The sequence below is a fragment of the Mesoplodon bidens genome, assembly GCF_964165515.1.
Source record: "Mesoplodon bidens genome assembly, chromosome: 9".
In the NCBI taxonomy this organism is placed as follows: Eukaryota; Metazoa; Chordata; class Mammalia; order Artiodactyla; family Ziphiidae; genus Mesoplodon; species Mesoplodon bidens.
The window spans coordinates 80,195,250-80,327,615 of NC_138166.1; the positions used below are offsets into that span (position 1 = coordinate 80,195,250).

At 34.4% G+C, this 132,366-nt stretch overlaps 1 protein-coding gene across 4 annotated transcripts; it reads right to left on the minus strand.

Annotated features, from left to right (window-relative positions):
- Positions 1-8,159: 8,159 nt before the first annotated feature.
- Positions 8,160-91,568, minus strand: POT1 (protection of telomeres 1). 4 transcript variants are annotated; one of them, XM_081244919.1, is made up of 20 exons: positions 91,394-91,568; positions 90,429-90,610; positions 88,739-88,811; positions 85,304-85,395; positions 73,040-73,153; positions 72,206-72,253; positions 69,892-70,006; positions 47,685-47,815; positions 43,681-43,971; positions 38,643-38,798; positions 33,766-33,935; positions 32,569-32,657; positions 27,627-27,683; positions 25,628-25,784; positions 23,673-23,878; positions 20,178-20,313; positions 16,718-16,806; positions 14,784-14,875; positions 13,127-13,232; positions 8,160-11,563 (listed from the first exon to the last, which is right to left on the minus strand). In XM_081244919.1, the coding sequence occupies exons 2-20, from the start codon at positions 90,549-90,551 to the stop codon at positions 11,451-11,453; spliced, it is 2,358 nt and encodes a 785-aa protein (XP_081101045.1). In that variant the 5' UTR covers positions 90,552-90,610; positions 91,394-91,568; the 3' UTR covers positions 8,160-11,450. The 4 variants fall into 4 exon arrangements, with proteins under 4 accessions (XP_081101045.1, XP_081101044.1, XP_081101043.1 ...); XM_081244918.1 differs by having other exon boundaries at positions 90,429-90,613; positions 91,394-91,567; XM_081244917.1 differs by having other exon boundaries at positions 90,429-90,716; positions 91,394-91,567.
- Between the last annotated feature and the right edge of the window lie 40,798 nt (positions 91,569-132,366).

Below are 132,366 nucleotides of genomic sequence, written 5' to 3' on the forward strand. Positions count from 1 at the left end.
GAAGTGAAAGCAAGAACTGTGGGAGGTAAGTGACAAAATTAGCTTTGTTATCAGTGGTTTCTGACAACCCCATGGCAGGACGCGGGTATAAGCAGGCAGAAGGTAAAGGCTAAAGTCTGAAAACAGCTTGGACCCCAGCACACAAAACCCTCAGAGTAAAGGTGGATAAGAACTAAATCCTCTCTTTAGAAGAGAATAACAAAGTTTGTCTGTCTAGCACCGGATGGCTCCTCTGAGGATTTATAATCATTAGTAAGCTTTCACCTGAGCTTCAGTCCCAATCGTCACCATTTTGATTGTCTGAAGAAAGTTTGAGGGGAAATTTTAATTAAAAGTAGTCCTGGCTTTAATTTTTTAAAAATAGAACTTGAAGAAACTGAAAACACAAACATTAAAGTTAGGAAACCCAGTGAAAAGATTATACGGCAGATTTGCATAGCTGAAGAGAGAATGATCAAGTCTGCAGGGAAAAGAAATTATCCAGAAAGTGAAAGCAAGAGTAGGTAGAGGGTAAGACGAAAAGGAATATGCAGCCATTCAAGTTCCAGAAAGGATGTCAGAGCTATTTGAAGAGAGGATGGCTGAAGATTCTACACAACTGTTAAAGGACATTAATATTTAGATTCAAAACTCAATGAATCCCAAGCGGAAAATGCTAAGTAAATTCACACCTCAAAACATTATAGGGCTTCCCTGGTGGCGCAGTGGTTGAGAGTCCGCCTGCCGATGCAGGGGGCGCGGGTTCGTGCCCCGGTCCGGGAAGATCCCACATGCCGTGGAGCGGCTGGGCCCGTGAGCCATGGCCGCTGAGCCTGCGCGTCCGGAGCCTGTGCTCCGCAACGGGAGAGGCCGCAACAGTGAGAGGCCTGTGTACAGTAAAAAAAAAAACCCAAAAAAAACATTATAATAAAATTGCAGAAACCCATAAAGGCAAAGAAAAGACAATAAGGCACACTTTTTGCTCTCAGTGATCTCACAGTCTGGACACATGTAGAAGGCTCTGCTTTCCCCCATTTTACAGCAGTTACTGTTGGAATAAGAGGCCCTCGTGACGATCGTTTCTATAAATACTATTTTCCCCTTCCATCCCACTTTCATTTCTCCCATGCCCCATCAACAGAAAGAGTGACTCCTGCAGACATGATTTCATTCTGGCTCCAGTGAAGTCCTGAGCATCCAGAATCTCAAATACAGCAACTGATCTAGAATAACGTAGAGAATGACCATCTCTCCTCTCAGTACTGCTCTTCATGACTCTCTAACTTCTCACACGCTCAACCTTTAGAGCTTATCTGTTTATCTATATCTCTATCTCTGTGTCTATAAGTATAATACTGATTTTGTACACTTAGCTGACCTCTCAGACAATGACTCATTTTTTTTTCTTTTCTGGATCCAGAGGATCATCATTTCTATGAGGCAAAAACTAAACACAAAAACCGTACAGGTAGAATGACCATCACCTCCCCTTAACACACACACACACACACGACACATGCTTGCACACATTTCCAAGGAGCTGTAAATGTTAGAAAAGGGGAAGCCATTAGAGTAGGACACCAGGAGAACTGGGACTCGAAGGGATGAGAGAGTTGTGAGAGCGCAGAGGCTAGCTGGGGTTGACGTGTCAAGATGTAACTAGGAAATAAGATCAGCTACTGCGCTCATCAACTTCTGTCCATGAGATCTGGCGCACAAGGGAAGAATGTTACTGAAGGAAATTTGTCTCTGCTTGTTTCTCCTGAGAAATACAGGCTGGCTCACTTACCATGACGTCCTCTGGTCTACGCTAACCTCTACTCTTCCTTCCCTCTGTCACCTCCTAACTTCCTGGTAACTCCCTCTCATTCACTGAAGCGTTTATGCCTGATTCATGATTTTCATCACAGCCTCAATTTTCATTTCAAAAGAATGTTTTTTTTAGTGTGGGAATCTCATCCAGTGCCGTGCCTACTGCCTCTCCAGTGATCTTCACATCGCTCACCTTCAGTCGCACGCTCCCAATGCCACGTCCTGGGCTTTATCATCACCTGACAATTCTCCACCTCTGAAATCTTACCCTCAAAGTCCTACCCTGTGTACAAACTGTTCCTCTTCCAGCTCTCTCACTGTGTTACTTCCCTTAACATTGTTTTACTTCCTAGTGATTTCAGTTCTATTGAAACCACTTCTACGAAGTCCTATTGAGATCCACATTGTTTATAACTCAGTTTAGATTCCAATGACCCTTCTCTTATATTGCAAGTCCTGCAATTCTGCCACTTAAAGTTTCAGGAACCTGTACTCTTCTATCCCCTTGTCATCACCCTAGTTCAAGTCACCATTACCTCTCATGTGGATTACCTAACAATATCCACACTGACCTTCCTGATCCCGGTCCTTCCAAATTTACTTCCAGTCCATTCTCTATACTGCAGCCAGAGTGATCTTTCTACAATACAAGTGTGACCATGCCATTCTGCCCTTAAAACACTGTGATCACTCTGGTCATTACAACAAGTTCCTGATATCGCTTAAACATTTCCCATGATCTGGCATCTACTTTCCTCACAAGCCTCTCTGTCTCTCTCACTAATTAACCTTCTTGCTTTACCTAACCTCTTATTTCAGATAGCCTGAGTTTTTTTGGGGGGGTTACTAAATTTTCTATGCTCTCTCTACCTCTAGGGTTTTGCAAATACTGGTTCCCCTTCTTGGAACATTCTTCTGTACTCCTCCTCTTTCCCCATTAATCTTAATCATTCTTTAAGTCTCAACTTAAAGATGACATCTCTCAGGAAGATTTCTCTGACATCCCAAGTCTGAATTACGTACACTTTCCTACGTGCTTGTACTTCCCTATCACGGTACTTAACACAATATCTCATAACTGTCTCTAATTGTGGGCATCCCTGATTGGACTGAGAGATGTGAGGTTGGAGACAGTATCCCAACTGCCTAGCACAGAGTCTGAAACACATTAGCTACTCAATAAATATTGAGTGGTGGGACAAAATCCCAACTCAGAGAGTCAGATGTAGAAAAATTAAATTAAGTAGACATAACCCTACATCAGGATATTAAATTAAGAACCTAGAGGATTCCTATGAGATTATATACCTGGACATATGGAAACTTATCTGCCATCCTAGAAGGCTACTGGAAAAAAAAATCAGTATTTCCAAAATGATTATAAAATTTTCTTTGTATTACATTAAATAAGCATTTATGATCCAAAAATTCCACTTTTTAAAAAAATCCAGTTTGAGATTTGTACATGCAATCTCCACACTTAGCCCATGCACATTACCATTATAAATTATTTTCCTGATTTTAAATCAGCATATTTTCTGAAGAGTTTCCTTTTTTGCCTCAATGTGATGGAAAGCGACATCTCGAGGCACAAGAAACAGACATATATTCAATCCCTCATGACTTGCCCTATTACACACTGCTGACCCCACTGGACCAGCATTTCTGACAGATGGTCATCTTCCACACAGCTTTGACTTTATATAAATACAGAAAGTGCCACAGACTTGTGTCCTTAAAACCCCAAGGCCAAACTTGCTCAGGCCACAAATGTGTGAGTCGACAGAGGATATTGATATACCCCCGCAGGTCTCCCTTTCCTGTAAAAATGGAAGTGTCAGATTATGATAATTCTGTCTCCATCAAATGCCTATAAAAGGCAGACAAATTGAGGGAAGATAAAAGTTAGCAAGAGGTATGTAAGAATAAAAGAGGAAATAGCAAGCTGTTAAACTCTCCAAGGCTTTCATAACTGCTGTCATTTTGATAACATAGTTTTTGCAGACCATTAGGCCACAGCCAGCTTCTTCCAGCTGACAAGTCTGAGGTTCCTGATGCTCTTACAGTTGAGTGATGTGTCTGTAGGAAGGAGCAAATAGCCTTGTGAGAGGCTTTGTGCTTTCAGAACCACGGGAAAGGTGGTAAGGTCTACCTACACCAGTAGTTTTGATCATGGAGGAGCAACATAATTAGCGGGGGGCAGGGGGGGATGGGCAGGGGTTGTTATCAAATATAAATTCCTGAATTCCACTCCCAATATGCTGATCCACCAGATCTATTTTTTTCATTTTATTTGTATTTTTTTCTTATGTTTTATTAAAGTTTTATATAGAATAAAAAGCATGACCTCTTTCCCTCTTTTGGGTTAGTTAATACTAGTTAGATTCCATTTTAATTTTTTTTGGCTTTTAGCTATGCCTCTTTGCTGAGTTTTTAGAAGTAATTTATATATAATTATCATAAGCATCTTTAATTTATTACCATCTATTTAGAGTTAATATTTTTCCACTCGATCTAAAATGCTAGAGCCTAATAACAGCATGATCCTATCTACCCCGTCTTCTGTGCTATTGTTAACATATTTCAAATTTACATACATTATAAACCCTACAATACAACCTTATATATAATATTTGCATTAAAAGGCAATGGTCTTTTTAAAAAGTTAAGAGAAAAAAAATATTCTTTTACATGTATCTGCTTATTTATCTTTCCTTCTGCTTTCCAATCCTTCCTGAAGATCTGAGTTCCCCAATCATTATTTTCCCTCAACCTGAAGATGATCCTTCAGCATTTCTTGTAGTACAAGTCTGCTGGTGGTAAATTATTAAATTTTATTTATTTGAAAAGTCTTCGTTTTGCCTTTTTTTTTTTTTTTTTTTTTTTTTTTGCGGTACACAGGCCTCTGGCCTCTCCTGTTGCGGAGCACAGGCTACGGAAGCGCAAGCTCAGGGGCCATGGCTCACGGGCCCAGCTGCTCCGTGGCATGTGGGATCTTCCCGGACCAGGGCACGAACCCGTGTCCCCTGCATCGGCAGGCGGACTCTCAACTACTGCACCACCAGGGAAGCCCAACCTAGGTTTTATTTTTAAATGCAAATTTCTGCATGCCAGAAATCCCTTTAAATGCTAGTATCACTTTAGGTGCTATTAAATTCTAGTATTGTCAGATTTTGAGTCTCAAATATTTTATTGGTTCTAGGAACATTACTAGGCAACTATTATATGCCAGGAACTTCTAGGCACTGGGTAAATAGCAGTGAACAAATCAAACTCCCTGTTTCTAAGAAGCTCATTGTTTTTAGGAAAGCGAAACAGTATGAACTAGTAAAACGATGTCAGATGGATAAGTGCAATAGAAAAAATTAAGTCAGGGGTGGGGAATGAAGCATGATGGGGTAGAGTGGGCTTTACATGATCAGGGGAGGACTTCCCATAAGGTTAGGAAGGCCTAACCTTATATGTTACAGAGGATGGGGGGGAGGTGGGAAACAAGGAACCTTGAAGAGCTCAACAATGTCCAGACTAAAGTAACAACATCAAGTTACAAAGCCCATGAAGGGAGACACTGCCTGGTAGGCAAACAAGGGGACCAGTGGAGAGGAGTGGGAGGAAAAATGTAATAGTAAAAGATGTCAGAGAGGTAGTAAGGAAATGGATCGCATTGGGCGGTGAAGGCCATGGTAAGGTCACTGTGTGACATTAGAGAACACTGGAAAATGATGGTATTGGCCTTACGTTTTAATCAATCAGTCCGGCTGCTGTATAGAGAATATTCCATGTGCAGAAATTGTGGAAGCAGAAAGGCCAGTTGGGGAGATATGGCTGTAGTCAAGGCAGAAGATGGTTGCATGGCCAGCATGGTAGCATAGGACGTGCTAAGTAGTAGTCAAATTCTGGATGAACTTTAAAGAGCGATCTATGATGAGTTTTCAAATGGATTGGTTGTGGGCTGTTAATGAAAGAGAGGAATCAAGATGACTAGATCTAACGTTTGGGCAGTTAGTGCTTAGTAAATCTGTTGTAGATAAAATACTCTCCCAGCAAATTCCTGGTTGGGCACCAGTGTGAAGCTTGTTTTACTTATGACTAAAGCAATACCTTTCCTGGAACACTGAAGGTGAAATACTGGAGCATATTATCTTCCTAAGGACTGAGATTCATTAAAACCCATATTCTTCCTGACATGAAACATTGAATACAAGACATCTCTTTTATTTCATCACCTGCAACTAGAACAGAAAAAGGTAAAAAGAGCTAATTTTCTCAGTGATATTTGCATCTGAAGGGAATTGATTTTTTTCTCCTGTGGTAATTCATTAATGCTTCTAATAATTCTTGAATATGCATAGGTATTTGAAACACTTTAATCATTAATAACAAAACCAAAAAAAAAAAGTGCCTCATATAAGAGCCAAAAGGTGGAGAGCCAGTGGGAAATTCCCCTGCTTTATTTCTTCCATTTGCAGAGTTTACCTCTCACCATTTTGGATCAAGTTTCAAGTACTATTAATTCAACAATTGTTGTTTCACATTTTAAAAAATCTACCTTGTCTTAAAATTGAGACTAATAAAAGGTTTGTATCTAATAACATCATTCTTGTTATTTAATAAGAACTATGTAACCTGTTGTATCTTCATGTAGAAGTATTGTTCAAAACCTGTAGTAGCCCATAGGTTAGGAATTTTGAATTAACGCTCTTCTCTTTATTTAGCTCCTGTCTTCTTGCCCTAATTCTACAGGTTGTGTCCCATGTCCATCTTTTATTATAAACCACATCCAACTCTTTTTGGACACAGTATGAATTATAAATGAATGTATGAGCTGACTTTTAAGTGCCTATCTATACTCTGTATTCTTTATCTTAACCTCCATTTAAGCTTTGATCATTGTGCAGAAGTATTTGTTAATGATTCCAAAATTTAAGGGCAAGTTTATCATTCGAGAACCCCATCTAATGGGGAGTAAGCACATAGGACTTCCTATCCAACCCAATAAAACCACAACCGTGCCCATCTATCACAAGTGGTATTTCACCTGACTCCAACAATTGTAATTTTTAAATGTTACCTTTCCTATGAACTCTAACGGCAGCTTGGGACAGAAAATCATTTATGAGGTAGCTAAACTTGGCAAGAGAAATTCTAGAAGGACTTTGCCCTCTAATGGAGGACAAAAATCTGCTGAGGAATAGAGTTATATGTAAAGACAAATCGGCTTTTATCTGGGAGTTCATATTTCACAGAAGGGAAAAATCATTCTGAATGTACAGGAAAAAAAAAAAGGTATATACCAGGGCTTCAGGGTTGTATATGAAAAGGTACCTGTTTAGAAACTGCAACAATATTTGATGGAATATTTTATTAATAGAGATAAGGCTTTCAATAAAAACATGCTGCATATCTTCAAAGTACTGTGAATAGATGAAATAAAAGAAACTTTCACACAAGTTGAAAATGTTTCTTTGGCAGCTGTGGACGAGGTTGTCAAGTAAATTCCAACATAGTGCCCTGCAAAGTGAACTCAAAGCAGAGAACAAACGCGCGCGCGCACACACACACACACACACACGAATACAAATGCGACTTTGTGGCCTAGATTTCAAGGGGAAAAAAATAGACATTCATCAGGATGTTGTTATGGTCTAAAAATAGCAGAGGAGTCTCTGAGCTATCCATGTTTCACCGATCAGCACATCTGAGGGAGCATCAGCACATTGATGCATTATTCTTATCATTGTAATTGATGCCTAATAGTTCTCTACCCATCAAATGCAGTCCTGAATGGAAGGGCCATTAATCTCCATGTAAGATGATCATCACTTTGAAACCCTAAGTGATCTCAAACTTTTTAACAGCTTAAATCACAATACTGCAGGGAAAAATAATACATAGGGCTACTGATTCATTTCCTGACTGCCAAAAGATATGATCTCACATACCTGAGCACGCTGGTGAGTTCCGATACTATTTCCAAGTACCCGAGAGAAGAAAGATCACTCTGCCCAGATTTTACAAGCTGTCTAGTTCCCCCTCTTTCTAGAGTGGGTGGGAGGCTTTGTCACTATCCAGACAGAGGGACCAGCAGAGGAAGAAATTTTTTTATTTACCCTAAAATGATGTTCTAGAACTTGAGTGTGACTCATCGTATCATTCACAGAACCTGAATTTCCTAATGAAAAGCAATACAAGAGGCGTTTTCCTTTTTTATATTAACATAATTCTTTTCACAATGAGTTCTTTAAAGCATAAAAGAATATTTCAAGACAGCTATGTCATGGCGGCGTCCTAACCTGTATTAGGAAGTCTGGACAGACTTTCAAAATTCCGATCACTTGAAAAACTCCAGGAGATATAGTGAAACCAGATCCCAGGGGCTCCAGATTTATTTAAAGGGAAAATACACCAGATAAAATACAAACTAGGTAATAAATATTACGAATAACTATAAGGTAATAAAGTCAACAACAGAATACATTCTATAAAAATATAAAATTCCAAAACTGGCATAAGAAGAACACAGACCCCAAACCACTACAAAAATAGAAAGTGAAATGATCGGAGAATTCCCCACTAAAAAGTGACTTTTGCTGAATGATTACAAACAAGTTTCTCTATGTGTACTGACATAAAAAACCAAAATCCACTCTACAAAGTGACAGAGGCAAGTTGCAAAATATATTCATAGCATAATGCTATTTAAAAATATGTATATATACACATACTTACAGGTTCTCCGGGAAAACAGTCTGGAAAATTATACACCAAATTGTTAAAAGTGGTTTCCTCTGGGGTACTAGTTAAAGCACGAATTAGTTCAACCTTACATACTTTATGCTGTTTCAAATTCTTACAAGTACATATCACTTTCATTAAAAAAAAATTCTAGATAAAAACAAAACTTGATGAAATGCATGGTCAAAATTCAAAATACTGAAAATAATCAGAAGAATGTAGCATTTTCCCCAGATACCGATGAAAGCTTCCACAGAGTATAGAAGAGATTGGCTGGATTGAAAGTCACAATTAGTGACAAATGCATGCTTTGACTTTGGAAACAAAAGAGCAGTCAGCTGGGGAACAGGCAGGAGAAAGATTTTGGCCCATTCCTGTGTGTGCAAGTAGCTTGGGTACAGGATCTACAGATTTGAAAACCGGGCAGCCAGCATTGTGTGGAGACTGCTTTCCCAGGTAGTCAAAGATGTATTCAGCTCCCTCTGTTCCATCAACACCAGCCTTTCTCTATTTATTTAGAAACAACACCCAATGTGCAACATGACCAGGGTAAAACGAAATGGGGAATGATGCACTCCTTCTCGGCAGGTATAGTTCCCTCCAATAAAGCAGTATGAGGTGGCCACAGAAAGAGCCTGTGAGCACTTTTCATTATCACATCTAGATAAAGAGGAATTGGCTGCCTCAGATTTTCTAAGACAGGCACTCTCTTCCTCATACAGAACAGCATGGGGGCCTCAAGAGAATCCAGTAGTGTCTGAAACAGTGGATGCTGCGGAGACCGGAGACTGAGGAAGAGGCTGTACGCATACTACGTTCTTAAATTTGTGTAATTTAAAATCTGACAGGAAGATTCTACCAATATTCACAGACTACAAAGGGGACAGGGCTCAAAATTGGGCACGATGGACTATCATCCAGTTGTTGCTCCAGAAATGGAACTCCCCTTACACTTGGGCTCCCGATTAGGGTAAGGCACATACATCACCACTGGATAAACACTAGGGGTTGACAAACGCTTCTTGTTCAAAACTGAAAAGTTAAAAACAAAACCAAAAATGATGACAATGTAGGGGTTTACTAAACAAAACAAATGGTAAAGAGAAATCATGAAAATTCAGTTTTACTTTATTAACTGGCAGACAGCACAGGCTGACACGTATGGCACTCCCTGCACCTCTGACACTTACTCTCCTGGACTGGGTGCTTCCCGAAGGAAGAGAAAATGCCTGTCTCACTTTTGTGTCCCTAGCATACCACCAATATCAAAAATTTCTTAAAACATTTCTTAAAAGATTTTCCTTGAATATGTTTTGAACCAAGAGTGTACATCTCCAAAACATCAGCATTGGTCTCTTTCATTGTCTTGAACAAGCTGATAATCTGGCGATGGGGCAGATGGGTAGTTAGGTCTGGAGATGTGCTAATATACTCAGGAATTCGAATTTAGAGTTATTATGAGCAGAGAAAATCACATATTCAATCCTTTTGGCCAATAAGGTGTGAAAAGCCTTTTGGTTCTATCTGCGATGTTACTTCAGACATTTAAGGGAGAACTCACTTGCAGAAAACCCAATACCAGCTTTTGCTCCAGAGGCCTGAAGTGGCTAACAGTGCAGCCCCTGAGCAGAGACTACCTGAATTCAAGTGCTGACTGGCATTTAATAATTGTATGCATTTGGTCAAGTCAGCTTATCAGTGAAACCTTAGTTTTCTTATCAGGAAGATGGGTTGTTTTGAAACTAAAATACATGTTAAGTGCTTACTTAGTATGGTACCTGGTGTGTAGACAGTCCTAAATATCTGCTATATTGACACACTTGCTTTGATTCTTCACCTCAAATCATGCCTCAGCTCAACATAGGGCAAATAAACGAAACAGTTGAAATGTGTACATTTATTTATTCTTCACTAATACTGAACTAGGCAGATCTGTATCTCTCAGTCTTCAGCAAATAACATATATAAACCTTTACATATATATAAATATACAGAAGCATTTGTATAAAATTGAATCTTCATGATTTTAAATTTGACAAATATCATCAGGTAAAAAGCAGACTATCATACTGAGTTAATTTCTCATTCAATGTTCAACCTGAAATGTAAGTATATTTTACATAAGACCCTACCAAAAAGGGTAACCTACATAAGTCGCTAACATTACAGATCTGACCACTTGATTAGGTTGAGGAGGAATGGAATAACTTCTAATATCATGTAGAGAAACAAGCAATCAAAGCACATAATTCAGGTCTGAAAAAATGGATTTAGCCTCAATTGGTCAAAGTCAGCACCCAAAGAAAGCAATTCTGCTACTTCCGCTTAAAGCAAATCACTCTTTTCAAGCACACTGTAGCTCACTCAGACAAGCACTTCTTCAAGGAGTAAGCAGATCCCTTTGCATAAAAACAAAACAAATCAAATCCTTGCGCTCGGTAAGAGTGGAAGATTTAAGGTAAGGACATTTCCTAATCCCATATACATGCTAAAATCATCCAAACTGCTGATATAAAAATCAGGGCAGAAAAAGAAGCTCAACCAGGCATGATGGATGGCAGAGAAATCAGTGGCTGATACATGGAAAAACCAATAGGGAGAGTGATTTTTAGGGTAACAAAATAGCTTCTCTGAAAGGAGGAGAGTAAAGAGTAAATGAAAACACAGTACTTATTTATTCAATGTCTCTCTTTTATATCCCTCACAGCCATCATACTGAATATTTTGAGCAACAGGACATTTTCAACTTATCAGAGGGCATTAAGATAACACAATGCCTATTTGTCAAAAAATTTTTAAATACTGGTTGAAATGGAAAATAAACTACAGAGCTAAAATCTTATGTCTTTTATAGCAATCTCATAGAAAATAGTAATGTTTTCCAAAATTATAGCATTTTACATATGCTAAGTTGAATGTCAAAATTAGATAAGATCTTCTGCAACTGTGGTGTCAAAAATCTGATAGCAAATTTGCTGTTCTGTTCCACTTGTGACATTATACGATTTGATGAAGCATTCCAACCACGGATATGCATCTACAAATCAAAAAAAGAAATGCTATTTAACCATTAAAACTAAACAAATAACTCTGAAATATGTATCTAAGCATAATGCTTAGCTAGTAAAATTAACATATTTAATTTAGCTTGAGAAATAAACAAATACACTCACCACCTTTACCATTATCTGCTCTTCCAAATACACACTGGATTCATGTTATTGTTTTGTAGCAATTCTGACTAATTTGAATTTTTTCCCAACAACAGGAAAAAGTCATTACATGTGGGGTTTTTCAAAATAGTTGATAGCAAAGGTAGTAATCTACGTCATTCCCAACTTTTATTCCTTTTTTTTCCTGCTTATCACTTACTGATCTGCCCGTTTTGTTTTTCTTGGTTGACTGCAAAGAAACCAGCTTGCCCTTACATCTGTCTAGTTGAAATTCCCGTCAGGTCCCAGGTGTTGTGTCCAGGCAATGTTGGCAGCCATAGATGCCATCTCCCAAGCTTTGGTCATGACCACAGTAAATCTGTTTATAACTTCTAGAACAGTCTATTAATATTTCTTGAAGTTTGAATTTGACAGACATTTAATATAGTCCTCACTATTGGCAAGGGTCAAGCAAGACAGGCACTCTCCTACACTGCTGGTAGAACCACAAATAGGTAAAATGCTCTTGAAAAGCAATCTGGCAGTATGTTTCAAAAGCCTATCGGGCCTATGCTTTTTGATATGGCAGTTTTATTTGCAGAAATTTATCCAAAAGAATCCAAGCAGCCAACAAAAATAAAAGCTGACATCAAATAAAAGTATGTAAGTTAGACTTAGTTATGGATGTACAAAAACTATCTTTTTGGAATTGTTATAAAATGCAAAGACTGACCAGGGGAAAATAAAACCTGACTTAAAATAACCTATAAACGTTAAACTGACAACAGCTAGATCTGCAGGTGGTAAAATTTGTTACTGATGAAAAATTGTTATAAGTCAAGTTGTCTTAAAATGGCTTAGATCTGCAAGTTTCAATGCAAAGAGAAATAATGGCCACAAAAGGAAAAATCAGTGGCAGTAGGTGTAATCAATACAATTTGACCTGAAGACTGGTTGATGAATCAAATGTTACACAGAAAACAACTAAAGCTGACAAAAATATTTAGTAAAATAAAAGCTTGTAAAATCTGAAACTAGTTAATATTAAATAGACAATTCATCAATGAATTAAACAGGCTAAATGAGTTTGTTATAGGAAATGTTTCTTGTCAAAATTTCATCCCTGTTGGTTTAATTTCAACTGTTTGTATGCATAAGCATCATATCAAATGTGCTTGTGATCAAAATTGCCTCCCCCTTGTTATATCAATATTCCAAACTATTTTCAAAAACTTTTTTCATTTCAGGAATTATGATTCATACCTATTTTATCCCTGCCACTATTTTCATCAATAGGTAGATCATACAGTATAATCAATCACTACTTAGTAATTTATTTGGATTCAGATTTCAAAGTTTTTAATACCTCTAAACATCCATAGCTTAGCCATATGCTAGGTATTATTTCAAGGAAAAGAATGAATGGATTGTTAAATATTACTGCCTACCAATTTTTACTCCTGGAGGACAAAACATATCCATGATCATATCCATACTTTGCTGAAGGCCATCATTGGTTAGGACTTCTGATGCTGGAATCTGGAAAAATTTTTCCTTAAGAAAAATGTGAAGAAACAAGGAAATGATCTTTATCTTCTTCAGAAGCTATAATTAATATAAAATTATTTGAATATTATCTAATTAAAATAATCTAGACTATTTCATCATATCAATATCGTAGAATTCATAAACTAGAGTGCTAAACTCTAAAATCTGATTTACTACTTTAATCTAAAAACAGCTATGATACATATATATAAAATCAAGTTAAATCACTCTGACTTAATGATAAGAATAATGATTAGAATACAGTGAGGCTTACCTTGATAGCATATATATTGAGCACCTACAATGTCTAAGTGTTAAGTTTAAAAGAGTTTAATATATAGTATATATTTATTTGTTTAATTTTTTTTCTCCTCTCCTATTTATAAGTTCCAGGAGGGAAAGGAGTCTGCTTGTTTCACTCATTGCTATATCCCCATCACAAAGAGTAGCACTTGGCATATAGTAAGTGCTCATTAAATACTTATTTAATAAATGGATAAATAATTTATTTAGGCAGGAGAAAAACTGTCCTCAACCTTACCCCAGATTTTTCCCAATGTGTGTAATAAAAAATTTAACCTCACTGGCTTTTGCCCTCGGTTTCTGAGAGGTAATCTAAGCCCTTGGAATGTCATGCCTCATAGGAGTATTCTTTTTTGCCTGGAGACCCTGGGTCACTCTAACGTTGTGATTTAGGGTGGGGAGTTTGGAGCATGTGGTTTTAACTTGACCACTGGAGGGGCTGAAGATTGAGACCAGTCACATGGGCAGCCAACCCTGACTACATGATGAAGCTCCAAAAAAACCTCTGGACACTAAGGCTCAGTTGCGCTTCCCTGGTTGGCAATACTTCACGTGTACTGTTACATATCATTTCCAGGGAAGTAACACTGTCCACTACTCCATGGGAAGAGAACAAACGGAAGCTCCATGTTAGAAACTTTCCTGGACTCTGCCCTATGCACCTCTTCCCTTGAGGATTTTAACCTATATCCTTTAGCTGTAATAAATTGTTAACAGTGAGCATAATAGCTTTCAATAAGTTCTGTGAGTCTTTCTAGTGAATTATCAAAACTAAGGGTGCTCTTGGGGACCTCTGAACTTTCAACTGGTGTCAGAAGTAAGGGTGGTCTTGGGAACCTCCAAACTTGGTACTGTCAGAAATGAAGGTGGTCTTGTGGACAGCTACCTAGCTTCACATAGAATAACTATCTCCCGATCAAAGTAATTTCATTCTCTCTAATATGAAATATGGAGGCTTAAAAAGCCCAGTGAAATGCTAATAGATAATGCCTGAAGGTGTGGCCATACCTCTGCCTTTGACTCCTGGAATAGAACTTCCTCAATTTTTCATTATTCACATACTAAGATTTACAGTGTCAAATCAAAAGAGAGATAAATACATAGACAATTTAAGATTTATGTGCTTGTCTTTTATTTATTCTTCCGAGCTGCCTTAAATCTCCTCAGTAACAAAGTAGGCATGAATAAATATATTAAAATTTTTCAAAGTACTATTTTTTAATTAGAAGTATCTTCACTACCTCTATTACTTACAGAATCCATGAGGTAAGCTTCCAATACTCCTGTTCCATCGTCAAGAGTAAATGTCATCACAAACACATGTTGGAGTGGTACAATACCCAGTACTAATGAAGGAAAAAAGTTGAAACCATATGAATCTCCTATGCCTTAATCAAAGTAAAGAAAAAATTGTTTTATGATATTAGATACCTGTTAGTCTTGTTTACTAAAATAACTCAAGAGATTAAAAAAATGTATCCCTTTCTGTTCTCTAATAGCAATATATTAAGCTCATTTTAGAAGGGTAATTTTGGAACATTAGACTACACCTGTATAGGGATAATGACTCATGAGCAATAGTATCTTTTTTAAATTAAATATTAATACAGCATTATATTTAAAATGAGTTGATCTTGATAAAAAACATAAAAAACATACAAACCTTCAATTTAAACATAAAAAACTTTCAATTCATGAAAGGCAACTCAGAAACAGCATACAGTTCAATAGTTAGGATTTTTTAACATGTCTCTCTCCTTTGTATTTTAAGCATAGGGATTGATTATTTTTTAAGAGATATCATCTGGTTGAATGATGTGAGAATCTGAGATTTCATAATTTGGTAAGATGAGGAAAAAGGAAGAAATTAAAGAGATGCTAAATCATATGAAAATTTATAGGTTAAAATGAACATCTTACTTTGTGTCTGGAAATGGAAGATATTCAATATGCTTATATAATGGAATATTGTCTTCCATTTGTGGAATCCATATTCAGTAATAAAGGGAGCAAGTAAAACAAATAAATTAGGGCATACAGACATGAGAGAAATTGCTAATACAGAGGAATTGATTTTTAAGATTCAGAAGTTCTCGATAGGCATAAACTGTGAGCTAAAACCAAGAAGGATGAACATAAAACCTACCCTGAGGGACCATATAAGCAAACAAAAAACTACATTTAGTACAGGATGAGGAGTCCAAGCTTGAAGCACATAGTAAGAAGCTTATGCAAAAGTAACCTGGAATTTCACTGGACCACAAACAAAATATGAGTTAGCAGTATTATATAGCTGGATTAAAAGAGAAAGAAAACAAAACCAAGTATACAAATAAATATCTACAGAATAAAATTTTCAGGCAAGTAGGAGCAGTATCCAATCTTAGGTAAATAAAGGTTTTCTTCATATTCTGAATTGGCCAACACCTGCAGCTCTATTTCTAGCTTTGAGGACCAAACTTTGAGAAGAGCATTCGTAAAATGGAATGTTTACTGAAGAGGAGAAATAAAATAGTAAAGAATGTGGGAAAGTACCAAAGGAAGTGAGGGTACCTGCTTGGAGAAATAAAGACTCAATGAAGACTTGACAGATTATCTTCAAATGTACAGTTTGCTGATTTTATAGAAGAGGGAACAGATGTACTTTAATTCTAGTACACAGAATGTGGCCCATGTTAAAATTATAGGTAAGCAGATTTTGCCTCACTGTTAAGTACTGCACCTAAAAAGTAAGATATGTTACCTTGCAATGTAACGAGTCCCCAGTCACTGAAGAGTTTTAAGCCAAGGCTGGATGACCACAGTTAATAACGTGATATAAAAAGATTCTTGTTGCTCCAGCTAAAGACTTGTATTGGGTAAAAAGCTGTAATAGCTATCTCTACAACTCTGTTCAATCCCAAGATACTATAAACTGGAGAGATTTTTCACAAGTTGTATTTATGATTACTAAATAATTAAAATGTAATAATTGAAAAACATTGGTAGATGCTTGAAAGTAAGTTTTCAATTATTTTAAACATTTATACTTTTATTATGACCACTGTGAATGGTTTTACTTAAGGACAATTAAACTTTAGTTCAGCCTTTGCTCTGGTTTTACAATATCCACAAATATTGAAATATTCTCAGTGAGATCACTTTATACAAAGACAGTTACAATGACAGGACACAGAAACTTAGCTAACCTTCTGCCACAGAAGAAGGAATCCACGATGTTTTATCAGCCAGGGAATTTAGATTCTGTATTGGTCTCAAACTAGAACACTGTTTACATCTAAATTAATAAAAGAAAAAAATGATTTATTATAAGTAATTATTACAACTCATTTAATTATTATAACATTTTTGCCATTCAAGCATGCAGTTTAAAAAGTATATTATTAAACAAAAGAGCACTGCACTTCCTGTATTGTAATATGCATATTACAAACAGAATTATTAAAAAAATAAGCTTCTTACAATAGAAGCAATCTAAAAAGATAGTACAGTTCAGAATAAACAACTCTAAGTCGATAATGAGAGAGGTTCCAGGTGCAGATTGTTAATTAATTTGGCTAATTTCCTTATCTGGTAAAACAAAAAGTCTAAAGAGACAAACTCTAAGGACTCTTTCATTTTATGGCTCTGTGAACAATATGGAATAGCCAAGATCTTAATTTTATAAATATAGCAACAGGAGAAAATTATTCTAAGGAAGTCAGTACTAGCACATATTTAGAGGATCAGAGTTTATGATGCCTAGTACTATAGTTATCCTTTGTATACAAATCAATCTAAAATTACATAATACACTAAAATTGCATATTATCTAGTATAGGTATTTTGCTTTACTTACATACAAACATTTTAAGTATAAGCAATTTACTTTTTACTATATGTATTAATGTTTAGGAGATGTTGATGAGAAAATATGCTTGGATAAAAATTATAAAAATCAACATTCAAAAGGTTCATGCAGATTCCTTTTCATTTGCAATCTGGGGGAAAACAGAGGGTAACTATATTAAATGTTATCCCCTTCCACTCTTTAAATACATAGAAGTTTTTTCTTTAACAGAAAAAGGTAATTGAAGGACGAGTATTAGTTTTTTTTTTAAAAAAGGCTGTGATATTAAACTTTAGACATTGATAGAGCAAGTTTACAAATTAAAAAGTGTACAAATTAAAAATTAAGAGTAATAAGCATAAATTAGAGAATTCATTACTTCCGAAGTAATAAAAGAGGAAAAAGGAGAAAAATGAGAACATTTTAATAAATTAATCCAATAGAAGACTGGAAAAAAATAAAGTAATAACAAAAAAAAAGGGTGGGAAAAGAAACAATAATAGTATGATAAGTGGAAAACAACAAGAAATACGTATAGAAATAAAACCTAAATGTTTCAGTAATTAACATATTTTAAACTCATCTATTAATAAACAACTAAAATCTACTGATAAGTATTTATTTATGAGACCTACTAAAATATAACAACAAAGAAACATAAAAGCAACGGGATGAGAATAAGATACACCGTGCAATTACCAACCAAAAAAACTCTGATATAGTAGTAAGAAAATGAGAAAAAAATAAACCTTACAGCAAAAAATCACGATTGAAGATGAAGTCATTACATAAGGATATACAGTACAATGAATTCACCAGAAGATGAAATACCGAACCTGAATGAGCAAGCAAAAAGGACTCAAAACATATAAAGTACACATTGACAGAATAATAGGTCACAAACCTACAATCACAGAGGCTGTTAAGCACAGTCTCTAAGAAGTGATTAGACAGATAAAGTTACAAAGGAAAGATAAGTTTTGGATACGATTAACAAGCTTGTCTAATGGACATTAACTAAACACTATTAAACACTAAATACAACTGTTAAAGAATACACATTCTTTTTAAAATCTATGTAATATGTACAAATTATGAACAAACACATTCTAGTATAAAGCAAAACTAAACAAATCTCAAAGAATCATTATGAAATGCATCACGCTACTTGATTAAAAAGTTATCTAACTAAAATACAAACAAAAACATAGCACCTAAAATGAGTGTGTGGAAAAATTTTAAATACACAGTCAATTAATTCATGGGCCAAAGAAATCATAATAGGAATTGTGAAACATTTAGAAGTGACAAGAAAAACACTACGTATCAAATCTTCGGTTAAAGCTATGGCTATTTTCTCAGGAGGTATATTACAGACTTAAATACAAATATTTAAAAACATATTAAAAAATAATGAATTAAGTGAGGTAAGCATTCAATTAAAAACATTACAAAAAAGAAATGCCAAGGAAACCTATAGAAAGTAAAGGAAGAAAATAAAGTTAAGAACAATAATAAAAAAATAGAGAGCATCAACAAAAACAAAAGCTAGTTGCTTTGGCAAAAAAGTCCAAGGGAAAAAAAGGAGCAAATAATATGAAGTGGATTCAAGAACAGATGAAGAGGAGATTTAAAAATAATCAGAAAGTATTATGAATTATTTTATCTCAATAAATTTAAATTTAAAAGATAAATGAAATACTTCTCTAGAAAATTTTCATTAATAAAATAGATTCAAGAAGAAACAGAAATCCTTAAAAGATGTGTAACTAGTAAGAAACTGAAGCATTAGTTTCTGTTCCATTAAAAAAGCATCAGATCCAGAAATCTAAGTAAAGTTTTGCAAAAACTTTGTCTTGTCAAACATTTTGGTAAATATGACTATATTAATATTTGAAAAATCTGTAAAACAAAAGGAAGCATAGAGTTAAAAAGTCCAGGACAGACTAGAAGTTTGATGAAATGCACATAACTGACAAATGTTTAGTATCTCTCATATAGAAAGAATTTTTACAATCATCTAAACACACACACAAGAACCAAAACAGAGACCAGTAACTGAATAGAAAAATGTGAATATGGAATTCACAGAAGAGAAAACCTAAATAGCCAATAAACATGAGACTTGTTTAAACTCCCTAGTCATCTAGGAAATGCAAACAAAAACAACATAGATACTATCTGATGCTCATCAGTCTAACAAAATTACAAGTTAGACTAACACCAAGAGCTAACTGTGGAAGAGAACCCAGGATAAACAAATTTTTACACACAGCTGATTGGACCATAAAATGTTACAATCATTAGAAAAACAATTTGGTATTTTCCAATAAAGCAGAAAGTATTCTATAATCCAAGGTTTCTCAAAGCAGAGCACTTCCAGGGTGATTGTTTCATCAAGTGGAAACAGAGATTCTATCTATATTGCCTCCTTGCAAACCTAGACATCTGTTTCTAGCTCCTGATGTATTCTGATATCTTCCAGTTTCTCAGTGGCAACTCATTTATAACTTTGTGGCACAGAAATTCTGGAATTCAATCACTTAACTTTTACTAGGATACAGCTCTGAACTTTCTCTGTAACTAATATCTAAATTGTTATGAAAGAAAGCAAATGAATATTAGCTTTTGGGACAGCCTTAAACTTAGCATACTGTAGGCACTCAGTATATATGGTATCCAAAGAATAGATATATACCAAAAAATCTAGTACCTATAAATTGGTACTAAATAAGTATCCACTGAATATATAGTAACAAGTGGAATAAAATAATAAATAAAATTAAAAATTCCCAAAATTCTCATCATTGAAAACATACCCATAGTGATGTATTTTTCCTTGTATAAGGAATGGTGCTGAAAGGTCGAGGACTTCCAGGTCTTCATGGCCAGATCTCACAGGAATTACACTATGAAACTTGTTTGAGAGTTTGCAGATTTCATTAAGTGTACCTCCTATTAAAAGAGAACAAATAAACCCTTCAAGTAGTACAAATATAAAGTAAGCAAACTGGGGTACTTATTAAGTAACACATGAGCAACAGTAAAGGACTAAAGGGATTGACAGAAAAAGACAACAAATACCATGAATTTAAGAGATTTAATGCACTTATACATTTATTGTTAAAAATGATAATTTGTAAGCTTAGGATCCTATTCATTGATTAAAGAAAACACTGAGCAAAAATGCTGAGATTTGAGCAAAATATAAGGTTTGTGAAATATGAACTGTCTTTTAAAATTTATAATTGCTCTTTATGCCAGGAATACTTTGGTTCAAAGGATCTAAAAAGAACGAAGTTCAGAGTCAAAATATGACAGGATTCCCATTATTAAATTTGCTATATACTACTAATGTCTAGGCAAATTTAGTCTTGAGTTTGAAATAAATCTTTTCAGTTTAACACTGAACTTAAATATAGATGCAAACAGTTTATGTAACAGGAATTCCTGTACAGTGTTTATTCATTCTTTCCTATGAAAACCATCACACTTACCCTAATGCTACGACAGGGTGGGTATTAAAACCATCATGTTGGCTGAGAAGAAAGAGTATGCTCAACGGTGCACAATTATTAAAAGGCAGCATTATCTCTGATTACTCAAACCTACTGGTACCTTTTCTGGTGTATTTTTCACTTAGATTGATAATTCTTCCTCTCCAGGGAAAGAAAATATGATTTATAAAAATACTTCTGAGTATTTCCTAAAATTTGTGTAAAATTTGTAATGTTAAAATTCAATTGTGAGGGGGAAGCATTTCTGGCATAGCAGAGTAAGAACGTCCAAAAATACACTTCTCCCTAATAGCAAAAACAACTTTGGCAAAAATTGTCAAATTCAACTTTTTCAGAACTCTAGAAATTAACCAAAGGCTTGCAACCATCTAAGGAGTGTTTATTCAAAAAAAGTGGATAAATCTTATAAGAACAGCAAGTTTCATGGTGTTTTAACTTGCCCAGCTCCCATACCTCTTCCCTCAGCTCTGTGATAGCTGGAAACCACAGGTTTGCCATGTCATCCTACAGTTAGATCTTAGCCTATGCTTAGAGTTATAATACTCAGAAATATGATAAAATAAAAATAGCTTACATTTTGATGAAACACTTTTAAAGTGCTTTCACATACACTTTCATTTGACTTTATTAAAAGGCTCTGTAAGGTAAACTGTTACTACTTTGGATGTGCTTATATATTCAATAGATATTTACTGAGAGCCAGTTACATGCCAGGTTTACTACTCTAGGTGCTGAAGATACATAGATTAAAAGAACATGTATTCTGACCTTGGGGAACTTACATTCTAATAAAGAAACAAATCTACAAACAGACAGATAAAACACAAATATAATATAAGAAGTGCTCTAGTAGAAGTTCATATAGTATGCAATAAGAAACACTCAAAATCTGCCTGATAAATCAGAAAAGTGCTTGATGCATGTAGGTGTTCGTTAAATATTTTATATGAATTGATGAATAAAGGGAATTATTGAGTTTACTTCTGAAGACGTATTAGAGCAGAATTTCTCAGAACAGTGATAGAACGGCAGGGAGGCACAGAGGAATATACTAGGTTTAGGAATTATTACCAGTTCAATATGGTTAGAGGGTGGGATGGGAATTGCGATAGGAGGTGAGACTGAAAGCTTGAGGGTTGACTGGTAATTAAAGATAGGATCAGGAACTAAGGGGACTTCCTTATTCAAGCTTCCTTTGGACCGTCAAGCCCAACATGGCTTCAGCATAGAATTCTGTGGGAGGCAGCAAAGCACAGAAGGAGCCGAAGGCATACGTGACATCCTCTTAGTTGGCCCTACAAGGACAGTTCTAATAAAGCCTGATAGAATCACAGCTTTATTTTTAGGCCATAGAAATAGATTTATTCCATATGTATGTGTGTGTGTGTGTGTCTGTGTCCTTCTGTTTTTGCATCTATCTCCTGGTACAGATTAAAATACTGCTAATGGAATAAGATGTCACATCTCACTCATCAAAATGGCCAATTTTTTTTAAAGCTCTAGTATATTATGAGGAGGGTAGGTGAACAGATAATATCACATGCTGCTAAAGCATGTGCATATTATGATAACTTTACTAGAAAGTAATTGGGCAACATTCACTTAATTCCTTGTGCCCAATTACACTTCAGGGGGGAGATAAAGTTCAACACAGAGTTGCTATGTAAAAAACTGGAAGCCATTCAGTTTCACCACCCACTACCTGTACTAGGAAAGACATTTATCTCCTGTGTGGTTCAGTTTTCTCATGTATAAAAAACAGCTTATAATAGTACCAACTTCACAGGATTGTTGTGATGATTAAATTAATTAAAATAGTTTCTGGTATGCTATAAATGTATTAAAACAAGTCATGTTCATAAAAATAATATCAATGTTTATATACATGTGTATTCACATATATACATTATTTTTTAAAATGATTATGTGTTACTTTTTTTTTTTTTTTTTTGCGGTACGCGGGCCTCTCACTGTTGTGGCCTCTCTGGTTGCGGAGCACAGGCTCCGGACGCACAGGCTCAGCGGCCATGGCTCACGGGCCCAGCCGCTTCATGGCATGTGGGATCTTCCCGGACCGGGGCACGAACCTGTGTCCCCTGCATCGGCAGGAAGACTCTCAACCACTGCGCCACCAGGGAAGCCCCTATGTATTACTTTTATAAACAGAAAAATGCCAGGACTAAAAATGATCATAATCCATTGTAAGAAAGATCAGTTCATTCACAAAATGAAAGATTTCTCTAATGCAAATTAAAGATGATGATCCCCTTTTATTATGGATTATTAGATAAATATTAGATAAAAATAAGACAAAAGTATAAAAGAAATGCAAAATTAAATTTGACTCAAAGTTTCATTCTCTTAAAATATGTCAGGTTATCTTTACTTGATTTAGCTATCAATAGATGACTTTCATTCTATTTTTATGAAACAAGAGTGACATCCAGAGGCCAAGATAACAGCAACTATACATAACAAGCAGCTTCTTGATTATTATTCAGCTCAGCAATCACCTTGGGTCTCATTAAGATGACATGTAGGAATCCAACAAGATGGACAAAGGCAAACACTTGAGTTTAATTTCAAAATGTCATTCAGATAAATTTACATATATATGTGTATATGTATATATTTGAATCTAGTTGCTATATATATTACATTACTTGAAATTTAAATTAACAGTATTTTGACTTTATATGTCCCAGGTTGCCCCTAAAATATATTTAACAATAATCAATCAGAGAAACATATAAGCAAAAGCTATATTCTAATAGAACAGCAACTTAAATATCATACCTTCTATCAAAATTAGACAGTCATTTGAAAGTGGGAGAATACCATTATTTTTCACAAAATGAACAGCTACTTTTCGTTCTCCTTGATCTTTAGTGGTCCAGATTTTTGAATCATATAATGATGTATTTTGTAGTTTGCTATCTGGGGTTTTGGTTGCACCCTTTTGCAAAATTATATCCAAATCACCCTCATGTGGAACTTCTTGCCTAAAATCATTGACAACGAAATAATACAAAAACAATTGGTATAAGCTTGGAAATTCAAATTTAACAAACTATCCAATAAAAAAGTTGTTTATATGCTTATGAACCGGCTACTTATTTTAAAACATGGAGATAATTCACTCTGCAGATTACATGGCTCATTCAATAGAAAGATATTTGATGACATTTTATGGCTAATTAGATCCATATCATAATTACATTAACCACCAGCAATTTCCTTGCCTGGTTTTGTGACACCATTATTTCTAGCACCAAACTGTTCTCCTCTGTAAGGAATGCTAAACTTCCCAGCAGGAGCCTTGTCTTCACTCCAGCTAAATATCCACTTACCACTTAAGTAATATCACTTTCATAGGGTACCTACTTCACAAACCAATATTCCATTTGATTCCTTTTAATCTAGAATATAATTTTCAAAAGTCATATGGTAAAATATGATACAGTAGAAATCGCATAATCTAGAATCAAAAGGTCTATTTCCTTGTCTTGGTTCTGTCACCAATCAGCTGTGTAAATTTAGATAAAACCTCTTAACAGTTCTAAGATGATTTCCCTATTTGTTTAAAAAATTATCATAGAGGGTGGTTTTGTTTGGCAAAGCTATATGATTTTTACAGAATTTTACGAACTATAATCTGATAATACTTCAAGAACTATCTAAAATCTGTACTTATATTTTAATTCCAACTACCATTTCAAGCCCAAATGGGTAGAAGATGGTCCCCTGTTTTATATAAGGAGATCTGATGATCAAAAATCTCCACAAACAGTATTATACTTAGATTGTGAAGGGGATTGTGTACATTAGTGTACACAACACACACACAATGTACACACACATAAATATAATGGAGATGTATATACATATTCATGTTACATATATAGAGGGAAGATAGTCAAATTGCATAAAAAAGAAGAGGGATTAAAAATAATTTTCAGAAAATGTCTTGAGTTAGTAAGTACATATTCATTCTAATGTCTTATAAATTTATTTACTTATTTATAAAATAATTGATGTTTAGAATAAAGCTTTTGAGGAACTGAGAAATCCTTAATTACCAACAAAAGTTCAAATTATGTCCACTGTATGGTAGTTATTAAGCAGGACAGGAATTTCCAACAAGGCTTTCTCTTAACACTTAATTAGGAATTTTAACTAACCAGAAATCTTTTCTATTTAAGAATTTTAGCTAATAATGGTTTACTTTCAAGATTTTTTTGTGACAAATGAGAAAGCCCCCCCAAATATTTTCTTTTTTAAAAATTATTATATTTATTTATTTATTTTTTTATTGGAGTATAATTGCTTTACAAAGTTGTGTTAGTTTCTGCTGCACAGCGAAGTGAATCAGCCATACGCATACACACATCCCCTCCCTCTTGGACCTCCCCTCGGTCCCATCCCACCCAACTAGGCCATCACAGAAAACCCAGCTGAGCTCCCTGTGCTATACAGCTTTTCACAGTTATTATTTGTTTGCATTTATCAGAGCTACTAAATTGAATGTCAGATCTGAAAACAGCAACTACTTTTATTTATTATTACTAAGAAACATCAAAAGGATTTATTTTCTAAGAATTAGTGTCTTCTCTTAAAAAGATTACCATTCTTTCAAAATACATTAAAATCACAATTTACTCATTGTCAGGACTTAAACTGACACATAAGAAAACATATATACACAAATTTCATGAAATGAAAACTTTGGTTTTGTTATGGAAAATACTTACAGTGAATGACATTTAGGACAATAAAGTTTAACAGACTGAAAGAGTCTTCTGGGCTTATATGACCTCAATTTTGCTCGGATACGATATTGTTGAGGAGCTTCTTGTTTCAAAATAGCACACAGTGGGGTTTTCTCCAAATACTGATGATCCGTAAGTACTATAAAGAATTTTTGAATTAAGTTAGAGAAATCTGCAAGGATATAAGTATATTCATGGCATGAATCCCCATGAAACAAACGTACATAATCAAATCCAATTCAGTTTTATTAATTGTCAATTTTGGTAACATCTTGCCACATTTATCATCATCTCCATCTGTCATTATCTCTATCTCTCCATATATACATAAACCTTGCAGATACGTGATAGTAACTTCCAGACATTTTGTCCCTTTATCCCTAAGTACTTCAGTATGTATTTCACAAGAACAAGCAATTTCATTAACATATTACGATGTAATTTTCAACATCAGAACACTTAACATTGATTATCACCGAATCAACAGACATTATTCAAATTGCTCCAACTATCCCCATAATGCTCTTATTTAGCATTTTATTTTCAGGTCTAGGACCCAATCCTGAACCATGTGTAGCATTTATTTTTCCTGTCTCTTTGGAGTCCTTCAGTGTAGAGAATGGTTCCTCAGCTCTTCTTTGTCTTTCAGGACGCTAATATATTTGAGGAGTAGAGGCCATTTATTTGGGTGTGTCTGGTTTTTCTCATGATCAGATACCAATTACGCATTTTTGGTAGGAATACTACTGTGTAAGTGATATTGTGGCCTTCTCATTGCATGACATCGAAAGGCACATGATATCAGTGTTTTCATTCCTGGGTATGTTAACTTTGCTCAGCTGATTAAGGTGGTGTTCAGCAGGTTTCTCCACTATAAACTTATTATTTCCCCCTTTATAACTAATAAGAAAGTATTTGACAAAATATATATATCCCAATTTCATTAAACATTTAGGATCCTGCTAGTTTAAGATCCATTGACGATTAGCAACTAAACAATTACTATCATGACTGAAAAATGGTGATTTTTCCCTAACTTCATTATTCCTTTTACATTTATCAGCTGCCATTCTATTTTAAATAACAGCTTTCCATTCAACCTCATTTATTTATTTATTTGTTTTGTTCATTTATTTACTATCCATATGGACTAATAGATTCCTACTTTATTCAATCAGTTCTATGCCATCACTAGTAATTTTTATTTTGATACTCAAATTGTATGAGATTTGACATCTGCCACCATTAACCTGAGAAATTCTCTACTTTCTGACACAACAAGATGTTCCAGAATCACCTTATAATTCTCCTGTCTCAACCCTGGAATCTGCTATTTCTCCAAGAAGCCCTGATTGGGGATATTATTTATAAACTAAGATCTGTGCACTAGGTGTACTCATTGCTACTGGGTGTCCTTGTTTTTATGCCCTTTCATCAACAGAGCTCAGGCACATATGCACACATGTTAATACCTATACTTATACACGTGCACCTGCATGTGTATGAATGTATATGTGAGTGAATACATATATACAAACACCCATATATCTATTTCTGTATCTGTCTCTAAAACCATGAGTACATACTGACACCTCCAATTCTAATACAATACCACAGCTTCTTTCTTCTAGCCCATTTCATAATTATACGTCCTTTCTCCAATAATGAGAAAATCATATCTTTATAATAGTATATTACAGAATTTTATTTAATAGACTTGTGCTTAGAAATAGTTAATTTTTTAAAAATCTTAGCTGAAGTATCAGAAGGTGGGTATCTGATAGATTAACTATCATTTCTAACATTAAAGTTTTGGGGCATATTTTAAGGAATTCCTTTATGGACGCACCACTAAATACATAGTGTGAATTGATTAAAATTAACACAGATATGTTTTTGCCCTCGTGGATAGATAAGTATAAGGACAGACTTCATAATACTCACTCTTGTGCCCATAATACAAAAATGAAAATGGTCTTACTTGTAGCTGACAGTTGTTGACATCTTTCCACCTCATATAGTGATACTGATCCAGAGCCTATTAGGAAAAAAGGAAAGAAGAATTACAGTTTTAAAATCCATTAAAAGCTCAATGTGGCATTGAAAACTATAAAACATTACTGAGAGAAACTGAAGAAAATCTAAACAAATGGTGAAATTTGTTTATGGATTCATGTCATTTGTTCATGGATTGGAAGGTTCAATATTGTTAGGAACTGACATTCTTCCCAATAGATCTGTAGATTCAATAAAATCCTAATCAAAATTGCATAGGCTTTATTATAGAAAGAGACAAGCAGATTCTATCACTTAAGTGGAAATGGCAAAGAATCTAGAATCTAATCTTGAAAAAGAACAAAATTGGAGGACTTATACTATATGACTTCAAGATTTACTATAAAGCTATATATAGTAAACAAAAGAATATGGTACTGACATAAAGAATGACAAATAATATTATCAGAATTAAATAGAAAGTCCAGAAATAAACCACATTTACATGGTCAATTGATTTTTTTTTTTTTTTTTTTTTGCGGTACGCAGGTCTCTCCCGTTGCGGAGCACAGGCTCCGGAAGCCCTTCATTTGATTTTTGATAAAGGCAGCAAAGCAATCCAAATGGAAAGCAAAACTCTTTTCAAAAAATAGTTCTGGGGGCTTCCCTGGTGGCGCAGTGGTTGAGAGTCCGCCTGCCGATGCAGTAGACGTGCCCTGGTCCGGGAAGATCCCACATGCCGTGGAGCGGCTGGGCCCGTGAGCCATGGCCGCTGAGCCTGAGCGTCCGGAGCCTGTGCTCCGCAACGGGAGAGGCCACAACAGTGAGAGGCCCACGTACCGCAAAAAAAAAAAAAAAGGTTCTGCAACAACTGGAAATTAGTATGAGGAAAAAAAAAGCCTACTTCACACCACACTACTAAGTACTGAACACAAAGCTCAGAAGTAAATCCACATTTATACTCATTTGATTTTTGACAAAGACACCAAAGCCACCTTTAAAAAAAAATGGTGCTGCAACTGGAAATTCATATTTTCAAAAATGTCTATGTCATCCCATAATACTAAGCATTAAAAAGGAATAAACCACTGACATATGCAACATGGATGAATCTCAAAAACAAATAGTATGTACAAGAGTAAATAACATATTATTGCATTTATCTGAAGTTCTAGAACAGGCACAATTAATCTATGGTGGAAAAAATCAGGACTTCTGGGGTGGGGTTGGGGGTGAGGATCGACTGGGAAAGAGCACGAGGGAGATTTCTGCAAAAAAGGTAATGGTCTTGATTTTAAGAGGGACTTAAGGTTATGCAGTTTATGTGTTAGCCAAAACTCATGAAATGATACACCTAGGTTGCCCATTTCATTGAATATAATTTACCTCAAAAATAAGAGAATTCTAAACAAATATTTAACTCTAGATACTGATGTTCATTCATTGAAGTGTTTAGGAGATGTACTTATGTCTGCAAATTACTTTGAAATGCATCAAAAAATAAACTGGATTGATGCATTAAAAAAGAGATAAATGACACAGCAAAGAGAATAACACGTTAACTAGAGAATCGGATGGTGGGTATATGAGTGTTGACTGTACAATTGTTTCAACTTTTCTGTATGTTCGAAAATTTTTCTTATGTTGAAAAAATACACTGTGAAGGGAATAAAGGGATAGGTGGATATAATAATAAATTTACCAAACTTAATAGGATGACTTGATGAATACCATAAAATATGATTATACTTTAACAAAAAAAGCAAAAGTAGTGATCATAGCAATAAGTCTTTTTTTTTAACATCTTTATTGGAGTATAATTGCTTTACAATGGTGTGTTAGTTTCTGCTTTATAACAAAGTGAATCAGCTATACACATACATATATCCCCATATCTCCTTCCTCTTGTGTCTCTCTCCCACCCTCCCTATCCCACCCCTCTAGGTGGACACAAAGCATCGAGCTGATCTCCCTGTGCTATGCAGCTGCTTCCCACCAGCTATCTACTTTACATTTGGTACTGTATATATGTCCATGCCACTCTCTCACTTCATCCCAGCTTACCCTTCTCCCTCCCTGTGTCCTCAAATCCATTCTCTATGTCTGCGTCTTTATTCCTGTCCTGCCCCTAGGTTCTTCAGAACCATTTTTTTTTTTTAGATTCCATATATATGCGTTAGCACATGGTATTTGTTTTTCTCTTTCTGACTTATTTCACTCTGTATGACAGACTCTAGGTCCATCCACCTCACTACAAATAACTCAATCTCCATAGCAATAAGTTTTAATAGTGCTTTCCAAAATGAAGAATTTAAGACTTAAGAAAGTATCCATATTTTGCAACTACTTTAGCTTACTACATTCTATTATATATAATAGTATGTTATATTTTTATAATTTATTGTATGTGGCATCATATACAAACATATGTATTACTTGTCCATGTTCCTCAACATCACTAATAAATGGCATAAGAATCCATGGCAAGAGAACCTTAATCTAGCAAAGTATAATTTCAAAGAATCTGATTACTTAATATCTGCCATTCTTCATGAAGTGAAATAATAAGAAAATACAGAAAATGCTGCAAAATATATACAACAATCTCCCACAAGACTGATAAGAAAAAAAATAAAGAACCCGACAGAAAATCAGGTATAGGGTAAGAGCAGACAATTCAAAGAAGGAGTAAAAAGGGCCAATAAATATATAATAAGATTTTTAAGTTTCCATGTACTCAGGGAAAATAAATAAGATATCACCTTATACCTACCAAATTGTCAAAAAATTACTTATAGTGTCAACGGACAATACCACTGAGAGTGTGAGGAAAGGACATTCTCCCACACTGTTATTTGCATATGAATCCTATGACATTTTGGCATATAATCTGGTATCATCTATGAAAATAACAGATGTGCTTACTCTTTGATCCTTCAATCCCACCTTTAGGAATTTATTTTAGAGAAACAATAAGCATGAAAGTACAATTGTTCAATGGTGTTTATTAAAGAAGTATTTGTAAGAGTAAGAAACCGGAAACAACCTGAATGTCTATCAAATGGAAAATGGCTTCATTAATAATGTTAGACTCATATAAAATATAATGTAACTATTAAAAGAATGAGTTTGACCTATATAAATTACCCCAGAAAGAGGTCTATGATACATTGTTAAATAAAGCAGCTAGGGCTTCCCTGGTGGTGCAGTGGTTGAGAGTCCGCCTGCTGATGCAGGGGACACGGGTTCGTGCCCCGGTCTGGGAAGATCCCACATGCCGCAGAGCGGCTGGGCCTGTGGGCCATGGCCACTGAGCCTGCGCGTCCGGAGCCTGTGCTCCGCGACGGGAGAGGCCAAAACAGTGAGAGGACCACGTATGGCAAAAAAAAAAAAAAAAAAGCAGCTAGTCTAGTATGGTCCCATTTTTGTAAAAATTTTAAACAGAGGGAAAACTCGTATCTGTTTATGTAGAAGTATATATATTCATATAAACATGAAGATGTTGAAGAAATCACACTAAACTCTTAACTTTACCTCAGCGAGTGGGCATAAAGGCTTGGGAAGGCTATGTACCTTGATACTGTCACATGTACTACTTTTGTAATTTAAAAACAACTAGAAAAACCTTTTAAAAGGAGAAAAGAGATTTCAAAAAGTATAATTACAAATTAATACTGTCTCCAAATGATTGTCAATTGAAGTAAACTGGCCTCCTAATGGCAGTTCAAATAATCACAGATTAGGCTAAAACGCTATCACCAACGTGCTAGGAAATATGAAGAATTCTAAGGCAGAGAAAATGAAGAAATAAACATGTACAAAAAAATCAAATAGGCTGCATCTGAATCTGACTGACTTTGCCATCAGTTAATAGCTAAGTGACCCTGGACAAATTATATGACTCCCATCACTCAAAGCCTCAGTTTCCTTTCTATAAAAGGGAAGAATAATATCAACCTCATAGGAGTGCTGTTAGGATTAAATAATAATGGCTGTAGGCACTGACTAAGTGCCTATCAAGCCACACATGTTAATTTTAATGCTTATCATTACTGATACAGAAAGAGAGTAAATACTCATAAAATAGATCATAGTAGGGAAGGAGTTAGGTTGTAAAAAAAAAAAATAGGGGATAGAAACATGACATAGATTCTAGGTGTCAGAATGTATAAGCAAATACTGAGACAAAATGGTAAAGAAAAAAATCTTACAGATTGAGTGTTTTAAAATTTAGATTTGAATAGTCACCTGTTCAGGTAGGCAATAATATAAATACACAACCAATTGTTTGTTAACATTTTGTAATTAGGTACTTAACTCAATAAAACTGGGAACTCTAAGATATGTATGATCAAAAAATACTTGGGCTATTTGAAATAAAGTAGCAAAAACAACCTTTGTTCCTTTTAGAAACTGACGAGCAAAATAGTTTACTAGGAAATAAATATAGATTTATAATAAATACATATATACACACATTAACACTACATATACCACACATCAAGTAATCCCTACCACCCCAATGTGAAAATGTAACTATACAGGTAAGGGAGGAGTAACGTTTACTTTTGCACAGGACACTGATAAAGATTTAGCATGTTTCTTTACAATGAATATGGATATAACCAAAAAAAAATAGAGATAGGAAGATATTAGAGAATTTATGTTGATAAAGTCATTTTACTTAGCAGAAACTAAACTGGCAACATTAAAAATTATCCTTACTCATTAGGAGCATGGGATTAATAAATAAACACCACTATATATAAAATAGGTAAACAACAAGGATTTACTGTAAAGCACATGGAACTATATTCAATATCTTGTTAATAACCTATAACAGAAAAGAATCTGACACTGTACACCTGAAACTAACACAATATTGTAAATCAACTGTAGTTTAATAAATTTAAAAAAACTGTCCTTACTTGAAATATTTGAAAAGCTGTCCTCATGTTCTGATTGACATATACCCTCTAAACACTGATTGGCTGGCAAATCTACAGATTCTAAAACCCTGTAATTGAAAGAATATAATTTTTAATTGCATAAAACAAAGTCAAACAATGGTCAGTTTAGCTCCACCCAAAGAAACCAAGAGCTCACTGAAATTGTATAAAAAATTCTGTGTGTGTATGCATTCTTCAGGAGGACTATAGTTTTTTAACAGATTATCGGGGGATTCCAAGAGACCCTCAAATCTTAAAAACCTAAGTCTAGAAAGACACAAGTAGAACAGTGGGATGATGAAATACTGCAAGTAAGCTGGGTGTTTAATGGATGACATTCTAAGTCAGAACAATCTCACTCTAGACTCAAGCAGTGAAATACTATGTGGCTATATATTGCAATATGAGAAATAAAGTAGGGAAACTGATACAAGGTTATTAAAATAGCTAATTTCATTGATGATAAAGTCATAGATTTCAATATATTAAAACTTGGAAAATAGTTATGTCATTTCAATTTACTGAAAAGGATATTTTCATAACTCTTTGAAAATATGTAGAAGAATTTTTATTTCCCTAGAATATGGGTCAAAGAGTTTCTGCACACATCACTAACAGGAGTACTTTAAGGAAAAGGGAGCTGCAAGTGTAGCAGGATTTAAGGTACTAATCACTTTCTGGGCACACCTAAAAGTTTAAAAAATACGATACCCTGAAATATTTCTGTTACCTATTTTCTCGGTTATACACACTTTAAAAAGGCAGTATTTTTTCCATGATTGATAAAGTATGTTTGTCACCCTAGACATATATATCAAGTTTTCCAAACTTTAGCTAAGCTCCAGTTTCTACTGTTTGTTTCTGTACTTGGAGAAGGTGGCAAATGGTAGAAGAACATGAGTGCAAAGAGTAGAGGTAAGAGCATAAATAACTATCAGAAAACCTAGACTATAAACCCAGCTCTGCTACTATGTAGCTATTTGAACCTACAATCACCTGATTTGTTTCATTTGGTTCATCTATTTAAAAAATTGAATAATGGCAAGAAAGGCTCTGAGGATCAATTACAAGAGACCTCTTAGAGCCCCCCTTCCCACCTCAGAACAATATTATCCTAGAAATCAGCTTAATTAATACCTTATTTACAATTTCTAAATAGGTTTATAATATGCTTACTTTTTCAGTTGATCCACATCAGAGTTACTTTCTGGTAAGACTCTGATTCCCCGACCATAACTGGTGCCTCCATGGAGATGAAACTCTAGGGCTAAAAATGTTGCCAGGTTCTCTGAATTGACTGACTGAAGTTTGGTATGGAGGCTGTAAATTCTAAGAAAGCTTCCAACCTAAAAGTAGATGATTTATTATTTAGAAAATGGAGAAAAATCAAACAATTTTTGATACAATATTTAACAACTAACATGGGGCACAGACCAATAACCGGGGATGTTGACTCATCAGAAAGGAAAGTGGTATGTTCTACTAATGTGTACTCAATATCAGCCCAAGGACACTGTATCAAAACCAAAACGTGTGTGTATGTGTGTGTGTGTGTGTGTGTGTATGTGCTTGTATACATACATATGCATGTATAGATATGTATGTATTTTTCAAATGTAAAGGCATATTTCCATTTTAGAGATATTAAAATGTTAAATAAAATTGAGTCTTAGCATTGGTAAGATATGGTAGCTAAGAAACCTATTACCTAAATCAAATCCAAGCCCTCTATTTGATTATGAACCTATTTGGTTAAGGTTTTTGAAAATAAACTGTTTTAACTAATTTAAGGTAAGATTTAATTAAATATGATCACTAAAACACTCTCATTATGAGAATACTAGAAAGTATGTTTAAATGTGCTACTCTATTAAAATAATAAACTCCCTCTATTCCACAAGTTCTATAGAAAGAAAACTTCTGTAAATATTTTTGTCTGTACACCATAATGTGAAACACCTTCTATGAGTTCAAATATAGATTTAAACCAATTATAGTTTTGAACCAAATGTCCTATAATTTTAGATGTTTTGCTAAACTTAGTCTTAAAAATATCTTTAATTATGGAGTATTTGATATTCTTTTAATGTAGAAGACTTAAAAAGAGACATGCAGAATGTTTATTAAAGAAACTGACACCTACTCAAAGGAAGAAGCTATATTACCTAAATCACATTTATTTTTATGAAGAAAGAATTATAAACAAAAGGAGTTAGTTACCAACTAGGAAATTTAATTCATTTGTATAAAGCAGCACTCCTGACTGCTGATGACTGTGGGACTACCATTCTCTTTTTTTCCTACAAGGTCAAGATAAACAGTGGTGAGATTCTGTGTAACAGAAAAGCTATACATGGGGGAATATAAAGAAAGAGAAGGTAGTAAACCAACCTCCCACCTCTGCTTATTGCTGTTTCAGTTCATTGTATTTCTCCTCATCACCCTCTGGATGTGATGGAGGAGAGAAATGGGGGGAAAAATAAGGGGAAAAAATCCACACTCCCAGAGCTACTCCTTCATTCTCAAGGATCTTTTTCCCATCCAATCATGGGTTTTATAAGGAGGTAAGGCACTTAAGTCTTTTCTTCTCTGACTTCTTCCACTGACAGAACAGCAGGCGAGCAGGGTAAATAGAGTCAGAGAAGGAAAACACACACACAGACACACACACAGACAGACACACACACACATACAAAAGATGACAAAACTGATTTTCCTCATGGTCTCTGAAGTAAGATGATGGAAGGAAATATGTCTATTTCTATTTCCTTTTATGTCATTGTTTTTGAACATTTATTACTCTGTAATTCTTTTTAATATACATAATATATTAGTGCAGTAAATGTATATAATCTACAAAGGACTTAAAGAAGGCCAGACACAAGGCAAAAGATACCATAATCATAAATGAAAAGTTTCAACATTATAAAGATAATTTCCTAATTAATTATTCTTTAAAATCAATGCAATTTCTATCTAAATCTCCAGTGCCTTTCAAGGAATTGTAAAAACTGATCTGAAAGTGAACAGTCAAGTTAGTTTTGAAGACTGAACTGGGATCAAGGGCTTAACCTATGAAATATCATTTAAAAATAAAAGTATGATAATTAAGACAGGCTGGTATTAATGCAGACACATATATGAACACGGATAAATCTTACAAATATAATGTCAAAGGAAAAAAGCAAATTATAGAATGACACATAACCATATGCATTTTTCAGACAAAAGTATATAAAATAAAAGCATAATAAACATGGGTGTGCCCACGTACATGTTAGGATAAATAAAAAGAGGATATTGGGGAGCAAAAAATTAGAATAAGCAGAGGTACAAAGAAGGTTCCACATGTAGAAATTTCATTTCTTAAAATTAAAAGTACCTGAAATAAGTGTGCAAAACATTTAGAAATGTTAAGTTTGGACGATAGGCACATAGATGTTTGTTATACTATCTTCTTTACTATTGTATTTCATAATAAAACAAAATTATACTTTAAAGACCAAGAGAGAATTTTATATATATAGGCTATAAAAATGACAAACTGTTATTTCCAGAAATTCCTTCTGGAGGCAGCATTGTATATTTTTTTAAGCTTGCTAAATATATTATAAAATGTGCCAGATGCTCTGTTATAATAGACAAATATATAACAAACAAATTGTCTTGTTGGTAATAACCAAAAAATTATAAAACATACCTCTAAAAATTGTTGTAAAAGCCCTTTTTAATACAGAAACAGTAAAAATAAAGCAAAGCAAACTGGCTATTAAGAAATGTTTATTCCTTTAGAAATAATTTAAATATTCCTTATAAACTTTCAAAAATTTCCCTTTAGGTTTAATATTTTTAATGACCTGTGTATGTCTGAAAATAACCAAACTATAGTTCTTGGGTCACTGAATGCCAAACATAATTAGAACTACATGTGTTTTATAATTATTTTCAAATTGTGTCAGAATAAGTCTGGGGATTGAAAATACACTGCTTTTGTTTGTAGACAAAAGGTTTGAAGTGTGTGTGTGTGTGTGTGTGTGTGTGTGTGTGTGTAAAATGTTTAGGGAAGGAGATAACTTACTTAAAAAGCAAGGTTTAGGAAAAATGTTAAGGGCAACTTTAGCTGTAAAATGTATCGTAAATAGAGTTCAATTATATTGTACTTTATAATTTGCCTTAACTGTCCTCTTCATTACATAAAATAAAAATCACATTTTTTTCCTGTTCCTATTCAACAAAAATACATGTATTCCATGCATTTCAATATAAATATTCAATTTTAAGCAGTTATCGTCAAGTGTTGACAAGAATTAATTGATATCAATATCAGTTGACCCTGGGCACTTCTTAAATAAATACGAAATGGTTAGTATAGAGGTTGCCTCAGAACAAATAAAATGTGATGTCAAGGTACATTAAATAAAAGCCTACAGTTATATTACTTACACATAGAGAAAATCCTTTTCATTTTTCTATTACATTGTAGATAAATGTCATGATATCTTTAGAGAAAAATTAATTGCCCTACATTTTCTTAATTATGTATGCTCATAGCACCCTCTAGTGGGTGAGATAAAGCAGACAAAGGAGATGAAAAAAATCTGAAAAAAATTCACAGCGCTCATTGATTCATGCATTCACCAGCAGATATTATTTACTTAACCCTTACTACATGGAAAGCATTGTGGCAGGTGCTGTTCAGGGCTTGGGACAAGGAAATCAGGAAAAGAGAGAGGAACAAAAGACCTATAGAAACAGCATAGGGAAAGAGAAGGGAATTAAACAGTGAAAGTCAAATCTAAAATGTAAATCTTTTTCATTCGTAAAAGAACTCTATCTGTATTTTAAAAAGACTTTAGAATTGGCTTTATCATTACATTTATTTTTGAAATAAGCTAATCAATGCAGATAAGATCAAGGAAAAGCATCAAAAATATATCTTCAACAGTCAATTTTCTGATGTGAAAGGTATGAACACACTCATAAAGGACAAAAGAGTACAGTTATCACCTTCCTTGACCTGGACTTTAACCTAATTTATTGAGTTGGGTGGGCTTCTTTGTAACACAGTGTAAAAGTGGAAATATCTCCTTCTCCAAGAACATTTATTTGCAAAAAAGAAACCGGGCACTAAAATTCAGATCTAAAAAAATTACAATTCACTTTCCCTACTTTCTTCCTATAAGTAGGTTATATAACTCCCTAAATGTAGGATGGAAGTTATTTGCAATAAAGAAATTCATTTCTTTATACTGCTTAAGAAGATTAGCTCTGGAAACAGACGTACATTCAAATACAGGCTTCACCCAAGTAGCTGTGAAATCTTGGGCCTCTGAGTGCCTCAGTTTTCTCATTTGTAAAACAGAAATGATGATAGTACCTACTGCACAAGACAGTGCTAAATACATTTGAAGTGCTTTAACAAATGTTGCTATTATTATCATTATTATCAATGACAGCATTCTTTGCAAGAAAGGTTACTTGCAAATGAAAGACACGATAAAATGAAGAAAACTATTCCTTAAAATGTTACTAATAAGCAAGAAGTGCCAAAACTAAGCAGCATTATTTTACCTAGAAAACTGCATCTCAAAAATAGTGAGCAAATTCTAATAAACTGTATGGTACACACAGACAATTTATCGATATATTTTAGAGGTGGACTAACAATTTCTTAGACTAATGAGTAAAAAGTTAAAGACTGGATTTTATCAAACCAAGTAAAAGAGCTTATCATTTAAGTTTACAAATATTTTATGCATCCTTTGTTATTTTAAAGCAAATTTTATTGCAGAAAAAAATTTTTCTTTCTTACTTCCATAGTAAAATTGGGCACAGCTTTAAGATATTCAAGAAACATTCTTTAACTTTAAAAAAGCTGTTCAAGCCATTATAATTTAATATATCGTCTAATAATTTAAACACACATTGTACAAATTAAAGAAAAAAATTAATTTGGAGTTAATTTCTAGACCTCAAATATCATCTAACATGTGATTTACCCTAAAATTTATAAAAATACAAAAGAGCAAAACATGCTTGTTACACAACATCACCTTTAAAGATTTGGCCACTTGAACATGGTTGTCATAGACTAAAATGTCTATTGTCAGATTCTGCACCCGGTGGATGTGACTTAAATCACCTTCAAGAACAAGGTCCTGTATTAAGACTCTCCAAGATGGGAATGGGGTCCTGGTGCCATCCCATACCTGCATAAGAAGTAGAACAAAAGTTTAATGATCTTTTTGTAAAATTGTGGAGGCTAAAAGAGTTTTGTTTGCTGGTAACATAGCTTAAATGTAATTAAATATATTCCCCCAAATATCTGTTAAACTTTGAATATGATGTATATTCTTTCCTGATTGTAAAAGGACTAAATATGTATAGGTAATGAATAAAATGTAAGGAAAAAAATTCAAACAGCTATGAGCTTAGAAAAACTATTAACATATTGTTGAATTTACTTATCTTTTTTTTCTTCTATGTATTTATAATATATATGTCTTTTTTTCTTTTTACAAAACTGGCATTCTATTCTGCTTTTCATTTCTTAATTTATTGCTGGGCAGTTTTTCAGGCAATTTAAATATTCTTCTAAAATAGGATTTTCAATGGCTTCACATTACATTATAGATGCAAATTTATTAAACCAATCCCTTTTTTGGCCATTTGATTTGTTTCAAAATTTTTGCTATTTTAAATAGTTTAGTAATTACCATCTTGTATATAAACCTTTACAAGTATCTCTGCTAATTTTCTTAAGTATAAATTCCTAGCTTTTAGGGAACTAATATGACCTCTGCCCATTTTTCCACTTTGTTCTGATTTGGAAAAGGCATTTGAAAGCACAGATATGAATATTTTGTTTATGTTAGATGTTATGAACACAAGTGAATGACAATCATGGGTGATGGAAAGGGAAAGGTAGGTTGGATTGCTATTTAAGTCACCTTGAGGTAAGGATGGGAACAGGGGCCCAGGATGAGTATGCACTATCCCATCCTTAAGACCTGAGCTAGCCTGTGCTGTGTTAGGGTTGGAAGAGATGAGCTTGAGGCTATGCTGTGCTATAACAGGGTGGGACAAAAGACATTTGGAGAGAGGTGAGAATGCCTCTGCATGTCAGAAGTTTGGCTGGGTAAGAGTGAACAGTCTACTTAAATAGAAAACACATTTCCTTTTTTTTTTTAACTGTTATTTTTTTTTAATTGAAGTATAGTTGATTTACAATGTTGTGTTAGTTTCAGGTGTACAGCAAAGTGATTCAGTTATACACACACATAAACACACACACATATATCTTTTTCAGATTATTTTCCATTATAGGTTATTACAAAATATTGAGTATAGATCCCTGTGCTATACATAGGTCCTTGTTGCTTATCTATTTTATATACAGTCGTGTGTATCTGTTAATCCCAAACTCCTAATTTATCCTTCCCCCCATCCTTTCCCTTGTGGTAACTGTAAATTTGTTTTCCATGTCTGTGAATCTACTTCTGTTTTGTAAATAAGTTCATTTGTACCATTTGCTTAGATTCCACATATAAGTGATATCGTATGATGTTTGCCTTTCTCTGACTGAGTTCACTTATTACTATAATTTCGAGGTCCATCCGTGTTGCTGCAAATGGCATTATTTCATTCTTTTCTATGGCTGAGTAATATTCCACTGTATATATACACCACATATTTTTTATCCGTTAATAGACATTTAGGTTGCTTCCATGTCTTGGCTATTGTAAATAGTGCTGCTATGAAAACTGGATGTTATCTTTTCAAATTAGAGTTTTTGTCTTTTCCAGATATATGCCCAGGAATAGGATTGCTGGATCATGTGAATTCTATTGTCAGTTTTTTAAGGAACCTCCATGCTGTTCTTCATAGGGGCTGCACCAATTTACATTCTTACCAACAATGTAGGAGGGTTCCCTTTTTAATGATGGCAACTCTGACCAGTGTGAGGCAGTACCTCACTGCAGTTTTAATTTACATTTCTTTAATAATTAGTGATGTTGAGAATCTTTTCATGTGCCTGTTGGCTATCTGTAAGTCTTCTTTGGAGAAATGTCTATTTAGGTCTTCTGCTTATTTTTTGGAAAACACCGCATATCTATACAGGTGTCTGCCACTGTCAGATTACAGAGAAAGTACTGAATAATGTTGGTGACAGTGCTAAGTTGTAAATAAACAATCATGAGTTTGTGTCACTCACTCTGTTTCCTAAATTACTCAAAGAACCAGGACAATCACTTTGGGAGTAGTAACATTATGTCGCATTTTTCTTCACTTGGAATTTGTTCTTTCATTTTGTGTACATGTTTTTGAGACTTTAAAATGGCTTTACAGGCCAATCCATGAGTCTTCTGAAGGAGGGGCTGGGAGAGTAGAGTATAAGTCAGACTTTGTGCTGAAATTCTGGAACTTTTGTACTCTTGTATCAAAACTCAATCTGTTAGGTATCTGCATGTTTTATACAGATCTAATTCTTTTTTCCAAATAGACAACAATCACCATTTAACAAAACTTCTTTGCCAATTTGAAATGTTAATGTTATTTTTATTATTATAGCAGCGTGGGGACAAGAGAGGAAGTCAAGGAGAGAAATTTTTTACTATATATCACTTAAAAATATCTTTTAAATTTCTGGGCAAGGTTAAAATTACCTATCCCAAAAGTAAATATCTTATTAAAATACTACTTCAAACTTTCTATAATTGTTTGTTACTTTTTCAATTTCTTGACTTGAAAGATTATTCTGATATGCTATGCTTTTTGTTCTTTCTTTGTTCATGAAGACATTTAAGGCTCTAAATTTTATCTTTGAGTATATCTCCAACCATAGCCTTTAATCTCTTCTTATTAACATTATAGTCTTAATAACCTATAACTAAAATTAACTTCTTTTAGAAACAACAGTATGTGGCAGAATCATATCTACTAGAATAATTAAGATGAATGTATTGTAGTTACTAATAAAGAGACCAATATTAGCATCATATCTCAGTTGAGACAGGAAATAATTACGCTATATTCCATGCTGACCAGAACTCATTTGGAGTAAGGTCTGGCTCCTTTTGTTTTCAAAACAAAATTTTAAAAAATTATTCCTTGTTTGGGATAGGAAAATCAATTTCAGAAAAAAAAATCACTTAAAATTTGACTTCCCATAGATAAAATGAGCAAAATATTGCTATACAGTCCTCTCAATATATTTTTGCTATGCATATAATACATTTTTAGTATATAAATGAAAGTACATTAATCACTAAAGAGAATATTGTGAATTTCTATATCAATAAGTATATGTCTACAATGTCATTTTATAGTCACAGAGTATTCCACAACACATAAATAATTCACAAAATTCTCTATGGCTAGTATGCGAGTTTTTTCTGATTTTTGTTACTGCAAGAAATATAAGGATAAATGTTCCTTTAAAGGCATTTTTCCACATTTTAAATTATTACTATAAAATAAATTTATGAAAATAGAGTTGTTGAGACAAAGAGCATAGAATGACTTTTGAGATTTCTTTTAAATTGTCCTCAAGAAAGTCTTACTAATGTAATTTCTTACATTCACTTCTGAATGCTGTACTTTAAAATAATATCTACATGAAAGCTGTTTTTACTTATCCGAAAAGGCTATCTATAAAAATGGGATGCAGGCATGTTTTCTTCCTTTAGAAGGAAAATTTAGATTCAGCTACGTCAGTTAAAAGGTGGCAGGTTTTATCTCAGAATTTAAGAATTTACGCTCAATACAGCAGCCAAAAAAAAAGGTGGAGAATACTTCTCTGCACAGCCAATTTTTTGTCATTGGAAGTGTTCAGTGATTAGCAAACACTCATTTGTTAAATATGTCACTTTGGGCATAAAGTACGACTGGCTGACCTCCTTTTCATTTTGTTTGGATGATTTTATGTTGCTTTAGCTTCAATTTTGTCATACTTAACTTATTTATGTTTTTTTATAGCATGCATTTACTTTTTCAGAGTATTTAATGTGTATATAAATATGTGCTATTTTCAACTTCAAAAACTTTGTATTTTATTCAATAATTTCTATCTTCACTATTCTGTAATATGGGCAAGGTATAACTGATAATAATGCTAAACCCCAATATTTGTCCAAGGGCCACTGTACTCCATTTCCTGTTCCATCATTCCAAAGAGTCAGAAGCTAAAGAAAGAACAAGAGAAGCAGGGCTGAAGCAGTGTTTGTTTAAATGCATCCTGCCTAGGCTAGTAGGTGAGGATAGTATCAGACAACTGTCCTCTCCAGGAGCTACTCATGAATAAATTGGGATAGGTGTAAACAAAGGTTAGATGGGTCTTATGTCACTTTTTTTTTCTGCAGATTTAAGAACAAAATAAAATATAACAAGAAAAATAAACACTTCAAAACCATCCATGATCTACCTATGAAGCAGATAGTGAAATAACATGGGAAGAGAACCCAACATCAATGGGCCAAGAAGAAGGCAAATGAGTGAGAAGGAAGGCTACAACTTGATAGGGAATCAGAAATATGCATTTTTAGAACTGCAACTTAAAAATAGCAATAGAAAACAACTCATTTTGTTAGTACTAATAAGAAATATATAAACACAACATAAACAATACTATATCTAAAATGTAGATCTGGTAACACTATTTTCCTCTACAAGTATAGGATAAAGAAGAGAAGTTCAAGAGTAAACTTGCATAGAAATTACAGGCTCATTAAAAATGGTTAGATTTTAAGTTCTTAGTACACAGTATGCATATTTATTCCATCAGAATGCTGAAATATCGGGCTTCCCTGGTGGCGCAGTGGTTGAGAGTCCGCCTGCCAATTCAGGGGACACGGGTTCGTGCCCCGGTCCGGGAGGATCCCACATGCTGTGGAGCGGCTGGGCCCGTGAGCCATGGCCGTTGAGCCTGCGCATCTGGAGCCTGTGCTCCGCAATGGGAGAGGCCACGACAGTGAGAGGCCCACATACCGCAAAAAAAAAAAAAAAAAAAAAGAATGCTGAAATATAAGCTCTTTACAGGCTTATAAGTCACGGTAACTTACAACACAATTTCAAGTATTTAAAAATATCTACCTTTAGAAGAAATGATGCTCCATCCACTTCTGCTTTGCCCAAGAGCTGACAAGTCAGGTCAAAATACTGCATTGGCTGGACATCACACAATTTCACTAATGTTGAAGAAGGTGAAATATGAGTAGATGCCCAAACACGTAAGGCTTCTACCATTTTGTGGTCCTCAGCGGTGAAGTTAAAACACTTGCTTGAAGTACGAGGTATGATAGGAGCTCCCAAAGTTCCCTCAAATGTCAAAGATGCAAAGCCAGAGCTGGTGATACCTTGAGTCTCCTTTTTATATACTTGGATCTAAGAAAGTGGCAAAGTAGAAAACAAAACAGAAACAAACAAAACAGGCTTACTGATGAGAACCTAGGAACTGGAAACACTTGTGAGATTATAAAATCTTGCCAGCATAGTTAATAGAGGACATAATTCTTTAAATATTTCATTTAGCATATGAAATCATAAAATCTACTGGGCTATATCAAAATCCACAAGCACCATGTAAACTGTAAAACACTATGCAAGATTATTTTTATTTTTTAAAGAGCTAGGTGGCAGCCTCCCTAATACTATCAGGCTTGCAGTTTTACTAACAAAACATTTATTAGTTTTTTAATTAAGGTATAATTTATAAAAGGAAAAAGGATAATAAGTAACAGTTATTTATGAAAATTATAGGGAAAACTAGAACACTTAAAATATAAGAGTTTTGGGGATTCCCTGGTGGCGCAGTGGTTGAGAGTCCACCTGCCGATGCAGGGGACATGGGTTCGTGCCCTGGTCGGGAAGATCCCACATGCCGTGGAGCGGCTGGGCCCGTGAGCCATGGCCGCTGAGCCTGCGTGTTCGGAGCCTGTGTTCCGCAACGGGAGAGGCCACAACAGTGAGAGGCCTGCGTACCTCAAAAAAAAAAAAATATATATATATATATAGATAGATAGATAGATAGATACATATATATATATAAGAGTTTGAAGTGAGTAAAATGCAGCTGAGACTAAGGGCTCATCAGTCTGACTGAGACAGCTGGGATATGCCTTAAAAACATTGGCTTCCTGAATTTCAAGGCTCAGTTATTAGATGCACATGCATTTATGACTGTTATATCTTCTTCATAAAGCAACCCTTTTGAACTTATGAAATACCTCCTTTAGTCTCCTGTAATTCTGTCTGATATTAATAATGTATTTATATATTAATTGGAAATTAGAAAATATATTGAACTGAAGGATACTTAAGTTGTGATGTGCTGAAACTTGTTGGATATAACTAAAGTAGTATTCAATACATAGAGAAAAATTTATAGAAATAAGTGAATATTTTACAAAAGAAGAAAGGTTAAAAATCAGAAATTTAGGCTTCTATCTCAAGAAGCTACACAAAGAATATTATTTCAAATCCAAGGAAAGTAGAAAGAAAACATAATCAAGGTAAGAGAAATAGAAACATACAATAGAGAAAATCAAAGCTAAAAACTGGTTATCTGAAGAGATTAATAAAAATGATAAACCTAGAATGACTGATCTGGAAAAAAGAGAAGAAACACAAATTAAAATATCAAGACTTCAAAAAAGGATTTATCATTACAAATTTTATAAGCATCTAAAAGTAGCATTATCAATAAATTTGACAATTTGGATGAAATAAACTTTTCTAAAAATTATATATATCAAAGTTGATAGAAAAATAAAAAATCTGAATGATCTCATTCCTCTTAAAGAAATGTTAATTCATTAATAAAATCTATTAATAAAGGAATCACCAGGCTCAGATAGCTTTACCAGTGCATTATTCCAAGCATTTAAATAAGAAAAAAACAAACAAACAGTAATCTTGCACTCTAGAACTGAAAAAGAGGGCACATTTCCTATTTTCATGAGGCAGCAAAACTTTAATTTCAAAATTGTCAAGGACATTATAGGAAAAGAAAATTACAGATCTAAATATGAAACAGGAAAATAATAAATGACCTCGAGGAAAACTTAGAAGCCATCTTCATGAAGTGAGTAGACAAAGAGTTCTTAAACAGGAAATTAAAAAGTACTGACCATAAAACAAAAGTTAATAAAGTAGACTATATTAAAATAAAGAACTTTTGTTCATCAAAAGACATCACTAAGAGGGTAAATAGGGTAAATCCATAGAGTGGGAAAAGATATTCACAGTCCATATACCTGACAAAAGATCTGTAGCCTAAATATATAAAGAACTTTCACAAATAATTAAAAAATGAAGTTAAAAATTCTATAATGAGCAAAAGGCTCAAATGAACACTTTTTACTTCAGAAGACATACAAATTTTAAAAGGTTCTCAATTTCAAAAATTTTCAGGGAAATTCAAGTTAAAACCACAATAAGATACTAATACATATGCAACAGAATGGTTAAAATCCAAAAAAATGGAAAACATCAAGTGCTGGTGAAAATGTGGAACAACTGGAATTCTCTTATATCTCTAATGGGAGTGTAAGTTGGTAAAAAACACTTTGGAAAACTAAAGGCTAATATCTGCACAACCTTGAACTCACGAACCACACTCCTTGGTATACTATCAACTGAAATGCATATATATTTATGCATTATACAATATATAATATGTAATATATATTATAATTACATAATTACATATAAATGTATATATTATATTACATATAATTATATATATTCAGTAAAAGGTATGTACTAGACTGTTTATAGCAGCATAATAGCCTCAAACTGAAAACTACCTAAACGACCAACAGAATAAATATATAAATTCTGGTGTATTCAAACATTGGCTGGACAGAACACCATTTAGCAGTGAAAATGAACAAAGTAAAACTATATGTAATAGTACAGTTGACTCACACAAGCATAAGCCAGAAACTAAAAAAAAAACAAAAAAAAACTACAGTGTATTTCCTTTATATAAAGAACAAATACATATGAAACTATATATGTTGTTAGAAGTTGTGAGATTATTTACTCTTGGGGGGGGGACGTGTAAATGACAACCCCAGGTAAGGGTACAAAGGACGTTTCTAGAGTGTTAGTAACATGAGCATGCTAATACTGTGAAAAGAGAGATGTATATTTTACTTCAATTAAACAATAGCAAGAATTACAAATACAGCTGGCCCCTGAACACGGGGGTTAGGGGCACTGACCATCTGTGCAGTTGAAAATCCCCATATAACTTACAGTCGGCCCTCTATCCTCAGTTCAGCATCCATGGATTCAACTAACCATGGGATCCTGTAATATTGCACTGTTTACTACTGAAAAGAATCTGCACATCAGTGGACCCGAGCAGTTCAGAACTGTGCTGTTCAGGGTCAACTGTACTACAGGAAACAGCAGTGTGTGAGAAATAAGCTATTTTTTTGAAGTGTGGATAAGCCTGTAATATAGTGCTACAATAGCAATATTTCTAGTTCTCTTTATCTTTAAGCAAATGTTCTCCACTATTCTTCTATTCTCAGGGAAAAGGCATTAATAGAGCAAGAGAGTTGTTTCCCACCATATCTTAAGACTAGAAGACATCTGGATTATTGCACTCATTTATGAGCATCAGTGACCATGAGGACCACAGATAAACTGAAGCATTAGAAGAAAAAACAACCGAGATAGTGAAGGGGTTGCGTGGAAACCCATGTAACAAAAGCAAACTATGAAAGGACTGAAATGTTTAAAACCTAAAAGACTGAAAATATTGAAGTGTTAAAAAGCTGATTTTTTAAAAATCACATACTATTTAATAGCTCTACCTTCTTATTAAATGTTTTCTAATGGAATGCAACTAGTCCGAATCGCGGCAGCTAACACATTTCTGTGGAAGGAGGTCAGGTAGTTTGCTCAAATGAAGAGGTTTCCTAATATAAATCATTTGAAGTCTGATACTATTTACATTTCTTGGCTCTTGAAATGCCTGATGTCATGTTCTAACAAAGCAACCACATAATTAGTGTAACTAGTTTTAGTGAACAATACAGTGTTCTCTTCAAACAAATATAAGTTCTAAACAGTATGAATTATACCTTCAGCCTGTGAAAGCGAACAATATCTCCATTTTTATAAATCATTGGAAGGGCTTCATAATTTCCACTAAAGAACAGGCAGGTTAACTTTACATGTGTCTGGTCCACAATTGTTACAACTGAGCAATAATCTGGAAAACACAAAAATATTTTATCTGAAATACTTTTCGTATTTCAAAGCATTTGACAAAATAATACTGAGTTCAAAACACCAAACATTATTCTTCCCTTTAATCAAGTCTTCTAAGAATAGGATCAAAACATAAAGAAATTTTCTTGTCTCTCAAAATGCACTGCCAAATTATTTTGCAAAAGTGTTCCACAAAAATTCATTTTAGAAAGTTTAATGAAACAAAAATAAAAACTGTACTTAATATAAATTGTCTGGAGGTGTAATAACTTTATTACCTCAAAGTTTAGAAACCATGAAGCAGATAAACATATGCAAATAATATAATTTCTAAAATAAACATAATTAAATTTAGAGTGGAATCAAAAAACTAGAAGATATTTGCAGCAAATGTGATGAGGAGTGAATATACTGCATAAAGATACTATGAAAACTGGTTATAAAACCCCGATTTTACTGTAAATATGAAAGTCAAATGAACAAACAACTCATAGAAAACTATATAAGAACAACTCAAAAGGGAAAATGATGATTTGCTAGTTATCTATAAAAGTTTACACATTAGAACGAGAGCAATTTTATATAATTTAAGCTGGTAAAAAAACCCCACCAAATTTAATGATAGTTGGGTTTCTATGAAAACAAGTAACTTCAATCACTGGTGGCAGCAAAAACTGTAATAGGTGCTACCTTTTGATATACATGTTTCAGAAAATTGCACACTGAGAGTATGTCTTGACTTCCTTCCTTTTCAGTAATATACTCAAGACAGTATAGACATAGAAAAGGATAAACCCAGAACAGTGAAGGGAGAGGAGAGGGGAGTGAAGGAGAGGGAGAGACGATATCAACATATTTCAGGAAGTTGGGAAAGTAAATGGTTAAGGGATCAAATGGACAGAGGAGGATGCATCCGGAAGATACTCTAAAGTAGCTACAGCAAAGATGGCAGCCGTTGGGATTAAGGATGACAGTGAAAAATAGAGCCAAAATCAGGGCTCATGAAAAGTTTACACATAGGACAACTGTTTCAATGAGCACCCATCCTAACCCTCACTCCCCTTGAAAATAACTTCAGGTAGGCAGGTAGGGTATCTCAGTCTTTAACACCAACCCCTTCCTGCAACACAGGCTGTTTTCCAAGGAAGTTTCACTGATAGACCAGGAAGTGGTAAGGCTTCTAATGAGGGTGTTAGCACCCAGAATAAATCCATCTGCATTATCACATTAGGGGGTCTACAGTCAGAAGGCTCTCTTCCCACACACCTTAGACTGACATTTTCAATCAATGTGCCCTATGTAAGTACTATTTGTCAGATTTCCAATTCAAAAAAAGAGATCAAGTTGAAAAAACAAACTCATTATATACAAAGCAAACAAATGTCTATAACCTAAAATAAACCATACCTATATTTGTAAATTTGTAAAAAGTAAAACATTACCAGACACAGAACAATAACGGATAGAAGGAAGGAAGGAAGGGAGGAAGGACACTGGGGAGGGGAGGAGGTGGAGGAGAAGAGAGGAGGAGTGGAGAGAAAGGGGGAAGGAATGGGGGAAGTGGGGAGAGAGGAAAGGAGATGGGAGAGGAATGGAGGCCAAGAGGAGAAAGAGAAACCTGATTCTGTGACGAGGGGACAATAATTAATTCAGAGAACATAAAAATCTTTAAAAACAAAACCTTAATAACCATCTTCAAAAAGAGTAAAAAGATATTACATCTTCGTCTCTTGATATACAGGATCTACTGGACCCAATTCTAGTTTTGGAGTTTCCATTTTCAGTAGTTTTAACTATTTGTAAGGAGTGTTATTTCAGGACATTTTTCTTTCTTAGCAGTCTTCCAAAGATTAAAGATAAATTTTACTTATTTTTTAATAGAATAAAACACATTCTTCTTGTGATGATCATATGGCTCTACTGTACCCTTTTATAAATCTAAGATACATTATGGAATCTTAGTCATCTACTTTCCTTTATCTCAAAATATTTTGCTATTTTATTATCCTATAAATTATTTCATTATTCCTATCTATGCTTAAAAAAGACTAAATTAATTTTTAAAATGGGAAAATGAGAAACTTGCCTAGAGGAATGATGCAAGAGTGAAATTAATCATCCCTATTGCACTGCACTGCTCAATGTGTTATAACACTTTTCAAGAAGATATAAACCAGGTTTGAAAACTATCTTTGAAGTTTCTTCTTCAGCCTTAAGAATTCAGTTAAGAATTCAGAACTGAAATTTTTTTGCCAACAGTCACAGAGAAGAAAATTAGATGGATCAGAAGCTGAATGTAAAGACACGTAACAGCACGTTAGATACTATGGATAATGATGAATGTACTTTGAATAAAATACAAATGCTCTGAAGGTTTTAAGTTTCATATAATTTCATGACAAACTAAACACAAGGGCAAAGAGATCACTAATCTAATGAAACACATGAGACCTTAAATTTCATACTATGACTGAAGTTTAATCAGAGTCTGAAATTATGTTTAATGTTAAAGAATATATTTTGGTAAAAGGTATTTACAGTCCTAAATACAGTTTGGGGTTATCAAATAATAATTAATAATGTGCAAAATGTCAATATTCTAAATTAATTTATAGAAATGGAATAATCCACTTTACTTCTCAGACAGAAAACAAAACAAAAATACAGTACTTATGTTAGCAAGATATCTTATTCCCAGGCCTATAACTAGGGGGAAATTGCATTATTTAGCAGTCAGCAATTACTGAGGGCTTACAATATGACAGGTAGTGTGTTAAGCAATTTATATGCATTATCTCCCTGAATTCTTAGACAGTTGTATGTAACAGTTTACAAACGAGAGAACTTAGTTTCTTAAAAAGTCTAGGCAAGGTATCCAAGTGTGAATGTCTTATAGATCACATATAACTCAGCATATCTGACTCCTGTTTCTTCATTTAAGCAGAACACCACACTGTCTGCATGCTGCATGCTTTTTTAAACATCAACAACAATCCCAAAGAAAGCAAAATATTATGCTTAAAACTGTGATGGAGGGTTGAGAGTTTTCCTAAGTAGGTAAAATTATACTGTATCTTAACTCTATATTATTTACTATTTCATGCATTTATCTTGAAACATACTAAAGGAGAGTTCATTACTGAAGAATAACATATCATTATAATGAAACTTCACCTATAATTTACTCAAGGCATCATAGAAACCCCAAGAACATCAGAGAAAGATTCTACAATAATTCATTCTTATGAGGCTTATATGCATTTGTACATTCTTTGTAATAATTATTTTTTGACTGATAAACTGAAAGAATAAAAGAAGAAAAGGAGACAAAAGAGTATCTCCTAAAGTAGCTGAACAAGAGTTAAATCCTAGTGGAAAGACAAAAGCAATAAAAGAAGATGTACGTTTAAGGCTACTTAAAGAGGAGTTAACTGAATTGTGAGTGTAAGAGGACAAAGGAGAGAGCACAGTGCTATAAAATCAGGAGTTGGCAAACTGTGGCCCACAGCCAAATCCATCCCACCACTGGTTTATTATCTTTACAAAGCATTCAACTTAAGTTTTCCAAAAACTGTCTTTTCACATTCATATTCATTTCGTTATATAAGATTTAATGAAATTACTTAATTAGAATAACAAGTAAAAGGAGTACAAAGAGATTTGGGAACCCAATTGTAAGAATGCAATTCTTTCGAGAATACAGTTCCACTAGTGGGAGCAGAAATGAGCCAGAGCATCAGGGCTGGGCAATTCCCAGTCACCAATTCCTAGCTGTGAAAGCTCAGGATGACAAAAGCATCAGTAACAGCGTTTTACACATGGAGTGTAGAACGTTTGTTCATTGTCAAATTAGATAAGAAGTTGCTTAAGAAAGTTTCTAATTTAAATAATAACTTAGCTGTAGGAGAACACCCAATGTGTCATAAAATAAATTACATATATTTATTGTGTAACAGATACATGTGCACATAGTAAATAGTTTTCAGAACAGTGACTGTATATAGAAGATTTCTGAAGAATGCCAGAAGGAAAGTAGACACTCTTTAATCAGAAAACACAGAAAGATAGGCTTCCAGATTTAGTATTATGTCTTCACAGTTCACAGCATCTGTAACACATAGCAGCTGATCAACCATCTTTACTAAATTAATGCATGTCACTACCTGCAGCAAATATACAGTACTTGCAAAAATTCTCCCTCTCTGAAGCCCACTGCAGACACGGAAAATCATCTAGCTTCTTTACGCCTCAAATTCCTTATCTAAAAAATGGGGAAAATAATACTATTCACCTCATATGATTGTTAAAATTAAATAAGTAATTACATGTAAAGTATATAAAATAGCACCTAGAACATGGTTAAATGCTATGTATAAGAGGTGGCCAGTGGTGGCAGTAGCAGCAGCAGTAGCAACAGCAGCATTTCTATTACTGATAATTAATCATAACATCATTTTCTAATGAACACAGACATGATCTTAGAATCTGTCTTAACGAAGTAAATGAAGATACTTTGCCAAGATACAGTGCCGAATGGATCACAGTCAGAACATAAAATCAAAAGTATAGATGTAAGGGATTGCAAAGGAATTCCAATTTTAATTTCCACTGGAATCTCAATTAGTTGTTTTTAGATATGGTGCTATCAGCCTTCCACAGAGAAGTATCTTGTAGTTAACAAGAGCATCTGGTCCTCAGGAGAAATTTCATTTGGAACACTAAGAGTTTCTGAAAAAGCTGTAAGGTGGAATATAGCACTAACCACTTATTCAAAAATTACAATGTTGAAGATAATATAGAACAATTTTAATGGATCAAAGTGGTAATCAAGGGCCAGGAAGATCTAATACCTCACTTAAAATTAAGGATAGGGCTTCCCTGGTGGTGCAGTGGTTGAGAGTCCGCCTGCCGATGCAGGGGACACGGGTTCGTGCCCTGGTCCGGGAAGATCCCACATGCCGCGGGGCGGCTAGGCCCGTAAGCCATGGCCGCTGAGCCTGTGTGTCCGGAGCCTGTGCTCCGCAACAGGAGAGGCCACAACAGTGAGAGGCCCATGTACCACAAAAAAAAAAAAAAAAAAAAAAGGATAAATAAGTTCACTGTGTCAGCTTGAAGAAATGTTCAAGTTCCTGTAGGGTAACAGTTCTCAAAGTTTGGTCTGCAAACCACTGGGGGGCTCCAAGATATGTTTATGGGGTCCATAAATTCAAACCTATTTTCATAGTAATACTAAGATGTTATTTGCCTTTTCAATTGTGTTGACCTTTGGACTGATGGTATAGAAGCAATGGTGAGTATAACTGCTGGTGTCTTGGCGAGAATCAAGGCAGTAGCCTCAAACTGTAGTAGTGGTCACTGTATCCTTCACCAACACACACTAACATTAAAACAAAAACCACAACAGTTTTACTAAAGAATAAGGCCATTCTTGATGAAGCATTAAAAATTTCTTATAGTTGATCCTTGAGTACATGTCTTTTTAATATTTTACGTGGTGAAATGGGAAGCAAAATATTTCAACTGCTTACCAAAGTATGATGGTCATCTTAAGGAAAAACACTTGTGTGATTGTTTATGAGTTACACTAGCCACATTCTTTTCATGGAACAGCATTTTTATTTAAAAGGATGACTGACAGAAAAATTTTAGTTATTCAAGCTCTGGTATTTGTCAGATGTTTTTACAAAAATGAATGGACTTAATCTTTCAGTTCAAAGAAAACTGGCATCTTTTTGCCAACGATAAAACCAAAGTTTTTAGGCTAAAATTACAATATTGGAAAAGTTCCATCTTCCACCATGATATTGATGGTTTCTCAATATTCGAAGACTTTTAAATATTTAATTTAATTTAACTTTTAACAACTTTATTGGAGTATAGTTGCTTTACAATGGTGTGTTAGTTTCTGCTGTATAACAAAGTGAATCAGTTATACATATACATACATCCCCAGATCTCCTCCCTCTTGCGTCAAAGACTTTTCTGATAAAATTGACTGGTGACAGAAATAACTGTTATATTTTGGTATTGTATGATACTATACAATGAAATGGGTCAACATATAGAAGATTTGCATACCTCAGGAAATGTTTTTTTTAAATGACCTACGCACTACAAATCATGGATGATTTAAAGATCCATTCAAACTGCAAGATGGATCAATGGATTTTAATTCAATAGAATATGAAAGTTCATTGCTATGGTTTCAGATTCCTCATTGTAACCAACCTTTAAGAAGCTTATCAAAGAATATCCAAAATTACCCGAAGACTTTTATAAAAGTCCTCTTCCCTTTTCCAACTACATAGCTGTGTGAAGCCAGAAATTTTTATGTATCTCAACTGAAATAACATGTCGTAACAGACTGCTGAAGGGATAAGAGAATCCTGCTACTTTTATTATTTTTTAAAGATTAAAAATATCATCAAAAATGTGAAAAAATACCACACTCCATATTTTTGGAAAATATATTTTTCATTAAAAATGTTACTTATGTTTACAATAGACTTTTTGGTTTAAATGAATTATTAAATGTCATTAAATATGTTAGTTTTTCACTTTTAATTTCCAGTTTGTTTAAATATCTATAACTGTGATCCATAAAAATATAAGCTCCTTGAGATCCTGATAATTTTTAGGAATATAAAAAGCTTAAGAAGCACTGATTTAGGGCATCAACAATATTATACTTTCTGAAAGTGAAAATTCATAAAGTACTACATTTTATATAGATCACTACAGAGACAAAGTCCCTTGCAATTCTACCACAATCAAAATTGCAAAGAAGTAAGAATTGGTCCTACCTCTTCCTTGTTCACAATAAATAAAGGTAAAAAAAATATGGATAATGAATTGCTTGAAAGTGAAGCTCTATCAACTTTAATCTAGGTCGATAATCTCTAAGCTTGATTCTATGGAAAATAGTTTCAGCAAACAAGAATCAGAGTACATTAAAAAGGGTTCCATGTTTAAGTAATTCCAAGTAAAATTATGTTAAAAGTAAAGTTAAACATATTCCTTTATTAAATCTTTTCAGAGGTGATAACGTGCTAGTAATGCACCGTGGATCTCAAGAGCCAGATACAGTATGCAAAATTTCCCACTTTTTCATGGAATGTTTCACAGAATTGGTATTTCTCCCACTGAAAATGCTTTGCTAAAAGCTTAGGTAGATTAGATCTCCAAGTTATTTTAAATGAAGTATTACTGAGAAAACTAGAGAACTTACAGCCTCACTTGATGAAGAGGCAGACAGCTCTTCAGGACTACAGTTCACTGTTGTCTTGGGACATTCTCTTCAGCAGTTCCTGCCTCCCCATTATCTATCCTATCTCCTGGCAATCCACTGTTCTAGACTTTTCTCTTTCTTGCCTTCTTATCTCCCTCTTTGTTATTACTTACAAGAGAGAGAGAGAAAAAATAATCATAAGAGTAAAATGCCATTTTGATGCTTCCTGATACCAAACCAACTGACAGTACTATGAAGGATAATAAATAAATCAATAAACCCTAGTTCTGATCTTTGTTCTTTTCTCAGCTTGGAGTGTTCTCCTATCTATAACTCTACATGAATCTTCTTTTCAGTTATATAAGGTAATTGTGCGTGATGATACCAGTTTTTCAAAAGTATCACGTATACTGGAAATCAGAAGCCTGATGATTCGGCTAAAAACTGATGGATAGCTGCTAAAGTGGTAGCAGAGATTGGGGTATATACATTCTGTTTATGATTAAATGGTCACAACTATTTCTAGTGTTGATAGAAATTCATTTGTATTTCTAAGTTCTTATTCTACTGCTGTTACATGTTCCCATTAATCTTTTGCTTAAATCTAACTTATATAATACATATAAATGACAATAAGTCTTTCAAATATTCAGCATAAAATATGAGCTTCTTATCATGACATTTCTGCAAAGCAGAGAATATGTATTCAGTTTATCATTCCACTCTAAAAATCAAACTCACTGTTTTTCAACTAGCAATAACATCCAAGCATATACACAAATCCTATGAAGTCCTGATACTGTTTTCTAAATAAAGCAAAATATTTCAAATTCCTAAAACTAAAGAATTAAAAGTATAAAATAATTATAAGAAATACTCCAATGCATAAGTTACTTTTCACTGGTTTCTCTATTTCAAATCCTACTTTTTTTCTTAATTCTTTTCATTTTTTAACCAAAGAGAATTTTTTGTGTGTTTTCATTCAGGGAAGGGGAGATGGGAAGGTGGGGTAACATTAATATATCCCTACCCACTGTAATTCTGTGTTATGTGAACTCTTCCAAAAAGCATTTCAAAAGTATTCACAACAAAGCTTAGGACTCCACATCAATAAACTGTTTTGCCTTATTCAAGTAACTGCAGCAGCGTATTTTATAAACATCTGGTGCAGTGACTAAGGGAAAGGGTACATAAATTGCACTCATAAATACTGCACACTGGAAAGATAAACTGAAAAATTATAAAACCCCCCTGTATGTACATTATTTCTCAGATTTGTTTTATTGCTCTATTTCCACAGCTTAATTTTGGACTACTGTTATAATCTGGAATTATTTTTCCTACTCATATTTTGTTCTCCCCATTCCAAATTACAAACAATTAAAACAGCATTCTTGAAATATTTCTCTACTCTTAGCAAAGACTTTTAGTGCTACCACATTATCTATGGATATTTCTGAGTCATTAAAAAATGCTTATATGTAAATATATGTACAGATACACAGATGTGTATATAGGTACAGAACTATCAAGTAAAAAACTACTTTCTTAACATCAAGGATTGAAAAAACAGAATTTAAAATGACCTCACTTGAAGTTTACTTCTTAGTATATTAAATCTAACTTTAAGTATTTTCTTTACAGGCATGCCCACACACACAATCAATTCAATTACTGAGCTTCAGGCCCAGACAGACTTACTGTAGCAATATTCTTCAAAATATCATCTACCTGCTACAAGGCAAGCTCTCTAGAACAGCATAACTAAACATGAGGAAATTCTCAGAGTCTCCTAAGGTTACCTATAAAATAATGAGGAGTTTCAAAATAAAATTTTATATACATATTTTTGGGTTTAAATATGTATATAGTTATAAATGAAGGAAACAAAAATTCAGATTCAAGAAACAAGTGGCATTTAAAAAAATCTGTCCAATAATTTGCTCTCAAGGACAATAAAGAACTAATATAAACGAAATATTAAATAGCTTTCAGGTTCTTTCACAAATTACCATTACATTCATGACATAACTGGAAACCAAGCTACTCATTTTAACAAATACTAACAAGGCAAACTGCTAGAATAAGTTTTATTTAACTGCTCCAAAGACGTAAAGTGTTTCACCAAGTAAGTAATCCTTCAATAATGACTACATAAAATGATAAAAACATTTATTTTCCCCGTGCCTCATTTTTTACTCATTCCCAAATGAAAGAAAAATCATCTTGTGAAGTTAGAGTCAACTTACAAATTAATACTTTAATAATAAAGTTACAAAGCTAAGAGGTAATTTAAGTCTACTTTCTTGTTAGCATGTATCAGCAGGGAAGGTAGGGAGAGTAGAGAGACGTTTAATAAATCAGTATTCTTTCTTAGTTTATCTTAATAACAACCTCTAAAAATACATATTTAAACTTTGATAAAGAATTGACTCTAAAGTTTCAGTAAGACTTCATGTTTAAACTGTTGACAAAGTATTTTAACTACTTTAACACTTAGGTAATACTTCATTTAACTTGATGTAAATCTAGAAAAGGTAACAAATGATAAATTAAGCCCTATATTCTGTGATCTTCAGCAATTCACCTAATTTCCTCAGTATGATTAAGTGTAAATTGCCTTGGAGTTTTATTATAAGGGAAAGCTGGTAGTTCATCTAAGTAAGGTCTTTAATCTAAGAAGCATGCATGCATGCATGCATGCTTATATATTTATATAATCCACAAAAAAATAAATTATATAATCCACAAAAAAATTCCTCCATGAAAGTTGCTTCACCACCTTTTTATCTACTAGGTCGCTGTTGTTTGTATTTATTTATTTTTTGAGGTAATTTGGCATTTATTTATTGAAAGTAAATTGAAATCTATTCTATTATATATGATTACAACAAGTGCTGTTCTTCACTGAGGCAATCTGCCATTGATTTTCTAACTATGTTTTCTACATATGCAATTCAAGATTTGAAAATTAAAATAGTATTTACCTTACAAAGAATTCACATATCTATTAATAGCTACTGCAACTGGCTGTTAACATATTACAGGTACAGTTGCATATGTTACTTCAATTGTTACAGCAAATTCCATGAGAGACCATGACCATCATCATCTCCATTTTCAGATAAACAAATTAAGCAAGAGAAGCAGAGTAAGTTGTCTATGGTAAAACAACTAAAAATTTCTCTTAAGCTTATGTTGTAGAGTGTTGTTGTTTTTAAACCAATCAGTACTTCATCAACAGTTTTCCATTTGTATAAAAGTTTATTATTGAAATACTAAAGTAAAAGCCATGAAGGCAAATCACTGAACTAAGGCAATAGTATATGCTACAATCTTACTTGCTTACAAGGATACTTGCTATACAATACACACATAACAGCACTCTCTTTATTATGCTGGTGTGAGGTTAACATAATTTCCACTCATGTTTTTATAATACTGAAAAAGATCATGGGAGGCAGGAAAGAGAAGTGTAAATATTATGATAGAGATATAAGTTCTAATATATAGATATATATACATGCACACACAGATGAGATAGGTAGGTAGGTAGATATATTTATGAGTTCATAAATGTTATTCTGAAATTACACCTGGGCGAGTTTTCCTCTTATGTTTTACTCTATGTATTGAGCAACCATAGGTCATAGATGGTATACCTAGGTGTAAGGATTTCAACTAAGACTAGCAATGGTCTTTATCTTCACAGAGTTTGCGTTTAAAATAAGGGAGACAAAACAATAAGATTAATTTTTAAAATAGCTATAAAAGTATATTGTTATTCATCAATAAAAAGGAATAAACTATTGATACATGCTATAACATGGAACCTCAAAATCATTATGCTAAGTGAAAGAAACCAGAAGCGAAGTGAGCCTATCTATATGAAGTGTCCAGAAGGGTACAGAGATAGAAAGCAAGTTAACAGTTGCCTAGGACTGGGGTGGCAATGAGGACTGACTGCAAGCAGAATGGAGATCTTTTGTATGGTGTTGCTTGCTCATGGCCATAAAAAGGAAATTCACTCTTCGTGCTTGAATCAGTTAGCATCAATCATACAAATGTCAGCATATGAAGTCTTGCTGATATCTTTTGTTAACTGTGATCTCCTCATCCATTTGATTTGACATTAAACATTATATCTTTTTAAATCATCATTTTAATTGTAACTTGGGAGCAAATATAAACACATGTGCTGTACCGTCTGAATCCTTCTTAAAATTTGACAAAAAAACATAACCATGAATGAGATCAGAGGTCAGCAAACTATGGCCGGTGGGCCAGCTGACTTCTGTAAAATCAAGTTTTATTGCTACACATTCATTTACACATTGTCTATGGCTGTCTTCATGCTACAAGGCGCAACTGAGTAGTTGTGACAGAGAGTACCTGTCCTGCAAAGCCTAAAATGTACACTATCCAGTGCCTTAAGAAAAAATCCAACTCTTAAACTAGATTAATGGTGGACAAACAAAAAGGATACTGGAAATAAAGGACTAATAGCATAATACTCTGAAATAGGAAAAGAAACTAAAGTACACTACAATGTCTTTATTTAATACTTAATCTTTCAAGAAGTCAGTTTCTCAAAGTAATGGTACTAGTATGTAAACAGCCCAGCATCAAATGCAGTAATATTTACATGACCAATTTAAGAAATTTCAAGATGAACTTAGAAGATAAAAGATCATGATATTCAAAGCAACCCAACAATTATTTCTGATAAGAAAAATGGCCTACAAGAAAAAAAACACTCAAAAAGACTGTCAATTCCACGCTTAGGTATATACCTAAGAGAAATGAAAACATATGTCCACACAAAAACATATATATGAATGTACACAGCAGCATTATTTGTAACACCAAAAAAACAGAAAGAACCTAAATGTCCATCAAGTGACGAATGGATAAATAAAATGTGGTCCATCCATGCAATGGGATACTTTTCAGTAACAAAGAGAAATGAAGTACTGATACATGCCACAACATGGATGAACCTTGAGAGCATGCTAAGTGAAAGAAATGAGTCACAAACTATCAGATATTATGATTCCATTAATATGAATAGTCTAGAATAAGCAATCTATAGACAGAAAGTAGATTAATTGTTGCCTAGGGCTGGGAGGAATACGGGGAGCTTGGGAGCTAAGAGATGCAGAGTTTCTTCCAGAGGACATGAAAATGTTCTACAATTGACTGTGGTGGTAGATGCACAACCCCATGAATATACTAAAGCTACTGAACTGTATCCTTTAAATGAGTAAATTAGATGTGAATTAAATCTCAGTAAAGCTGTTTTTTTAAAAAAGGGACTATCAGTATCTGGTTAAACCGCTGCTTTAAGGCACTAAATGCATGTATTACAGTTTAAGTGCCATGTAATTTATAGATATTATTTATCTTCCTTGTTCATATTTTTCTTTCAGCTCTTACATACTACTAAAACTACTCTAACCTATTCTTAATCACAACCAAACTGTCCTCAAATTTCAAAGAGGAAGTTACTAGTACAGCTACCAATTAGATTATTATCCTAGGAATACTCCCCAACTAAGCCACCTGACATTTGTTTTGCTGATTCTAAGACTCATAAAATTGGGCTTCAAGCCTCATATTGATGAGCAACAGCCAGGAATGCCCACAAAGAAGTGGCATTCCTGAACAGTGTATGATATTGCGAGCTGGTAACTGGCAAAATATGTGATTTGTTTAAAAGCCTTTTGGAACAGGAGAAAGAATGACCAGTGCCACTTCCAAGTTTCCACATCTATAAAATAGAGGCGATGCAACACCACACTTAGGGTATTTTGTAAAGCATAAATGATAATCATATGAAAGACATCATAGAATTTAGTAAATAAGAGCTGTAATGTTATTATTTAGATGGCCATGCCCCTGAAGAATGCAGGCAATACAAATTTTACAGAACAAAAGGGTCAACCTCTGTGGTTCACAAACAGAGGTATTATAATACCTCTAAACTCTTTTTGTTCTTAATTTTATATTAAAAAATTTCACTAGCTGGAGATGGGAGTGAAATTAGTCTCTCAGTGGAAAGAGAGAGTCTTCTTCATGACTTTAGAGCCTTATATGGTTTAAAAGTGGCAACAGGTTCAATTATTCAAAGATCAAATCTGTTGTGGAAATAGGACAATTAATAACATATTCAGCAGAACTTCAATATACTAGATATAGCAATGCTTAGCATTCATATGCATTCGAGCTTTCAAACAATTTCACAATAAATTTATAAACATGAATTTAGTATAATGTCATTTAAGTCTACACTTAAATGAAGCGAAAGGAAATTTAAAGGAAAATTTAAAAGCTATATAAGTATCTCAAATATACAGCATATTATACTTCCAAAAGAAAACTGACACTTATAGAAATAAAAATACTATGATTAATGTATAAATAATATAAGGAGAATAATTTAAAGTGATAATAATAAAAGTTAAAATGAGAGGCGAACTACTTTAACTTCTAACATATTCCTTTATAAGCTAAAACTCATTATACTTCTTCATTAAAATCCAAGCACTAGGACAAGTGACTAGTTCCTCTAGTGAATTAAATGTTATTTTATGAATTTTATATTCATTCTATTAAGTATTGATAAATTATTAATAATACGTACATTTAACATTTATCTTACAAAAATGCACTAGGGATATATTACACACACACACACACACACACCCTTTAAGAACCTGACACCATTTATTCTATCTGTAGGAAAAAAAAATCGTAACTTATGGTAGAGTTTCATATAAATCCTAATCTGATTTCAAATATTTTAAAATCCTGATACCAGTATGTATATGGCAAATGCACCCAATATATTCCTGTAAGGCTTAAAAGTATATTAAAATTATGAATGAAGAAACAAAAAGACTGAGATTAACAAGCAAACTATATTATTACACAGTAAATCAGAATTGAGGATAACGAATCCTACCAATCCAAACATCCTCAAATATTCATGTAGAGATTGTAGCCAATACTCTGCCTAATGATTAAAAATTGAGGGGGCTTCCCTGGTGGCGCAGTGGTTGAGAGGCCGCCTGCCGATGCAGGGGACGCGGGTTCGCGCCCCGGTCTGGGAAGATCCCACATGCCGCGGAGCGGCTGGGCCCGTGAGCCATGGCCGCTGAGCCTGCGCGTCCGGAGCCTGTGCTCCGCAACGGAAGAGGTCACAACAGTGGGAGGCCCGCGTACCGCAAAAAATCAAACAAACAAACAAAAAAGGAAAATTGGGCAATATCTAAATAGTCCTCCTTGTTTTTGAGGAGACCTATTGCAGGTCACATATTGGGAGAAGAAAATTCACCTCAGGCTCTCTGTTAGGTGTTGCTCCACGGATCCTTATATAGAGGTATAGAAATATACATAATTCAAACATGACATTATTTAATAAATGATTTTGAAACAAGGCAGTTACCAACAAAAAGTGAGATCATTGACACTACATACAAAACAAAATTCTAGGCAATACATGCAGTTTTTAAAAATATATAATAATAATTTTAAGGAAATATAGGGTAATATTTTTCAGATCTTCTAATAGGTAAGCCTTTCCAAACAAACAAATTATGACTCCACAAGCATTTTAAAGATTTAAATTTCAAAAACCACCAGCACAAAACTAAAATGCTGTGAAAAGCATCTGTAACATAATGACAAAAAAGAGATTATCATTTATATATAAGAAGCTGACAGAAACCACTGCAAAACAACAAACAAGCAAACTGAAAAATAAGGAAGAGAATATATTTTGATTTTCTTAATTGATGATATGTAAAGTTGGGAGGGAAATTAATATACTGAAGTAGAAGAAAATCCTAACAATGCAGATGGAAATCAAAGTAATTTGTAACTCGAAAGTAATTTTTGTGAACCTAAATATTACTAGAATCCATCTGACCTGAGAAGTAATGTAACAAAGCATTCCACTGATAGCCACTTAAGATATATTTGTAATAATACTGAACACATAATCTTTCAAAGAAAAACTGCCAACTACATGACAGCTATAGCATATAAATAAAGCTGATTGCATATATAACCAATACAATCTGAACAAAGCAGTTTTACCACATATGGAAACCATAAAATATAGAATTAAAAAAAATTCTTCAAGAATATAAACAAAATGTACACCACAGAAGTATCATAGGTCCTTAATAATGATCCCTAAAAAAAGACTGCTACAAGAGCATACAATTATGCATCAATATATTGCTGACATTCTATTGCTTAAAATTATATTTAAGTCAACTGCTTCAGCACTAGTTCACATTTTCATTTTAAATCTGACAACTTTTGTTGCTATTTTCAAACTCTGGAATGTTGGCCTCTTCCTCCTCATCTATCAAAATCCAATTTACCCTTTAAAGTTCAGCTAAAATGCTACATCTCTTAGAAGCTTTTCCCCTGTTAGCATTAATCTCTCCATTCCCACTCGGAAAGCACTTTGCTTATTCCTTTAGTCACAGCATACAACTGTGCCTTCTATTAGCTAGCTGATTACATTTGGGTCTCCCTCACTTGTAAACTCTCTGAGAGTTATTTTATCGTTGGACAACAACCTACGAGTCTATAGAAAACAACTAAGTACAGTACAGTGCTACACAAGGCTAGCAAACACATTTTTTAATTTAATGAATAAAAGAATATAACACGAGTTTCAAGAAAAAATGGGAAAACAGTACTGATTTTATGATTCACAAAAATAACTCAAATTAAAAAACTCATGAAAAATAAGGGCAACATCCTAAATAAACAGGCTAATAATTTTTTAGAGGAAAAGGTCATGAGAGACAGATTTTTAGGATATGAACAGGAAGCCAGATAGAAGCCTCAAGCTTCATCAAAGAAGTCATTCTTGAATATAACAAAGCAAGCCACACAAAGGTTCAGTGACAGGGGAAGAAGGACCTTTCTTCACCTTCTTTTTTGTTTGTTTGGTTGGTTTTTTTGCGGTACGCGGGCCTCTCACTGTTGCGGCCTCTCCCGTTGCGGAGCACAGGCTCCGGACGCGCAGGCTCAGCAGCCATGGCTCACGGGCCCAGCTGCTCCGCGGCATGTGGGATCTTCCCGGACTGGGGCACGAACCCGTGTCCCCTACATCGGCAGGCGGACTCTCAACCACTGCGCCACCAGGGAAGCCCTTTCTTCACCTTCTTTCTCCAAGTGGAAACCTACTTCCTACTGGCATGGACAGAATAGCTGGAAAACAGTGCTGAAGAGAGGCTTAGCCCACCTTTCCAAATCCTTAAAGACAGAAGGGATGACTAGCTGTGCCCTGGATGCCCTCCATTCCTGAAAGCAAGATAGCCAAGCACTTGAAGATTCTTACCTCACTCAACTAGGTATTATCATTTTTTTAGCTCTTGGGAAATGGAAAACTCTGTGCCTGCCCACAACCTGCATCTGATGTAAAAGGTAAATCCATTCATTCAACTTGAAAACACACATTCAAAAAGCATGGTACATGATTCTGCCTTACATAGTCAACAATAAAAGGGACAGGTAGAGTTTTACAAATTGGGGAGAGACTAAAACCAAAGTGACATCATGAATAATTATAATCATTGTATTGTAATGGTTATCTGCTTAACTACAGACTTTAATTTCTTAAGGGTGGAAACAATTACATAAATCTTTGAATGTCTCATGTCTATAAAATATAACACCTGGCACATAGAAAGTTCTCAATAAATGTTTGTTGAATAAATGAACAAATGAGCAAACTGAAAAGCAAAACTGTGTATTTATTTTGTTTTAAATGCCATACATTAAGCCAACATGTATGTTGTAGTTTTGATATTAACTGAATAGTCAAATAAGTGCGTATGAACATACCACAGATCAGGATTTTGCAATCTGAGGCTCAGAGGCAGCAGGGAATGAACCTTTGGTATTGTATGTTTAAGTCTTTAAGCATGCATGTGAATTTTTCTAGGACAGGCTCTATAACTGTCATCACATTTTCATAAATGTGTAGGAGTATAAAAGGGTTAAAAATTCTAAAGATGCGTTATTAATTTTAAAAAATATATAATTAAATATTACATACAATTTTATGTTGTACTAGAAGTTTTAATCTCCCTTTGATGAATCAGAAAGGCTCCTGGATCTTATGGAGTATCAATGAGTCATTAATCATTCAGTAATTAATAAATTCTTTTTCAACCAAGTTAATGTGGAATATGTGGGAATTTATTATACTTTAAGAAATTAAAAGATACTAACTACATAATCATTAATAGGCAACCAATATTACTCAGGCAAAACAAAAATATTCAAACAATTATGCTACATAACATTAATGCATAAATGGCAAGTCATTCTCATAAGTGAAAACAGTATTTTTACACAGCCAAAATTAGCAATCCAGAGTTAGCTGGAATGTTTAACAGAGCAGGAAAAGAAAAAATGCTAGGGCTCTATATCCTATCACTCTATCCTAAGAACTAAAAGTAAGTAAAACAGATAGGGGCTCTTAGAAATCCAATGTTTTGGATACAATTTTAGTAATTTGATTATAATGCTCAGTAAGTAGCTAAAACAGGTGTCCTTTTTCTAAGAAACTGAATAGCAGAAGTCTGTGTGTAGAAACATTGTAACATCCAAAACTGTTCAGTTTAACCAAGCTGCTTTTCTAATATTGAGAATTTTTGATGGGAGGAGGTGTGAAAATAGTTTAGCAACATAAAGCATTCCTGAGGAAAGCTAGGGAGCCACAGGTGATGTGCCACATTATGTGGCATGAAAAGGCTGAGACCTCTAGGGTCTCAAAGTTGGACAGAGAAGAAAAAAAAAAGAGGTGAACAGTAAAAACTGATGCTATGAATACTCTGACTATTCTCTCCCTTTCTCTGGACTCAAATATTAGGAAGAATAAGCACAAACAGGGTTCTCTCTACTCTTCGCATTTGCTCAGAGTGAGCAGGCATTATGATATTAACCAAGCAAGCAGGACCACATACTATTAACAAGTCTGGATGGATATGTTTTATGGCCTGCCTCTACTTACCTTATTTAGCAAGAACAGACAATAAGAACAGAGTAAAGGTGTCTCAAGTTTAAAAAAACAATTAAGATACTTCTTAAAATCTGAGACAAAGCTAAAATTAAACTCCTTTATACGTTATCTAAGAAAAATGCCCAATGTTATCTGTGCAGGGCAAAACACTGCGTACGCAGCTCTACCTACCCAGCTCTTCAAAGGAAAAGTACCTGTGAGGCTTTCAGAGAAGACAACTGTTATAAAATCTCAAAATCCCAAGAATGTGGCAATAACCTTGTCTTCCTGTATGAAAGAGGCCATATTATGTACCCCTGCTGAGTCATGATCAAAATCAATTTTGATGATATGATGATCTTTTAATATATGCTATTTCCATAATCCTTGAGAAATTCTCAGTTTTCATGATGAATCTTATCACAAATGAATAAGAATGTGAGCATCGATAGTCCTTTTAAAAACAGGACTGATAGACTTCTGTAAGAATAAAAGCTACAACTCCTCCAAGACTGAAGATAAAGCTTGGGAAATAAAGCATTTGCTACAGAAATAAGACAGTAGTATGCTACAGGTCATGTGTAATCATTATGACAGAGGATGAGAGAAAAGACCTCAAGAAAAATCTTAGTCAAGAAGTAAGGATGCTAAATTGCGCCAAATTGCTTCTACTGCATTGAATCTAACATTTATAAAATGAATTTTAATGAAAAATTCTAGCTAATGATATATAAGAGAATCAACTTTTTTCCATCTATCTAAATTTGAGTTGCATAGAGGTAATTTTCCTACACATAACTATTATGTACATCAGGATGTAATATTTAGGTTGTGGCCCTGTATTTGTGAAATAATGTTGCTTTATATAGTACAAAAAAGGCTCAGCTGTGGATTACTCCTGTACATTTATTCTAGTACTTCTCAGTGGTAATACTAATGAAGTTGATCCTTTCCTGAACACGAAAATCAGTGCTATTTGTCTGACTCTCCTGCAGCATGTTGAAGGATAAATTCTATCAACAGAAAAAAATGTAAGTGTAACTAAAATTATAAGACAGATAGTTTTAAAATGTTACCATCTTGGTAGTAGTAAAGACATCTCGCTGTATCTTCAGACATTTTAGAGTTTCAATGAATATATTCAGAAAAAATTGATGACATTCATTTTAATTTAGTATCTCAGAAGAAACAGAGAAACACACTATCTTTATAATAAAAGTTAGCTTATTACTACTCATGAATTTTTTTATTAAGGGACTAGATCTAACTATAAACGTATCTGACAGATAAAGGATACATAGGATATATAATAAATACTACAGTTTCCCAATGCTTTCATTATATACACATGATTTAATAACATTGTTAGAAGAAAATGATTATGCAATCTAATAACAAGCTAAAATTGAGTCATCATAGCTGTTTTAAAAACAGCTATCATTTTATTCTGTAATACTTTCATTTCATGATATTTTTGAAAATAATGTATTTGCTGATTAATTTACTAAAAACTTTCAATGATAAGCATTTGAACCATACCAAGTGCAAAAAGTTTTAAAATTATATCTTCTACCAAGTTAGATGAACATTATTACCAGTACTGTAGCTTATTCCTAAATTTGGCAGGCCTATTAAAGCTAGCCAGACAACACTGGCAACTGGAAGAGGACTGCAGTGATTACACTCTACAGGGAATTCACAGAATGGGCAATGTAAAATTCAGGGGAAAAAAATTCGATGATGAGAAGAAACTACTAAGGTCAAAGTATGCATATGTATGTTGAATGGCATGATGGGGTGTGGAAAGTAGATTTTGCAAAAAAGTAAAGTTGAATGAAAACATTTGAGAAATTCAAACAGAATTTCTCTGCTTCAACCTTAATGTTTAATTCTTCCCCTCCTACTGAAACAACAGAAATCAGGGTTTTCAATAAAACATCCTTTTGCTGTCTTTGGACTTAGCTACCACCTATTTCAAACTTCTTATCTCTAGATTCAATAGTCTTCAATAGTCACTTGCACATAAACTAAGTCTTTACACATTAACAAAATATTCTGTCAACTATACTCCAATAAAAATTAAAAATAAATAAATAAAAATTTTAAAAAACTGAAGCAAATATGGTAAAATCTGCCCAGTAAATATAATATAGGGGTCATTTAATTATTTTTTGTATGTTTGATATATTTCATAATGTAAAAAAATCAAATAATGCTCAAAATAAAATTTTAAAACACACTAAAAAAAAAATGCTGACCACATGAAAATGAGACTTTTTCCCCCATCCACCCCACCAAGGAGTAAACTTAGAGCTCATACCACAATAACATTTGCATATGGGGCTTCCCTGGTGGCGCAGTGGTTGAGAGTCCGCTTGCCAATGCAGGGGATGCGAGTTCGTGCCCCGGTCCGGGAGGATCCCACATGCCGCGGAGCGGCTGGGCCCGTGAGCCATGGCCGCTGGGCCTGCGTGTCCGGAGCCTGTGCTCCGCAGCAGGAGAGGCCACAACAGTGAGAGGCCCACGTACCGCAAAAAAAAAAAAAAAAAAGAAAGAAAAAAAAATTTGCATATGTATAATTTAATAAATTAAATCTTTAAAAAATATTAACTCACTGAGAACATCTTTGTGTTCCCAGCATGAGCCACAGCAGCTGGCAGGCATACAGTCCATAAAGACAGTATTTCATCAACATCACCACTGTTTCACATTTTTAACATCTCTAAAATATGGCTATATCTTACAATTGACAGTGAAGCATAGCTTTTCTTAATGATACATAAAATAATGATGCCTCTTACAAATGTTGTTGTTTCAAATTAGACTAAACAGAGCAATAAACGTTAAATTTCATTGAACTAAATTAAACCAAGGTGAAAGTGTCTGTCTGTTAACTACATTAACTCTCAGAAAGCTGAAATCCACGTTTTTTTGATTCATTCTTTTACATGTTAGTCTGTTTAAAAGCTTACATTTTTATATAGAATAAGTTATATCTCCTTAACTATCTTTAAAAACAACCCAAGTACTATGCCTTTTGACCGGGATGTTTAATCCTTTTACATTTAAAGTAATTACTGATAGGGAAGAACTTACTCTTGCCATTTTGTTAATTCTTTTCTGTCTGTCTTGTAGCTCTTTTGTCCCTTGTTTCCTCTCTTATGGTCTTCCTTTGTGTTTCACTGATTTTTTTTTTTTTTGTCGTGACCTACTCTGATTCCTTTCTCATTTTCTTTTGTGTATCTTCCATAAGTATTTTCTTTTTGGTAACCACAAAATTTACATAAAACACCTTACAGTTATAACTATCTTAAACTGTTAAAAAATAAATTTCTATCATATACAAAAGCTCTACACTTTTACTCCCCTCCCTCAAAACATACTTTATGTTACCGAGTCACAATTTACATCTTTTTATGTTGTAACCACTAACATATGTTTACAGGTAGCTCTTTTTTATACTTTTGCCTTTTAACTTCTATACAAGAGTTAAAATGATTTACATAACAACATTACATATTCTGTACATGTCTATATATTTACCTTTTCTAGCTTATTCTATACTTTCATAGGCTATTTTATACTTTCATATGCTGTCATGTTGCTGCTTAGCATTCTTTTCTTCATTTATTCTCTACAACTTATAGACTATACTTATTCTATAAGTAAAAATGGACAAAAATTTGCATCAGTATTGTTTGACAATTATAAATCACAATTAAGTTTCTAAGACTTAGAGTACTGAAGGAGCTGTGTTCCTGAACCAATAAAACAGTTCCAGTCCATTAAAATCTTGACCAATTTTAATAATACCTACCCGTTCCTTTGCTCAGATATGGAGGTTTAAAGAACTTCACAACACCATAGACATTGACAATCATGCCACTCTTAAGTTGATTCAGGGGTGTATATACATAATGTGTGGCTGAAACCTAAAGAAAGACAGTGAATATAAGTATTAAGATTTTAGAATCATGTTATGATCAAATTTTTAAGTTAGTAAACTGATCTGCATTTTTTCCTTCTAAGTGTCTAAAAAGAGACTGTAGCCTGAAAAAAGGGAAACTGCACAGCTTAAAAAGGTTGCTATATAAACCATGTAGTTTTTCATATAAATAACTTTGATTATAAATGGTGTAATTTGTACACAACTCTAAAAAATGCAGTTTAAGAGACTTTTGTTCTGGTTTTTAACCTTAACTAATATCACTTCAAAACTTATGGCATATATTTATTTTTTTTCCTATACTGCTATGAAGATTTTAATAAGGCCTAAATAAAGCCAGATTTTGATTATAAATGATATAAAGACATTAAAAATGGTAATAAAAGAAAATATTTTTTTCTGAAATAACTGTACAGAAGTTTGGAAAGAAAAGGGGAAGTGATTTCACAAGAACGTCTGATGTTAGTCAAACAATTCTGAAAAGGGTTCAGACATTTGGCCCCATCACCCACCCACTTCACTCCCAACTGGAAATAAGGTTACCTATCACACTAAGAGTTAAAATTTAAAAAATCAAATCAAAATGAATTGGTTTTTTCAAGGAAGTTGATCCCTCAGGTCAAACACAAGGGCAAGGCTTGCTTAGAAATCTCATCAAACCATGATATTAAAAAAAAGTAATGAAAGAAAAACAGTGGTCAGCATATGGGACAGAATAGAGACAATAGGTACTCAGCTGACAAACTAACTGGATCAAATATATTATCTTAACAAATATCTCCCTAATGTGGAGATGAATGGGAAGGCCAGCACAGCTCAATGACCCTAACCATTATGGTCTTCCAAGTAATGTACTTGTTAATTCACAACCAGCAATCAACATCTTGATTGTAATTTGGCTCTCAATGTAAATAAGCCAGTATGTGTGTGCAGAGCAGCTAAGTTATATTCTAATAGTTCAGAATACCTGAGCTTCCTGAAAAACCATTTTTGCCAAGTTCAGAGGCTCTCTCATTTACTTCTGCCTTACTACAAGTGCATGGATGTATCAGATATTTGAAGTTGACCTATCTATAACAATTTTGAAAAACACTAATATCAGAGTTAATTCATATTTTTTAAAAAGTACATCAATACTTTTATTGGTTACAGTTACCCTAAATAACAAATTTAAGTTATACTATTATGGTAGTGTTCAGAATTTAAAACCTGTATCCCGTAGTCACTGTCAACTAGAAGCAAAGTCCTTGAACTCTGTCCAATAGAAACTAAAGGTTTAAGAACATAGGTAGAACATAAAATTTATTTTAAGGAGCCCACGGGTCGCAACTAAGGAGCCCATGTGCCACAACTAAGGAACTCGTCTGTGTAACTAAGGAGCCCATGTGCCATAACTAAACTTTATCAACATATTACCTTCTTTCCAGTTTCACTCAGCTACAAGTAGCTCACCTTTAAAAATGGGAACCTTCCCATTGCTATGAGATGACAAAATTTTACAAAATATTGAAAATATGATTTAAAAGAAAAAGCAAAATGTATCAAAAGTATAATAAAATTCTTTACTTAAAATTACATAATTTGTCAAATCACAATTCAGCACATAATAATCTGTTTAAATATAAGCTGATGAAAAGCAAAAGAAATGAATTTTTTTTTTTTTTTTTTTGTGGTATGTGGGCCTCTCACTGTTGTGGCCTCTCCCGTTGCAGAGCACAGGCTCCGGACACGCAGGCTCAATGGCCATGGCTCATGGGCCAAGCTGCTCCGCGGCATGTGGGATCCTCCCAGACCAGGGCACGAACCCGTGTCCCCTGCATCGGCAGGCAGACTCTCAACCACTGTGCCACCAGGGAAGCCCAAAAGAAATGAATTTGCCTAAGATTTAAAAGGAATAAAAATCCCAGTGTCTTCACACAATAAAACTTCTTTTCCATTTTAATTTTCTTGTGTACGTAACTTCTGCAAAATACCAGCAAATATTCCAGACAACAGATGAACCAGGTATTAATTACTAGGGAAATATATAACTCAAATGTAATATCATTATATACCAAAAAAGTAGAGATTATGTTTTCCCACTGTATTGATACTAGTTCAAAATCAGTCTATAAAGTGGATCAAATACATATATGTATGTGTGTGTCGGGTGTACATTTCTAAATTAAAATGAATACCATCTTACCAAAGACATTGATTCTGTAGAAAAATCTCTTACGGATTTAACATAAACCTGAAAAAAAAGAGAGGACTTATTTGTATACAAACATGTCCAATGTGATTACAGACCTTTAATTGTAGTAAAACTACACACTTTATAATATTCCAGTTCACAGAATGGCATAAAGTTATAGCTTACAAATTAAGAGTGGCAGGTACAAAGTTGTCTAAGCTAAGCTTCAGTTTAATTCACTAATTTTAATATCATAGAACCACACCTGGCCCATAAAATGCCCTGTTCAGACAAAAAAACAAAACAGGCAGATGTTGGTCTGCAGGCACATAGCTTGACCCAACTCTACTTTTCCACCTGACAGCCTTGACCAAACAGGCAGTCTCCAAAAGTGTGTGTGTGTGTGTGTTTGTGTGGGGAGGGGGCGGGGGGTGGTGAAGTGAGAGGGAGAGGATGAAGACCTTCATAAAGAATGAAATAGGAGGAAATCAGTTTTACCTAAAAAGGGGCACCTGATCAATTTAAGATAAAATCAAGCAGACCATCAAAAGAGGATGATAGTAAAACTGCAAAGAATATATTGATCAGGTTTATAGTATCTGTGAAGCTTTAAGAATTTCAGTAACAAATAACTATCTTTAAGGGATCCTTCTCTGCTACCTGGAATCATTCTAAATATAAAGCCAAGAAAAGGATTTTTATTTTTTGAACTTAAAATATTTAATTACAATAATTCAGTCAGACTAAGTAGTTTATCTGCAGATACACAGAAATACTACTTCTATTCCATTACTTTAGCTCATTAAAACTACAATATAATTAGAGACTAAAAAGTTGCATACTTACATAAACAGTTGATTTGAAGTCCTCAGATGCTTTCAAAAATAAGCAACGTTTACCATCTCTGCTTGTAGATGAAGATGTTGACAAAATAACAAATCCGGCCACTGCAATGGTGTCCTATATAAAAAAAAATAATTTTAAAATCATCAAAATACCATAATTCTGAATGCCATATAGATTCTGATTTTTATTACTATGTAAAAACAGGAACCATTTCTATAAAATGAAAAGCTGGTTAGCCTAAACTTGTTTAATGCTTTCTGAATATAAGATTGAGACTACCACCTCCTACAAAAGGGTATCAGCAATGTAGCCATAGATAAGTACAGTGCTCCTCTTAATGGACCAGGAAAACACTACCTAAATCACTTAGAAATTTTTATTTATCTAGTAGGGCTTCAAAAATCAATGTTTATGTCAATTTATGTGAATAAGTGTGCATGAATAAACACAACGAAGAGACAGTGATGAGCCAACGGTATTAAGAATGGAAATTAAATGAAACTAAATCTCTGAGAGACTACATTGAGAAAGACATGTCATTAGTGCAAAAACTCCATACTGTTATAAAACTAACATGAGCATAAAGATCCAGGGTATGAGACATAAATAAGACATTTCCATTTATATACTAATAAGAACAAAGATACTTTCTTTCCACATAGGTTTATAATAATAATAAGAAGCCAATCTCCATTTATTCCTGCCTCTCTCATTCTTTAGTTAAATCTCTCTTTTCTTATTTTTCAAATACTGGAACATCCACACTTAGTGAGTCTTGTCTTGCTGTATTATACATACATACATATATATATATATATATATAATATATATATACACATATACACACACACACATACACACACACATATATATTATTATCTTACTCCCCTAATTTTAACACCAAAACCTTAAGATAAACAGAAATTCCTGGGCTTTAGGCAGCTTCCTTCAATAATCTTAATTTCTACCAAATGGAAGTCTTCTGCATTACTGATTTTGCACGTATAAGAGTGTGGTGTCAACCCCCAGGATTCTCTATTTAGATCCATGAATTAGGCTATAAACACCTTGAAGACAAGGGTCATGTCTTATTCTGCTTTGTATTTACAGGGCTTGGCACAAAATAGGCCCTCCATAAACTATCTGTGAATCAAAGGAAGGATCATAAATTGCCTTTCTAAAATCTCTGGCCCTATCCAGATATTTTAGCTCTGCAAATTTCTGCATTTTATTTTCTTCAGGTGAGACTGCAAACATAATTGTGTCTGTGCTGTTAATGCTAAATAAACACAATTCTTCACAGTTAAGTGGGAGAAAATTTTCCTTCCCACTGAAGATTTTCTGTTTGTACCATGGTTTAGGCAGTTTTAAAGGGGAATAAAATAAAGTGCAAGAGTGCTTCTGGAATAAATTACTATTATAACTGAAAAATATGCAGTTTTTCCAATTTACCATTGAACAATTTACCTTTATTCTGATTTAAATGAAAACTTAAGATTTCAGTCAAAGATGTAAAGTTGTTTAATCAAACTAACACAGAAGAATAAATAGAAGTAGGGAATTCATTGGTCTGTCAGTTCTAAATTCTCTTCAAAATACAAAAAATAACCTATCTCATGTTATTTTCTATTTTACTTTAAAATGTCTTAAACATAAATATACGGAAAGATATACACTAAATGAAAGTGTTAGGGGAAGAAATGCATATTTTTCAATTTTTCTGTATAAACCAAACTTTTAAAGAATAAAAGTATTTCTTTTATAATGGAGAAAACAGTTTTAAATAAAGAGAATAAATCATTAAAAGCAAGACATCAGTATTCATAACAAAAAATTTTCAAAAGTCTATTCTAACATTAGCAACACAACTCTGTAAAAGGTTACAACTTTTCCTCTAGCATAAAATCGACAAAATGGAAATAAGAACCAAAAATACTTTTTAAGAACCTAAATTCCCGTTGACAGACGAATGGATAAAGATGTGGTACATATATACAATGGAATATTAGCCATAAACAGGAAATTGGGTCATTTGTAGAGATGTGGACTAGAGACTAGAGACTAGAGTCTAGAGACTGTCCTACAGAGTAAGTCAGAAAGAGAAAAACAAATATCGTATATTAACGCATATATGTGGAACCTAGAAAAATGGTACAGATGAACCAGTTTGTAGGGCAGAAATAGAGACACAGATGTAGAGAACAAACATATGGACACCAAGGGGGGAAAGTGGCGGCAGGGGGCAGTGGTGGTGTGATGAATTGGGAGATTGGGATTGATATATATACACTAATATGTATGAAACAGATAACAAGAACCTGCTGTATAAAAAAATAAATAAAATTCAAAAATTCAAAAAAATTAAAAAATATAGTTACTAAAAATTTTAAGCTACAAAATAAAGCTATAAAAATAAATGTTCAATTTATTATATATATATATATATATATATATATATATATATATTTTTTTTTTTTTTTTTTTTTTTTTTGCGGTTCGCGGGCCTCTCACTGTTGTGGCCTCTCCCGTTGCAGAGCACAGGCTCCGGACACGCAGGCCCAGCGGCCATGGCTCATGGGCCCAGCCGCTCCATGGTATGTGGGATCTTCCCAGACTGGGGCACGAACCTGCGTCCCCTGCATCAGCAGGCGGACTCTCAACCACTGCGCCACCAGGGAAGCCCAATTTATTATATTTATGTTTTATTTTTTAAATTTAATTTAATTTTACTTTTAATTTTTATTGAAGTATGGTTGATTTACAATGTTGTGTTAGTTTCAGGTGTACAGCAAAGTGAATCAGTTATACATATACATGTATCCACTCTTTTTTAGATTTTTTCCCCATATATGCCATTACAGAGTACTGAGTAGAGTTCCCTGTGCTATACAGTAGGTCCTTATTAGTTATCTATTTTATATATAGTACTGTGTATATATCCATCCCAAACTCCCAATTTATCCCTCCCCAATTTATATTTATAAACATGAATTTATATTTAATTTACATATAAATTACATTGAAGGCCCTCAGTGATCTCATCCCAACTTACTTTGCCTGCTTTATCTCCATATACTTCCATTCAATACAAAATAAATCAGATTCTCTTATATACCCAATGTTTTTCCACATATATTTTTTGCATTTTCTGAGTACCTATCTTTTAAAATCTGGGCTGTAAATGCTTCTTCCCTGTGAGGCTTATCTTAGCTTGTACCCCAAAGAAGGAAGAAGGAAAAATAATTCTTCCTTCCTCTGAACTCTCCTATGCCCCATTTTAATATTTTCATGTGTGTTATTTATAAACTTTCTTAATGTTTTTACTGCCCTTAAAACTCTGTAAGATCCTTGGGACTAAGAATGTCTTATCCATCTGAATATCCCACACAAGTGACTAGTGGAGGCTTCTGTTCATAATCAGTGGTCAACAAATATCTGTTGAATAAATTAATGAACACTGGTAGAAACTGAAATACAGATCTAAACAAAAGAGAAAAAAATAAATGGCTTAGGATTCATGTCCCATGAATTTATTAATCATAATGTCTTTCAAATTAATTCAAATATACAGAGGATAAGAAACATAAATATATAATATGCTGTTTTAGTTTGTATAAACACTCATTAGATTGAGTTGAAAATGAGATTTAATACACATTGTTCTAAGTTTCTGAGAAGAGCATAGCATACTGAAGCCATTCAAACAAGAATGGGAATTACACAGTTCAGTGGTGAGACTAAAGTATTCTGATATGTCAGAGTAGGTGCCTATCTCAGTCTGCTGAAAACAGTATTAGAAAACCAGCTTGAGAAGCATAACCCTGCTGCTAAAAAGGATAAGGTTTTAATTGCTATATTTGCATCAAAGTTATAAAAGTGAAAACACATTTGAAATGAAATCTTTGAAATAACTCGGCATACTCAGATATCAGCAAAGCAGTCATTTCCCTTTTGTCACAGTGCCTTAGATAGATTGAGCCCTCATCATTAGACAATTTTCAGTGTAGCCAACAGGAATATTTCTACCGCAAACAAGTTGCAGAGAAAATGAATGAAATCAGTATGGGTCTTTTTAACGTAAGTGTTCTTTAAAAATGAACAATTAAAAGGAAAAAATATCAGACAACTTACTTGCATATAAACAACCATGGTTTTTACACGCTAGTATCTCCCAATGAGGAACACAATCAGTGGTGAAATAGGAAGCAAACCAATAGGTAACAAAAATGTAAATCACAAAACCAGTGTATTAATTTGCTTATTTTTAATGGATAATATACTAAAAATTCTTAAGTCATCAGGAAAAGGGCAAAGAAAATATGAAACAGTTGATAATCCAAAAAGAAAAACTTATCTGACTTTAACAGGCATTAAGTAATTTTTACTGTACTGACCTTGCAAATACTGTTAGGTTATCACATCTTAAAACACTGTTAAAGAGTGAAAGCATACAGGGAAAAACCAGGGACCTGATGTCATTGATAGTGCAGTGATTGACAGAAAATGTTTCTTTAACATAATAAATGTATTTCATGGGTATTAGCACTTACTGGATCATGTAACACCAAGGACACAACTGGAAGTAATATATGTAATATTAGCATTAAAAAAACCAAAATCTTTAAATGGTCTACAAATCATTTTATGATCTGATGCCCACTCAGCTCACCAGCCGCATTTCGTGTGACTCACTCTGGAACTCTGCCTTACCATAATTCCTTAGCATTCCAGGATCCTCACTCAGGGCCTCTGTATATGCTGTTCTCTCTTACTTATCTACTCTCCTGGTACCCCTATGTTTATTCTTTCGGCTATTTTTCTCATTCTGCTACTCAGTCTTCTTAGTACATATCACATCTGGATAAAATAATTAATTACATAATAGTTGTTTAATTCCACTCTTTTCCATTGAAAACTATTCCATGAAGGCAAGGTCCATAACTGTCTTATTAAGTTAAAATGTCTCTGACATCGAGCATAGAAGACAAAAAACATTCAACAAGTGTTTAGACAACTCAATGAATACCTAAATATATGAATATACACACACAAACACACAAACACACATTACATAAAATATACCTTCATTAAATCTTAACATAAACTATACAACTACTACAAAACTTACTTCATAGAATCTTAGCATTTTAGAATTGTGAAGGACCTCAGAGATCGCATAATCAAACACCTTCATCTTTCAGATAAGAAAATAAGGGCCAGAGAGAATAAATGAGCAGGTTAAGGTCACACACAGCTAATTAGTTATAGACAAAGACAAGAACCCAGATCTCCTGACTTCCATGGTAGGTACTACTCTACCTCCTCTTTCAGAAGTAAATCTTACAGGAACGGGAAAAAACGTATTAACAAAGCAAATGTCTGTAACTTTGACAGTTTTGTGATAAGACCTTTTTTTAAACTTTTAAAATACTTTGGAAAAGTCTTTCCTATTTTATATCTACATATTAATGTTAAAACTTTCTTTAAATGAAAGTTATAACTGAAAAAAATGCCTCAGATGGAGGGAATTTCAATTAGACCATTTGTATTCCCACAAAATGTACCATTAATCTAGCAAAGCAAAGATGTTTTAGGATTGCTGTATTCAAATACAGAGCTAATCTTAAGGAAACAAGTGACAAAGAAGAAAGGTGTAAGAATCGAGCTATAAAAATTCATTCATTTTTTTTTTACCCTGTGTATGTCCACATTTATTTTTAAAAATTTTTTAACATCTCTATTAGAGTATAATTGCTTTACAATGGTGTGTTAGTTTCTGCTTTATAACAAAGTGAATCAGTTATACATATACATATGTTCCCATATCTCTTCCCTCTTGAATCTCCCTCCCCCCCACCCTCCCTATCCCACCCCTCTAGGTGGTCACAAAGCACCGAACTGATCTCCCTGTGCTATGCGGCTGCTTTACACTAGCTATCTATTTTACGTTTGGTAGTGTATATATGTCCATGGCACTCTCTCACTTTGTCCCAGCTTACCCTTCCCACTCTCCATATCCTCAAGTCCATTCTCTAGTAAGTCTGCATCTTTATTCCCATCTTGCCCCTAGGTTCTTCTGACCTTTTTTCTTTTTCTTTTATGTATTTACTTATTTTATTTATTAAAAAATTTTTTAAATTTAGATTCCACATATATGTGTTAGCATACGGTATTTGTTTTTCTCTTTCTGACTTACTTCAATCTGTATGACGGTCTCTAGGTCCATCCACCTCACAATAAAAATTCATTCTTTTATGCAAAAAGTTTTACCTTTGATTTGTAACAATCTTTAACCTTAATATTATAGACTCTAAAATAAATAGCCTGATTAGACCTCCCAAATGATCAACATTCATGATTTTAAACGCAGAAAGAATTTAAACTAAATTGTGACCTCAGTCTTCTCACCATTATATTTTAAAAGGAGAAACCTTGACTTACCATTACCAACATCCTATTATCTGACAAGTACTAATTAGTTGTATGGTTCTATTCTATTTTAATGAATATCTATTTAAAATATATTTCAAAAGCAGAAGACACCTTTCATATCAGTTAGGAAAAATACTAATATCTAATATATCATACATGTTTTATAGATACATGTACATGTTTTGCTAACTCATTATATTATAAACCTTTTATATTATTTCTCAGGTAAGAATTTAATAAATACAAGAATGTTAAGGAAGGATAAAGATAAAAATGTATTTAAAATATCAGCAAACAGATCCCTAATATTCAATACCATGTATTTATTTTTAAAACACTTCTCTAAGATGTCCAAGATACATTGTGAAATAAAGCAATTTACAAAACATGGATTGTATGATGTCATTTTGTAGAAAATGTACACATATGTTTATATGTATATAAAGATACATACATATATAAGTATACATATATACACACATATATAAAAGCTGGAAGGATACAAAAAAAAAAAGACACAGCAGTGGTTTTATCTAATAATGGGAGTAGGTAATGAGAGTCGGTTCAGAGGGAGTGGGGTACCTCTTGCTTTTCTGGTTATGCCCCTCCATGCTGCTTGAATGCTTTTAAAACCATGGCCACACAAGAAGAACAAAATCTTCTAAGGCAAATATTGGCAAGACATAATTCAAGTCCACAATATCTCCTTGAGGCAGGACAAAAATACAGTCGTGGAGACAGAGTAGCTTCTGTACTTACTACAAGGTTAGCTTTAGAATAACAGTACTACTGACCATCAGGACAGAGGGTTACTAATGGCTCAAACGATAAATGTATACGGAAGCACTTTGCAATCTGTAAAGTTCCACACAAATGTAATATGATATTCTCAATAAAAGATTAGTAATATAATATATAAAAGATTAGTACCATATTTTAGTAAAAGATTCCAAAAATCTGACTAAGCATTAGAAGCTAGCTTTAATAAATGTTTGAAAAATAAACAAATGTGTTTTGTTGCCTAAGCTTAAGCAAAATCTAACAGCCTCTTAAGTATGGCCTTTGCTATTGAACTATGTAAAATAAAGGACAGAAAAAGAAACAGAAAAGTAAGTTCTTTAATCTCCTTACATCACTAGAAATTAGAATTTACGATCTCTTTATGTCATTTCACTTCAAAACATCCAAACATGCCAGCCAGAAGAGCTCTTTAATTATGAACCCCTCCAAAAACAAACACACACATTCATATGCACATGCACATACACAGTCAGAGGCACCCAGGACTAATGAGGAGGAAGGAAGTATAAGATAAACAGAGATCCATGCACTAAGGTAAAAAAAAAAATTAATATATGCATAATAAATGTAATACACACAAACCTAATAGCAACTCTACCTAGAACATTTCCTCCAAAGATTCTTTTGTATTTCCTTTGTAAAATGTTTCAAAAAATTCTTTAAGAAGATTAAAACGTTACATTCATATTAGCACTTGACTCTCATGAACATAAAGCTTTTCTAAAAATAATACATGAAGATTTTTGTAAGATACCAACTTCTAATATCAGATCATTATTATTTCTGTATAATGTGGGCAAAGAGCTAATTGCTTTTGGAGTTCAATATTAACTCAACTATATACTGCGATAGAATCATGAAATTGGGCCTTTAGAAAGCAGCTCTTGATCATATGTTCATGGATCTCTTTGAGAATGAGGTAAGAGTTACAGATGGCCTCCTCAGGGGGGAAAAATACATAAATACATTTACATACACTTTTAGTTGGTTGAAGAACCTTTTTTGGCTATCTATACACTGTTGGGGATTCACTGGAGATCCGAGCACCCTAGGGTCTCACCTTCATCTATAAACTATAGGCCCTTTCATAAAAATGAAGCAGGCTTTAGTTTTATTGACAGTTGACTCTTAAAACAGGATGCTAAAGCCTCTTCCTGATCATGCATTAAAATCAACTTTTCTCCCCCGAAGGAAACCGAAGCAGAGAGTGTAATGTTGTACTTATTAAAAAAAAATATCAGGAGCGAAGAAAAGAAAGGCAACTTTAATGATCTTAGCAAATTGAAAGGAAGGAGGCTATTATTTCCTGGCCCAGGTCCTTGAAATCTCTAAAACTGTTAAAAGTGTACTTCTTTACAGAAAGGAAAGAGTTCATCTGAAATAAGAACATGAAACTACATTTCATGTATATTTAAATATTCTATAACCCATGAAAACTAAATATTACTAATTCAATGTACTATTGCAAAACTTGCCTATGCATACCTAACAGCCTGAAGAATGAGAAAGCTGTTAATACACTGATTTGGGGTTGTTTTTTTTTTTTGTTTTGAAGGATGGGCAGCCAGAGAAAATATCTGTTATAACTTAGTATCCACATGTAAATTAGTCATTAAACTGATTTTTTTCATTTTCCCCTATCTCATCAAAGTATTATAATAGAGAAATTGTTTTCTAGTTCAAGGGAAAAACATGTAAGTTATTTTTCTAAATAAGTGAATCTTTCCCTGTTAAACACCTACCTAGTATTCTCACTTTCATTCCTCTCTCTCCCTCTCATCATCTCTGAAGAATATCTTCCTTAAAAAATGGCATGATTTGGGGACTTATTAAACACTGAATTCTTAATAATTCAGAACTGTCATCATAAATATTAATTATTTTAACAAAGGTGAAATAAAGTCATGCCTTTAAGGGCAAGAAGAATAATAATAAGGAACAATAACAGGCCTTTACTGGAGCCACCCACAAAAGTGCCTCATCAAAATAACTATATAGAGATACTGGATCCTACCCTACCTAAACGGCCTCAAGCAGGTATGATTTTCTGTGTGTGTGTGTGTGTGTGTGTGTACACATGCTTTATATACTTTATTTCCTAGTCCCCTTTCTTGATAAGACTGTCAGATAGTACTTTTTTAGTATACTTGCCTCTAGAACTTCACAGTGCCATACCAACCATATTAAAACTATATCTCATTCAAAGTTTTTAAAATTGCATCGAAAATTAGTCTAGTTATCATTCTGAAGAGAAACAGTCTAATGAACTGTCCTAGAAATTTCTGGACATGAATTGCATGGCAACTATTTGATTTCTTCAAATTGTGAAGTAAGATTTTAAGATATACCACTGACTTAATAACAGCTTTTCACTGAGAAAAAAAATCACTACACTAATTCTTTTCTTTGTTCAAATTATAAATTAAGAAAAAATTAACTGATTTACCACCTCCTTACAGAAACTTAGCAAAAAATTCCTAGGAGAGAACACAGGCGAAATGTTCTCTGACATAAATCGTACAGTTTTCTTAGGTGAGTTCTCCAAACTACAAACACACACACGTATACAACTAATCAATTCTAGGTCAATTCAACAAATGCTTTAGCTTTGGTCTTTATACATCCACAATAGCTACTGAATTACTGTTAAGGTCTCCTCACTGAGTTCCCTACCTCAAGTCTCCTCCTGAAGAAGAAAATAAATTTAAAAATAATTTATGAGATAATCAGGGAAATTGGAACACTGACTTGATATTTGATTATATAGAGGAATTACTGTTAAATTATTTAGGCATAATGATGAAATTGTGTTTATTCAAATAGATAGTAAGACACATAGATATACACAGATATGTGTGTATATATACATGAATACATTGATGATATTTCATGGTTTATAAAAGCTGATGTTAATATTTCAGTAGTATAATTGTACTATGGTATGTATTCATTTGTATATATACATATACACGTATAATTTTAGGATGCCTTCTCTTTTACATACTGAAATTTTTAGGGTTTAAATTATATAATTCCTGATATTTGCTTCAAAATAATCTGTGGCAGTAAAATGAAAAGATGAAACAGATGAAATAAGAGCCTGAATGCTGATAACTAAAGTTAGATATTCGGAATATGGACAGTCGTTATACAATTCTCACCACTTATATATATGTTAGAAATTTTTCATAATAAAAAGTTTAAAGACTAACAAATAAAATATTCCACTAAAAAACTAAGTGCCTACTCTTTGATGTTTTTCCCCAAATCCTCCAGGCAGATTCAGTTTATTGAGGTTGCTATTCCAGTTCTATTATAGTTACCACCATTAAATGATTTTCCATTAGGCTAGTGATAGTGGACTCCATAAGGTCAAGCACTGTGTCTTATTCATTTTGGTTTCTCCAGAGCCTAGCACAGAGTTAAGCAAAATGTCAGCCCTTAATAAATGTTTACTGAACCTAAATGAAAAAAGAGACAGAGTACAGACAATCTCATCTGACTGTGTCATTTTGCAGAAACCATTGTTTTTTCCCAAGTCATTTACTTGTTAATAACAACCATAAATCAAAAAGGATTGAAACCATATATCTAATATTCCTGCAACATCATTATAGAAGTACTGTCTAACTCTGAGCAACTTATTTGGAGACTTATCAATGACTCAACAATGTTTTACAGCTATATGCTTCAATATTGGTTAATTGCCAAAACTGGTTTTGCAAATATCTAGAGGATCTCCAATTAACATCAAAGATGTTATGAGATTCTTACAGAAAGTTAATTTTAAATCATTTGAATACGCATGCAGAAAAAATCTGTAAGATTATACACCAAACACTGGTTAATTTCTGGAGATGTGCTGTCCAATACAGTATCAATTAGCCATATGTGGCTATTTGAATTTAATTAAAATGATATTATACAAAGTTTAAAATTTAGTCCCTCAGCTGTACTAGCCATATTTTAAGTGCTCATTGGCCAAATATGACTAGTGGCTACCATACTGACAGCACAGATATAGAACATTTCCATCATCGCTAACAGTTCTACTGGATGGTGCTACTGATTTTAGTGTGTTGATCTTGTGATCTGCAATATTGCTAAATTCATGTATTAGCCCTAGTTGCTTTCTTTTGGATTCTTTAAGATTTTCTATATATCAGATCATGTCATCTGAGAAGAGAGATAGTTTTACTTCTTCTTTTACAATTTAGATGTCTTTTATTTCTTTCTTATTTAGTTGCTCTGGCTAGAAGTTCCAGTACAACGTTGAATAACAGTGGTGAAAGCAAGCGTCCTTGTCCTGTTCCTAACCTTGGGAGGAATGCTTTCAGTCTTTCACCACTGAGTATGATGTTAGCTGTAGGTTTTTCATAATTGATCTTTACTATGTTGAGAAGTTCCCTTCTATTCCTAGTTTTCTGAGTGTTTTGATTATGAAAGTGTGTAGAATTTTTCAAATGCCTTTCCTGCATCAATTAAGATGATTGTTTGTGTCTTTTCCCCTTTGCTCTATTACTGTGATGTATTACAATGATTGATTTTCTTATGTTGAACCAAAAATCCCATTTCTGGGATAAATCCCCCTTGGTCATGGTGTTTACTCCTTTTAATATGCTGTTGTGCTTGGTTTGGTATTATCTTGTTGGGGATTTAGCAGGTATTTATTTTTATAACAATTATAGAAAATATTATAAAAATACAGAGTTATAGCTCATTATTTTTTAGTTAGTGAGAATTATTTTTTAATTAAGTGAAGAGAAATGTACATATCTTTAAGATATTCTATTGAACACTAAAAATTAAACTTAAGTTAGAGGAAAAATTGTCCCTTTTTATGTCAATGATAAGTTTTACTAACCTCTTACGAGTGTTCAATTTTAAAGATGTTGCTTTTTTAAGTATAATTTTTCATATACCTACAAATATATAATGAATCACTAAAAAATGGCCTATGGGATAAATACAGCATCATCAATAATTCTAAGTCCACTGCAAAAAAGATAAAGTAATATAAAAATACTTTACCCCTTCATAGAAAACTTTAGCACAGTCCTTTGCTAATTTTCCAAAAAATAATACACTGAGGGTGTTAATCTCCGAATTTGAATTTTCTTGTTCTGCGGAGAAACACAGACACACAGAAAAACACTTTAGATATAAAGGTGTTCCAGACAAGAAAATTGATGACAACTAAATTCTAAAAACTATAGATACTTCAAAATATAATTATGAAGAAGAGTAATTAAAATGTTTATAATTCACTTGTAGTTTACTCTTAACACCTTAAGTATCGTAAAAATAATGTATAGAATGCTACTAGGCATTAAAACCAAAATTATAACTAGTTTCACCTAAAATGTTTTACAAATTTCTGTAAATACTACATTAACATCATATAATGACCACTTTCAATTTATTTTCACATGGTTATGATCAAAAGAACTGAATAAGTTACAATTATTCAATTTTTATAGTGTATCACTCCCCAAATACTTCATTTTTACTGATCTTATGGTAATCTATAATTATTAGAACATGAAGTTTTAATCTAGGGAAGTGTGTTCTTCTCCCCCAGCACCCACATATTGAAGAATAAAAGAGCATGTGTGTGTAAAAACCAAGCTATCTGTGATTTTGACAATGAAAATTACTTGGAAAAGAAGAAACAAACATTTTACAATAATCTCATTTGGATATTCTAGGCTTTGATAAAGAATCTCCATAATCTTCATTCTTCAGAGGCCACCTCCTAGAACCACTGAAGCAAGTCCAAATGCTAAGATTCAATTACTATATCATCTGAGGGAGGTCACATTAATATCAGCTTTCAAACATTCAACTACTAGAAGAAACTGCCTTCATATCAGACTTTCATGCATCTATGAAGTACATGAAAGATCTTTCTAAACTTTGCAGTGTAACTTAGAACTCTTGAATCTGCTACTTTATCACCAGCAATGAAACAACTACATCTGCCTATTGCCTCCTTTCACTTACCTCTTTCATCCAACTCCTCAAAACAAGTATATACATAAACTGAAACAGTAATGTTCCTTAAAAACAAAAATACAATGGCTTCTAATCAAGATATAACTTACTTCTTTAATATCTTAAATGACCTATCAAATGTCTATTTCTGGCCATGACAGAGTAACAGGGACGGGATTTGCTCTCCGGCCTTAAAGCAACTAGAAAACTAAGAAAATATATATAAAACAACAGTTTTCAGACACTGGACAACAGTAAGTGCAGGTAAGTGATCTCTTTGAGATGGAAAACAAAGCAATAGCCCCAGCTTACTTCCTGGAAAGAGTTTCCAGGCAGCAGAAAATGGAGGTAAAAATCCAAAGAAAGCCCAACAGCCTCACTGAATTCAGAAGAGTTCAGATTTGAGGACAGCAAGGCAGCTAGAATCTGCATGACATGATGCTGAAAGGAAGACAGCAGCATAGATAAGAGTGCTCTGGAGATGGGTGCCTTCTGGTCTTTGGTTGAGTACTGATCTCCAAAAGCATGGGAGGAAAGGGATTAGAACCACTTGAAAGAAACAGGCAGAACAATTCTGAGACACACACAGGGCTGTGAACTCTTCTGGTTCCAACCAGCCAGAGTGGAATCCTCATACACAAAACACACAGTAAACTTGTCAGAAGGGCACTTCCTTAGTGATAAGGGCAAATTAGCCCCCAAATAAAGGCTGCTCTAGATCCATCCTAACAAAGCTAATCAAACTGATTCCAAGAGAATTTACAGTATTCCAGAACAAAGACAAATAATATTTAAAGGATTACAAATAAATCCAATATTTGATAATATAAAATTCTGAATGTCCAGGATCCAGTTAAAAAACTGCCAACCGGGCTTCCCTGGTGGCGCAGTGGTTGAGAGTTCGCCTGCCGATGCAGGGGACACGGGTTTGTGCCCTGGTCCGGGAAGATCCCACATGCCGCGGAGTGGCTGGGCCCGTGAGCCATGGCTGCTGAGCCTGCGCGTCCGGAGCCTGTGCTCCACAACGGGAGAGGCCACAACAGTGAGAGGCCCGCGTACCACAAAAAAAACAAAAACAAAACAAAAACAAAAACTGCCAACCATACAGAAAGGAAAAACACATAAGGATGGGGTGGGGGGCAGGGAATCAATAGAAAAGAACTCAAGAAATGACAGTGATGATAGGATTGCCAGAGAAGAAACAGTTATTAAAAGTACATGTTCAAGGAAGTAGAAGAAAATAGATGAGGAGAACTGGCAGATATGAAAAAACTCAAGATGAACTTCCAGAGTTCATATAATATTAGAAGCTAACAGTACACTGATTGGAGTTAACAGCAGATTAACAGAGAAGAAATGTTACTGAAAACTGGAAAATAGAGAAAAATTAATGAAAAGAAAGGCCGATTTTAAAGATCAGTAAAATAAATCTCTAGCCAGAATGATCAGAAAAAAAAGTAAGTGAGTGAGAATGAGAGAGAGAGAGAGAGAGAGAGAGAGAAAATAGTCACAAATGATCAAATCAGTGAAATGGGATACCACTACAGATCCTACCAATATTAAAAGCATATAAAATGTATATTATGAATGACTTTATGCCAATATATCTGACAACCAAGATGACCTGATAAATTCCCTTAGAAACATAAATTACCAATCACTACAGGAAAAGACAGATTCCTATCATATTTTTCATAAATTTAAATGCAAAAATCCTTAACAAAATATTAGCAAATCATACCTAGGAATATATAAAAGGATAATACATCAGGCATACCACCTTATCCTGCTCTATTTGTCTACAAACCACATTTCTATCAATTATTACTTTATATAATTATTTGTTGAATTTATTTATTCCCCTACAATGTAAACTCCATGAATGCAAGAACGTTGTTTCGGTCACTGCTATATTCCCTGTACTTAGAACAGTGTCTGATATATATCTGGTTTTCAATAGTTGTAGAAATGTGGTTCAAAGTTTTTTTCCCATTCACTGCTGTAGACCATTCTTCATTCATTCAACTAATTTCAGACTTCAGATGAGATTTACTTTGGTTCCCAAGTATTCTAAGCTCTTACCAGGATTATTTAAGGGTTACTAGGAAGAAGAATTCTCTCTCATGTAACTACAACTGGGTAAGAAATAACATGCTGAAAGTAGCATTTTCTTAAAATTTGCTAAGCTGTTTGGGTCACATTAGTGAAACTAGAAGTAGGGGGATGAGTTAGTTATTGTAATAGTCTAGATAGGACGTTAAGGGAATCTGAAGTAAAACAGAAGCAGTGGGGGAATGGGGAGAGGATAGACTTCGGAGAAAAAAATTTAGAGAGGAAAAGAATAACCTTTCATTCCATAGATTTTTATACTAGAAATGATTTTTGTGCTTATGTGTGTATGTACACATATATAAAGTTACCCATTTCTAGATTACAAGCAAAAAGTTAAGCAGAAATGGTCTTCTTATATACCTTGTAGTCCAATCTTCAAAACAGCTCTTCTGTTTCCATCATAAGTTAAAGAAGAGATAAGTGAGAGTTTTCCCTGAAACAAGCGAAAAACAGTTACACAGAAAAGCCAAAAGAGATTATAACACCAGATACAAGTAAAAATTAGAATAAATTTTTTAATTTGCTTTATTCATCATTACAAAATACTGGAAAGAATCCAAGTACTGCTACATTGGGGAATGGATAAACAGACTGTGATGGAATTCTAGCAACCAATAAAAAGTAATACTATTGATAAACTCAACAACCTGAAGAATCTGAAATGTATTGAGTGAAAGAAGCCAGAATCAAAAGGCTACCTACTGATACCTGTAACATATAATATTGTACATCAATTATATTTCAATTAAAAAATAAATGTCTACATACTGTATGATTCAATTTACATGGCATTCTTGAAAGGCAAGAATACTGTATACTCTCAGAAAACTGGTCAAAAGTGGTTGCCAGGGACTGAAATTAGGGTAGCAGCTGACTATAAAATTTTTGGGGGGAGGGCGATCGTCTGTTCTATAGCTTGATTATGGTTTTAGTTATATGTTTTTATATATCTCTCAAAACTCACAGAACTGTATACTATCACAGTAAAATGTATTTAATAAAATTCAAGAAACATAAATATGTTTCTTGAGATATCTACAGACACGTGCAGGTTAGATAAGGGAATTTAAGAATTCAAACTGACATTTTACTTATATCTAAAGGGGTTTATTTTAGTAACACTAATAAAAGTGCTAGAATTTTAAAAATTTCATTTAAATGCTTCTATATCAAACACACAAAATAAGAGAATGATAAAGTTAGATACAGCTCAGTAATAATTAGTATTAATGACCTGTCACAAAGAAAAGGAATCTAATCACAGCACTTTATTAATAAATACAAGTATGTAAGAAACACCATCCGAATCAACCAAATGCAAAATGAGTTTGCAAATACTAACAAGCATTTGATTAGGAATTTAAATTCAATGAAGTAGAGAAGACCAACTGTAATACGTAATACTCTATTTCATATGAAAGAAAATATAAGGAAAATGGAAAATAAACAAAGGAATAAAAGATAAATGTCTACATGGAGAATATTGATTAGAAGGGCAAAACTGAAGTGTGGCATTATTTCCCCTTCTTTTACTATCAGACCCATTTTATCAGTAAGCCCCTTACCTCCTTCCCAGCATTCTTAACTTTGTCCAAAACTTAAATATACAATAACTAAAATTAAAAATTCACTAAATATGCATAAAATATTGAATATAACCAAAAAAAATGTTCAGTAAACTTAAAGACAGAACAATAGAAATTCCACAATCTGAAAATTCCTCTCAGCCAAAAAACAAAACAAAAACAAAACAGTACTGAAGAAAAACAAACTACCTCAGAGACCAGAAGTACAACATCAAACAGCCCAACATACAAACATACATGTAACTGACATCCAGAAGGAGAAATGAGTAATAATATACTAAAAAAAAAATCCAAGAAGCATTAGCCAATAATATCCCTAATTTGATGAAAAACATTGACTTGTGGATCCAAGAAGCTCAGTTACCCACAAGCATGAGAAATTCAAAGAAAAACCACACCTAGGCACTTGACAATCCAACTGCTGAAAACAAAACACAACTATTCTGAGTTATGAAGATTCTTACCTCGATATATTTCCTGCTATAATCACAACCTGGCTGTAGGTATCTGAAATCTATTTTGTGTAATTTACTTAGCAGATCAACTTCAGGCACTCCTTTGACTTCTTTTATTAATTCAAGTGGCATATCAGATCTGCTTCACAGTGCCGTGGAAAGCACATTCAGTTAGGGAAGTTGATAGCTTACTGCTGAAAACACAAAGCCCAGTGTTTTATCCAAAATGTAGTCAATAATTTGCTTTAAGCTTCTTTGATTTAGTTTTGCTTTTCCTTTCCTTTAAGTTAGTCATCACTGTTGGGGGAGAGGGAGGAAGGATGGATTATTCTATAATTTTATTACAGGGATCAATACACGAATCCTACTAAGGCATTGAAATTTAACCCTTTTTTATTTAGTTTTGTATTTAAAGAACTACTTCTAAAAGCCAGTTTTAGGATCTGTAAACACTGCACTAGCAATTGCCTTTACCACTGTGCTTTAAAATGTACAAACTATTGGGGAAGGGAAGGGAAGGGAGGTTGAAAAGTTTTGGGTTTGTTTTTTAATCCCTTTGGCAGTTGTAATATTGTGTGGGCAAATTGTGCACCAAAAGCTTATTACTCCAAAATGTATCAGTTGCCTCCCCCCCTCCAGCCCCTATGCAATAGAAAGAAACGACTATTGAACTGATGTTAACTTGTGCATTGCAGATTCAATCTTTTTTCTCAAACTTCTTGCCTGGGACACGAGCTAGTGTCGATATTTAATTTTAGTGTGTGCCCACCAAGCTTCTCCAAGCCAGTTGACCGTCTAGAGGGCGGGGGCCTGCATTAACTCAAGTCAGCTGCTCACAAAACGCCAAGCAAGATGCTCAACACAGCAAGCTCAAAACAAAGACAAGTACGAACAGTTTCTCTGCAATAACTTCTCCAAATTTTTATCTAAATTAAATCAGCCTCTTCATAATACTGGTTCAGGTCCCGACTCACCTTGTACCCAAGCAACGAACTCCAAACATACTTGGAAATTGACCAACGCTCTAAAGAGAAACCAGGAAGAGTTCAGACTGGCGCGCCCGTGACGTCACACGCACGCTAGGAACGCAGTCCCACGCATGCGTACACCGTCGGTGGGGGGGGTGGTAATCTGCCCCTTGCTACTGGGCGCTTGGAAGGACGAGTTGCGAGACGGTTTCCTGGCCTAAAATGCCCTGGAAGTTTCATGGAACACCTAAAGGGTGCGGGACCTGGGGAAGCGTGAGGCGGCTATACTTCTCCCGCTCCCCGAATTTCCTCCGCTCCCCTTAGCCCCGCCCCCGCCTATTTTGGGCAAGCCGTGTGGGGGAGGGGGGTGCGGGGCGGGGGGAGATGGGAACGCTATGTTCCGTGTTTCCCAAATCCTGTAGCCAATGAAAAGCCTTTCCAAAACCAGAGCGGCTTTTAAGATTCCATTTGGTAAGCTGGAAGTTCCTGTGGGCAGGGCCCTTATTTTAGCTTCCATTTCTCTCCCCCTAAAACGAAGCGCTCAAATGCAGCTTTTACAGTAAAATAATTCCACCAATGAGTAATGCTACTTTTCAGACAGATTTGATTAACCACTTCATTAGTTTATAGGGCTATGATCTTGTGCTATAATTAATGAGACTGTTAAATGTGAATCCTCTGCTAATTTCCGATTTATGCCTCCAGTCATTTGATTTAAGCGAAACCACCTCAGTGCAAAACTGTAATGAAATGAAGAATTACATAAATATTTCCAAGCCTATTTGGACTAAAAAATCTGCTGTACATATATATTTGCAGGAGGAAATAGCTAACTATATTTAAAGAAAGTATTTTTTCAGCAGGAAGCACTTGGTGTTAGTCCATCTTCCCTTTCTCTCCCACTCCTGGATTCATATACCACCAGTTGTGGTAACAGTCTGAGCTCAGCAGCTGGCCATTAGAGGAAAGCTTTCCTAAGTAAGGCTTAGATCCTCTCTTTGTTCCTACCCTGGTCTCTACCAGCTCATAAAAACTGTTTTTCTTGCCTAAGTGAAGCCCTCCACCTTGGTCCTGGATCCTTGCCACGTTCATTTCACCTCTGTCATAAATTATATATCTTCTCTCAACCTGTTTTCAACTTTTGCTTCTTATTCTTTGTGTTGATCTGAAACAAAGAAACTACCGGATAATTCTCCAGCAAAGATGGGTTTATTTGGGATCAGCAGAGCATGGCAACTCAGGGTCTGCAGCCAGGGGGAGACATGCAAGACCCAGACTGGCAAGGGAAGAAGAAAGCTGATACAGAGGGGGAAAGGGAGTTGTGAGCGTTTTAGTAAACAAAGAGTCCATGGCTTTTCATTGGCTGAGTCTTTGCCAGGAAAGAAGTCTTTCTTCTTCCTGTTGAGGTCAGCAGGGTGTGAGAGCTCCCTCTTTTGGTTTCCCAACTCTATTTAATTGAGGTTTCTGTTTATTAATTTTTTACATTTGCCGTTGGCATTTAAACACATTCTTCCACAGCCTAAGCTTACTAAGGGCAAGGAGAATTGTTTACTATTGTATGCATAAAACTTGAGCAGTTCTGGCACACTGTAGATGCTAAATATTTGTTGAATAAATGAACGTTCAGGAAAAAATTTTCTCTTTCCTCACCTCTAGCTTCCATCATTCCATTTCACCCCCAATTCTACCCTATTAACACTGAAATTGCCTTTCCAAGATAACTGAAGACCTCTTTGTTGCTAAGCCAAAAGGACAGTTTTTAGTCTTTCTTACTCATCTTTTTAAAAAGTATTTTCATTTTGCTACTGTAACTGAGCAGGGGCCTTCCAGGGACAGGACCCCACCCCACCCCCACCGCCAATGTCCTTCATCTGCTTCTTGTCTGTAGAAAACCTTTAGCCAAACAATAAATTCAGTCAGAGAAATGAGAAAATGCAGAAACAAAGGAAAATAGTCAAATAAGACAAAATAATGATGGTTTAGCCATTAACCAAAGTTAAGGACCTTTGGTTCCTCCTTAAAGGCTATAGAAAACATTCTGAGCCATATCCTTTGAGCTGTCTTGCAGATAGTGAAACGCCCTCTAGGTGGAAGATGTTAAATGTATGCTGCCCACAAGCATGTAGACCCTCAAACCAGCTGGAACCAGAAGGTTGATGATGTTGATGCCCAGTTACCTCACCACCAACCAATTGGAAGAATGTCCATGTACTGATCATGTGCCCCAAAACCCTCTCCTCAGCATGTAGCCCTTTTCCTCTTTACCTTGTATAATCTCCAAGCAAAACCTAGGGAGGTGGGAGTTGGTTCTTTGGCCACGAGTCCACCTTCTCCCCAGGACTGCTAGCTTCCTCAATAATGCTATCTTTCCTTTTACCCAATATTTGCCTCTCAGTATTGGATTCTTGAGCATTGAGCAGCCAAATTTGAGTTTGGTAACACTACCACATGTTCTTAGTTTTTCTCTTATCCACCATCAACTGAACCTTTTAAAGTTTTTTTTTTCCTTTCCTATTTAGCCTGTAAATCTCCATATCCCACTGTGATGCAGATATCTAACAGAAGTGTACATAACTGCTTTTTTTTGTTGTGATTGTTCTCAATTACTCTAGAACCCAGATGTTCCCTACACATCCAAGTAACTTCCAATCTTGTTTCTTCTTCACAACCTCCCAATTAGTGGCAGAGCTGGGGATGCATCTGGCTCCAGATCCTATACTTCTTTCCCTGACATTAGCAATTAGTTTGTCCTACCAATGAAGAAAATTGAACATGAAATACAGCATAATTTAAGACAATAAGAGGAGAAAAAAAAGAAACTGAATCAACTAGATAAGGTTACTGAACTCATAAAATGCCAAAACAATCCATTACTGTTTTTCTACATCCATTGAAGCGGCATAAAAAGCTACTCCAAGACTAATAATTAATGTAATAGCTATTACAAGTTATAATTTTTAAACATGCAAAGATGAAAGTTTTGGTATAAAATCTACAATGTAAAAATGTTCAATTTTTAAGAAAAGTTAAATGGGATTCTCATTAATGAACATTAAAAGTAGAATTTTTTTTAATTGAGAAAAGCATAAATATAAGGATTCAGTGCTGTTATTCTCAGTAATTGACCAAAATGAAAGAAATTAATCTACAAACTTCTGGTACTTCTTATCTCTCATTAGTGTTTTTAAACTGCTCTTTAATATTTACTTTTTAATGTTGAAATTTTGAACTGAATTTTCTAGACACCCAACACTTCAAATTTATTTCCTTTGCATTTCATTCATTGTGGGGCCATTAACCCATTCCTATTGCAATCAACTATCTTCCTGCAAGCATTTGTTATCATGTTGCATCCCAACAGCTTGACAATATCATGTTCTCCTTATTCCTGAGATTTCCCAACAGTAATATCTAGGCTACGTTGTTTAGCATTCATTTCCTTATAATTCAATAGCATTTCTGTCCAATCCTATTGAACATCTTAATAAATGTATAAAATCCTATTTCTAAAGCATCAAATTTTTATATTGTTACACAGTTGAAATAAGATATCTCAAACAAATTTATAGCAAATTTATATTTCAAGTATAAATTTAAATATGTAATAGGTATGTAATCACAGTGCATATTAGGAAAACAACAGAGATATTTTTTAGACATAATATTGAGTATCACAAATTGGGGGAAAAATCAATGTCTATTGAAGAGATTGCCCAATAACTTATGTATTTTAGTAGTATTTTTAAAAATTTACATATGATTTCCAGTCTTCTTCAAACGAAATTCAGTGAAAAGCCCTGTCTGAGAGGAATACTAAGGGACAAACCACACACTAAGGAAAAAGTGAATGGCTGGAAACAGAAAATAACAGCCTAAAAGCCTAGTTAACATTACAGGGATACACATGTGTGAAGCAAGGCTGCACTAAGCAAGAAGGGCCATGATTTTATCATGAAGAAGAGTGGGAGATTCTCCTCTGTTGGACCATGCCATGAGGCACCTAAGTAACTCATAGTGTTTAAGAGGCACAGGGTTGATTGAGACAGGCTGTCTCAACAGAGATAATCTTTAGTTAAGTTACACCAAAGATATATATTGAGATGAAAAAAGCCTGCATTCACAACATCAACATGAGTTAATTCAGAATAAGATTCTCTGACAAAACTGTTTATAGAAAAAACAAATAAACAAACAAACCAAAACCCCCCCAAGATCCCCAGGTGTCAATGTGTGGGAAGAACCATGTTGCCTAAGAAAATGGTTGGTTCTTCAAGTTTCTCTGTAGAGGTGGGGAAGAGGGAGAAATTGAGAAGGAAGCAGCAAAAAGCCAGAGGGTATGCATGATTCCCTGAAGAGGTGTCATTTTTTGATGCCTGTGCTGTCCTCCATTCACCCATTCAAAAAAAAATCTTTAATAAGGTAAAGTTACTGAGATCACAGTAAGGAAGTAAGGAACTTGGTCTGTGTTCAGATTGATACAAGTATAATTGAGGCAGCACACACAGAAGAGAGATAAAGAAAAATAAGAGGGAAAGACCTGCTGGAAATTAACAGACATGAAGAATAGATTAGTCAAAGGGGAACTTTCAACTTCTTAACACTGTAGACGAATGTAACTTCTTAACACTGTATGCCTTGAGTTTAGAGTCCCCATTTTCTGAATACCCTATGCTTTATACCATGAGGATATGTCCTGGAAAATCCTGCAATACTACTCACATATAGAACTTTATATCTGCTTAATCTTAGACTAAAAAGTTGTGTTGATGGCTCATTTTAGAAAGACTCTGGTCCAGTTCTGAAAGTTGGAGAGCATGGTAGCAGGTAGCAGTATGTAATCTGCTATTTTTCTCTTTTGTTCCCATCTTTTTTGAGTGATCAAAAATAGGCACATTTTAAAAACCTTTATAATGAATAGTTTTAAATAATGGAAAATTGATTAGGAGGTTGCATGTTTTTTAAATTCATCATGGTTATTTGGAATAATTGAGAACCATGTGCTTTAGGTTCAAAATGCATTTTTAACACAAAAAGACATTATGTACCTTTGTCACATCTTTCTTCTGTTAGTTTAAATAAAATTTGCATTTATTCATTACCTTCATACATTTTCTTTTCAGGAAATGGAAAATCCAACATCATAGAGCCCCCTTGATGGAAATTGAGGGTATCTTATCCATTTTTCACTTGTGTACAACAACGAGAATTTCTATAGCTAAATGACAGTTTTTCTTTTCTCCCTACAATGATAGATTATAGCTACCATATTAGAGAATAAAATATCATTTGTGTTGGCCCTACTTTTATCTAGTCCTCAGTAGTAAAAAATTAGTCCAAAGTATCTTTCCTATGATTAGAGTGGAATACAAATGATTACCATGTAATCACATTTGAAGAACTTCAGTTTAATTAGGGTATATTCAACCCAGAGTACAGTGTCAAAGTCTGGCACAGTCAAAGGAATAGAACAGATGGAGAAAAACAAACACTTGACCATTCCTAATTATTTTCATATTAAGGTGGTATAAATGAGTCCAAAGTCTAGAGGCATGTTTGTTTAACAGTCTTGTAAGTCTATTAGAATGTAAGGAAATGGTGAAAAGGAAATTTATTCTTTTTGCCTTTTCATTTATATCTGACCATGAAGAATTTTTTATGTACTTCAAGTAATCTGCTAATCAATTCTATTCATATTAAACTTACAAATACTAATAACATTAATCTTGATAAATCTCCTCCTTAACTTTTCCTTATATTAAACATTCTTTTCTTTCAATCTCTGCCCATTAGCCTTTATATCAAACCATTCATTCCTCCCTCAGAAAAATCCTATCCTCTTTGCCACAATTACAGATTCAGGAATGAGCATGTGACCCAATGCAAGCCAAGGAGAGATGAAAAGATATTTGATGGATACTTCTGGGAGAGATTTTTTTCCTCTCTCTGTAGTGACAATATGACAAATCAGCCTCCTGTCTTCCTGATACAAAGTGAGGAAACATGTAGACTAATTACTCCTGGATGCCATCCCATGACCAGAAAGGAACCAGATTTAAGATGAAGCCAGTCTGTGGTAACTGAGCAGAATGTCAGATTAAACAAAAAAATTCTGCAAACTTGATAGCCTTAAGCCCTTGAATCAATTAACTCTGAAATTCACATGCCTCTGAATTTCTAGTTATATGAGCTCGTTTCAGTTTTACATGACTGGAAGTCGAAAGAAGGTTTCTTTCAGGCAAGCAGAAGGGAATTCATAGGTACAAGACATCTAACATCGCTAATAATCTTCACTTAGCAAAATCTGAGATGAGATGGGAGGATTTTTAAAAAAACAGCCTCTAAGATCTATATTTTGAAAATTCTTATTTCCCATGAATTCCAGACTTATATTTTCAGATGCATGCTAGATATCTCCATTCAGATGTCTAGAAGATATCTCCAACTTTCAAACCATAACAGGCCCAAGAGAGAACTCAGGATGTTATGAACCTCCAAATTGCTCCTTTTTAATATTCCCTAACTCAGTGAACAACACCACCTTCATGCAATTCATTACTCAGGCTAAACCACCTTGAGGATGCCCTTAATTCTTCTTCTAACACTCCACAACCAATCTGTAAGTCCTTTGTCTCTGTCTTCAGATCATGTCCTATCCTGGATCCAGGCACTTGCCACCACCTCCATCAAGCCAATTATCTTTCACTGTTACAAAGCAACAGCTTTCTAACTATCATTCTTATCCTCTGACATCCAATTCCCCACATAGGACCTAGAGTGATTCTTTAAAAAATATATTCAGAAAATGTCACTTCCCCTTGCAATATCTTTCAATGGTTTTTCATCACACTCAGAAAAAAATAATTGGGCCTCTCACCACCTCCACCTTTACATTCAAATATTCTCCTCAGTCTCTCTGCTAAAAAGTACTGACCCTGTGCTGGTTTTGAAACATCCTAAACACACTGAAATTCTCTTCTCCAAATATCCATGAAACTCGCTCTCTTCCTTCAGGTCTCTGCTGAAAAGTCACCTTACCAGAGAGTGCTTTCCTAACCATTTGTTCACTAGTCTTTTACTATCTTGTGTTAGTTTTAAAGCAAATAGGTGACTATGTGTTATCAGTCCAAATGACAATGTTTGATCTCCAGATCTGTTGATAACTGATCATCTACTCTGAGACTTTTCAGTAATAAGAGCTAATCTATTTTTGCTTATGACATCTTGACATGAGTTTTGTTTTGTTTTTTTTTCATTTGCAACAAAATAATTAGTACAAGTTTTTAACTCTCCATGAGCCAAAAACTGAGCTTGGCTATACTATGTAAACCTCACTATTAAAATTATCGCTATCTCCTTTTCTTTACTAGTGTCATTACTCTTTGCTTTGTGAAACTTGAGACCACCTGTGTCAACACGTCTTAGTAAAGCTGTAGACCACCTATGTCAACAGTAAGGCGAGGGAGCAGTTCCTAGATCTTAGAAGGAGAAAGTCATGTAGAGAAGACTGCCTTGAATAGAGATGTGACCATCAGTGTAGTGGTGAAGTCAGCTTCAAGCCGAACCACAGATCCATAGTCCCTAAGAAACCAGAAACCGGAGGGTATGGGGTAGAAATGATGTGGTCTACACATGCAAGCCTCCCCTGGCAGAGAGCAGGTCAAAGAAGAATAGTGAGAAGGTACAGAAGGGCAAAGAGAGGATATATGGCATATCCTAGGTATCTTTATCTCACTTTTTGAAGACCAATTCAAAACTATCTATATTTCCAGGACACAGAATTCGGAGGTAAAATACCCCTTAGGGAATACTGAGCAAAAAGAAAAACTCCAGACAGTAAATGCCTCAAGGCAAAGCAAGTGTCATCCAAACTATTTTTTTTGAGGATGAATCACCAATCTGTGAGAAAACAGTAATAAATACACTTTTCAGGACATACTGGGATCTGTAATAAATTGATAATCTAATTCCGGTTTCTTAGAGGCCCTTTGGTAAATACAGCTATCTATTACCCTAGTTTAGCACTGTTTTAAATCCTGGAGGACTGTAAAAAAAAAGTCATGTAAAATATTAACATAAAGATGAAATATTAAAATTGTAAGGCGCAGTGGTTGAGAGTCCGCCTGCCGATGCAGGGGACACGGGTTCGTGCCCCGGTCCGGGAGGATCCCACATGCCGCGGAGTGGCTAGGCCCGTGAGCCATGGCCGCTGAGCCTGCGCGTCCGGAGCCTGTGCTCCGCAACGGGAGAGGCCACAACAGTGAGAGGCCCACGTACCGCAAAAAAAAAAAAAAAAAAAAAAAAATTGTAAGACTTCCCAAAAATAGTATATGGGGCAATTTCCACAGGCCTATATAAACTTCATAATTTTCCAGCTTTCCCTGGAATCAAATAGTAAAATACACACTACAGTCTGAGTCATATTTGTAGATTGATGGTTTAAGCATATTCTAATTATAATTGCAAAGTTTGACTACTCTCTGATAGCTCCAAGTTTTAGTATTAGACTTTCAAAGCTATCTTTGACATATCCCCCATCTTTAATGAAAGCAAATATTAAAATAACAGCCATTTAAATGAGAGTGCAAATATCCACATTTTTGCATAGATTCATCCACACCATGCCTGTGAACTGATATTTGCATTCTATGGAGATGACTACCACAGAGGTGAAAAACATGGACACTATTAAATATCTAAAACCCCCAAAGTAAACTAAATTACAAGCTTTAAAGGGCCCCTTCCAATTAGGACAAGTAGATAATAAAATATCTAATAATACTCTTCAGATCTTTGCACCACACATTATTGTGTTTTAATGTGTAATGTATAATCAAGCCATTCTTCTCCCATTATGGGCTTTGTAAGCTGACTCATCGCTTAAACACATAAGGAAAAAACATTCTGCAAGTGACAAATTCCCTCACCAAAAATATCACCAGAACAAACAAACCCCCAAATTTCTAGAAGAAATAAATCCACACAGATACTATATAACTTTCTTAGAAAAGTTCAACCCAGATCAGAGAAAAAAATCAGGCTTCAAATCAGTAATCACAGGAAGTGCTGAACAAGGACATCGGATGAAGGTGTCTGACTAAACATAAGAACCCTCTCCAAGCCAAATCACCTTTAAATGGCCGTATACATTTTACAAAATGATAAATATAAAGTGGTGATGGAAAACTAGAATACCTTTTATTAATTAGCCATGTAATTTGAGGAATTAGTTAAGTGTATAAAACAGAGAAAAGAGGCTCATGCAAACTACAGCTCAAAAGATGTTAGGAGGAGGACTGAGGGGCAGATGTGAAATGTTTACCAAAGGATGATTCAAGTCCAGAGCAACACATTAAAACAGTTGGGGAGCCCCCCAGAGAAGCGATTATTTGGGTGAATGCATGCGGAATAGCTGGTTGGAGCCCTCTCCTTCTCTGGGCATCAGCTGCATTTGCCCTCAGAGCAAAGTGGCAAGGGTCAGTGCCTGTGTCATGGAAACCAGACATAATTAGACAGAAATTTCAAGCAGAGTTTACCAGCACTTTACTCCCATGGTCTCCTGAGGCCTGCTCTGGTATCAGAACATACATCCACAGCCAGGCAAACAGAAATTAGCAAACAAAATTATAAGGAACTAGCAAAAACATCACCAAAAGTTTGAGGAAAATATGCTTTATTAACACGTCACCAAACCCAATTTTTGAAGAAATTAATCTCAATATTTTAGACACCAAACAGAAGACTTTAAAAGGCACAGAGTTAACATCTTCAGAGTGAGTCAAGATGTTACAAAAATATCAGAAATAATAACGTTACCAATCACAGATGTAGATTAAATGTGTATAAAATAATGCTCTGTAAAAATGCCAATAAAATTCAAAGGCTAACTGAAATAGATAAATCGAATTTTCTAGGGAAGTATAAATTGCTCACCTTGGTTCTAGAGTGATGGACTATGAATCAATGAATAATTATAGATAAAATAAAAAAAATGAAAGATTTCTTCTTAAAAAATGCACAACAAAGACACTTTTAATCTGGAGTAGGAACAAAATCTCTGCCCACTTCTAACTAAGAAAATGAGAAGTAGAAATAGTAATTTTATTTTAGATTATATTAGCACCAAAAACCCCCAACTTTAAAGCACACTAATAAAGGATACCAGCTGCATTGGACATTGGAGATGAAATGCTGAGAACGATTAAATTAAGAAAGAAAGTCTGGAAAGATTAGCGACCACTTCTGATCATGAGCAAATCTGTCAGAGTAGCCGGTTTCCATAGTGCTTGGTACCACTCAGTGGAAAATTAACTCTTGCGTTAGACATCAAGACCAAGTGCATGGGCTGAAGAAGCCTTCCTGAGTGTCTTAGCCCTCATGGATTAGTAAGGGAATTGGAGTTGAAGGAAAAACACCTATATATATATATTCCATTTTTGCAGCAAAGAAGTTACCACACCCTTCATCATGTTAGCCTAAAGTAATCTTCCGGTCTCTTCCCACATTAAGTTCTGTAAACAACTGGAGCCAGAAAGAACTTCTCACATTCAAAGGTATGCAGAAATGTAAAAGGGACATGTAAGGAAAAAAATCATAAAAGAATATAAAATGCTGAAAACTAAGATGGCCTACAAAATATTTTAACATGGAGTAGATAAAAACTTTGGTGAAGTATTTTCCTATAGAATCAAATAGCTTTTTAAATTAAAAAAAGAATTTTAATTGTTTAAAGCCCTCCATGTGTGAAGATTTCAAGACAGAAATATAGGAATCAGAGGAGAAATAATAATACAACAAAAGAAGTGGAGACAAAAATAAAACCACAATGGGGCTTCCCTGGTGGCGCAGTGGTTGAGAATCTGCCTGCTAATGCAGGGGACATGGGTTCAAGCCCTGGTCTGGGAAGATCTCACATGCCACGGAGCAACTGGGCCCGTGAGCCACAACTACTGAGCCTGCGCGTCTGGAGCCTGTGCTCTGCAACAAGAGAGGCCACGACAGTGAGAGGCCCGCACACCACGATGAAGAGGGGCCCCTGCTTGCCACAACTAGAGAAAGCCCTTGCACAGAAACAAAGACCCAACACAGCCAAAAAAAAAAAAAAGTAAATAAATAAATTAAAAAAATAATAAAATAAAATAAAACCACAATAAGTGATGCAACAGTTGAAGCATCCACACAATTGAAAACAAATCTACCTAAAAGAAGGACAAATTTCAGCATATTGAATTAAATGTAATAGAAAAGAAAAAAACATTTAAACAATGATAAAGAGATAGATGTGGAAGTTTGCCAACATAGACCTATTATACACATACCTGGGGTCCATGTAGAGGAGAATAAAGCAATTTGAACAGAAAATAGAGTTAAAAATATAAATCAAGAAAAATTCCTGAGATAAAAAATTTTGATTCAATAAATTGAAGGTGGACATTGTATTCTAATTAAAATTGGCTCTAACTTATTAATACTATGACATTTTCATGTAAATTTCCTGGATTTTAAACAACAGAAAGATTTCTATGGCATTCAAGCCACCAAACCAAAATATTCAATAAAATAAAAGAACTCATTTTAAGCCACTTGTCAGATTGGTTTTAACCTTTACTACAGCATTTTTCAATGTGAGAAAGAAATAAAGCAATTCTAGGAAGTCCTTGAGTAGGAGACGTGTGACTCAAATATTTTGTACTGTTTTAAATTTTTGTTTATCTATAAAGGCAGCAGACAAGTGATAGTAGATGACTCTTTTGCTATAGCAAGCTCTGAAATTAGATTGTTCTAATTTGGATAGTCTATGTTATTTCCAAAAAAAAAAAAAAATTAAAAGGATTCCTCAAAAGCTGGACTTCACAGAGACTTTAATATGAAAATGTAGTTTGTGAACCTCCTACACAGGGATGCAAATGAAATGTTTCTCATACTTATTCTCCCATGCATTCCTCTTTTCTCAGAGTATGTTCCAGGAAATGGGTTTGTGTAAAGGTTGTACAGATCTTCCCAGTGAAATTCTTTTTAGCTTACCTTCCAGTTACCTTCTTGGAACAATGAATGCTGGAGCCTGGACACAGTAAAGAAAGTTTTCTTTTGTTTTTTTTTCACATATGTAAGCATCATTTTATTAGGCTAAACTTACATTAGATATAAATGGTAAATATTTCTTAAAATTAAAAATTTTTTACATTATGATATATATTTTCTTTTGTAATGAAAACTGTCTGCCTTGGTGTTACTTATTAATAAGTAGTTAAAAACCAAATATCCTTGATTTCTCTCTTTAGCCACTTATATTTTCTGCATCTTAAGTCTGATGATACATGGCAGAGACTTTCTCTTTGCTTTTCCCCTTTCCATTTCCAATTTCTCACTTCTACTGTAAGTGCAAAAATAAATTAAAAATAAGAGACTTAAGAGACTTCCCTCACCCCTTTTCTTAGAAAACTTACTTTGGAAAACCGTAATTGTAAGTTCTTTCTTTGTCTCTTTGAAAAGTATGTAAATCTTTTAGAAGCTACATAAGACTCTTACCAGCTTTATGACCCAGGTATGTCTCTCTCAGGGAAACTGGAAGACATCTCTTTGAAATGCAATCATCAAGGAAGATAGCATCCAGTCTTCCCATTTTTGAGGGAGGGTTGCAAAATTACCTCCTGGAATGAGAAGAGAGAAGGGGAAAAGGAAGTTGGGAGGGCTATGGTAAACAAAGAGTCCATGGCTTTTCACTGGCTGACTTGCAACAGTTCTCATTGGCTGAGTCCTTGCTGAAGGAGGAGGAATCTATCTTGTTCCTGTTGAGCCTCACTATCTATTGCGGCTCAGTGTGAGAGCTCCCTCCTCTGGTCTCCTGACTTTTTAAAATTAAAGTTTCTCTTTATTAATTCTTTACAACCCAGAAAACTCTCACTCAAGTCCCAGTGCTTTATAACCAAGCTCAGTTCTTGTTCTATGCCAATGTCTAACTCTGTAGTAATATTGCAGTTTTATTACACGATAGAAAAATTCAAGGTTGTTATTGTTGATAAAATCTTTGGAAGTATAGTAAAATCCTTTTTGTGTTTATGCTCAGAAATTTATTTTACCAGTTATTGTCATTCAGTTCTAGAGAACCCTTTTTTTTTTTTTTTTTTTTTTTTTTGCGGTACGCGGGCCTCCCAACGCCGTGGCCTCTCCCGTTGCGGAGCACAGGCTCTGGTGGCGCAGGCTCAGCGGCCATGGCTCACAGGCCCAGCTGCTCCGCGGCATGTGGGATCTTCCCGGACCGGGGCACGAACCCGTATCCCCTGCATCGGCAGGCGGACTCTCAACCACTGCGCCACCAGGGAAGCCCTAGAGAACGCTTTTTTTTTATAGTAGTAGTTAAATAGCAGAACCTAAGAAAGACACTGAAAAATGAAAAGTGGTTTAATTAAGTTTCCATAACTGGATCTGAGCATTTTTATTTTGGGATAAAACTGCAAGCACTTAAATATTTTGAAGTTAACACTTTATTAAGATAAATAGAGAAAATTCACATCTCTCTTGGTTAAATTGTTCCAGGCTGTCTGGCTTCATAGTAGTTTATAAGAAGCTAGTGCATTGATTTATAGCATAAAGGCTATCTCTGCAACCAGAGAGGCTAGCTATTTTATTACGTGATAAATGGAATCTTAGATTGTGAAAACACAGCAAAATCTACACTGAGAAGAGTATGCCCTCACAATCTGTTGTTCATATACAGAGCTTGTATAAAATTTAAAGTAAATCATCTGAAGAATGAAGATATTTTAAAGTGAAAACAGAGTCATATTTACTCTCAATTCTTATGTTCAACCATTACCTCATACTGATTTCAAAATCTTTCTGTGAACACATATAACAGAAAAACTGGTAGGTAAACTATAACACCAATGAGAATCTTCCCAGAAAATTTAGCAAGTGACAAAAACTTATACATTTTATTTGTGCTTGACATTATTCTTGCAGTTCTGCTAATTTATCACAAACACTTCAGATTTTTTTAGGACTAATTTTTAATTATTGGAGTTTAGGAAATTGTCAACATTTTCAAAATCCCTATGGGGATGGGTCAGAAATTAAATTTTCACTGTAATGGAAGGAATGCAGGCAGTGATACTTTTTCTTTTTACCTTAACAGAAAACTTCTGAGATAAATTCAGTGAGGTTTTTCTTCTTGTCATTTTGGGGAGAATGGCATTTTTTATTTATCAATAACTAATTGAGAAACTCCTGAATCTTACATATTTTTAATGAAAAATGCTTATATTTATTTCGTGACACTACTGTTATTTGACATCAAACAACTCAAAGGAAACTTTTAAATAATGGATGATATAAAAGTGAATGAGCTGCAAAAACAGATATGCTTAAAACAAAAACCTAACACTTTCACCTAAATGTGAAAATGAGTAGATTATTTCTACAGGGAGAAAAAAATGTTCTTTAGAAGGTAATTAACATAATAATGAAAACATCAGTTATAAAGATTTTAAAAGATTAAATGATGAGAAAAAGATTAAAATCTATTGGGAAATGCGACATAGCAAAACAAGTCTTTATGAAATAAGCTCACACAGCTAAGGCAGATTATATCAGCTGTTAATCTTCTTGAAACAGCATGCTTAAAGCTCCATCCTACAACATCAAACCTACAGAATTATGCAAAACCAAATATCTATTTTAATAAATTGGAAGTATGCTTAAATTGGATCAATTTTCAACCAAAACACAAGTTCAAAAATATATAAAATAATTTCAGCATGTTATATAAAACAAAGTTTTACGTTCTGTAAAATGTTTGTGTTGAAGCTAAGAAAAATTATGTTTATACAATGTGGTACATACAGTTATGATATGTATGGCTTAGCACCCGTTCTAATTGATGGAGTAAGACATATCTATAAATTCATACAAACTAAGCACATTGTATACCTTGATTTTTGCTTGTCTTCTTTCCTGAATAAACCCCATAGATATTTAATACAGATATCCAGCATGTTAGCTCTCTCACCAGGTAAGACGAAGGTAATTAAAGCTGTATGGCTGGAAGATATTTTGGGACTATGTGAAATCACTCATATTTTGTAAGAAAACCTCTGATTTGTAATAAATGTTTTATTGCAATATTTATTTGGAAGAATAAGTTTTGGTATTAAAATACTGATTTATTGCTTCTCAAAATGTATTTGACAACACACAAAAAAGGAAAAGCGTTCCAGAAAGAAAAGTACTTTGACAAGAAAAAGTTTAAATGTTTAAAATTTTAGTTTAAAAATATATTTCATAGATCAACATTTAAAATAACATTATCATCAGTGTGAATAAAATCAGAGCTTTAAAATAAAAATATTAGAAATATGTGTTTATCTTATTTCCCCTTCATTAGAAATGGAAGCAGAATGGTCCGTCTCAAGAATTAAAGATAAATGTTCTCAAGATTATTGTGGTTTCTTGCATCATTTCTGTGCATTAATAATTGAAGTTGGAGAGTTTCCCATAGCTAATTATTTTTGAAATAAAATAGTTAAAGAATTTCTCTGAAACCTTTCTTTTGAGATTTAAAAATCATTTATTCAAATCATGCATTTCCATGAATGTATCATCACAATGAGAGCAGGAAAACATTTAGAAATTGCATGCTTCACTACAACATAACCTGCCTTTATATTTGCCTAACTGCTTTTGCCTTAAAGCAAATAGAGCCTTATGTATAATATAGAATGACAGACACCAATTCCTTTTTATTTCAAAAGCCACTTGTAAATTAGTTATTTGGAACTCAGAATGCATTTTTTTCCTATGGAATAAGAAATATTAAGTATTTAAGTAACTCTCAAGGTAAATCATACACACATGTAATCCAATGTATAACTGAATAATAATAAAATTAACATCGTAATTTCATTTGAGTGGCTACTAACTTATTCTAATTACTAATATCGTTGCTCAGACTACCTCAATTAATCCTGATACCATTAAGAAAGGGAAAGGAGGGCTTCCCTGGTGGCGCAGTGGTTGAGAATCTGCCTGCCAATGCAGGGGACACGGGTTTGAGCCCTGGTCTGGGAGGATCCCACATGCCACGGAGCAACTAGCCCGTGAGCCACAATTACTGAGCCTGTGCGTCTGGAGCCTGTGCTCCGCAACAAGAGAGGCCACGATAGTGAGAGGCCCGCGCACCGCGATGAAGAGTGGCCCCCGCTTGCCACAGCTAGAGAAAGCCCTCGCACAGAAACAAAGACCCAACATAGCCATAAATAAATAAATAATTAAAAAAAGAAAGTGAAAGGATAACTCACTGAATGAGAGAAGACATTTGTAAATAACTTATATGATAAGAAACCAGTAACCAGAAATACATACACATAACTCAATAATAAAAATACAAATAACACAATTTAAAAGTGTGGAAAGGATTTGAATAGACATATCTCCAGAAAAGATATGCAAAATTCCAATAAACCCGTAAAAAGAAGCTCAACATCATTAGTTATTAAGGAAATGCAAATCAAAATTATAATGAGATACCACTTCACACTCAGTAGAATGGCTACAATAAAAACAATAAAAACAAATGTTGATAAGGATGTGGAAAAATTAGAACTCTCACACTGCTGGTGGGAATGTAAAATGCTGCAAACAATGTAGAAGATAGGCAGTTCCTTAAAATACTAAACACAGAGCTACCATATGGTGTAGTAATTCCACTCCTGGGTATATACTCAAAGAGAAATGCAAACATACCTCCATACAAAAAGTTGTATATGAATATTCATAACAGCACTATTCATAAAAGTCAAAAAGTAAAAACCACCCAAATGTCCATCAACTGATGAAAGAATAAACAACATGATGAAAGAATAAACAAGTATATCTATACTATGGAATATTATTTGGAAATAAAAAGGAATAAAGAATTGATACATGTTACAACATAGATGAACTGTTAAAACATTATGCTCAATGAAGAAAGCCAGAAGACTACATACTGTATTAAAATCTAGACTAGACAAATCCACAGAGATAGAAAGTATATTAGTGGTCTCTTGGGGAAGGGGATGGGTTGAGAAGCAACTTCTAATGGATACACCCTTTCTTCTTGGGATGATAAACTTTTCTAAACTTAGATTGTGGTGGTAGTTGCAGAACTCTGTGAATGTAATAAGGCCATTGAATTATAAACTTTAGTAAATTTTATAGATAAATAAAGATGTTTAAAAAATTGTTCCTGGGGCTTCCCTGGTGGTGCAGTGGTTGAGAGTCCGCCTGACGATGCAGTGGTCATGGGTTCGTGCCCTGGTCTGGGAAGATCCCACGTGCCACGGAGCAGTTAGGCCCGTGAGCCATGGCCGCTGAGCCTGCGCGTCCGGAGCCTGTGCTCTGCAATGGGAGAGGCCACAACAGTGAGAGGCCTGCGTACCGCAAAAGGAAAAAAAAAATTGGTCCTGGGGCTACTTATGACACCCTGGAAAAAGTAAGTGTAAAATTACTCTGAAGAGGTATTTCCATAATCTATGCTGCACAAAAGGCCTTTGAAATAAATAGTTGCTTTGGAAGATAAGATTAAATATCAAAGATAAGATTAAAGATAAGATTAAATATCAAAGATATTTAAATAAATAAATATAAAAAAATAAAAATATCAAGATAAGATTAAATATCAAAAAATTCACAAGGAAATGACCCACCTGAGATACAGCAAATATAAGAAACATATTTAAAATATATAAGAGAATAATGAAATAATTTAAAACAGAAAATAAAAAATATATTTAATATAGTTAAAACTGTATACCAATAGAAACCATAAGAAAAGAATTAAAGACTACGAAAAAGAGCAAGCTGATTTGAAAAATCATCACTTAAAACTTCTAGAAATTAAATTTTTTTATGATTCTTGAAATAAAAACAATCAATGAGCAGGTCGAAAAGTAGATTAAACAAGAATGTTGACTTGGTTACCTGGTGAAATTTCTCAGAATGTAGCCCAGAGAGATATGAAGATTAAACATATGAAAGAGAGACTAAGACACAGAGAAGATTGATGAGAAAATCCAACATATATATTTATATGCATTATTGAAGTAGAATAGGAGAGGAGTAATATTTGAAATGATAATGGTTAAAGTTTTTTCCAGATTGAGGAAAAATAAGAATCCTTACAGTTCAGAAGCAAAATAATTTCCAACCAGGATAAACAAAAGTAAAATTATACTAATCGTATCTAGTTGAAACCACTGGACACCAGTGGCAACAAGAAAAATCTTAAAGACAACCAGGTGAAATAAGATTACTAGGAAAGAAATGGCGGGGGCAGTTGGAGAGGGACAGATTCACCACACAGAAATAATATTTAGACTGCAGCAAGAAAGTCCAGAAAATAAAGAAGAATAATATCTTCAAAATTGCTTAGAGAAAATAACTATCATACTAGAGTTCTATACCCCGCTAAATAGTTTTTCAAGAGTTGCCAGGGGCGTGGGCAGGAGGAGGAAGAGATTTTCAGTTACAGAGAACTTTTTGTTTGTTAGTTTTTTTTTTAAATTGCTGGAGACCCTCCATCACTTAAATTACCATTCAATGATTTATTTTGGGAAGAAGAAAATTACACCCACAAGGTAGGAGCAGGACTCATAAATGGATGATAGGAATGGATATTGATAAATCTGTGGTAAACCTAAATTAAAATTACTATAAAGATAATGACTAATTGTGTATGATTCAAAAATAAAACATAATTAAACTATTAGACATGAATTATGTGAAAGGGGGTTATAAGTTACTTATATTATGAGTGAGTGGTACAAAGATAGTGATTAATTTTAGACTTTGTCAGGTTAGGCTCAACATATTAGAAATTTAAGGGGAACCCATAAAGTAACAGAAAAATAATGTATAATTTCCAATAATTTAGAGGAGAAAAATGGAATAAATACACTTGATCATTCTAACTTAAAACAGTAAAGAAGGAAGAAAGAACATAAAATCACAGAGTAAGGCGGCAGAAATAAAATACTAAGAAACAGTACAGGAAAAAGTAAAAAACTTGACAATTAAAAGATGGAAATTTTATGATTAGATCACACATTTCCAGCTATATGTTAATTTAAAAGGCACGTCTAAAACATAGTGATGCAGAAATTTGAAAGTAAGGGGAAGAAAAATGATATATTTGACAATTATTAACTGCAAGAAGCTGCTGTAGCTATACAACTCACAGGGAAAACAGTTTAAGGCAGAAAACATTAAATGAGGTTAAAAAGGGTCACTGGAAAATGATTTTAAAAATACTCACTAGGAACATGTAAGGAGAAAAAAGATATAGAAATCCATTTTCCTGTTATTTATGCATGTATAATTCTCAAAAGGTTTGAAACTAGATTAGTCCCACTTGAACAAACTTCCTTTTATTCCTTGACATCTCTCCTTGAAAGTTTAGAACACATTTCTCCCACTAAGCCTTCCAGTATTGATTTTTTCTAACGCTTTTCTACCTCTCCCTTTGCTCTTATATGGTGTGTTGTATATTGAGTTAGATGGGAAATCTCACAGGAGCTTTGTCTTTTATGTGTTTGTAAGTGCCATGTACCCTTACAACTATTATAAATAAATAATAATCACCATCTTGGGATAAAAATAAAACATAAAAGTGTCAACCTTTTAAACAAAAATGAGTTACCTTCCTTCCTTTAACAATGCTTTAGAGATGCATTCTTCTAAAATTCTAGAAACTCTTTTAAGAGTTTAAGTTTAAGTTAGAAAAGAAAAAATAATGCTATACCAGTCTAGGATGAACAACCATTTGGTTTGTCTGATTTTAGTAGTGAAAGTCCTGTTTCCCAAAAAGTAATTCAGTCTCAGGAAAACTGGGATAGTTGGCTGCCTTCTTTTAAATAATCTAAAGCACAAACATCTCATATTTTTTAATTTAAATTTTTATCTAAGTACATGTTTAGGCAAAGACCAAAATTAATATCCATAATGGAGAAAAGTATTAACAATTTTCCTTAATCAAAGTCCTCTATTTCTATTGTTAAAAAAAAAGAACATGTCTACACTTTTGTAGCCTATGTATCTCCTTCTAATTTGCCTAAGTATTGAGCATTTTATTAACTGGGAAATTTGAAAAATGGTGGAAAATGACTTTTCCTTTAAATTAATATGTGTTGTCAAGAAGTCTCTGGTACTCCTGGAGTTTTTATTAAGCATTATAGAGAAACTCACAATTATTTTCAGGCATCATAGCAGCTGATAAGCTCAAGAAAGTGAAGAAGTTATGAAGCCAGTTACCAATTTTTAAAAAGAATACTTCAGAAATGTTTCATAGCCTTGTATTTTCCTATACTGACAGCTAATTTTTTTAGCTAAGGAAGTAGTTAAAATAGAGTATGGAATTTATAGGTAAAGAGAATATATGTAATTAAATTATGACATTTTCATAAGCAAATAATATAAAACTCTTTGCTATGTGAATTATAAAGAAGTATATTTTCCATATTTGATAACTTGGGACATTTAGATTTTCTCATGTGGTCAAAATGGTTCTGGGTACCCAATAATATTTTCTCAAAACTGTTCATCTATTCACAAAATTCTAGGCTAAGTGGGAGTTCCAAAGAGAAATAATACATGACCCAACTTTTAAGGGACTCATTCTGTTAGAATCAAAAGTGAACATATGAATTTATTAAAGTAGAACACAATATAACTGTATATAGAAGGTGCCATCATTATAAGAAGTTACTAAGGTGTATAGCAAAAACTTTACAAAGGATATGACGATTGAATTGGTTCTTGAATTCATTCATTCATTCACGTATGCTAGCATGCAAGTATTTATCAAAATTATTAAGCATCAGTTTTTTGTCAGGCACTGTGCTTAGTGCTGGTTATAAATTGTAAACGAGAAAGAGAAGCTCCTAACATCACATAGCATATACTCTATTAGGAAAGAGAGATAATAAACATGTTCACAAATAAACAAAACACATTCATTACAGATGGTGTCAAATGTAATCAAACATAACAAGTGGAAGGAATTGAGGAAAAGGCAGGGGTTGTTCAGGCAGATGGGGGTGGGGTGAACAAGGGCATTCCAAGAGAACAGGTCCTCTTTTTTTTGTTGTTGTTGTTGTGGTGGTGGTGGTTGTACGCGGGACTCTCACTGTTGTGGCCTCTCCCGTTGCAGAGCACAGGCTCCGGACGCGCAGGCTCAGTGGCCATGGCTCACGAGCCCAGCCGCTCCACGGCATGTGGGATCCTCCCGGACCAGGGAACGAACCTGTGTCCCCTGCATCGGCAGGTGGACTCTCAACCACTGCGCCACCAGGGAAACTGGAGAACAGGTCCTCTTAAGCTGTCTGACCTCTGCAACACACAGTTGGCACTTTACGTAAGTGGTCACCAACACCCTTCCTTTTTTCTTGGTAACTGTCTTCAAGAGTAAATTCTAATATTACATCCACCACATTTTAATTTGTCTCTGATAGTTCACCCTTTTAACTTCACATCCTTTTCCCCTGTTTATTGCCCTGCCAGAAGTTTTATTTAATAACATTTTCCTGCCTGCAACCTTTCCTTCATTCTGATTCCTATTCATTCCCTGGTATGGCCAAAGGTAAAGGGAGCTGGAGAGTAATGGGATTAATATCAAACCAGAAAGCCAAATTCTTCTATATAATTTCCAGGATAATACATATAGGAGCAGGATAAATAAATCAAGAATAGAGCTGGACAGAGATGAAGTGATGTAGAAGAGGAAAAAAAAAAGATCAGAGCAAGAAAAGAAGGTCCAAATATTTCGCCATTAATGGATGAAACAACTAAAGTTCTACCTCGTTGGATACAAATATAGGAGAGGGTCAGCCTCAGATAAAAGTCCAGGGTTCTTAGAAACCCACCAACCCTCTGGCACCAACCAATACTGTTACGAACTTGGGTACCAGTTCCTGGCTCTATATGGATTGTAGAAAAGATGAGCCTAAGCAACATTTACTCCTAGAATGCTCTATCAATGTGGGTCTGTGTTTCCTCCTGCTGAGCCTAGTGCTCTGCGAGGTCTGCCCAACACATTTATGATCTGTTCCAACAGCTAAAAATGAGGAGTTAGAGTGCACAGTACATGAGGGCTTATATTCCTGCTGCCATAATTGTCTGCTTTAGAACCAAGACCTGAAGACAATGATTGTCTTCCTCCTATACCCTGCTTGGGCTCTACCTTGCTACACTGAGCAAATTCCATTGAAAACAGTTGCTTTGATGAAAGACTGTAGCAGGTTAAAACAATAATTACAAAATTATTATGTGTCAAGGTATTACTCTCTTAACTGTTACAAAAAATGTCCCTAAAATGAGGGAAAAAATGGTTACTTAAAGAGAAGTGCTAAATGATCTACAATCTCACTGATGCTTGTGATGCTTTTATACCCTCTTCACTGTTAGTGTTTCATTTATGGGGTGGGTGAGACCTTCATTGGGAGATTGTCATTTCCTTCACATGCTTTAAAAGGGAGCAGAAGAGTCTGTTTAAAATGAGATACTTGGCTTGACGCCCAATTCTCCCTTCCTTTCATTTAGCGTTACACTAATTAGTTCAGCATGATCATCCAACAATCAGATCATATTTAATTCAATTAATTTCATTTCCACCCAACACCTTTCCATAAAAGTGAACAATGGCTTGTTTGTTTTCATTGATAATTTGTCATGGTGAATGCTCTACATTCAGGGGTAGTGATCCTTACCTTGGCAGATAAAAGATTCTGTACACGTACACAGACATGTAAATACTGGTTTGCTGATCAATTCTAGCAAAAAAAATGCACTCACCTTACTAATGAACTATTTCATAAACAATGAGTTTTTATTACATACCTTTTTAAGTATCTTTAGGGATATTTTGTTTTGACTTTCTAAAGGAAGGTGGACAGTATAGGGCACATGATTTTTTTTCAATACAAACCCCAAATTATTTTTGATTACATTTCACTGAGCATTTAACATTATAAATATTTGCCCTGAATATTTCTTTGTATGATATTTAAAAATTACATGTGGCTGTATTATCTGTGACATGGCAGCTTAGTAGCCCATAAATTCTGAAAGTTGGTATTCTTTTAAAAGTGAAAAAAGCAGGCATGGAAGAAACATTCTGTACTGAGCAATTATGTGTAAGATGTTTTTAAGGATGAATAAAGTTATTTTTGTGAATGCAATTTTAGTTCCAAATGCTGGCAGAATTATTAAGGTATTTGTCTATGTAAAAAGAGATTCATATTTTAAAATATTATCAAATTTTTTACTATTTGGTATGAATTTGTTTCCAAATGTGTCCTAATTCTCTCAGTGCATCTGGATAAAGACATTTGCCAAGAAGATAAGCAGGCGTGGCTCCTAAAATGGCTAATTTTTTTGGTCCAGAGAGGAATGAGGTTTGTTAATAAATAGAAATGTAAACATTTGTTGAATAAGATGTAAGCCTGTTTACGTTACAAATGTGAAACTATTTGTAGTTATAGAGAACAAAATAAACAAAACAACTAAATCCCATTAATATTCACAAGACATTAAGACTGAGAAGTTTTCTCTGTGTTTGGAGAATTCTTGGCTCTCCTTGGTTGATATAAATGTTCACCCAGGACTGGCTTAATGTAAGGGAAGTGTAGAAGTTGCCCTGGTCTGCACAGTTTCCAGATATTGTCTCCGGTCTACACTTACAGTCATTTGTGTCTCCTTGGGAATAAAGGCAAAGCCCATGATAATGGGATTGACAGGATGGAGGGGGTGGGAGGTGTGGAGTACCCAGGGCACCTAAGATGGGGAGGCACGTTGACCATGAATGGAGAACGTTAGATTTGCTGCAGATATTTATTTTTAGAATTATTGTTTAACTTTCGCAAATGTTGACAAGATTTCCTATATCTCAGTATTCATTAGGGTAAAAGTATATTCATAGAGAAAACTCTAGATCTTATTGCCAGAAAAAGTATAACATTCCATCCTAAAATCTAACATCTAAGATAAATTTCAGGGCTTCCCTGGTGGCGCAGTGGTTGAGAGTCCGCCTGCCGATGCAGGGGACAAGGGTTCGTGCCCCAGTCCGGGAAGATCCCACATGCCGCGGAGCAGCTGGGCCCGTGAGCCATGGCCGCTGGGCCTGTGCGTCCGGAGCTTGTGCGTCCGGAGCCTGTGCTCCGCAACGGGAGAGGCCACAACAGTGAGAGGCCCGTGTACCGCAAAAAAAAAAAAAAAAAAAAAAAGATAAATTTCAGTTTTAGCTTTGAACGATGTACTATGTCTTATTCCAATACGTTCTGATTGTTATGGGGGATTAAAAAAAAAGTGTGATTAGTTGTTTGGGCTGGTGAGAAGTGTCCATATGTCTCCTATTTCTGACAAAGATTGGTCCTAAGAGCAGAAGGTTGGGCTGTTGCTCTTGGAAACCATACTGGGTGGTACATGGTGTGTATTACCAATCTCATCCCCAGTTTGTTCCCTTAGCCTTAATCCAACACCACCAAGGTGTACTCTCCTTGCCCTCCTTTAATTAGTCACAATTTGATTTCCTTCTGCCTGGAATGTTGTCTGTCATCGATCTATTTTCACATCTGTGAGATGATGGAATCACAGAATTTCAGAATTTCGGGAGACAAAATATACAACCTTCCACCTAATCCAGTGTTCACTACTCTTCTCCTTACTTATCCTTTAAGAACTAAATTTAAACTTATATTTTTGGGGAAGCCTTTCCTCATTCCTTCAGCTGACATCATTTTTGCCTCTATTGGAATCTATGATGTTTCATTTTTACCTTTTTTAGCAGTTTAGTACAATAAGTACCTTACAATTTAGGTAGTCTTATTCTAAAATAAAAGTTCCCTGAAGGAATGAGTTGTCCTTACATGTTTTCTATAAACCCCTGCTGCTCCTAAAACAGTATCTTATTATGAATAGAAATGTAAACATTTATTGAATAAGATGTAAGCCTGTTTATGACACAACTGTGAAACTATTTGTAGTTATAGCCAACAGAATAAACAAAATAACTAAATTCCATTAATATTCACAGGACATTAAGACCGAGAAGTTTTCTTTGATGAAAAACAAAAGCAGAGACACCATAACTGCAGGAGCATGGGTGTATTTATCTCAACTCATAAATTCTAATAGTTTTGAATAGTCATAAATTTCTGCTAACAAATTTGTTATGGATTTAATGTTGTTCTCCAAAAAGATATGTTGAAGTCCTAATCCCCATACCTCATAATGTGACTTTATTTGGACAGAGGGTTATTGCAGATATAATTAATTAATTAAGATGCAGGGGCTTCCCTGGTGGTGCAGTGGTTGAGAGTCCGCCTGCCGATGCAGGGGACACAGGTTCGTGCCCTGGTCCAGGAAGATCCCACATGCCATGGAGCGGCTAGGCCCGTGAGCCATGGCCGCTGGGCCTGTGCATCCGGAGCCTGTGCTCTGCAACGGGAGAGGCCACAACAGTGACAGGCCCGCGTACAGCAAAAAAAAAAAAAAAAAAAAAAAAAAAAAGATGCAGTCATACTAGAGGAGGGTGGCCTCCTAATCCAATATAAATAGCGTCCTTATCAGAAGAAGAGAGGAGACATAGAGACAGAGAAGCACAGGGAGAACACTATGTGATGATGGAGTGATGCATCTACAGGACAAGGAAAAGTAAGGATTTCCAGGAACCACCAGAAGCTAGGAGAGAAGCATGGTACAGAGTATCTCCCTCAGAGTCTCCAGTAGGAAGCAACACCTCCTGTCAACACCTTGGTTTTGAAAGTCTATTTTTTTAAAATTCTTTTAAATTTTGGCCTCACCTTGTGGCTTGCAGGATCTCAATTCCCAGGCCAGGGATTGAACCTGGGCCATGGCAGTGAAAGCACCAAATCCTAACCATGAGACCACCAGGGAAACACCTAGCCTCCAGAACTGTGAGATAATAAATTTGTTTTATGAGGTCTCTCAGTTTGTGGTAATTTGTTATGCAGCCCTGGAAAACCGATATACCATTCTTCTCCCTCATCCATTTCTCACAATAAAAATTTTAAATTAAATGCTTTTAACAAGCTGAGTGACAACTGGTATTTGGGAAAAGTTGAGAAGGTGAAAACTATTATTCGTGATTGCCTCCTTCAGGCAGTGGGTAGAGAAGCCCCGAAAGAACTGCAGTGAACGAAGCCAAACACAGACAAATATAGTATGTCCAGGTAAGAGAAGTAACCAGGGCTTCCCTGGTGGCGCAGTGGTTGGGAGTCCGCCTGTCGATGCAGAGGACACGGGTTCGTGCCCCGGTTGGGGAGGGTCCCGCATGCCGCGGAGCGGCTGGGCCCGTGAGCCGTGGCCGCTGAGCCTGCGCGTCCGGAGCCTGTGCTCCGCAGCGGGAGAGGCCACAGCAGTGAGAGGCCCGCGTACCACAAAAAAAAAAAAAAAAAAAAAGAGAAGTAACCAATGCCAGGTAAGCAGATAAAAGAGACAAAGCAGAGCAGGACTTCTAAGGTTCGTGTAAGTAATTGGCAACAAAGAGATCTGGAGAAATTGAAGCAGCAGTAGGAGATAGGTTGGTCAAAACATTGATGAATCAGAAATCTGCATCAATTGAAGGAGCAAGGGCAATGTGACTTGAAAACAGAGATACAGAGCCAGAGTAATGAGAAAGGAAAGGAATGATTCTGAAGCTGAAGCTGTTTGCTCCCCACACCCCAACTTCCTTTATTCTTGTCTCACACAGATGAGTTTCAGTCCCGAGTAACTCTTCCCCGAATGCCTATAGGTATTAGAATCAAAAGACAAATAGCTGACTTCTGTGGGATTGCCAGAGCAGAAAGACACAATTTTCTGGCAGAGGTAGTTCTTATATTGATCCTTTAAGCCTGTGTCTTCATAAAATATTAACATTACAAGGCTTAGTTAGGAGACGTTAACTGCTGAGAGCCTCTGGTGAGATCTGAGTTCATGTCAGACTATAACTCCAAAATAATACTTTTAATCAGTAAACATAAAGATCCTTTTCCTTTTCACCACATAGGAAAATTCAGAATGTTATTGTGGAATACCCTGCAGTTATTGCACAGCAAAGAAACATTTCTCATTTTAGTCTAGCATCTGAAACTCCACACATATATAAAAGTATAGAATAGTTATTGTCAACATCTCATGCCTCCAACTTTAATGTTCAGCATTCAGAGTGCAGTCAGTGTGATGTTTTGCCAAGAGACTGCTGTTAAAATACCAGATGAGAAGAAAATGTGTGGTGCTTTTGGGAATGAACACAGGAAGTTGTGGTCAAGCACCAGGAGATAAATATGCAGGTAAGTCTAAGCAGAATTTTTCAGAGATGTTACTGCCCTAGAATAATAGTTGGGTGCTCAAATGGCAAAGTAGAAATGTGGCAGAAGACCCCAGAGGATATTTTTCCCCATTTACATAAAATGGGAAATCAAGTCTGCAAAGACCTTCTGAGGTTTTTGTTCATTTTTTAATAAAAGATATTTAAGCGTAACATTGATCTCCTAATCTGCTTATTAATTCATTTAAATTCCACAAACCTTTCAAATAGAAATGGGATACAAAGTGACAAATATAGTTCCTGTACTTCTAGGACTATATGTAGGGAAGAGACGGATGTATAAAATTAACTATAATTTATGGCAAAATGTGATGAGTCAACTAGAGAGTCAACCCAAGATCTATATATGCAAAAAAAGTATAATTCTTGCTTGGAAATCAGGGTGTTTTCTTGGAAGATACGGGATTTGAGTATTTGAACTGAGGGTTAAAAAGTAGGTAAGATTTCTGCAGTCAGAAGAGAGAGAGGAATTCAGGCAAAGAGAATAGCAGTGAAGGCTGGTAGGCAGTAAATGTAGACATCAAAAAAGCGGACTAGTAAAGCAGAAACTTTATATGGAGGTAAAAAAAAAAGGAAATGCCAAGTCATAAAAATATTTTAGTGGATGACACAGTTGAGTTTAAAAAAAATCATGTTCCACTCAACATGTCTACTATACATCTGTTTCTTGATTTCATTACCCAGATGACAGATTGCAGGTTTTAGTCTGCTTTCAGAGAATTACTCTTTTTTCCCTATTCCTGGACCGCTTTTCCCTTCAGATTCTAACTTTTGAAGATCTACAAGCCACTGAACTATAGTGTTGGTATTGGATTATTTGATTAAGCCATAGAATTATATCTGTATATTATCAATATTTGTTTTAAACCTTGGTTAAAAACAAGCTTACCCCGTGATAAAATTTTGGCATGAATGTCACCACTGCTCTGATGACATTAACTAAGTGCATCAAAATCAATCTGACTCACGTTACTTTAACCTGATTTTTAGCATGAGACCCACAGAGATTACTCACCTAGCATCAAAATATGATATAGGAATAAGATAACTGAATTGACAAGTATTCCTTAGAGCAACTCTATCCACTATTTCTTTCTTCAAAAGAGTTTTGACAGCCTGTCAAACATTTTCTTATAAAGAAATCATATGACTACCTTCATCAGACTACCTGTCGGTTCACACCCATTCAGGCTTGAAACAGAATCAGTGTTTCCCCACTGGTTTCTAGTGCTGTGAATAAGAATTGCTCAACTCAGCATATCCTGAGAGGTAACATGGTCTAATCTATCAAGCAACAAAGAGAAAGTTTAAAGTTTTGGCATCTATTTCTTGGGTTTATTTCCCCCATATATTTGTCATATGACTTTAGATTTTTCTTCATTCTATTTTCTCTTGTCTAGTTCCTAAACTTTCCTTGTGGTATTTGCCATTTGACATTAAGATAATGCTGATGTACAACATGCAATCTATAGAGGAGAGCATTATTTCTAAAAGCTCTTGAGAAGATATTTATTGAGAAAATACTGACCCTATCTGTCCTTTTCTCCAGTTGTAAGTTCTTGCATCGTGATTCACTGTGTAGCTCCAAATTAAACAGAGTTCTTGTTCACTCTTGTTAAAACACTTGTCATATTTTGCCTTTCTTTTTAAGATGTTAGGTCTGTCAAAGCGAAGTGTTCCATATTACTCTTCTGTTTCCATGGAACAAAAATGAAATCTATTTCTAACGGAAAAAAAAATGGATTCCTCTGTCTCTCTCTCTCTCAGTCTCTCTCTCTGGTACTCTGTCTCTTGTTCTTGAGAATGATTATAAAAATGTTTACTTTCATGAAGTACCCCTACCTAATTCTGAGATGTATATATTTATTTATTTTAAATCTTTATTTTCTTTTTGATAGACTTATTTAGCTGTTCAATTTTACTCTCTGAATAGGAATGAAAGGTGGAAGATTCAGTGACAAATTTGAACAACTTAATCCTTACGATCACAGAAACAACTTCAAGTTCTACATGCATAGCAACCTATCTTTAAGAAACAAAAATGGCTTGTAATATATCAATAAGGACTTTAAAGGGATATCTGAACTTTAAATGATCAGTGTAAAATTGTTTTGCAATTACATGATGCCATGTAAATTTTTATTATTACTATTATTATTTTAAATAATTCTGTTGCAAGTTTTTCCATTAGAGAAAGAAGTAAGTTTTAAAACTTGCTACTTGTTAGGATTAATTTAAAAACCAGGAGGAAAAAAATAAGTGAGAAAATATGAAATGCCAACAAGAGTAAAAGGTGCTCAGAAGTGGCCATTTAGTCCTCTTAACTGAATAGTGTGTGACCACTGGAATGTAATTTGTAACCTCTGATGTAATTATTTATGCATTAATTCCATCCTAGTCTTTTAAGAGAGCTAATGGCAAACATTTTCCATTTCTGTAATAATCAAATGATTTCTTTCTTGCACTTATGCATAAACATGTTAAGTCTATTTACCTTAAAAGTTAAGACTTTTACATCACTATTTAAAAATGCTTCCACTTCTGACAGCTTTGGCCTATCTTTCTCAGTGTCAAAAACTAATTCAATTTCTGTCTGGAGAGTGGGTTTCAGGAAAGTTTAGAGACTTTTCAGCTCTTCAAAAAATATTTCAGGCTCAGTAACAGGGAAGCTCTTGATTTTCTTTGGATTTGAAGCAACTACTGCAAAAGAAGTGAATTGTTCACAAGATTTTTGAGCATTTCTTTTCCTGAAATTATTTTTATTGTATTGTATTATGCTTACTTGAAAACTTGATAACTTGCTCAGATTTCAGAATCTCATCACGTTTTCTTTCTGGGATTGAAATGCATTTCTATCAGCAAATAAAAAAATCTATAGCAAAAGGTTTGTCACCTTTGAATATAATTCATTGTCATCTCTTTAAAGTATATGAAAATTCAACATGAAGGTATTATCTTTTTTTTTTTTTTTTTTTTGCGGTACGTGAGCCTCTCACTGTTGTGGCCTTTCCCATTGCAGAGCACAGGCTCTGAACGCGCAGGCCCAGCGGCCATGGCCCATAGGCCCACCTGCTCCGCAGCATGTGGGATCTTCCCAGACCGGGGCATGAACCTGTGTCCCCTGCATCGGCAGGTGGACTCTCAACCACTGTGCCACCAGGGAAGCCCAGAAAGGTATTATCTTTTTACATGTCATAATTCATGCTCAAAATGATTCACTTGTATCGTATTTGAAACCTGTTTATTTTTCTCCATCCTAGAATAAAAATAATTAGGTTGGTGGGATTCTTTGTGATCTCTAATACTGTTCATTTAAGCTGGTCTTTACATATGAAATTTTTCTATATTTTTCTAAAGTTCCAAATAAATGAAAATTCTTAAGGGATAAGTGGATGCTATTACAAGTACAAAGATCAGCATATCACAAAGACTAAAGAACAATACAAAGAAATTGAGATTATAATGATTTTCCTTTCAAATATTTACTTAATGTTATCTAAAGACTTTAATGCTTACTGCAGTGCTGCACACATATCACTTGATTAAACCTTGTTCAATAAATGAATGAACTTTGCATAAAACTTTGCATTTAATTTTTTTAAACTTTAGTTTATTTAATGTGATATTAACACATTTTACTACATTATCAAATGTCTAGAAGATTTTAGTACTTTGCCAAGAATTTTTTCATAATTAATTTGATTTTATAATACACAGCTTATGACATGACTACACTTGGAAGGTATTAAATAAATAGCAATGAATAGAAAAAAAGCTAGTCACTTTCCACAAAACATGTTTTAAACTGGTCTAAACAGTTTCTTTAAATTTTAATATTTATTTAAATCTACTATTTCAAAAGTTTTATTGGTACTCTAAAGACTGAATTGAATTAGGAAATATTTCTGCTATCTGAAAGGATCATAATGACAAAAGTTTATGGTACTAATAATAGACTATGTATGATACTAATATAATATTATGATATTTATGTATATATGATACTAATAATTTAGAAAAATATTATATGTAAGAAGGAACTCTAATATTTAACTAGTATTAGAAAAGAAAAATAACATATACCTAAGAGATATATCAATTATCTTCTATTCACAGATAAAATGTGTTGGCAAAGTATTTGTTCAATACTATGTCTCATTATACATCATTTTGTTTCAGTGATGTTCTTTTATCCATACCCTTTATTTCAATGATGTAATATATTGCAAATAACATATGGTAGTCATTTAAAATTTCAGAATAACTTTACTTTTCTCAAAAAAAAGCTACCAGATCACTCACTGCATAGAACATGATCAAAGCTTTTTATACTTTAATAAGATCTTAAAGACAGTGCAGCTTAACTCCTATCTTCTTTTTCCCATTTTTCTTATCCACATTTTGCACATTGATAAACTGAGGAGGGATGAAATTATATGTGTTGAAGGTCATACTATGACTATTGACAGGAAGAGGACCAAAATCTCCTGACCTCCAATTTTGTGGCTTTGCCCACTGCACCATTCTGTTTCTTCCCCAAATTTGGGCTTTTAAAATATCAGTGACTTATGGTGAAACTCAAGCCCTCACAAGCAGAATTTTCCATTAGTTCCCTTCAATCTTTATATGAATATTAAAAGCAGGAAATTTGGTTGAGATAAAAGTCACTCCCAAAGTTTAAGGGACATGTTTAAGACTGTGCATATACTTAGCATAAGTGCCAGGATCACAAGTCAAACCTAAGACTCTATATTTAGTATATTTCACTAGATCACACAGCTTTTGGTCTAAATGTGCATTCAAGCCAGAGCATCTTGCCATGCTGGAGGAAAGGCGAGGGAGGTTATGGCCAAAATATGTAAATGAGCACCTGCTGGACACCACCAGAGCCATCTGCTGGTTGGATTCTCATATCCACTCACTCACCTCTTAGCTTTTCCCTCAGTCATTCAGGATGTGAAGGAAGGGCCACGTTCTCTAATTATGGATTTTCAGGCATTAGCAGTCACTGTGATCACCTCATAATGAACTTGTCAAAGAAGTGCCTGCTTGATCTATGTACTAGTATCTTAAGCTACTTGAGGACTCCAGGTTATTCTTTTTTTTTTTTTTTTTTGCGGTACACGGGCCTCTCACCGTTGTGGCCTCTCCTGTTGTGGAGCACAGGCTCCGGACGTGCAGGCTCAGCAGCCATGGCTCATGGGCCCAGCCACTCCGTGGTATGTGGGAACTTCCCGGACGGGGGCACGAACCCATGTCCTCTGCATTGGCAGGCGGACTCTCAACCACTGCGCCACCAGGGAAGCCCTCCAGGTTATTCTTAGACTGCAGCTTTCACAAACACTTAAAGTTGACCCTATGGATTCCCAGAGTCATTCATTCTAGCATTCATGCCAGCATTGGCTATAACTTTAATTTATGATTCTTGGGATCCTTAGAACCTTAATTTTCAAATCAAATCGAATCAATGTACTCACTAAATACCTTTTTTAGTTCTATCAGTGTCTAGGACTGATTATTCAATGGATATGAACATTATAAAAATAAAGCTGTCACAAGGAAAATTGGAAACATACAGAAAAAAATAAAAATAAAAGACACAAATAATCACCACCCAGATACAGTTGTTAATTTTAGGTATATATTTTTCATTATATACGCATGTATGTAAGTTGTATATAAATTTTAAAATATAAGTGAGATGAGGTAAATATTTATATATATATATATTTAAAACATAGCTAAATAATCCCATTGTACAAATTTTACGATTTAACAATACATTATAAAAAAAAGTACCCCGTTTTCCAATATTATTCTTCAACATCATTTAAAATAACTGCATGGTGTTTTTATTGTATACATAAATCATGATTGATTTAACTATTTCCCATTTGTTTAATATTTAGGTTACTAACAATATCTTTGTTCTAATTAATTTCTATGAAAATCATTACATATAAATCTTGGCATATACATCTAATTATTTCTTTAGGAAAAGCTTCTCAAAGTGGAAATTGCTGGGTCAGAGCATGAAACTTACTCATAAAAGATAATTCATGTAAAAAAAAGATAATTCATGTAATATAGATCAGTGGAACAGGATAGAAAGCACAGACATAAACCCATGCACATATGGTCACCTTATTTTTGATAAAGGAGGCAAAAATATACAATGGAGAAAAGACAGCCTCTTCAATAAGTTGTGCTGGGAAAACTGAACAGCTACATGTAAAAGAATGAAATTAGAATACTCCCTAACACCATAAACAAAAATAAACTCAAAATGGATTAAAGACCTAAATGTAAGGCCAGACACTATAAAACTCTTAGAGGAAAACATAGGCAGAACACACTATGACATAAATCACAGCAAGAGCCTTTTTGACCCACCTCCTAGAGAAATGGAAATAAAAACAAAAATAAACAAATGGGACCTAATGAAACTTCAAAGCTTTTGCACAGCAAAGGAAAACATAACCAAGAAGGAAAGACAACCCTCAGAATGGGAGAAAATATTTGCAAATGAAGCAACTGACAGAGGATTAATCTCCAAAATTTACAAGCAGCTCATGCAGCTCAATATCAAAAAAACAACCCAATCCAAAAATGGGCAGAAGACCTAAATAGACATTTCTCCAAAGAAGATATACAGATTGCCAACAAACACATGAAAGGATACTCAACATCACTAATCATTAGAGAAATGCAAATCAAAACTACAATGAGATATCATCTCACACCAGTCAGAATGGCCATCACCAAAAAATCTACAAACAATAAATGCTGGAGAGGATGTGGAGAAAAGGGAACACTCTTGCACTGTTGGTGGGAATGTAAATTGGTACAGCCACTATGGAGAACAGTATGGAGGTTCCTTAAAAAACTAAAAATAGAACTATCATATGACCCAGCAATCCCACTACTGGGCATATACCCTGAGAAAACCATAATTCAACAAGAGTCATGTACCAAAATGTTCATTGCAGCTCTATATATAATAGCCTGGAGATGGAAACAACCTAAGTGTCCATCATCCGATGAATGGATAAAGAAGATGTGGCACATATATACAATGGAATGTTACTCAGCCATAAAAAGAAACGAAATTGAGCTATTTGTAATGAGGTGGATAGACCTAGAGTCTGTCATACAGAGTGAAGTAAGTCAGGAAGAGAAAGACAAATACCGTATGCTAACGCATATATATGGAATTTAAGGAAAAAAAATGTCATGAAGAACCTAGGGGTAAAACAGGAATAAAGACACAGACCTACTTGAGAATGGACTTGAGGATATGGGGAGGGGGAAGGGTAAGCTGTGACAAAGCGAAAGAGAGGCATGGACATACATACAATACCAAACGTAAGGTAGATAGATAGTGGGAAGCAGCCGCAGAGCACAGGGAGATCAGCTCGGTGCTTTGTGACCGACTGGAGGGGTGGTATAGGGAGGGTGGGAGGGAGGGAGACGCAAGAGGGAAGGGATATGGGAACAGATGTATATGTATAACTGATTCACTTTGTTATAAAGCAGAAACTAATACACCATTGTGAAGCAATTATACTCCAATAAAGTTGTAAAAAAAAAACCAATCAGTTTGCTGATGTCACAGGTGTAGAAATCACATCTTTTAATTCTGCAGTTTAATTTTGGTTTTCCTATAACCAAATTTAGGGGCTTCCCTGGTGGCGCAGTGGTTGAGAGTCTGCCTGTCGATGCAAAGGACATGGGTTCGTGCCCCGGTCTGGGAAGATCCCACATGCCGCAGAGCGGCTGGGCCCGTGGGCCATGGCCGCTGGGCCTGCACGTCTGGAGCCTGTGCTCCGCAACGGGAGAGGCCACAACAGTGAGAGGCCCGCGTACCGCAAAGAAAAAAACAACAAAAACCAAATTTAGCAAAATTTCAGGTATGGTCAGGTTATCTTTTCACTGTAGAGTGATTTCATCTTTCCTTCTCCCTATTTAAAATTTTCCTGCTAGGTATGGAATGTACCAGTAAATGTTATGATGACTTCATTTCTTTCCCTAAAGTATTTTTTTCATTAGCTTTATAGCAATAAAAACAAATTTTATTTTCACCTTTTATTATATGTACCATTCACACATTTTGTGTTTAGTTCTAGAAACCCAAGGGGAACATCTTATTTTCCACATTACCTATTTTTAAATTGTACCAGATTTATCAGAAGATTCCACTAAGCCTTTTCCATATATCTTCTTGGCCAGTGATATGCATGTGACTATTTTACCTCCAAGGGAGTCTGAGAAGGCAAGTAATTTTATTTTATTTTAGTTTTTGTTTAATATTATATTTTGGAAGGCAAGTTATTTTAATTGGATATTTTTTAGCTGAGGAAAATTGGGGACATCTTAATAAGAAAGAAGGGGAGTGGGGGTGCTGGATGGGAAACTAGAAGTGATGTGACAAGAGATACTGGAGTTAGTGCAGATTCATCCTCCAGGATGGAGGCAACTTGGCTTAGTATCTGGTCACATGGCTGCTTCTCCATCCTCTCGCCTCTTCTAGGCTGACAGCTTCTTAAAAAGCAGGGTCAGAAACTACTGCTGGCAGGCCAGTTTCAGGTTGTTTTGCATGGCCTTTGAGCTAAGGATGATTTTGATGTTTTTAAAGGGTTGTTCAAACACAGAAGAAAGAATATGTGACAGAGACCCACAAAGCCTAAGATATTTACTATTTGGCTCTTTGTAAAAAAATCACAAACTTTTCTGGACCTTTTTTAAAGGTCCAGACTCAAGTTCCAGCAGTCTTTCCTCTCATCTTCCTTTCTGTTAACTCTAGCTACCAGATATATTGTGGAAAATTTTAATTTTCCCATATCCCACAGGAATTATGTTTCCTACTCTCACCTTCTGCTTTAGCTTGAATACCCAGCATCACTGCAGCTTCAACCCACTCATTACTTTGTGTTTATGTTTCATTTCTGAAACACTATACACATATACATTTTTATGACTATATATACTTACATATATACATGTTCATGACTATAGGTATATGTTTACATACATATGTTTATGACAGTGACACTGGCCATACATTTTCATTTTATTCTTTTCATGTTCCCTGTCTTTCTGTTGCTTTATTTACAAAGTTTCTGTTACATAAAATATCTTAATGTAATGTGAAAGTGTGTGTTTATAATAGATAAATCTCACTCATCTCTTTTTATTTTTTATTTTCTGTGATTTCCCCTCTTTTCCTGATTTTTTGACTGGAGCATTTTTATACCTCATTTTTCTTAAATATTAAAAAGGTTCTAACTCCATTATTTTAATCATTGCTTCTTCATTTTCCAGCACTTTATTAATAGGAATTAATTATTATCTATTTCTTCAACACTGTCATTTCTTCATCCTTCCTATTCCTTCTTTTTTGGTGTTGTAATTTCCATATTTATTTTTCATTTTCCCTAATGTTTACCTCATAGAATTCATCCCTTTATTTTTTATGCTAAATTGAAGTAGAATTTGTTGGCTCAATGTTATACCTCACCATTTCACTTTTCAGTTAATTAGGATAAACCATCTCCTCCCAAAACCATGAAGGACTCATGTATCCCAGCTCTGAACCAATCACACATGGCATTTTCTCTGGCTGCAGGAACTGCTTTAAGAGGTCAGGAACATGAGCTCAAGTCTTTGGTTCATTGAGTGTGGGAAGTGCTCTCACCAGGTGGACATAAATGAGGAAGGATAAAGCTCAAATGCTTCTTACAAGACATCCCATGATTAAGGGTGAAATCAGTCTTAGAACAAAACTGACATTGTGGATGGCAGTGTAGAGAAAGAGAAAGATATATATATAGAGAAAACAACAACAGGGTAAACCAATCATGAATTCTCTGTCTCCGGATTTCATGTGAATTAATTATGTCCTTACTGTTTAAGTTTTGCTACTCAAAGAGTGATTCATGGACCAGCAGCATATTAATATTGCCTGCAAGCTTGTTAGAAATGAAGTCTTAGGCCTCATCCCAGACCAACTAACTCACAATCTACAGTTCATCAGAATTCGCAAGAGATTAATATAGACATCAAAATTTGAGAAGCATTATCCATAGCAGTGGCTCTCAAAATGTGGTTCATGGATCCCTGGGAGTTTCCAAGGCCTTTCCATGGCGTCTGTGAGGTTAAACCTGTTTTTATAACTATTATAAGACACTATTTTCCCTATCTACTGTACCTGGTACAACAATAGTGTTCACATTCTTAGGGAGGAATAATGCTGAAAGGAGAACATAGATTAATACTGACTTGGAGGTTTTCTCTTTTCTTATTCTAGAAGGGGCTTGCGTTGTTTCGATTTTCAGCATCTTTTTCTCTTTCTTTTTATACCATTGACTTGAGCCCACTCTCAATCTGTGTGGTTTAGGTGTGGATGACCTCTGGCCCTTACTGCTCTCCCTCCAGGCACACAGATATAACCTAAGTCTGGCCAATTACCTCATTTATTCTCTTGGCCACAGTGATTGATTCTGAAATTGGCATATGACCCATGTTAGCGCATTCCGAAGAAATACTGACACTTGTTTTTCCTGGAAAATATTGGGAACAAGAATCTCTCTTTATACTGTTTTCTTTTTAAAAAAGATGATATAAGCTAGCACTGCCAGGAATTCCCTTTGGACATGGCTTCCCTGTTATGGCTAGGTATAGAATTTGGATCTAAAATAATATTTCTCAGAATCTTGAGTCATATGCTATGTTACTGCAGGCTGAGTGTATACCATGAAACAAAGGCATGGTATAATATTAACTAAAACCTTGAAAATTGCCAGTTCACATTCATTTCCTTCCAGAAACTGGTATTAATTGTTATTAATCTTAGTAATTGATGATGTCAAGCCATTATTTTTTCCCTTTATTTTCATGAGTATTTGAGAAAAGTCTGAGTAGGCTTCATGAATATAGATAATCAGATATATTTTTGAACTGAAGGTTCTAGTGCCCCTTTCTTATTCATCTTTCAATCTCAGTACCTAGCACACTGCCTGCTTCATAGTCATTGCTGACATGAATAAAGAATTTTGAATATAGGCATTATAACCTCAAATCTCTTCTTCACTACACTGAATTTATATGTTATAAATTTTGTAAGGAGTTGAAAATATTTTTTCATGGTTGATATCATATTATCTTTCAAGGACCCTCAATTATAATTTGACTTCTAAAGCGTCAGAGAATATCATGACAAACTTTATGGGAAAGGTTTTCCTTGAATTTAATAAATATTTATTGTGTACTTAATATGCTTGGCCTTATGCTGGTTGAATAAGATACAATCCACAATGTCTATACTCAAAAAGATCCTATCTAGCAGATAAGATGGACATAAGCATACTTTTATCTCTGTGTTGTAAGAGCAGCAGATGTTGAAACATGGATGGAGTAAGGAGTGATAAACTTTATCTGTGAAGATCAGAGAAGTGTAATTGAAGGATGGGAGAAGTGGAGATGGAGGATATTACAGGTAAAAGAAAGGCATGTTTAAATACACCAGTATTTGATGCACCAATATTTGGGGGAAACCGTAGACAGTTTAGAATTATTTGCAATATGGACGGTAGGAGACAAGACTAAAGAGAAATGCTGAAGGCATATCAAGAAGGACCTTGGGTGCCATATCAGGGAACTCTGACTTTACTCAGCTGACCAGTGTTATTTACCTTTAAAGAAAATCCACTTGAAAAACATACAAATCCCTCCTAAACCAATTTGAGATCATAGTAGGTTGTGTATTCCTCCTTCTGTGAAAACCAATTCTATAGATGAAGTGGGTCCTTCAAAACATCTTGCAGAGGACAGAGAAGCATTCTGGAAACAATGGGGAGGGGGACTGGATGATAGACATGAAAGCTAGACTTAAGGCAGTGGCTGTGTGAATGGGGAGGTTGACAGATTTGAGAACCCTGAGGGATGGTATTTCTGTAAGAACCAACAGGAGTTCTTATAGAAATCAGGGCTTTGATCTAAGTTATTTACTTATATTTAAATCAGAATAAGAAAGCTTTAAAAATAATTATCCCTTAGGGTTCCAGGGACATAATCACAGGCATTTAGATTTAGTAGTATATATTATTTAACTTTACAAACATAGAGGTTATTTATAGTCCCTTTAGAGAATGATTATTTATAAACATATTAAATAAAGGGGAAGGGGTCACCGCCTCATAAACTGAAATGATTAATTTATAACTTGAGACTTTTGACCAAAGATGCTGCTTACTCCTTTACTTTAGATTCGATGTCATATTCCTGTACAGTATTATATTCTCTGAAATAGCCTAAAATCTGTTGGTTCCAATTTTATACAGATAATATTAAATTAGTTTTGGTGCTCTAAAAGACTTTTTAGAACTTGACAGTGACTACTTCCTAATTTTCTTCTGCTCTTATAATTTACTTTTTTCTTTACCTACATTGTAATATTTGCGTTTTTTACTTTATAACTTGATTGGCTAGAGTAATAATTCCCAATTGCTTTTACATCATGGTATACCTAGAAAATGATATGCATATACAATACATAAAAGGCAGTAGATAGGGTTGTTTGCTTTAGAAGCTCACAAGCCAGGTGCTCTAGCCTACCACACCCTTATCATACGGAGGGAAATGCTATCATCTCACACTCCCATAGCCCATTCACACTAGTTGGAACGCTCTGAGTTAGGAGTGGAGCTTAAAGAGGTCATGATTATGGGATGGACACGTGGGTTGTTCAGTGAATATCGTGGTAGTATTTGATGTACCATACAGCAAACGTGTCCATTGGCTCAAGGAACAGTTGCTAGTGGTCACATAAGAATTTTGCAACATGGTATGCATAACTGAGGACAACCTACAATCATTATGGAGAACATGACTGAAAGCATGGTTTATTGATGAAGACTCAGGAGTCTTTGATAGGGTATTACAAATACCCAATTCTTTCATTTCATAAATAAGAACACTTGAGACCAAAAAAATTATGTGTCTTGACTAGAAGTAAATGACTTGAATGGAGGTTAAATGACTGTACTGTAAGCTTTATGAAGCTGGGCACATTTTGGTAATTGCTATATCCCATTGCTTGGTAGAGTGCAAAGCACATGGGAGAAGTTTCCTAAAATTTTGTTGAGTCGAATAAATGAACGAATGAATGAATGAATAAACTGGCCAGGGTCAAACAGGTAATGGCAGAGCCAATAGGAGAATTACAACCTTCCTCTCCCAGCTCAATGATTTGATCCCCTGTGTATAAGACCGTATGTCACACTGTTATCAATGTTCTATGAATAATTCATCACGTGGCACAAGGCACAAAAGGTCATGGACACATTCTAGAATTGAATATTTTAAAGATTTACCTTTTCTTCTGTTTTGTAGCAGCTCCTATAGATCATACTCATAAATGAAGAGGAAATATTTGGGTTGCTATAAAGCTTATATTTATCTTAATGTATTTCTGTAAATACAGATATTTTAAAATACAACAAAATTGGTCTAAAAGGAGCTTTCACAAATTTTTTTTCTCTTCGGTAGTTATAATATTTTGTCATTTTCTTCAATAATAGAATATATTCAGGTTTGTCTTTATTTCCATTAATTAAATGATGAA

Coding starts and splice junctions, on each gene's coding strand:
- POT1 (XM_081244919.1), bottom strand. CDS start 90,551: ATGCCACTTGAATTAATAAAAGAAGTCAAAGGAGTGCCTGAAGTTGAT. Junction 47,816..69,891: donor ATATCTGAGCAAAGGAACGG/GTAGGTATTATT, acceptor TGTGTTTTCCAG/ATTATTGCTCAGTTGTAACA. Junction 20,314..23,672: donor CTGTCTAATTTTGATAGAAG/GTATGATATTTA, acceptor CTCTTTTAATAG/GAGGTACACTTAATGAAATC.